Source organism: Mchenga conophoros, linkage group LG19 (genome assembly GCF_057382185.1).
Source record: "Mchenga conophoros isolate Kocher_MC1m ecotype Shallow Benthic linkage group LG19, M_conophoros_male_GT1.1, whole genome shotgun sequence".
Classification (NCBI taxonomy): domain Eukaryota; kingdom Metazoa; phylum Chordata; class Actinopteri; order Cichliformes; family Cichlidae; genus Mchenga; species Mchenga conophoros.
Window position 1 is genome coordinate 9,710,700 of NC_140544.1, and position 113,707 is coordinate 9,824,406.

The 113,707-nt window shown below is 46.3% G+C and overlaps 1 protein-coding gene and 1 long non-coding RNA gene across 11 annotated transcripts; one reads left to right on the top strand and one right to left on the bottom strand.

Annotated features, from left to right (window-relative positions):
* The first annotated feature begins 2,283 nt into the window (after positions 1–2,283).
* On the top strand, positions 2,284–108,088 carry myt1lb (myelin transcription factor 1-like, b). Of its 10 annotated transcripts, none has more exons than XM_085256402.1 (23): positions 2,284–2,562; positions 35,573–35,686; positions 41,128–41,173; positions 43,378–43,411; positions 67,058–67,527; positions 75,072–76,241; positions 81,783–81,917; positions 84,540–84,630; positions 86,856–86,963; positions 87,748–87,974; positions 89,976–90,262; positions 94,183–94,413; positions 96,563–96,684; positions 97,111–97,173; positions 97,883–97,951; positions 98,893–98,955; positions 99,033–99,116; positions 100,361–100,582; positions 101,909–102,003; positions 102,324–102,427; positions 103,170–103,313; positions 103,866–103,928; positions 105,610–108,088. In XM_085256402.1, exons 3-23 carry the CDS (start codon positions 41,128–41,130, stop codon positions 105,748–105,750), a joined length of 3,969 nt encoding a protein of 1,322 aa, XP_085112528.1. In that variant the 5' UTR covers positions 2,284–2,562; positions 35,573–35,686; the 3' UTR covers positions 105,751–108,088. The 10 variants fall into 10 exon arrangements, with proteins under 10 accessions (XP_085112528.1, XP_085112526.1, XP_085112531.1 ...); XM_085256400.1 differs by lacking the exon at positions 2,284–2,562 and adding an exon at positions 2,695–3,054; XM_085256405.1 differs by lacking the exon at positions 2,284–2,562 and adding an exon at positions 2,695–3,054 and having other exon boundaries at positions 103,170–103,217.
* Positions 53,850–55,136, bottom strand: LOC146551740 (uncharacterized). The gene is made up of 2 exons (XR_014890054.1): positions 55,035–55,136; positions 53,850–54,144 (listed from the first exon to the last, which is right to left on the bottom strand). It is a non-coding gene; the product is annotated as an uncharacterized LOC146551740 (long non-coding RNA).
* Positions 108,089–113,707: the final 5,619 nt, after the last annotated feature.

The following is a 113,707-nucleotide window of genomic DNA, read 5'->3' on the forward strand; positions in this document are numbered from 1 at the left end:
TGAGCCTTGGCGTGGCCAAACTCCATGTTTTATTCAGCATGAGCTGAAACAAGAGGCCGAGCTCATACAGTCATCGGGACTGTGTCCTCCTCACACGCGTCCACAGACATCGCCCCCTGGTGTTTGTGGGAAGGATTGCTGGTTTAGTGCGTCTGTCTTCAATCCATATTTATGACATCATACAGTCTGTTTCATCAGTGCATATGAAACAGTTAGCAACATGTAGGCCAAAAAAAGCAGGTTTAGGTTAACATCAGGATACACAAGGAGTTTTTAATGCGGGGCCTTCGGGGCAGCCGTTTGTATGATCGTCTCTAATGTGATGAAGTCGTTTGTGTTCAGTGTGTGCGTTGTTTGGTGTCTCAGTCGGTCTGGCGTGGATGGCCTTCAAGTGTCTTCGACACATTCTGAAGTGTTCACGTCGTTAATTATGAGTTTCAGTCATTTTCATGCAAAAAGAGTCAAAAAATAAAATAAAGTTGAACTTTTTGTAAGAACAGTTTCAGCTGTTTGTGCTGATGTTTCCTGAGAGCAGGACCTGAATTATAAGACTAACAAACTGGCACTGAAATGAGTTTAACATGGATTACAAATATTTTATATGAAACAGTCACTAAAAATGTATGTAGAATATATTTACATGTAATTTAAACTGATTTGAAGATTTTGAAAATGTTCTTTATTCAATTTTATTTATACAGCGCCAAATCACAACAACAGTCGCCTCAAGGTGCTTTATACTGTAAGGTCGACCCTACAATAATACACACAGAGAAACACCCAACAGTCATGTGACCCCCTATGAGCAAGCACTTTGGCGACAGTGGGAAGGAAAAACTCCCTTTTAACAGGAAGAAACCTCCTACAGAACCAGACTCAGGGAGGGGCGGGGCCATCTGCTGTGATTGGTTGGGGTGAGAGAAGGAAAACAGGATACCCGTCTTCCTTCCTGTACCTGTCTGATTCATGATGTCATCACAGTCAGGCTGGCTCTCCATCTTTATTACCTGACACTGAATCTGAACCAACATCTGGTTTGCAGATGTTTAAGATTCAAAGATCCCGTGAAGATTCACTGCTAACCTGTCACTGACCCCGTGGCTGAGTTATCCCTCGTTATGGAATAATTACCAACAAATTACAATCCAGTCAAAGCCTAAAAGGGAAACGTATCCCGTCACTGCTTCCTGTTTCCGTCTCCTGCTTTCCTTCTCTTATGGCGTCCCTGTTGGGATTTGTTTCGCATGTTTGTTGGTTTATGGAGGGACGTTCTGGGTGAGACTCGCCGTCTTCTCTCCGGTTCAGCGGATTTCTTGTTTGAGTGAAGCGATCCTCGGTGCCGAGGCTCCGTGAGCAGCAGATTCACGGCAGGATTCAAACATCACAGCGCAGCGATGCAGGGCTGCTGGGTCAGCGCGTCGGTCTGCCTGATTGCTGGAGTAATTGTGCCTGATTGGCATTAGCATAGGTAATATGGAGCACCCCGGGGGCAGCGGCGGTCCCAGCCCCCCTGAGTACTTATGGTGCCCTGCTGCGCTGCTGCAGGCAGAGAGCTTGTTGGTTGAGTAAAATGCTGCTGGATGCTTCTGATGTGTTTACTGTTGGAGCTTCATATATGCTCTGAATATTTATGTGCAAACACGAATGTATTTGGAAATGTTATTGCTCGTGTGCAGCGAGAGGCCCGATTCAGCCGCCCCAGCGGGCCGAGCGAATGAATTAGCACCTCTTGTCCAGTAAGAAACGAAGCTAATTTATACTCTAATTATGACGATGTCTCAGGGATCAAATTAACATTGTGTGTGTTTGCATATCTGTGTAAATATGGAAATCAGTGTGTTGTTATTCCCACACATGAATGTCACCCCGGTTATTGTGCACTCCACACGGCTGCAGCTCGCCCGCTTCCACGCTCATTCATCTTCTTCTCCTCTCTTAATTCTGCTGCTCAGCCAGCCTCGGAGCCTGTGATGGGTGGAGGAGGAGGCGGAAGAGGAAGATTAATTAACGGCAAGCCAGCGATGAGGCAGAGACTTCCTTTAAGTTTGCTTCCTGTTTGTGTCTCCAGTCAGACGAGCACTGAACCACGAGTGGAGCTCATTCCAGCGATTTTAGGGCACAAACGTGTATCTGTGCTCCCCCTCCCCTCCTCCTCCTCCTCCCCCTCCCCCTCCCTTCATGTGTGCCCGTGCAGGGCCCGTGGGAAGCACTCGCTCTGGGAGCAGACCGTCTGCAGCCCTGAATAAATGTATGTGGGGGGGGGCAGAGAGAGTGTTGGAGGACATACATGCAGAGAGACGAGCTTTCAGCTTCCTTCAGTGGTCCCTGCATCTCTCCGAGCTTCCTCACACGCACACACACGCATGCACACGCACACACACACACACACTCCTTCAGGGTACACCAGCCGCTCTGGAAGTCCTCTCTCTCCTTTGTTGTTTTTCTGTTGGTTGGTCTCGGCGACGGCGGAGCAGCGTGCGCCTCTATCGCCGCTTTTGTGTGTGTGTGTGTGTGTGTGAGTCTGCAAGGCGGCGTGTGAAGGATACCACTAGCAGCGCCCGGGTAAGTCAGCCTCTTCCTTCCATGGTTTTTTTGAGCGTTTCTCTCCATCTCGCCTGGGATCCTCGCCTCTCTCCACCTCATCTCCCTCTCCCGCCCTCCCTCTCTCTCTCTTATTGCTCTGCTCGCTCTCTCTCTCCCTCAGTGTCTCTCTCGGTCTGGGTTACGCCGTTTCCTCCCGACCGCGCTCTTGCCATACCTGCTTCTCTCTCTCTCTCCTCATTGGTGTGTCCTGATTCCTTTTTTCCATCAGGCTCTGGGCCCCATTGGTCGTCTGCCTTCCAACCATTATCTCCACTCCTCCACCCCTCTGTCATCCTTTCTCGCTCTCCGCGCTCTCTCCACCTCCTTCCCTCATTGCCGGTCACATCTCTCAAGTCGTAAAAATGATTTGCATGCAGGAGGAGAGCGCAACTTTGCAGTGAGAAAAATAAAGGAGAGGCTGAAACCGGGAGAGCAGGAGGAAAAGTTTACTGAGAAGACTGCAGCTGGAAGGTAACTCCTGCCCGTTAACGGCTTCTCGTGTTTCTGCCGTGCCCGTAGACGTGACGGTGTGATGTTGATCGGCTGCCCGGCTCAGTGAGCGTTTCGGCTGAATCGGAGCCTCGCGGTCGCTCCGGTGTCGTATCGTCGGGCTTTGTTTCTGTCATGTTGCTGCAGTCGGGCGGGCTGTTGTTGCGTCAGGTATCGTGAAGAAACTTGCATGGTTCACAAGTTTGTTGTGGAAGTTTGGTGCTGAGTGCTGCTCTGCACATTCGCGCTGTGTTTGCTGGAAACGTGTCTCATCGTTATGCTGCTGAATGCTGGATTATTGCAAGATTTCCTCCATGTTTGTGTTCTCGAGCGCTTTGATTTGCACGCACATGTGCTGTCACTCTGATGTCTTCATGGACGAGGCTGAGCGAGGCAATCTGAAGTTCAGCTCAAACTTCAAGCACATGCTGTCCCTTCGGTCTGCTCTTCCTCCTGATGCAGATGTTGTGCGTGTGTGTCTGCATGCACTCACACAGATGCACTGTAACACGTTTCATTCTGTCATGACAAGCAAAGCTTTGCTGCTTCCACAGTGAGTGTTTGTGAGCGCAGGATGGAGGCGTCGCTCGGACACATCTGGAGAGGAGTCCAGACTGACCCTGCGTCGTCTGACACATCGGTGTTTTCAAAGTGAAAGTGTGTGCAGGCTGGGATGAATTCATTTATCGGACGGTGTCAGTAGTTCAGCAGGTTTAACCTTTGTGTTCCTCAAATCTGAGATTTAGTTGAGTAAATCTGTGATTCAGAGATAAAGTGATGCAAACCTGAGAGACTCTAAATGAGTTCAGTGAAGATTTCTTTCTTTGTTTTCTGCACAAAATGGAATAAAAACATAACAAATCAATAAAAGCCCAGAGCAGTCTCTCAGTCCTGACTTTAGTGTGAAGTCATCTCAAACCTGTGAAACTGCTCTCACTGACGCTCCTACAGTTACAGTAAGAAGTGCATCTCTGAGCCGAGCCGCTCGGCGAGCTGAGGTGAAGCCGTGTTCTCCGGGATGTTCCTGAAACGGCGGCAGGAAGGAGACGGCGTGCTTGTTAGAGAGAGAGCGCGTGGCTGATGTGCTTTGCAGAGCGAGCCGAGGACAGCGAGACAGCTGAATGTGATTAAATTATAGAGGGAAAGCATGCTACCTGGTCTGACTGAGACCAACGCTGTGGGAACCCCCTCCTCCTCCCCCTCTCCCATCTCCTCCTCTGTGTGGTGTGAAAGTGAAAGAACCCGGGGAGGCTCGTCAGAGAGAAAGTCAGGTGTTGATGCTGAACGTGGACTCAGTGTAACGAGTCATGGCATCGACGAAGACACGGGTGGGGGTCTTTACTGCTCGGCAGCCTAATGAACGAGCAGGAAAAAGCCTCCCGGGGATCCCCTTCATGCAGCCGCCAGGGTGGGGGTGTGGGGGCAGCTGCGTGCTAATATTAGCTTCCATGTTGAATGGCTGGATCCCACACGAATCAGGCTTAGCAGAACTGCGGCGTGCGGTAACACAGAGCATGACTGTGCGCTGAGGCTGGACTGCCCGTGTGGTCGCACGCTGACGTGCATTTAATGACACGAGTGAGGACGTGCTCGACTCGCCCTCCTTAGGCGTTTGGAAAATATTAACAATTTTTAAAAACCCGTTGCTTTCAGCATGTTATACCACCACTCACCACTAGGAGGCGGCGCCTCTTTCGAGGGGAGTGAGGCGGGAATTAAAGCCACAAAACCTCTAGTACAATCAGAGCTCTGCTCACTTTCTGTTCCACAGGGGGCGCTCTCGAGCTCACTGTTTGGACATTGTTGACAGGAGAGCTCGAGACAGTAGAAAAGATTCTATTTGCAGATGTCTTGCAGGTTTCTATTGTAGTGAAAAACCATTCGTATTCACTCCTGCTCACTGATGTCAGAGCGCCCCCTGTGGACAGTAAACCCTCAATCAGAGCCGCTCGTTAAAGGGAGGGTTAAAACCCGATTATTGGCGGGCGCGATCGATGGATTCAAATGAAACACACTCTGTGGTTGAAGTTTCACGTCAGCTGTTTTTTAAAATTTGTCGGTTCATCTGTGACGCGCATGTTTCTGCAGGCATGTCCTACTGAGATAAATAAAGTTTTTCTCATACAGGAAGCAAGAAAAAATGAAACAGTGACACGTTAACGACGCAGATAATCTCTCTGTTATCATCTCGCACTGTTTCTATGCTCAAACGAAATCGCAGAATAAACAAAGTGAAAGTTTGATGAACGACTCACAATGAGGCAGCGTTTCTGTGTTTGATGCTTTTATTGTTTCAAATTATAAAACGACGTAAAGTGTATTTAAAGGCAGAGATGGATCAGCGGCGAGGGTCAGCTGACGGCTGTGGGAATGTGAAGCGCTCCGTACGAGGCGACTGCAGCACGGGCTGCTGTGAGCGAGAGCGGGAAACGGCGTCCGAAGTTAAAAATGAAAAAATATTTGCTCCCCGAGGCGAAGTTTGGAAAACTAAAGTATCATTTCTGGGAGACGCAGTTTCACGTCGCACGTCTGCAGCACATCTGTTCCTTTAACATGAACCTGATTATGCAACACATGCTAAAGATGACAGAATGATGCCAGGTCTCTCTTGGAAATGAGATTTTTAATCTCAATGAGATTTTTTACCTGGATAAATAAAGGATTAATAAATAAATGATTCCTGTAGAAGAAAATAATCACTGTGACGGCACAGCGGTCAGTGTTCCACTCACTGTGGACCTGTGGACTCCCACACACACTCCTGTTTGTAAAGTTAACAGTTAAAAAATCAGTTTTTTAAATTCAGCTTACCGTGAAAAACGAAACAGCTGATTTATTTCTTATTCAAATGTCGAATTTATGATTTACTTCATCCTGAAGCTGATCGGGAGTGCTCTCATCTTCATCATCATCATCATCATCATCATCATCATCATCAGTATTGTTGTTACAGGTGTTTGCGGTGCTGTAGTAGCTGCGTATCGGCGTCCTCAGCGTCCTTTGTTCTTACCTCACATTCTCCAGAGTTCATGTGATGTGTTTGTTTCTTCATAATTGAAATTTTTATGTGCAAACGATGAAATTATGGAACGTCTGCGTCCACACTCTGGGAAAAATCTGGGAGTGGAAACGATGATGTCGACCGTGCATGTGTATGAGTTTACTGATGAAAGAGCGTGTGGACAAATCAGGTGACCCTGGTCTGCACCGCCGGGGCTCTCGTTCCTCGGGATGAGTCGCAGGTTCGGCAGCGGCCGATCTCGGCTCAAACATTTAATCACGATGTGGATTTTTGGTCTCATTCGGGTCATTCCGAGCTCGCTGTGCGTGTCTTTGTGGGAATCAATGCGGTCTTCCAATCAGTCTCCGTGACGGGCTCGGGCAGAGGGGAGATCGATCGATTCGAGCCGACACGTCGTCGATGCCGACATCTACTCGGTGTAGGATGTGGCCGCTCGCGCGTCCTTCGCACACGCACTCCTGCGGCGGCTGATTAATTATGCCGCTCATCAGTCAGAGCACGAGTTGTAGCAGATACTGTAAAATATCAGCAGCATTTCCAGGCTGCTGTATTCAATGTGATGGTGACGGGACGAGGTGACACGGGCCAACAACAATTCATATCGAAGGTTATTATGATCACAAAGTCGCTGCTCCAACACCTGGGATCCTTTCATTCCCTCCTCTGCCCCATTGTTTACATGCAAATCGAACTGTGTGCATATCCAAAGAATCTACAGTTATACAGGAAAGAATGAATGAAACAAGGAGACATACAGAGAACTAAACAGGAAGAACACCGAGGGAAAGAGGAAGTACACAGGAAGGTTACAGAAGACTGAAAAAGAAGGAAGTAACACAGAAAGTGAGGAAAAAAGGATATATCAGGGAAGCGAAGAAAGGAAGCATGCAGGGAACAATGATATAAAGGGAGGAGAAAGAGGAAGGAAAGAAGGAAGAATGCTGTAGAGCAGGAAGGAGGTACGGCATACAGGAAGAACATGGGAAGGAAAAGCATACAAGATGGAAGAAAGCTTATAAGAAGTAAGGTAGGAAAGTATACAGGAAGTTAGGAAGAAAGGACACATAAACAAAGAAAATGGGAGGTAGGGAAGGATACTGGACAGGAAGTAAGGAGGCGTGCAGAAAACGGGAAGAAGGCATGTTTTGGTAAAGGAGGAAATGAGGAAATGGGAGGTTTTGGATGTGTAATTAGAATATCAGGTAGAAGCACTCGTGTAACTGTTAGCTGTCGTGTCAGGACTGAAGTCCGACAGCAAAAGGTTAAACCGCTTGTTAGTGGATAGAAAATTGTATTACACGTGGCGGTTACCACCTGGATGTGGTCGTCCGTCCCCCCGTGTGAAAAAGGTCCACAGAAAACAGAGTACAGGGAGTTTCAGTGTGGGTATCCCTCCAGAGAGACACACACACCTTCGTGCCTTTCCTCGGGGAAAACGCGATCTATCTCCTGGCGGGCAGGCCAATTAAAAACCAATCAGGCTGCTTGGAGTGCGCTGGTAATGGGAAAGCCGAGGCAGTGAAGGAAGTGCGGCTGATTAATGGACATTTTCACCTTGTGGCATAACAGCCTGCCACAGGCATCCATCACCTCGGGGGACGACGCTGGCCCCACACCTATCCCGACCGGCTGACGCGCTGTAAGAGATGTGCGAGCGTGCGACGGCGTGCCTGATGAGGCTGCGGGAGCTCCGCGTTAACCTGCCTGATCAGCAGGCCGCGGCGGCGGCGTCACGGCTACAGCTGCTTGTTTCCGTGTTCACACATCAGAGGACGCGCTGCTTGTGTTAAACGTGCATTTCTCACGTATTAGTTATAATAACGTGAGCCTTCCAGTGCTCGATGCGAGCACGATGAGCAGCTGGAATCACTTCCAGTGTTTTCGTTGCTCCGGTGGGTCAGAACCGGACTTTCCCACAGGCTGCAGACACGCTAACGGGGGGTCGGGACGCTCTTACCCAGCGCAAACACCGTGTTTGTGCCGTTGCACAGCAGCGAGCATTCAAAAGGAAAGTATTAAACGGCGTGAGCCGAGCTGGTTCCATTTCAGGAGCCGCTGTGACCTACTTCACACAGCCCGGCAGCGAGCTGTAAATAAGGATTTTCATAACCTGCTTTGGCCTTTTCCCATTAGAGCCACGACGGTGCCTTGAAGAATATTACAAAGAGGTGAGGAGCAGCTGTTTAGAGCGCTGCTATGATATCATCAAAGCGCTGACCTCCAGACTGCTGGAGTCTTTGTCATGCAATTACAATTAGCTTTAGCACCACGTTTAGCGTCAGCGATAGGACGGGACGGAGGGCGGGGGGAGTAATTGAATTTCTGTGTGCGCGGCTGCAGTTCAAAGTTGATGCCACTCGGTTTGTGTGTCTATCTGCCCGTTTTACCCGCCTCGCCGTGGAAACGCATTTATTTCAGCTCCGGCTTAGTTTGCAGATCTTTTCCAGTCGAATCAGCGGCCACGCTGGCACCTGTTGACATTTAGTTTCTCTCTAAACAATGAAACGATGAATCATTAAAGGAAATGTTTCAATCACAGCAACACCTGCCTCCTCGCTAATGACGCTGCTGCGTCATTACCGAAAAGTCAAGCAAGACGCCAGAGTCTTCGGGTCAGAGCGGTTACATCACTGCTGCGAGGGAGGCCGCATGTCAGGGGAGGGTGGAAGGAACCAAGGAAGGAAGGAGACCAAAAGCACACAAACCAGAATGGAAGGAAGGAAGTGCACATGAAGGCAGGAAACGAGACATATAGGAAGGAAACAAGGAAATAGGAATTATGAAGGAAGAACATATACAAAGAAGGAGAGATAAGCTTAAGGAAAGGAAAGAAGAAAGCATACATAAATAAAGAACGAAGGGAAGGAAGGATGTATGATACAATAACAAAGGAAGGAAATACATAACTAGGGAAGAAAGAAAATATGGATATTGAAGGACATTAAAGGTTTAAAGTATACAAACAAAAAATGAATGGATACAGGAAGGAATGAATTAAGGATACATAGAGAAAAATCTGGAAAAAAGAAGGAAATGAGGAAGGCAGAAAATAAGGAAGGAAGGATGTACAGAGAAAGGACATACAGAAGTAAAAGGAGGCAGGAATTGAAAAAAGGAAGAAAGGAAGGAGGAGAAGCTAAAAAAGGAAGTGTCAGGGCAGTACATGGGAACGTGGCGAGATATTGGAAAATGATTACCAAACAGGCATCCATTATTCAGCAGGGCAATCAGGGCGGGCACGCGCTCCTTATTTATGCCAGCGCTGTAAATCAGATTTGTCGGTTTTGATCACTCTAAAATCTCCCAGTCACACGTGGGCAATATTGGGTGAATATTACACTGTCTAATGGGTAATTGATGACGGCATGTGACACCGGTCGAGACGAATGGACGGCCTGCAGGAGCGAGGAGGAGGAGGTGTCGGGAGAGGAGCTGATTGCTCTGAGTAGCTTTGCAGGAATAATTCGGGTTCACACGCCGCTGTGCTCCTGCTTCCTCCTTTTTTAAGTGTTAATGTAAATCAGCACATGTGCAACTACAGACCAATAACCAATCAGCATCCAGCGCAGGTCACAGACAGCCCGTCTTCATCATCCTCACTTTGTTTTCTACATTTGAGGCACGATGTTGTCTTAACTGAGGATAAGTGATCTGTGGAGGCAGGCGGAGGAAAGGAAATACATCTGTGACTGATTAAGGAAGGAAGGAAGTGAAGAGGGAAGCATCAGGGGAAAGAAGGAAGAAAGGATACATTCAGGAATGATGGATGTTTACAGAAAGGAAGGAAGTATAGAGAAACTGGGAAGGAAGCATGCAAAAGAAGATGTAAAGAAGTAAACAGACAGGGAAATGGAAGGATACAGCATAGGAAGGATAGATACAGAGAGGAAAGAAGGAAATATAAAAGGCTTTCAGGTAGGAAGGAATTGTGGAAGGAGGGAAGCAAGACAGGAAGTGTGGAAGAAGAAAGGAAATATACAGGAAGTAAAGGAGATCCTGGAAGAAAGGAAATAATCACTGAGCAAAGAAATAAACAATCAAAGAAAGAAGAGAAGCTTGTAGGAAGGAAGAACAAAAGTCTGCAAGGAAGGAAGGTATTATTAAGGATTCAGGAGAAAGGAAGCATGTATGCATAATGTTAGGAAGAATAGAAGGATGGACAGCAGAAGACATACAAGATGAAGGAAGAACAGAAAGAAGGAGGGAAGGAACTAATGATGTGAAGTATACAGAGAGGAAGAAGGAAAGGAAGGAAGAAGTATGCATTAAGGGAAGGAAGGAATTAAATATGCAGGAAGGAGGAAGGGAGGATGGATGCATGAAAGAGGAAGGAGAGAAGGAAGCATGAAGGAAGCATGATGCTATTTTGTTGCACAGATAAATGTTTAGTGTGTGTGTGTGTGTGTGTGTGTGTGTGTGTGTGTATATGCAAATGTCTTTGTGATTGATTCGTGCGTGCTGATGCCCTGGTGCTGCAGCGCGGCGGGCGGACATGATGTGCTCTGAGTGGCGCGTCTCTGCGAGGGTGGCCTGACCTCTGCCTTCAGCTCCGCTTCACAGGAGCAGCAGCAAATGAGAGGTGTCATGGCGTGACAGCGCCGTGGCCCTCTTTAGGACTGACGGCCCGTCTGACGCGCACAAGCGCTCGCATGAGGACTGAATGTGCAGACCGGCGGCGGGGGAGGGGCACGCGTGCACACACACACATGCAAATATGCAACAGTTGGAACATAAACAGACACGGGTGCATAAATATTGACGGTGTGGTTGAGTCCGGGCAACACGGCGCAGATCAATAGCTGTGTTTCATGAACATGCAGCTTTTGTTTGGGGAAACAATGATTTGGCTTCAGTTGTGACCACTTAGCACTCACGCCTCGCTCCGAAAATCAAACTCCGACGCAGACGGGATTGTGTCAGGCAAACAAACAGAGCTCCGAACTCGTCGGGCTAATCTGGGTTTGTGTCGCGCGCCTTTGAGCTGAATCAATCGCCTCGTTTGGAGTCCTGAAATTGTGTTTTTGTTGCTGGTTTTTGTGACAGGTTGTCACAGGGGCTCGGTTATCAATATATGAATCACACAGAAACGCAGAGCAATCTCAGGACCGAGACATCGGGGTAAGAACAGTTAGTCTGCCTCTACTGCTGTAACTAAACTCACATATGTTATATTTAATTTCACTGTTTCAGGAGAATAAGAGAAAAGATCAGAATAAGCCTCAACTGAAACCTGCAGTTCCTCTAATGTCCAGCAGAGCGTCAGTCCCCGTGTTGCAATAAACACGTTAACAGCCTGATACAGAAAATGATCGCTATATATCATTTCCCCTTTCATAACAGCTGTTTACACTGAATTAAGGCTTAAAGTCTACGTTATTAGGGGTGTGGCCTCTTTGACAGGTGCAGACACAGGCGGTTGTAGCTGCTAGCTGTTTGCTAGCTTCACCTGAGCTGGACCTCTGGGACGTGTTTGTGCCGTTGGAGCATTTTTAATGACATCATCTGACCGATACCACGGCTGCTGTGAGGTTACTGTACTAACAAACCACCCAAGAAGGCGGAGCTCCAGTTTGCTGAGTGAGATTTGAGGATTTTAATTGGATGTTATTGAGCACTAATTAGCAGGTACCTGTGTCTGTCTTTCAAACTACAAGCCGGGAGTCGAACTCTGAATGTCCCCATAAAACAAAGTGTTCGTGAGACACACGCTCACTACGATATAATATTTCGTAAAAGTAATTTTATGAATTTTACGAAATACTATACGAGACTTGTAGTGGTGAACGATGTCGTCAGTTGGAGTCTGTGGCATCTGTGGGCACGGCGTTATGACCCCGCTCGCTTCTGGCTCCACAGACACCACACGCCAAAATCAGGTGGTCAAAGGGGTTTGCGGTAGTGTCTGCCATCTTTTATATACAGGCTGTGAGTGAATCAGTGTGTTAGCAGACGAGGTGCTGCTCAAACTAAACTAGGGCATATCCACCTGCCACCTGCAGGCCTCCCCAGACACAACCCCCTGAAACCGCTGACGAGGCACCGCTGGGCCTTCCTCCTGACACACACAGACACACACACACACAGACACACACAGAGTTCCTCCTCATGTCCTTCCTCTGCTCCTTCTGTCATTCCCTTTATCTCTCCCTCTCCCGTCTCTCCGCTCCTTTGGCTGCACTGCATCTCTGCTCATTGTTATCGGTCTCTGTAACAGGATTTTCTCCGTCCTGCCGGATGATTAGTTCAAATATAACTGTGAAGGGGTGTGAGGGGGGAGTTTTGCCTTCATTTCTTCATCTCAGTTCAGTGGTTAACGAGGGGGATGGATCACATATTTACTGCTAACAAGGGGAATGCCATCGTTTCTCATTCTCCCTCACCGAGTGCGCCCCACAGTCCCATGCATAATAAATCAGAGCGTGTGTGCAGGCGCCGGCCTCTGCATGCAGACAGGAGTCACGGTGTGTAGTGTGATCTGCTACAAACGCAGGAGGAATGTGAAGCCGCGGCGCGTTCGGGTCGTTGCCGGGTCTCGGCTAAAACGCTCCCGTTCGCTTTGCCTCTGTCAAGCTCCTGCGTCCCCCCGCCCTGGATAAATACCGCTAGGTGCATCACTCCTTTAGTCTTAACCCCTTGCCACCGCCGCACGAGAAGCCGCTGCCCCGCTCGTGTAAGTGACCTAATTTTCCTGCTCGGCCCAGCGTTTTCCGATGTGAGCCATTCCAAAATAGCTTGGCTACAGCAAAGCGTGGCAAACTCATTTCCATCTTGCATAACAGAGACCAAACATCCCCTCACCCTCCCTCCCTCCTTTCCGGGCTCAGTGGCGAGATGGCACACTCTCTCACAGGCTGCATCTCAGCTTCCCACTTCAGTGCATGAGGATGATGGTGATATTATCATTTTCACTTATTCATCCCAGTGTTTGTGCTTTATGTCCTGACTGTAGGCCCGATTCGGCCCATCACATTATTTAGAGACGCGGTGCAGGTTTAGTCCAGGATATGGAGCGCCGTGCTACAAGCGTCGGGAGGACATATTTCAGGCACAGCTGATTCTGTGACCCGCGCTATGTCTCATCAAAATAACCATTCAGACGCTATTAAAAGCTCTCTGCGCCGCAAACCCGGCGTAATATCACAGCACGGTGGCATTACGGAGCAGTATAACATGCAGCAGGGCCGTATCTCCTCGCTGTCATTGAATCGGCTTTGGATGGAGATAATGAGGAGTGGGGGGGCTGAGAGAGGAATCATTATTTTACCCATGGCTGCGGCGCTTCTTAACAGGGTCTGTAGGGCGCCTTCACAAAGCTAATGTAGAGAAATGGAAACAGATGGAAAGCATGATTATTTGATCTGCCTAGACCGCTCAGAGGCAACAGAGTGGGCTGTATACGTCTGCGTGTGTGTGTGTGTGTGTGTGTGTGTGTGTGTGTGTGTGTGTGTGCAGTGACTGACGTGCATTAATGTGCCCGGGTGTGGGTGGCTATTGTTTGCGTGTGTTTTGCGGTCCATCTGTTGCCGTGTGTTTGAATGCGGCGCGCGTGCTTCTGAGTGCGTTCGCGTACTCATCGAGTAAGAATAAGATTGTTTCACGCTGCAAACATATGGCCTCTAATTAGGAGTGAGCAATGAGCAGTGATACAGGTAGTACTGCACGCAGGTGTCTGTGTTATGTGCTGAAGGCTGTGCGAGGCTGCTTCGTACCTGCGGCAGACTTTCTGCATAATGCACCATCTCACCTCCACATCTTTAACACTCATGTTACCTGTAAAAGTGTAACTGAAGCGAGGCTGTGGAGCATTTTTTTTTTTACTTTGCAAACAGAAGAAAAAGTTAGCATCAACCTTCAGAGCGCAAAAATGAAGCTGCAATTCCTCTGACGTCCAGCAGGGGCTCCAGTTAAAATAAACGTGTTTGAAGCCTGATGCAAAAACTATTTTTTGACCTTCATAACAGCTGTTTGAGTTTGCATTGTTAGGGGCGTGGCCTCTGTGACCGACAGGCGGATGACGACACAGGCGGCTGTGGCTGCTAGCTGGACCTCTGGACGTGTTTGTGCTGTTTCAGAGCATTTTAAGTACATTTGAATGTAATTACTGACCAATAATATCGCTGCTGATTTGATGTGGATGTTACTGAGCACTAGTTAGCAGGTATGTGCATCTGCGTGACGCTCTCATACAGTCACTTGTGGCTGCACGCGCTGAGGATAGCAGCAGCAGTGAGGCTAAAATGACACCTTTAATGCACAGCCTTTGACAAAAGCCACAGAGTCTGTTTTGGGAGGTGGAGGTGGTGCCAGTAGCATGACTGGGACGTACCTGGGAGAGGGAGGTTGTAGTCTCCTGAGGGATCATTGTTATTGTTATTATTGTTATTATTTTTGGATGTTTCTACTTAATTCTATTTTCAATCAGTTTTTAGTTCCTCGGTGTTCGAGGCTCCAAACTGCTCAGGAAACAGGTCGTGGTTCTGGCTCGAGCTCCAAACCTGCAGCCTTTACCCTAATAATGTTACATTTGTGTAGCCTTGACACATTAAGCTGCAAACGCACTCGGGCTGATCTGTTCCCTCCTGCACGGACGTGCTTCACACCGTTGGTACACACATGTAGCGAGATCATTGTCAGAAAGCCCATCCCCACTGTGAAAAGCACACGGCTCTATATGCGCTGTGCAGCCCACACACGATACAGAGAATTAGCTAGGCTGTGTGTTACTCGATCGATCCGAGCCGTCTCCATGCCTCTCCGCTCTCAATTCAGCTGCAGTAGCATGGCGGCGCGTTAGCGTTGCACCGATTGGCCTTGGCGTGCTTCAGCCTACTGTATGCACGCAGATAAAGCCACGAACACACACGCGACAGGGCGCACACGCTCCCTTTGTCACAGAATGGGGTACATTATCGCATGAGGTTCCCTGTCAGGCGAGGGGTTGGAGGACGAGGCTGGCTCGTGTGTGCGTGCGTGACTGGCGGGCCACACCTGTCAGCAGCGCTCCATAGGCTGGCTGCTGATGCTATCTGACAGCCCGGCCGCCACGAGGATGTGTGTGTGTGTGTGTGTGTGTGCCGTGACCGTTTGGATGAGTCACTGTTGTGCCTCTGCTGCTATGTTCCCCAGAGGACCCTCTAGTGTCTGACTGGTGGTTTCTGTGTGTGTGTGTGTGTGTGTGTGTGTTTCTCTGGCTGTGTGTTTAGGGCTTATTAACAGCTGGCCTCTTACTCACACAGTAAACAATCACCATCGAAAATTTTTCGCCATCTAGTCTCTCGTAGTGCCGCGACTCTGCAACGTGCCGAAGCTCTCACACTCTCCATCTGCTCCTCGGCTCTGTGGCGTCGCAATCTGCTTTAATTCATCATTTACGTTAAAGAACAACACGCGTGACGCGCCGCCTCGTTGTGATGCAAACTGTGTTGCGGTAAACTTTCAGCCGAGCTGAGGACCGCTCTCTGGATGTGACGCTCAGACGGCGTTCTTCAATGGCGGCCGCTCGCTGCAGACCCAGCTTTGTGAAGCAGCTGTACCCTCCAGTGCCTCTCAGCAGCACATGCATTTGGCTGAAATATTCAGCCCGCTCCCAGCGATACCTTGCATGTATAATTACCGGATATGCTGCCTGCCGCTGATAACTCTCCCAAACAATGTTTGAAGGGGGAAGGCGGCGATGAATTCCCAATGAAGTGTGAAAAAGACTGATTAAAATTGCCGTGGTCAAAAGCCAGTGCACCAGTGTGTTCTGCTCTCACGGACCAGGGGAGATGAGGAGACAGACTGCAGTGGAGATTGCTAGCTCGCGTTTTTCCCATACCGTGCCTCGGACTGATTTGGCTTCTATTTTTGTCCTCGGCCGAATTGGAATATATTTGGTGCACTTCTTAAAGATACAACAGCAAAGCACATTTAGAGGCTCACCTGAGCCTGATTACTGATTCACATACAGCTGAACTGCATGTTTTACCTTTGCGATGTGTGTGAGTCAGTATATCACTGTACTACATGTCGCTGCAGTTGACTTTCAAATGTGGCACTCTTCACATGGTCCCACCGTTAGACAGAATCACATAAACGGTAAAAGCGTTCACGGGAAAATCGTCTTCTGTTTGCAGAATACGTACGAACTCTGAGTCTGAATCGTTGTGTTAAAACGGTAGAAGCTCAAACCAATAAGAGCCTCCAGAGCTGAAACATTACGATAACACTGAAACCTGCAGTTCTTCAGCCATCCACTGCATACTGCTTTTGCCACATCGGTCAGGTTTAGGTGGAAACGAGTCTGAGGTGAGGTCTTCACTGCAGTAAACCTCAACATGTCCTCGGCCGCTCGGAGCCAGAGGACGCCTCGTGTGTAAACGAACCACATCAGTGGCTTTGGCTCTAATTGATGCCCCGGGGACGAGGACAGGCTGCTTTAGGTGTAAGCAGGTGTAGTTTTGAGGGACTTGTTGAGCTCTAACTCTTCATGATCTCTATAAAAAGTGTACAAAAGAGTATTTGTATTTATATGTTCCCTCGTTGTCTGCTTTCATGTCTTTATGTGTTTTTGCATAAATCTGTGTGGGCGAGCTCGTCTCCTGTTGGTAGCTTGATGATACATGTATATGCTGCACATGGAAAATATATATAGGTGTGTGTGTGTGTGTGTGTGTGTGCAGCAGCTTCCAGGCGCCCGGGAGCCTGTTTGCAGAGGCTGAGGGAGGGAGGGGATGGAGAGATGGCGTCTCATTTGAGGCGTGTGGGCGTTGAGCTCTGGGCACCTAATTACAGCCCCAGCCGGCTAACGCAGCCCACCCGCCCGCTTCTCCATCGGCCCCTGTGTTTGGGTGTCAGAGCTGGATGACGCGCTCCCCTCGTCTCCGAAGCTTTGCTCTCAGGAGGACGCCACCTTAGCGCGAAGCACGGCTGTGTCTGATTAGCCGGCTTAAATGAGATCCCTAGCTAGCTGACGACGTTGTCAGTCTCTTTGTTGACAGCTATGAGAAGCGCTGCCAGACTGCCACCCGGCACGTTTAGCTTGTTAGCTTGATCAGGAGGCTCCTATGCATCATGTCTAACAAACATTGGAATTAGAAATCTGCAGGGAGCTCATTTAGGCTACTCCAGGAGAGAGACTAGTTAGCTAGCTAGCTAGCCACATGCCCAGAGGCTAACAAGCCCTGACTAACATAGAGGGCCCTTTTTGTTTTTTCTTTTCTCGTGTACAGCTCAGTAATTGGTGGTTATTAGTAAGCTTGCTGGAAGAGGAGCTCTGCAGCAGGTTAACCCTTTCATCCCCAAAAGCACGGCCGCTGTGTTTCATCTCGTTTCAGAGGATTAAAAGGCAGCGAGAGCAGAGAGAGAGAGACGGATGCCTATAGTGGGGGTTGGTTATTATTATTTTCTGCCAACAGCAGATGCCAGGCGCAGCGGTTTCAACCGGGCACACTTTAAAACACAACACAGCTGCCGTCTCTGCATCTGGGCACCGGATCGAAGGAGGAGGGAGGAGAGGAGCGCGGCAAAAATAATAATAATAAGAGGAGCAGGAGACAGGCTGTGGAGGGAGAAACAGGAGGAGGAGAGGGAGGAAGAAACAAAGGCTGACACAGATAACATCTATCAGTGCTGCAGAAACATGGGCCGGGTTTACCCACTGCACCCTCCCGCCTCATCCCCACGTTCCCCTCCAAAAGCCGGGAACCGCTAACTGGGCCAATCCACAACAGGGATTAGCCATCTCGCTGCAGAGGCATTTAAATGTGCTTCATGTGGGAGTGAGCGTAAACACAAACGGCGAGAGAACAGCAAGACAGGAAACGCTTGTACTCTATTGTTTTTACTTTATTTGTAGCGCACGGGTGGAGACAAAGAGAACGCGGTAAGGCAGAATCAGCCTGAACGCAGTGTAGAAGCGATCTCTCGTGAAATGACACAGAGAGAAGATTACATGCAGGAAAAATTGGAGGTGGATGGGATGTGTGAAGCATCTTGTTGACCCTGCAGTGAATGAACATAATGCACGTGGCTGTGGTTGTGCAGGAGGAGATGCAGTGCTCATTTGAAGCCTCCCGTGGAGCCGTGCGAGATGTAAAGCACGGGCAAACTTGTGTTTCCTTCCCCTGCCCTCCCCACCTGTGGACAGAGGTGCGGGCCAAACGTCGGCGCCACAGACGGGGAATTGCACACCTTTATTATTTTCCACTGATTTCAAAGAGCTCTGCGCCACAGCAGGCTTGTTTCTCTGCTCGCCTCCCTCGCCCCTCTTCTTTTGTTCTACCTCTATTAGACTCGTCCTTGACTGCCGAGCGAGCGCGCGGCGCAGCCTTTGGTCGAGAGGAGCCAGTCAAATGCTCTCTCGCTCTCCCGTTGAGACAAGAATAGAAGAGAGCGAGACGCAGAAAGGATAGCGAGAAAAGACAGGACAGCCTTTTCTGTTTTTTTTAAAACACGGAGCTGTGAATGAGAGCGTGGAGGACTATTAGCAGGAAGTTGGCCTGATGAGCAAGCGTCTGAAGACAGAGGAGCGCTCCGGGCGTCTCGTTTGGAAAGACAGTGAATGAAAAGTCGTCGTCTGCCAAGAAAGAAACCCTCACAAACTGTGGTGCATCAGTCACTGAGATTTACAGTCGACAACAGGAGCAGGAAGGTGCTCGTCTGTGAATATGAGATTAAAGCAGGAAAAGACTGAGCCGAGCACAAAGAGCCCGCTCTCTTAATATTTAATCCCACTGCGCCCCAACCGGCTGAGCTTCATCTAGAGGGCACTCTGATGAACAGCCCAAATGGTTATTTACACTCGTCTCTGAGATAAAGACACCACTTAAAAATAATTGTCTTATATACTATAATGCAGATTATAAATGTGAGCTGGAATGAAACAGCTAATGATGGATAATCAATCCTGCAAGCCGCTTTGCAACCCAGTCCGAGTTCATCAGTGTCAGCTGGAGCTCTCCAATCATTTAATAGTTTCATCAAACATTTTTATTTAGGTTCTATAATAAAAGTAAAATAAAAACAAACTTTTTGCATTTTTTTATTAAACAGTGGTATTGTTTATTTCTGTGGTAAACTTCCTGCTAAACATAGAGCACAATAAAAGTTGACTTTATCAGCCAGATGAAAAAGAAATCTGAAACACAGACACACTGATCCCAGGAAACAACAGTTCAGTCATTTCAATCCAACAGCAGCAGAAAAACATTCACTGTAACCTGTAGCGGTGACAGGAAGTTAGAGGATCAAACTATCCTTTCATAATAAAATGTCGTCATCCACCACCATCTTCTTCTACTGCTTATCGGGGTCGTGACCTCTGGTTTGCCACAGAGGTGGAGAGGGTGATTTTCACTCTGGTTAAACTGGTTTCCATCATCGTTCGTAGCCGGCAGCACTGGGAGCAGCATAACGCTGAAACAGCACACAGTTCAACCTGCCTGGGTGGGGTGCAGAGCCAAAGTCACGGCGGCCTGTGTGGATGAAAACATGTTTATAACAATGAGAATATTTCATGTGTTCATGTTTTAACCAGCAATAAACAGAATTCACAGCATCCAGCCAGAAAGATGGAGAGCTGAGACTTCCAAAGGGAATTTGATTAAATCTGGTCCTTCAGATTTCCTCCAGAGTGACATCTCTGATGAAGCTCTCACCTGGTGGTGGGTGGATGGTTTCTGGGCCTGGTGGAGTGCTCGAGGATTATCAGAACCACACTGAGCCCGGTCATCAGCCCGACAGATGCTCTGCTTCACCTTCAGACTGCAGATGCTTTGGAGTCTGATGTTTTCCTGTCATTTGTTGTATCCTCTGTTTCTCTTTTTTATGCTTTAGATCAGATTTTTGCAGAATTATTTCACAGGCCGCTACAGAGCGGAGGCAGGGTTTCGTTTCCCTCTTTACCTGGACGCAGACAGCCGTGCAGCGAGACAGACAGCAGACAGATGGAGAGGCAGACAGGTAAACAGGCAGATAGACGAGCGGGCAAACAAACAGAGACACAAACAGATGACGAGTAGACGGGCAGATAGTCGGGCAGATTGGCAGAGCGGCTGACAGCCTGGACGCTTTCCGCTGTGGAGGTATTGGCTGGAGAAGGAAGCTGGCAGGCAGACAGGCAGATGGACAGGCAGGCAGACAGGAGGACTGGAGGAATAATAGAAAGACCGGCTGGAAGAGAGACAGACAGGAAGGCGGGCGGAGAGGTTGCCAGACAGACATGCACCGTTGGTAGCAGGACAGGCAGTTGGCGTAGGAAGGAGACACGGGGACAGCGAGTGCCTCTGGCAGAGAGGCAGAGCGAGATAGAAGGAGACAGAAATAGAGGAGAGAGAGGGAGAGGGATGAGGTCAGTGCACGGCTGGCTGGCTGACTGCTGATCTGTGGCACTGGGCTGGCAGAAGAGGCTCCTCGGGGAGCGAGCAGCTCCACACAGCCTCCGTCTACACCAACCCCCCGCCTCCGCCAGCCCTTCATCCCTTCAACCTCCAGCCGGGATGGAAGACGAGCCTGTGAGGGGAGAGACTTTTAGCACACAGTGGCACAAAGAGGTGAAAGAAGGCACGAAACGAGGAGCCGGAGCGACAAACGGCGCCGTGTAAAGGTCGAAAACAGAAAGCCGTGAATGAGGCGCAGGGACACAGGAACGCGGCCTCTCCTTCGGTCGGGTCTTTAATGTTTTAGTCATGTCGCACCGAGCTGCTATTTTCACCCCCTCGACACATTTAGATCACGCCATGTGACTGCGTCGTTAGGACGCTATTTCTGAACACAGATTCAACCCCCAGATCAGAAGGCAGCACAACGATGCTGCAGAGAGGAGCTGCTTTCAGGCCAGCCCAGGTGTGACGCTCACTGGCCTGATTGACAGACCGACAGTGACAGCGAGGAGGTTTCCAGGATTGTCGAAGCATAAATAATGTAAACGCTTCTATGCGACACGTAGAGGTCAAACACCTGGCAGGACGCTGCTCTCAGACGCTGATAGTTTGGCTGCTCCGGGTTAAACCTCCTCGTCACACGAGGTCTTTCATGTTGACTTTTGCATGTTCTCCTGCACAGGCTCCTCCCACTATCCAAAGACATGCGTGTCGGGTTAATTAGGGAGTCGCTGGGTAAAAAGAAGCTCCCTCAGCCGCCTCAGGATGTTACAGTACAACTCTGCAGATATCCTGATATGAGTGAAGAGGAACTCACACTGCAGAAACAACAAAAGGACCTACTGGTCCCTGATCATTGGCTGTAACCCGCACAGCTGCAGGCCCAGCTCTCATCACCACTCATGACCTACCACGTGAAATCAGGATAAGCTGGTGTTTGAGGTGGTGAAGTCGCCAGGTGGTGGTGCAGCCCACCTCCTGCCCTGCCCTCCGTCCCATCCTCTGATAGTTTCAGGATCACCTCTGTGCTGCTGCTTTCCCTGCTTCCGAGATCTCAGAGCATCACTGCAAAAGGAAAACTACCATATTATAAAGTCTAAACTTAGCTCCCTCCGTGTGTCATAGTTACGTTTATATATCATATTCTTCTGTTTCACGAGCTTCGTGATCAGCAACAATAAACAAGTCAAATAGAGCCGAATGAAGCACGTTTCTATTTCTGTGGTGATGGCAGTGCAGCAGGTTTAATTTCGACTGTATAATATTTCCCGATCATCACGTTTGCAGAGTTAAAATTGCTGAAGGAAACCTCTCTGCGGAGGCATCTTCAGGACGCAGACGAAACGTTAGAATCTGGAGGCCGATTCGACTTTCCTGGTGTTTGGACAGCTGAATTATTGGATCAGCGTGTCGATACGTGATTCGAGGTGCTGAGGAGGGTTTTTATGGCTTTCTCTCGGCTACAGTTACACGAGGTTAATGTTACAGCCGTGCGTGGGAGTGTGAATGTGTGTGTGTGTGTTTGCTGCAGGGCGCAAAGCTGCTCCAAATGTCCATCTGTGGAGTTCACAATCCACCTGAGCCCACTCACACATGTGCAGCCCTCCTCCTCCCCCCACTCACACACATATGCAGAAATCCACCTCAGAACCTCCAACGCTCGCTGCATACCTGCGCAGCTCGCCGAGTCTTTTTCTGGTTGCAGCTCCGTTCAGGCGCCATTTGCATAAAAACATCCCACCTTTTCTCGAGCTGTCACCTTGATGTCGCTGCGGCACGCAGTGTGATATCAACATAACAAGTTTTCTGACAAGGATCCAGAAACGCACATATACATATTTCACAACAGGTGTTAGGAGACATACGAGGGAAAGAAAAGACGAGCCCCAACACAGCGACGTATACGTGCAGCCATTCATGCGCCGCTCGTGTTTGCAGCTCGCTGTAGTCTCAGTTTGTGTTTCAGTGTGTGCTGGCACGCCGAGCGCCAAGCTGATAATTACTGAAACGAGCTCCACGTCGCCGGCGCGACTCTGGGACGATCTCCAATCAGATTCATTCGCAAGCGGCGCGTTAATCGCACGTTTCTTTTCTGAGATTCGGTGTGTTTGCCGGCGACACTCGTCGGGGATCGGTCGCAGCTTTACGGCTGCTGCGTTCACACCGAGCCCGCCGGCATCAGCTCCACGCACAGCTGAGCTTTTATAGGTCGGAGACTCGGAGGCCGCTTTCCTCTGGAGTTGGGGATTTTGTCTCGTTGCTGCTCTTTGATGAAGTCGTTTTATTCTTTGATGGGATTGTGTAACGTCCAAAATCACAGATTATTAATGACGTCATTATGTTGGTCTCTCATTATTAATGAGATTAAAAGTAAACAGTACAGCTTGACAGCGTGCTTCAGGGTTTCTCCTCGCCGTTTGCACGTGCAGGTGAGCAGTGCACGTCTATCATGTCTGAGTAAATATCCCCACATTAATACGGAGGATCAGAGCTGTTGCAGTCAAAATAAAGGAAGAATAAAAACATCTAAATATTTAAAACAGACATCAGTCCAAACTGACATAAATCAGTATTTGTGATGTAATTGCTTCCTGTGTGATTTGTATTTAAATTATATTAATTTATTGTATTTGTTGTTACATTTATTTTTTTTCTTTTCCGATTAATTTTGGTTTGAATTATTTTCAGCGTTTCTCATAGTGACACAGGGTAAAAACAGGCTGCAGTTACTGTGTTTTTAATAAGAATATCTGTGCACTGCGTGCTGCGGTGGCTTCTGACAGTCGTTGTGTTGAAAGTGTAACGTGACCACAATGAGGCACATCGTGAGACGTTCTGCTGTTAAATGACTGTAAAGTTGCAGCAGCTACATTTGCTTTGTTACTCCTGTTCATACTACTGTGATCTACAAACACATATAGTCTTTATAGCGCCATGCAAACCAACAGCTGACCGTCTGTGCTGTTTATTAACCAGTCACACCTTCCATTCTTCTTCTTGATGTTCTGGAACGACGGCACGAGATCAGCTTTGTCGCGATCCTTCTGTTTAATGCGTGCAGCTGTTGCAGGAATGCTACTCGATCAAACGTGTATTTAATGCATGTTTTTCTGTAAACTCTGAAGACGATTAATCGCTGCAGAATTCCTGGTCGAGGAGGCTGAACCTGCAGATTTGTCTCAGTCCCGCAAACATTTTAAAGTAACCGTCACAGCTCTGCTGAATGAGCGATTTCTACTTAATTATTCACAATCCTGTGAGGTTTTTCCGTTTCTGTATGTTAGCGTGCAGTTCTTATATGTGTATAAACTACAGTATATGTTACAGCAGCTTTTCTCCACGTCTGCCAGTAATTAGTATCATCGGGCCCCAATGTGACCAAATATCAAAGAGAAATTAAAAATGCTGCTGTGGAAGAGTTCAGGTCTTAGGAGGTTAAATCAACAAATAAATGAATGCACTCAGTTTTATATGGAAAAATCCGTGACAGCATTTCTTGTGTCTTACAGTAAACACGCAGGAAAAAGAGCAGGTGCAGTAATTTTATGTAATCTAACAGTGAAATTTGACATAATTGGAGGCAGAGGTTCTGCTAACAGGAAATGCATCCAGCTCGTGTATAAAAACAGGAAACATGTGAGTCACTCGCAGGTGTTAGTGACTAATAACGGCGATGAAGCGGCCTTGCTGTCTTATACGTGCAGTGAATCCGGCAGACTTGGGGTGGAGGGCGCAGCCCGCCGCCGTCCCCCTCAGAGGATGCTCTCTGGCTTTGGGGGAGCCGTTTTTAAATTACCGTGTGATTCATTCAAATCGAAACAAATTCTGCTTCGTGTAGCCCGATGCCTTCGAATCCCACACTGGAAATGCGGAGCTGATTTGAGCAGAGAGCGAGGGGACCGTTTCTATCCCGTCCTATTAGGGGCTGCTATTTTTGGTGCCACAGGATACCCAGTGACTGTGTAGAGCCTTGTCAGTGACGAATGTGTTTGTGTGAGAAACAGGGGTGGGGTGCCTTCCCACAGGAGGATGTGTGTGTGTGTGTGTGTGTGTGTGTGTTGGTGGAGATGGATGGAATTGGGGGGATATTCAGTGTTTTTCTGTCTCGCCTGCAGCGCTGTGTGTGTGATGGCGAGAGAGGCAGATAGAGAGACGGCATGTGTGAACGGTGACGGGGTGTCCGCTCGCTCTCTCTCTGCCTCTCTCCCCTGCGGTGATTCGGTGTGTGTGTGCCCATTAGCTTGCCCGAGCGAGTGTATAGCTCTGAATATTTTGTGTGTGCTGCCATGCTTCGGTGCCTGTGCTGAGATACAGCACGCCTTACTAGGAGTACCTTTGTGTGGGAGTGTGTGCGTGCACGCGCTACGCCTGCTGTCATCCTGGGGTAAAGCCTCAGGACATATAGGGTCATGTGACAGACAGCCCTATCTATCTGCAGACTGCATCATTGGTATTCTGGGTAGACGCTGGCAGTCAGGCAGGGGGTGGGAGGGCAGAGGAAGGATGGAGAGAGGGTAGAAGATGGGAAAAACAGAAGAGAACAATAGAGCTCATCAGTGCATTGAGACCAGGGTGCAATCAAACGCGCACAAACACGTTGATTTAGTCCACGTGTTTGTATACCTGCAACGCTTAGGCGAGCGCGCTCATCCTGCTCTCGCACCGCGTCCTTATCAATCAGTTCCGGAGATCCGATACGACTGAGGAGAAGCAGCGAAGGTTGGAAATGCCACACAAAAGGAGCTGCTTCATTAGCCGTGCCGGAGAGCGTCGGCCCGGCATCGGGTTCGCATAGCTTCAGGTTAAATTCCCCTCTGACCAGATAAATGATCGCTAACCTTCAGAGAAATCATTTCACTGCACAATCGTGCAAACGGGGTCTTCACAGTGGTCTTTGTGACCGTGTGCTGAGGGAAGATCATATAAACTGTCCCAGTAAACAAGCATTCAGCCTCCAATGACAGGTGGACACCGCGGCTCAGATTTCTGAGCACAAAGTGCAGCTAGGAAGATGTTCCTATCGATCAATCTGGACCATTGTTGTAGACAATGTGACATTACTAAATAAAAATGGATCACATTTAATGTTCAAGTGTACAGAAGACACAAACCTCAAAGCTGCCGCGCTCCAAATGTGCAGCACCGCTTCATGAACTGATCGGGACGCTTCGTTACACTTTATACTGCAGGTGTTGCTGAGCGTTCATGGAAAACTTATCGCTACAAGTAAAAGCAGATGTTATGTTTGCAGGAAATCAATGATAATTGGTCATAAAATGTAACCAAATAATGCATTTGTGTCCGATGCCACCAACACACCAGCGTGACGCCGAGGTCTCCTCTGGCCATGTGACTCTTTGTCATCCAGTATTTGACCTCCTGCAGGCAGATACTGTAATAATGTAGCCGATAAAGGCAGGTATGTTTGAGAGTCATCAGTGTAGAAGTGTACGGCAGCATCACAGAAAACTGAGCTTTAAATAGATGCTAAACTACAGCTTTGATGTATAAGTAACACATTTTAATCCCACAGAGTCAAAGAATAATAATGTGCTACTTTTAGCACCAGTGGCTTGATGCATGGCGATATAACTGCCTGTTTAGGACACTGACTGACGGTTATGACTGTAAATCATCTGATGTAGATCTTTGTGTTCATCTTGTTTTCATTAACTGGAGGTTTAGCACTGAAAGCTGCTCCGTTATTGTCAAGCCCTTTCTTTACCCTGCACATGTAATAAATGAAGATTGCAGTCACTGCCCAAGGACACCTGCTGCATAAATTAATGGGCTGAAACATTAGTGATAACGTGTAGTTCTTAAGTCTGAGACAAACCACTGTAAGTCACTGAGCCTTAAGAAGAGACATCACACCTGGACGTTTGGACCTGCTGGTGTCCCGGGCCGATGGCTGCAAACTGCTTAGAAAGACTGAGAAACTGTAGACGGGACCTAACAGTGAACACATCAGATGGGAGCCTGCAGACAGCCAGAGCCTGTTCCTTCTTCTTAAGTGGGAGTGGGCTTTGATTGCATTTCATCCAATTTGATATGGAGCCCAATAACAGCATGCATGTTGGCTGATTAAGAAGAAGGAAGGCAGCATGGAAAAGCCAAAGAAACGCTGAAGGTACTCAGAGTCACGTCTGAGTAAAGCTCGTCCTGACTGTGAAACGTGTCACCGAGGAACCAGATAATGGAGCCATCCTGAAAAACGTTTATGGATCTGGAGTTTATCATGAAGTGTTTTGAGGAATGATGTCAGCTGGGTTTCTGGCTGGATGAGACAGCAGCCTGGGCTTTTAGTCAGGCAGACATCTAAATGTAATCTGCTGATTAAGCTCCAATCACACGGGCCTTGGGACCTATCAGGGACCACCAGCCGCTCTGTGGGGTCAAATGCAGATTTGGATTTGCTGTTTGAAGACCAGTGAATGTTTGTGAGGGGTTAGCAAGCAGTTGCTGCTGATGCACAGCGGCTCACGGACGTGTCAACGTCTCGTCGTTGGGTGGGAGCGCTCCATTGTTCTTCGTGCCGCCTGTGATGTGCGGGCGGTTTCATTTTTCCTTTAAGGCCTTTTTGATTTAGTTTGACCCAGGAAAAGACAACCAGCTGCAGTCATCAACTTGTCCCCAATCTCTCAGCAGTTAGTTGGCGAATGAGGTTTTCATGCAATACGTGATTGCACCAGTTTCACCTAGCGACCTGCACCGAGCGCTCCCCACACGGCCGACTGATCTGTGGTTTGGATCAGAGGGCAGCCGTGTGTCTGCAGACGTTATGGGTCGTTAATGCTTTGTGATTATTTTGCTTTCGCAGGTGTAACAGACGTCGTCGAGCCCTGGGGACGCGGGGAGAGTCTCCGCCTCTCCGCCGGTGTGAACGCTGCTGTTTTCTATAGGCGGAGGCGCCGCTCAGCCTCCTGTTTTCCTGCGGCTGTTTCAAGTCTCCCTCCTCGACCTTGGTGTTCTATAGCTGCCGGGGATGAGAGATGGTGTTAACACTTCTAAAGGCGTAAATCACCTCTCCCTCTCTCCCCTCCATCACTGCTATGTTGTTCTCGCCGCTCGCTGTCTGTGCTGAGAGGTGATTGGAGTCTTCCCAGTCCCATAATAGGCCGCTATACGCGCTCCCTCTCTGCTTTTTTCTAACAGCCACAGAGAAGAAGAGAAAGAGAGGAGACTCATCAAGTAATTAAGGCCCTGGCTCTCCCTTGGAAATTAAAGGAATGGCCCTTTGCTCTCCTCTCTCTCTCCCTCTCTCACTCTGATTGCTGTCTGGCTTCTTTCCTCACCTGAGTATTTCGCTCTCTCTCCCAGGCAGCCAGCCCATATTGCATTGTGCTGGTGATTACCCCACTGTGGGTAATTGCGGCGGCTGTTCGCCCGATGTTATTTCCCCCACTCTGCGAGCTTACAGGGGAGGCGCCTCCCCAAAGAAGGAGGATGGAGGAGTGCACTTTTAGCTGCGTGTGTGCATTTGTGTCTTTTTAGGAGGGGTGCAGCTAATAACGAGCACGGCGTGCGTGTTGCCGCGTTGCCGCGTTGCTTTATTTTCCTCCCAGACTGCCGGCGTGGACACAGCGCGGCTCGCCGCCTGTGTTTGCGAAGCCTCGGCAGGTCAGGCGCGCGGTCAGTTCCATCTCTGGCGTCCTTGAAGAGAAAAGTGGGTCAGAAAACTGCTTTTACCTTGGTGTGCTCTTCCTCTTTGATAGGTGCAGGGAAGTCATAAAGAGCCGGTCCACTTCACTGCCTGTCAGCCCCTCTCACCCTTGAACCTCGGAGTCTCCGACGGCACCGCTGAGTCCAAAGATATTTTGTGGGAGAGATTCAGACCAACAGGCAGATTCATTTTCCAGCTGTTGTAGCAGGAGATCAGCCAACAGCTCCAATCAGAGATGTGCTGATTTGATGCAGGTGTGTCTGTTTTCTCTGCCTGTGCGCCCGGTGTGAGAGGCCCGCAGCCTCAATAAGATTAGAGAGGAGAGGGGCGGCGGGGGGAGGAGCTCGCTCCTGCACTCTGCTTTAACAAGGACATTTCTGTAATAGTCCAACAGCCTCTGGAAGGATCCTGGAGGTGTCGGCTATTTCCACAATCATTGTTTTTGCTGCGAGTCAGCTTTAAAAAGGCATTCATATGTAAACGAATATGCTGCGTGATGCTGTTTTAATTTTTTCGGTGTATCCGATGAAGCAGAATTTTACTTTCACGTGAATATAAAATGAACAGTTTCAGCTTCGGGCCCTCACAGTTCGCGAGGCCGTTATTGTCCCGTGCAACGAAAAACTCTCAGGGATGAAAAACATGTTTAAAGATGATCCCGGTACCACTGCTCCGAGCCCACGTGGTGATCCGAACCCCGAGAGTTTACCCAGAATGCACTTCTGCTCCGAGCCCACGTGGTGATCCGAACCCCGAGAGTTTACCCAGAAGGCACTTCTTTAAGTTTTCTCCATTGAATAATCAGAAATGTGAGTTTGGCTTTAGAGCTTTTAAGCTTAAATGTGTTTCCACAGACTTGAGTGGATTTCTGTGGTTCTCAGTGACAACGGCTCAAAATTCCCCCAAAAACCAAAAATGTGATGCAACACATGAAAATGTCATCTTTTTTATTTTCTATGAGTTTGTAACTTGAACTGAATCTTTGTGCTTTAGTGACGATAAAGACTCATAAAGTCATACAATCAATAAGAGGGCAGATTTCATTGGCTGTCAGGCCAGGCCACACCCCCATTGCTGGATGAAATAGTGAAGTGGTGCTGCTCAGTTTTCAGAGCTCGTTTGGAGAAACATGGGTCTGCTCTGTTTGATTGCTCGCCTGTTTTCATGGACTTTGACCAGCTTTTCCCACCTCTGTGTACTCGGAGGGTCTCTGAAAATATTCACATTTTGAAGGTTAAATATCGCATTGCAACAATCAGCTGATTGGTTGATTTTCCGTGGGGTGACTGGATATGAGAAGGTGTGATGAAAAAGTTTGAGACGTGTAACGTGTCGTCCTTGCTCTTCACCTGCAGCAGGATTTGTTGGGGAAACGCTGTAATATTAAAGCAGGCTGGATGCAGGGTCGCAGGATTTGTTGGTTTGTGCTGTATCAATGTTTTGACAGTGTGGTCAGTGTAATGCCTCGCTGGATTTAGAGGGTTTGGGTGGTTTAGTTTGGGGATATAGTGGATCAGGTCTTTTTTTACACCGAGAACCTTTTGAATTACTAACCTCTGTGCTGTCGGGGCATGAGGGGAGGGAGGGGGAGCTCCTGCAGACGCTCCGGAGGTGGATCTGCTCTCTGCACAGCCGCATGAGCAAACGGCGCCGACGTGGCGTTAGAAGGTTCGGGTGCCTTTCAGAGAGGAGATGCGTGCTGCTGGTTTTATCCCCGTGTGTTTGCGGTCCATTGATTTCCAGCGAGCGGCGTGAAGAAGAGAAAAGGCGCCAGCTGGCTTCATTATCAGACCGATCCCATCTCCAATAAACACATATTTGTACGCAGGCATACGTTAATTCCACTTCTCATCACCGAGTTATCTCGCCCTCTGCCTGCACGCCGTCGTCCCCTGTCTCACCTTTCTCTGAAGAAGCTCGTGTCTGCGCTGCTTTTGGGGGGATGTAAATATTTTATTCCTGTGGATCCTCATAAAGTATTGAATTAGATTTTTTTTAAAAGGCAGGTCATAAAATGTTTTAAAGGCTCTTATTTTCACTTGTGAGACATAAAATTCTACATTGTTTTCATTTGTGTGTTACATGTGCGTTTAACCTGCAGGTTAGAGACACGCTGCGGTTTGCCTTCTGCAGTAATGACTAAGGGGTGATCTGTTTTCTAGCTTCACATTTGTATGGTGACACTCTTTTAGAAAGGCTTTGCATGAGTCACAGTTCATAATAAGCCTTCTTTATTTCATAGCCGCTCCCTTCATTCTGTATGAAACAAGCCCGTGTAGCTCCTCCACCTTTAAGCCAGCTTCTTTTGGATTGGCTGTCCTACAGTGGCTCTGAACAGCAGGTGGGTGGGGTTTGTAAGTCTCAGTGACATCACAGAGCTCCAAGAATAGAAAACACGGTGATAAACTGAGTGTTTAGAGCAGGCTGCTGCCTGAGCTTTGGGCTCACAGCGATTACTGAGTTCATTATTAGAAACTATACAAAGAGATAAATCGTCTCTCTGTGACCGAGCTGGACGCCCGGTCACAGCAGCTACGACAGCTCGGTAAAAGAATAAATGCAGAGACAGAAACAGTTAGACTGATGGAGTCGATTAGCTAAACATACAGCGGTGAGCTTACATCTAAAATGAAGGCAGGTAACTGTCCTCATCCTTCATGGCATAAAGCCTACTGAAATGGACACATATGAGGGAATAAGTTAGAGTAGAGTAGAGTAGAAATATCCTTTATTTTCCCTCATTGACAAGACAAGAAGAATATAAAATAAAAAACAAGAACAAGAAGGCAAAAGACAAAAATATTGTAAAGTTATTGAAAATATAAACTCAGACTCAAAGACGCGTGCAGCTCAGTAGCATCATTTCTTCAAAGAAACTGCAGAGATGTAAATAACTTATTGTGTTTAATAAAGATTATCTCTGTTTTTGACTCATAATTTTGGAACATTTCTTCATATCATGGTGATAAAAAGCAGCGTCAGATCCTCCATCACCCACCGCGGGACGTGTGACCAACAGGAGACGGTCTTACCTGTGACTCTGAGGAGCAGAGCTTCTGTTATCTAAAGCAGCAAAGATGAAGAATCAGGACACACATGGCTGAGGATGCATCTGCAGCCTGAGTCCTTCTTCATCTCCTCTGTGCGTGTGTGTGTGTGTGTGTGTCCGAGGCAGTGAGGAGAATAGAGGATACAGAACATAGAGGAAGAAACAGAGAGAGATTTCATCTCCTCTCAGCCTGTATACATATCGAGAATGTAGGTCAGGCAGCCCCAGTCGCTCTCAGAGGCTGTGTGTGTGTGTGTGTGTGTGTGTGTGTGTGTGTGTGTGTGTGTGTGTGTGCGTGCGTGCGCGTGCTTGCTTACACATCACATGAATAAAGCATGTGTCTCTGCTGTAATATGTGCTTATATGTGTGTGTGTTTCTGTGTGACTGGTGTGATTTCTTTGGGTGTGATGTGTGTAGTTTGTGTCACAGCCCATTTCCCATACTGCAGTGTACATCACCATACAACAGGGTATCATTACAGTGAGTGAGTGAGTGTGTGTGTGTGTGTGTGCGTGTGCAGCCAGTCTTCCAGCCTATTTACAGTGTGTACTGTGGCTTTGATAGATAGAGAAGCCCAGAAAAGGGCAGGCATGGTCTCTTCTTTTTCTCTTAGGAATACACACACACACACACACACACACACACACACACACACACACACACACAGTCTAACAGTCCTCGGTCATATATTCTTCCTTTGTAACAAAGGAGGGGAACAAGAATAGCTGTGTGCACATCCCAGTGTGCGACTGTGTAAGAGTGTGTGTGTGTGTGTGTGTGTGTGTGTGTTCCCATTCGAGCTGAAGGCCGATTCCTCCTCCGCTTTGCTGCCTGTCGCTGTCCTTGTGCTGAAACGTGCAGATTAGCAAACTGACTGCATGACCGGAACAACATCGACACCACCAACAGCCACGCTGCATCGCTTTCTGCTGCAGATACACACCTTTTTCGGTCTTCTTTTCTCACACGCACACGCTTCGTGCTGATGAGGAGTCACAGAGCTGTGATTTGTCATCAGCCTCCACATGAAGACCTTGATCAGAGGACAGACCCATCACTTGCACTCTGATTATAAAGACCCAGGAGTGTGTGTGTGTGTGTGTTTTTGGGTATTTAATGGGGTAAAAGGAGGAGAAATTTACTTGAAATCATTCGCAAAACTTGATGAATTTGTCCTTAGTTAGGAGACGCTACATAAAACTTGTGCTGATTACTCACGTTAAGCTCGATGAAACTACCTGCAGTTCCTCTGACGTCCACCGGAGGCTCCACCAGCCAGTCCGTGCTCACAGACTCCCATGTTAAACTAAACATGTTTACAGCCTGATACAGAAACTGCTTTTGGTGCCTGTTTACATTTTATTAAAATGTAAAGCTTGCATTGGGGGCGTGGCCTCTTTGACTGACAGGTGGATGGTGACACAGGCGGCTGTAGCAGCTAGCTGCCTGCTAACTGTTTGTGCTGTTGGAGCATTTGGGACCATTTTTAATGACATCATCTGAAAATAACTTGGCTGCTGTGAGATTAAGATAAGTTCTGGGATTTTATGTGGATGTTACTGAGCAGTGATTAGCAGGTGTCTGTGTCTGAGCTGGATCCTGCAGGATCTGGATCTGGGTTAGTTTGTGATGTTTGCTTGAGGACTCTGAGAATCTTTCCCAGTATCTATTTATGGACGTATGTCACCAAAGCTCATTGGTAAACATTCCAGGAAGTTGAGCCAAGGTCAAACTTCTTCACCAAACTTGCTAGCCAACAGAGCGACTGAACCAGTCTCATGACTTCCTGTGGAGTGAATTACAAGAAAACTAGTAAGTTTTTTCTTCATGGTTTAGACCTTGATAAATGTTTTGCACGGTGCTGGCTGTGTGGATGTTGGTTATTTGCTGCCCTCTCCAGATGTTTGACTCCAGAGGTTTACTCTAGGGGTGGGGGAAAAAATCGATACTGTGTAGTATCGTGATATTTTGTTTGCTAATAATGTATCGATACAGGGACAGCAGAAATTGATATTTTGTTACAAAAAGGTTTTTGTGCTCTGACTTCAGAGCATGTTGATCCTTTTTCTGAGCAAGAATCCTGACATTCCTTCACTGTCCAAATGTGTTTAACTGTTTTTTGGCAGCGATAAACACGACAGTTTACTTATTTTAATTTAAGACATGTTTTATTTTAATTAAGTTAATTAACTTTTTTATTTAATGTAAAATTATATTTTGTTTTAATTTACTTTCAAATTCTTCAGTTGCTGAATGGGCTGCATAGTTTTCATAAATTGCATAGTTTAGAAAGCTATAATTGTACCAGATGGTTGCATTCAGTTAAGTTGGACTAGACTGTATTACAAACCGTTCAGTTTGTCACCAATAAAACTGACTGAAATGAGAGAAAGACTGAGTGCGAGACTTTGATATTAGATAAAATGAATATTGATGAAGTTTACCTTTATGTACAGAATCTGAATATCGCAAAATATTTTAAAAAATTGCAATAATATCGTATCGCGCGTTAAGTATTGTGATAATATCGTATCGTGGGATGTATGGTGATTCCCACCTCTAGTTTACTCTGTCCTGAGACTGCTGCTGAACTCAAATACAGGAGCTAACCTGCTGTAGTTATTGATATTATTGCAAGTAAAGATGAACACAGATGAATTTTTCCAAACCCGTTTAACAGAAAGATGCTAAACAGGTAAAAAATAATAAAACATGAAACTTTTGAATGATGATGTGAAGATAATATCAGAATGTTTAAACAGAAATGGAAACTTTGGGTGAGACCTGATTATTACTGATGTTTCTGTGCAGCTTTTTCAAACCTGACGCTGTAGATTTACTCCAAACTGTGCAGCAGCAGATTAATGACCTCGTGCTGTGGTTGGATCATCTCAGACCTTCTCTGGGCTCAAGTCACCTCCATTTTTGGCGTCTTCAGTCCATCACTGAGAACACCCTTTAATTTACAGTTAAACATTTGAACTTTTTCTCCATTTTCACTGGATGCTACTTTTCTTAGATGAAAACATTTTTGCACAGTCGTCCGACAGACAGACGAGCGTTCGCCTAAAAAGGTGCTCAGAAACAGGAAGCAAACGGCACGATTGATTCTTTTACCTCTCGAGCTGCTGTTTTATCTGCAGGTTTTACATTTCTCGCAGTCACCCACGTCCGAATTCGCTCCGACTTTGTTTTATTCCCACGTTTTCTGAATGAAATGCCCCGGAGGCTGTAATCAAATACGAACCGGCAGCCTCTGACGCGTTTTTTTTTTCATGAAACAAAGGCAGCGGGGCCGCGCTCGTGAAGTGAAAATATAGTTTGAGTGTCCCATTGTTTCACATTAGGGTTTCCTGTTAATAGCCACTTTCAAAGTTGTTTGTGCGATCCCCTTACAGCCCCCACCCACGCTGCCTCCGCACGCACCATTCAAACTACAAAGAAGAAACGCTGCAAAGAAAATGGAAAGCAGAGGTGTGTGTGTGTGTGTGTGTGTGTGTGCGTGCGTGCGTGCGTGTGTGTGTGTGTGTGTGTGGATGGGGGGTAGAAAGAGACCCCCTGCTGGTTCAAAGTAAAGTCCGCTTAAGCACCAGCACTCCTTTTACATAACGCAGACACACTCAGTGTACGGGTGTTAGTCCTCAGGGAGCAGCTATTGTTTGGATTCACTCTGCTTTCAGCGTGTGTGTGTGTGTGTGTGTGTGTGTGTGTGTGTGTGTGCGTCTGTGTGTGTGTGTGTGCGTCTGTGTGTGTGTGTGTGTGTGTGTGTGTGCGTCTGTGTGTGTGTGTGTGTGTGTGTGTGTGTGTGTTACGGCCGTCTGCTGCGCTCCCTATGGGGGCCTTCACTCTATACACCATCGACACCTCATCTGTTCTCGTTCCATACGTTTTCTCAATTAGCTGCAGCGGATGGAGGAGCATTGACAGGCAGAGGGAGGGTTGACATGTTCTCTCACACCTCCGTCTCTTCCGTCTTCTTCCCTTTCTCCATCTCGGGTCATTTTTTTTCCATCGACAGAGCGGGGACAGAGCGGGGACAGAGCGGGGACCCCCCTCTCTGCCTCCTCTTCCTCGCGCTCAGCAGAGGATGGAGAGCCGAGGAGAGAAATCATGGAGGCAGGCACGGATCATTAGCTATATTTGTCCCCACTTCCTGCAGCAGATGATAGATCTAGCTAATTACCCCATGTTGCCAAGCCTATCGCACACGACAAGCGGCCGTCGTTATGGCGGAAATCAGCGTTGGCTTTGGCGTGCGCCGCATAGCTGACGCTATATGACTATTCATGAGCCCGGAGTCAAAGGAGGAGAGGAAATTTCAGATCCTGTCACGGCTCTGTGTGTGAATGTGATTGTTCTGGGAATGATTTTAATGATGCGTGTTCTCCTTCCTCCCTCTGTGCAGAAAATGAGTTTGGAGGAGACGTGGTGAGCCGCTCCTCCCTCGCCGAACGTCAGAAGGTCACGCTGGAAGCAGAGGTCGGGGCCAACGAGCTGTGTCACGCCCACAACGCTTCAGGTACAGCGCGTCTGCAGGATCATTGCCATTCATGTTGGTTTTCCTCCTGAAATCATGGCAACAATGAGCTTTTATGACTCTTTGTACTGATTTCTGATTTATTTATTTGCTCACACAAAAATGTGTTGGCAAAACCAAACTGCAGGTTCTGGAGCTTCAGCTTCGATCGCTGCCTGGATATAAAAAGCAGATTCAGCGATCCGTCCAATAAAAGCTTCAGCCAAACATTTAGGAACCAGATTTTTTTATTTTAATTTATCAGCTTATCGATCCCCTGCTCTGAATCCTGTCCTGCTTCCTGGGAAAGCACCTGAGACCATGAAGTCATCAGGAAAGTGAGCAGGAAGCTTATTTTCCATACAGTCAGCCAGAGGAGTCGCCCCCTGCAGGACAGTAGAAAGAACTGCACAGGTACATTTTAGTGCTAGTGTTAGCTTATAGCTGCACCCTGTTGCATAGATGTGGTCACCTCTGGCTCCACCAAAGCAGCGGAAAGATCGCACAAACATGTCCTGGTGGCGTGTCCATCCTTTATGGCTAAGTCTGAACTGTGGTGTAGGGTCAGGTGACTATAGAAGCCCAGATGTTTACAGCTGCTTTTATGTTTAGTAACGATCAAACGCGAGGCTCAAAGATGGAATGTTTTCCAAGCGTCCCGGATGGCGAGGCTGAATAAAATCAGAGTTTTATGAAGGATAAAACACGAGACCCGCTTAGGCGTTAAAGAAATCAGGTTAGTTTCACATCCATACCGTTACAGCGCGCTGTCATCGGCGGACCAGCTCATAAATTGTTTTATTCTATTGCGATCGCAGCATTTCAGCGCCCTGCACAGCTGCTGTCACCCACCAAAACCATTTTCATTCCTAGTTAGGAATCACTCCCCAGATTTCAGCCTCACACACGCACACACACACACACGCCGAACGCCCACTCAGATGCTATCTCGGCGGCCCTTCACACTAATTCAGATGCACTTAGCGTCGGTTTGGCACACGTGTTTACTGCCACTGGATGATGCACGGCGTAAATACCTATTTGCAGTGAAATTCGATAATGCCAGCACGGTTTTGGTGGCTCCCCCCTGCTGCTACGCTGCACAGAATATCAATGTGTGTATGTGTGTGAGGGTGGGGTTGGGCGCCATATGCCTGAAACGCATTCTCCCAAAACTTCAAGGGTAAAACAAAGGGAAGCAATGACGATGTGAACTGTTGTGACAGATGTCTGAGCCCCACCCCCTCCCCCCCCTCCCCCATCACCACCTAAATCGTAAACACACACATACAAAATGCTTGTTCTGTGTCTCTGTGCATATTCCAATGCTAACCCCGTTTCTCCTCCCTGAAACCTTTTTTACATTTTTTGATGCATTTTATTTTGGCATTGATCTCGACCCTGATCAGTGCTGCTGCTGTTTCCTATATGTGAGCTGAATTAAGAGTCTCGCTCCCGTTCATGACCTGGCTTCGTGTGTTTGTGCAGCCCAGGCTAACATTCATGGATGCAAATCAGAAAACACGTGAAGAACTTCCGAATAAGGACGCGCTAAAAGGATTGTGCTCGGTTTGGATTCTACCAAACAAACCCACGAGGACGTCATGCGTGAAATGAAGAGTGAATTACTCCGTTAGCTTCATTAACATTAAGGTTGTGCATCAAAACTCTCAGCCTCTCTGAACTGGACTCATTCTGCTGCTTCCAGCTCTGTGGTTTCATCAGTGAGCAGCTTTGCATGATTCTCTCCTCGTAATAATCCTTCTTTAACCGCCTCACCTCATCCTCTGTCTGAAACTGCTTTAGCTCCTCCCCCTTTAAAGCATTTTATTCTGATTGGCACTCTGTGACAAATAAACAGAAGGTAGGTGTGGCTTCTGTGCCTGGGATGACCATGTAAGGGCCAGCTCTGTGACGTCATAAAGATCCCGGAGAATAAAAAACAGTGATAGTCTGAGCTGTGCCTCGCAGCACTGCTGAACACGTGTTTGTCATGTTTGCACGAACACGCGGCGCTCATCAGAGGGTTCATCTAGGCGCCACTGAGTCCTACACCAGTCTGAAACGTGATTGGCTGACTGCAACATTAATGTTCAAGCTGAGATTTTGTGTTTCTGTTTTTTTAACTGGCCAACAAACATTTGTGGCTGTTGTCCAACTTCAGACTAAATTCTGCTGAAACTTTTATAATAATTCCTGTAATTTTAGCAGGAAGGATTACTGTTGAGCCTGTGAAAGCTGATGAAGCTGTTTGTTGTTGTCAGTGTAGAAAAATAAAAAACTCTGATCTTTGCTGTTAAACTTTAATGGCCTGTAATAACTTTGTTTTTGAAAAATATCATTTTAGTTTTGATGTTTTGATGCAAACGTCACCAAACACAGTGCATACCATGACTGGGTAACTCTGCAGGTTACTCATATTTTAGATTTAACATATTGTTTTATTATTTTGTAATGGATGAAGCGTACAAACTGTGGGGGGCCGGGGGGAGCACTAACCTTCTTCCAAACAGGACATGCGGTTCCCCGGCGATGCCAGGGACTGATTGCAAGTATCTGAGCAACCTTGGCCAAGGTCACCTGCTGGGATGCAACCTGTCTGCAAACAGTCTCAGTCTGACTGATGGAGGTTTTTCACGGCCTCATTAATAATCACAGACAGGTCGTCAGCAACTATATTCTGGTTTTGTTCTTATATAGAAGCAAAGTTGCTGCGCGTTTCAGGCCTGTGAGCTTCTGGAGTCTGATTGGAAACAGTTGATGTGAGTTTCTGTGGATGTAGACTGCAACAGATTTGTTTCCTCTTCATCCAGTCACACACTGATGACTGAGAGTCTTATTCCTGTTTCATGGATGTGTTAAAGCACCAAACTGCTTCAACGACAACAGGATCAAACGTTTGTTGGTTACTGTCTCCAGCTGCCATCCCCTCGTGTCCTGCTTTGAATCACAGTTCTTACTTTGAAAACGATGAACGATGAGTTTATGAAAAAAAAAAAGGAAAATTCATTAACTTAAACATTTACCGAAAGTTCAGTGGACAGCTTTCATTTTGACACACAATCAGTTAGTTGGGTTAAATCTGCTTGCTGTGCAGAAATAATCACACATGCAGAGTTTTCTCATTGTTCGAGGTGTTTTCTTAACTAAGCAGTGTGAACTTTTGGAGCAGGGATCAGCGTGACTCAGTGGTCATTCATCTGGGCCTTTAATGCCATTGATCCCAGCTCTAATTGAGACACAGACAGAGAAGGAGTGGGCCTCCAACTAATCCTCAATAAGCAGGCTAACCTTCATTACAGCCGTGACATTTTCCCATGGGGTGCTAAGAGAGAGAAAATGCCAGACGGAATACGCATGACTCGCCAACATATGGCGAGCTGCAGAGGCGTGCGCGCTTCCCAGGTCCAAGTCTCCCGAGGAAGCTCGAGGGAAGTAAACGACGAGGCTTCCCAGATCCGCTCGTGTTCGGCAGCGACTCGGGCCTCGCTTCAAACCCTCAGAGAAAGTCTGACAGCGTCAGATAGGCTCTGTTAGTATGCATGTGTGTGCATTTAAACAAGCCGGGCTCACACTGTAGTCCACAGCTCATATCTCCTCTGCACGCATGGAAAGGCCAGCCGTCGCTTACAAATCAGTTCACAGGATGTTGGAGGCAGCTGAGAGATTTGGAGACATTTTTAAAGGTGCTTTATGTTGCAGGGCCTCCCGACTGAACCGCACGTGCTGACGTATGTCGGACTAACATCCTGCTTCATCTCCGCTGATGAAGTGAAGCGAAAACCGTGAAGAATAATCCAAAGTCCAAAGTTTCAAACTAAATCAAATTCTTGTGGCCACGCAGCAATGTTTGTCCCACCCATGATACCGCTGGGGCTCATGTATGTCAGACCTGCACATCCCTCTGAGGCAGGTTTATCCTCTCAACGAGCCGTCATAAATCCCAACACCTCGGAGCGTCCCTGCTTTATTTCCAGATGTCCCTAAATATTCATGCCTGCCTGGCAGGTTTGGGCTGTGACGGAGGCCCTGTTTGGATGTCTCTTTTTATTAAACGTGATTTATTAACACCACACTTACTTTACTGTAGAGCCCCTCAGCTCTAATGGTGTGTTTCTTTACGAACGCCCATAAATGTTTCGACGGGAGAAAAATAAAATGATGAAAAGCGAGGATACCTCGTAAATCTTATTAGTGCAGTAAGGAGGGACCGGCTGAGCGTGTGTTGTTGGTGTGTGTGAGAGCGGGAGATTAAAATGAGACTAAAATGCCCAGTGCTCTCCTGTTTTATCAAAGCTTCTCTGGAACAACGAGCAGCGGCGATGCTATCGCTCCAACATGTGTAATCCACCTCAGACTGGATGAAAAGTCACCTTGTGGGTTTTTATACCTCATGTCAGCTCTTCCAGGACGGATGCTGCAGTATCTGCGCCTTTCATGGAGACGTAAAAGTCTTTGTTCCTTCGTGTGCTAGCTGTGTGCTCGCATGGCTCATGTTAATAGTTAGATGATTCCCAACAATCACTTCAAATCAGCAGGAGGAGCTTCTAATGGTGCGGACAGGAAGTGCTTTTATTGTGCAGCTCAGTGTTTTGATATTGGTTTCAGTGATCCAAGTAAAATATTCTGTCCTGACAGAAGCGCTAATTCGTCAGCTTTCTGAGCCCCTCCTGGATGGATGTACTCCTCACCCATCTTTGAGGGAGAGGCCGGCCAAAATAAAGAAATAAAACCTACAGTTCCTCTAACGCCCACCAGGGGCTCCAGCAATGATGGGAGTCCTCATGTTAAACTGCCCTGATACACAAAGTGCTTCCTCCTTCAGGACAGCTGTGTGACCAGGAAATACTGTTCTTCAGCCCCACAGCAGGGCTCCATGTGAAAGTAAGGTGGAATATTTATCCCAGTAAATGAAGAGCCATCTGTGTTTGATGAGGTCAATAAATCTGTAACATGACTGATTGAACAGTCACATGTTTATTAGGGGTGCAACGATACACAAAATTCACGGTTCGGTTCGGTTCGACACTTTGGTGTCACGGTTCGATATTTTTTCGATACAAAAAAAAAAAAAGTCTGTGTGACCACATCTGTTGTGGTCAGACTTTGGAAATTAATACGGTTCCCAAAGAGTTTCTGAGGAAAAGCGAAGCACAGAATTGGCGTTACACCCGTGGGTTTGGCTGTTTGCTTTCATGAGGTTTTTAGGTCTCTGTTACCAGTGCAGGGCGACAACTCAAATCTTACTGAAGGATTTTAATCATTTACACAAACGCTGCCGTCAGTCGTCTCGTGAAATGTTCTTTCCAATGTCGGGTGTGAATTGAAATGTTTGACAAGCTGCAGAAAAGTCCCGAGCACCTGAGCGAACATGGATCCAAATGAAAGCTAATTTTGCGACGTGTCTGTTGTGTGTTTAACAGCTTGTTTGTGCCTCTCTGCAGATGGAGGTGGATGCAGATGATAAGCGCCATCGCACACGCTCCAAAGGTATCTGCACACACACACACATGCACACATACACCATTCAGGGTGACCTTCACTCCCCCAACACAAACACACACAGCGCACACACGCTACTGCACAAATCCCAGACTGTCACACTCGAGTTGGCTTTTCTCGCGGCTCTCTGCTCCTCTATCGCTCGTTTTATATCTGACAGAAACAGAAATCCACATTTTAAGAGCTTTGTTCACAATGAAATATCTACCGCAGCGATATCCACTCCTATGAAACCCTGCGAAGTGAAAACAGGTTATTGAACTTTATTTAAACCAAAGAAACGGCAGCTGTCAGCGACTCTCCTTTGGAACATCTCAGTAAAACTGAACCGAGGCTCAGTCCACTCTGTCTGAAACATCTAAGATGCTACATTCATATTTTATCCCCTCCAACTCTGAGTGCCCGACATCTTTGACCAGGCGAGGATGAAAGTGGTGACCGCTGCTCCTCCATCACGAGGATCAAGCAGCTCGTCAGCCGTGTGATTGAAGTTCAGGCGAAACCAAAGATGTGTCACTGAGATCATCGTTCCCTTCATTTAGACAGAATCATTTAAACAGAGAGCATCTGCAGTATAACATGGGACTGACCTTTGACCTTTGTTTGCTAATCCCAGTGATGTTTAAGCCCGTATCCTTCTACAGCTCTCATCTGTGAAACTAGTCCCAGCTGTGTAACGCCCACTCAGGCTGTACGTAGCAGTTAAAGCTGTTAGACAAGCAGCATTTAAAAAAGTTTAGTTTTGGCAATCAGTGACATACAAATCATCTCAAACGGACATCTAACAGTCCTGCAGGTCATACACACACAGCAACGAGTCTGCTGTTTGGGTCAAGGGTCACGTCTGTGCACCAAAGGACAGGTTCAAGGTTTAAGGTTCAAGGTTTTTTATTTGTCACATGCATAGTTATACAAGTATAACACACAGTGAAATGTGACAGGATCCCAAACGTCAGAATAGAATAGAATAGAATAGAATAGAATAGAATAGCACTTTATTGCCACTGTTCATGTACAAGGAAATTATGGGATCTTGGTGACTTCGAGTTCAGGTTTTTAGACTTGCATTTTTAGGAATAATCCATTTTATTATTATTATTATTATTATTATTATTGTTATTGTTGTTGTTGTTACTTTCAGAGCTTCCATCATCTACATGCTTTTTGTCCCATGAAATTAAAGTGAAATATTCCAACAAACCAAAGACACATTATATCTAAATTATTCTCATTGTGATGGCTCAGATCTCACAACGTTACTTTTTTCCTTTCAACATATTTATTTGTTAATTTATGATCACTCGTGACACTTGTACACTTTGCACTTTTTTAAATCACAGATGTTAAATATAAATAATCGAACCAATTTTGTTTTCATGAAAGTTTAAAGATTATTTCTTATCGTCACACCAAACGTTTCTGCTCCAGCTGCCTTTGAATACAGCAAAATAAACGTGTATCGTGTGCAAACATGACAGCGTTTTACTTTTTACTAGCACAAAACCCAAATGTGTATATATATCATATCATATAAAAATATTATATCAAAATAAAATACTGCCACAGAGAAATTACAAATGAAATTTCGACTCTTATATTATAAAGTATATTGAATTTTTATAATCATATTTGTCACCATGTTGAGATTTTTCCTGCAATAATTCTTTTAATTTTAAATCATATATTTGAATGAATTTCTTTTCAGTTTCCAAATGTTGTAATATTTAGATTTAGAGACAGTTTATTAACGTTAAACTGTCGTCTGACAGTAGTTTTTAATGTTTATCTTAAAAGCTTTGTTATTATTAGTTTCAGTTTTTTTAATTTATCAAATATGATATAATATTTATCAGTTTTAGAACAGGTGTTAAATTTCAGTGTGAAGTCCACTGACTCACATTCATGTAGTCGTCCTGGTCTTCATACATATATGAAAGTGACAACTTTGTGACACTGCATCGTTTCCATATTGTTGATCCAAACATTCAGACGAGAGTAATAAGCTGCAGACAGATCACACACATGTCCTCAGACACAAGTACAGATGATGAATATACGCCTGCATTCAGTGACGTTCTCTCCAGCTTCGAGTGTTTCCCTGATGATGTCGCAGGAAACTGATGCAGAGTCACAGTCGTGGCTGTTCAGGCGGATTTCACATGTTTCATAATCTCTCTGTGTTTCTCTTCCAGTGCCTGTGGATCCAGCATTAACAGAGCTTTTCAGGTCAGTGGGAATGAACACACACACACACACACACACAAACCTGCCTGTTTTCCATGATGATCCCATACTCGAGATTCTTCCTGTGTGAGTTCCACACTCGCGTCCCTCCCTTTGGACATCCTCTGATAACAGCAGAACAAAAACATGCACCACTTTCTTTTTCCAACTCCACACATGAAATATTAAATAAGAGGATTTCTTGTCTGTTTTTGTCTAATGTTCTCAATGTTATTTCGATGATGGTCGATTATCAATGTATTAAGCATTCAGCACATTTCCTTCTCTCTTTCTACGCCTACAGCCCTAAAAGTTCTCGCTGGGTGAGTGGAGTGGGTGGAAGGTAGAACTTTATTCTCTTTGTCACTGGAAAAGTTTCCTCTCAGAACAGTTTTAGGAAGTGCCGTCATTTCTAAAACCATCCACTGTGTCAGGAACTACTTCAAGATACTAATTAGCTTAATTTACCTGCTTTAAGTAAGGTAACGTGACTGGAGCCACATTTAAGCTGTTAAAGCTTCGTGCTGGAAAGTGCTGCTAGAAAAAGAAAATGTTGGATAGAATTGTAAAAAACATCTTGTTTGCTTTATATTTACACGATGTATATTACTCACCTGACAGTCTCCAGACTAACATCAGGCATCTTATGAAAGGCTGTGACCTTCCAGGTTTAAACAATTATCACCCTGTTAATCTGAAATAAACTCTTAGCTTATATGTTTGGCTGATATTAATATCTTAGGTGAAACTGACGAAAGTCTGACGTTCGACTGGGTCATGGTACCAACAGCTATGTTGGGAACAAATCACAATATTAATGGACCAGAAGAATAATTGTGTTGTTGTATTTGTCGATCCGAGTCTGGTTTGGTTGTGTCGAGCTGCTGTTAGGCAGACTTGGTGATGCTGCTGGAAGCTTCAGATGTCAGGTTTCCTGAAGAGTTTCAGAGGAGTCCACCATGGTTCAGGTTAATTTGCACTATCATTAATAACATATGTAGCACAGAATATGTTTACAGCTAAAGTGCACCTTTATGCAGATGACACCATACTTTACTCAGCTGGCTGTACAGAGTCAAGCTTCTCATTCAGCCTGACGAGACAGCAGCACAAACCTGTTCCTGTGATTTATGCTAATCACAGTCGGCTCCTTGTTGGGGACCCGGAACTTTCTCTGAACTTTTTCTTATTTTGAACCTTTGCATAACCTTTGAACCTTTCTGGTCACCAATAAGCTCTCTAAAGCTGGAGGCTTTTGTCTGTCAGGGAGAGTTGAGAGCTTTTTATAAAGTATTATGTTATTCATGTTTTATATGATTTAAGGTTGTGCCTTCATGGCCAGATCTTCCTTGAAAAACAGGACTTCCTGGTTTAAATGAGGTTTATGTGCTCATTACAGCAAATTATTTGACTTCCATAAGGTTGTAAGTGACGTTAACTTTAACCTCCTAAGACCTGAACTCTTCCACAGCAGCATTTTTAATTTCTCTTTGATATTTGGGCTGATTGGGGTCCGATGAATGTAAAAACAAAGAATTACCAGATTTTTTTTTTTACCTTATTTTTGTTTTTAAGAAAAATCAGAGCCACATATGAGGATATTCGTTTAAAATTCTGATAGAACAGGAGCAGCATAATGTCCTCATAAGTGAATATCAGGTGCTTGTAGAGCAAAATTGAGTATTTTGGTCTAAATAACCCAAAATGTGATGTCCACATATGTGGACACCAGGTCCTAGGAGGTTAAAGGGCAATTTAAAGGTGTGGGCAACCACGTGTATTGCCCCCTTGTGGCCATTAAAAGTAAGGCACATTTAAGGCACTTCTGCATTGCCAAATAAAATCCTTGAATTTCCCTCAAAACGAGCTCAGACTTCCTGGGCGGTCTGTTAGTAACGTTACGATCAAATCGAATAGGGACCTTGTGAGTTGGAATCGAATCAATACCCAGCGCTAAGTAACACCACAGCAGCCACACTGTTGGTGGATAATGTCATTAAAATGCTCCATACATGGTTCAGAGGTCCAGTTCAGGTGAAGCCTAGCTGTTAGTCAGAGAGGCCACAACCCAGTAATGGCCTGACTCAGTTTTCGAGTGGACATTAGAGGAAGTGCAGGTTTTGGTTGTTTATTTTCCTTCCCCTGAGGAGGGCGACTGGTCAGGACAAGCAGTTACCATTAATGAACTCCAGTTAAAGGCTGCGGCTTCACTCCTCGTCCCCCTGAGACTGTCGACCCGCTGTAACATAAGTCAATAAGCTTATGCGCCTCCATTCGGGCCGTGTCACTCTGTGAAATACCTGAACAGCTCCTAACAAAGCTGTGGATAGCCTGGATTGCACAGTGTATCTCTTAACCAATACGGACTCTTCTGGTTAGACGGTGGAGGCTAAGACAAGGAGGTGCTGACAGTGCGCACAGAGGCTCGAATATACATGTGGCATGCTTGTTTTTCTCTATTAGCCATGTTGTGTCACCTGGTTGAAAGTGTGGATGCTTCAGTGTCCTCTACTCGTCTTTGCGAGTTGTTTCCACCACAGTAATGTGTGAGTTTCACTTTGTCCTTGGCTGTGTGTTCGGGGGGTAAGATAAGGGTTCCTGCCTACCTATATATCAATAAATAATATTCCACCTGGAAGATTACTGCGTAGCCTTTAGCTGATATTCATAGATAGTCCAAGGTGTACTCTCCCTGCTCTCTCCCCCTCTCTTTCAGTCTTTCTCCCCCTTTTCTATCATTCTCACCTCCTCCTCCTCCATCCCTCACTGTGCTGCTGCCTGCAGATAGTAATTAATCAGGGGATCGATGGGAAGCCTATCTCCAGGCTGAGGCGTCTATAATGTCGATAATGCTGCTCGATGGCCTCTCTCCCCGGAGAGCTGATAGTCTTCAGGGCGAACACGCTTGACACGGGCCGTTCGGCTCTGCGTATGTGTGTTTAAAATCCTATTCAGCATGGACACTATATGATCACAGTTACAAATGCAGTGAGAGACAAATATAGTGCTGCGTAAAGAAATTAATATGAAAAACTAATAATTTCTAAGATGAAAACTGTTGATTTATGTGAAAAAATCCCCAAAACCAACACAAACCTTTTTGACCTGATTTTACTGATAATACTTTAAAGGCTGATTTTACATAATTTTCCATTCTTTCTTTTTAAAATATTCATACTTTTTAATATTTATCTACACATTAGTTTATATCCCGATCTGCTGTCCTTTGTTATTATATCATTGTTAGAGAATTGTTATAAAAAACAGAAACAAACTTGATTTAAAACCATAAAAATCTATGAATTCAATATATTTTAAGAACCGCTCCAGGTTTAATACGGCTGATCCATAAATAAATGTGTTTGGGTAAATGCTTTTATTGGACCAAGATCGAGTGCATTAAGTGTCTAGGTAATGTTATCAATATCAGGCTTGCATATGGTAAATGGACCTGAGTGACATTCACATGGCCCATGTTTCTAATAATCAGCGGATGTGCAGTAATCCCTGAACAGATTGTCACGGTTTTTTCTACTTTTAGATCGAGGTGATGTCATAGACAGGGGATATTCTTAATATGGTCAGCTTGTGCAAAGAAGCCCCACCCACCTTTGTTTAGGAGGGGCAGCCAATCAGAAGAAAGTTGCTAAAACAGCTTGTTTCATACAGAGGACGATCTGAGGAGCTGCACCGGTGTGACGTACAAAAGGATTATTTTGGACTGTGAATCATGCAAAGCTGCTGTAATGGAGTGACAATAAAGATGTTAAGGTTAAAAGAGAAGAAAAGATCCACTTTGGTGAATAACTGGCATGATAAATACAGCAGCAGCTGTGCTGTAGGGCACATTTCATCCACTCAGATTAACTTTATTTAAGTCGCTTTCATAGATTATACAGAATGTAAATCATTTGAGGCAGTGGGATCTCAGGTCTCAGCCGCAGTACACCAGTGGGGTCTCTGACTTTTCAGTGGCTTTTCAGTCACCATCAACTGGCACAGTAATCATAGATGTGCAGGATGGCTAATTGAAGTCAGAGTGCAGCAGAAAGGCACGCATATAGAGCATAATTCAGATTCATGTGGGAAGAAGCTGTTTAGAGAGGGTGCTTTCAGCATGCGGCCATTGCAGCTGCCTTCATCTGTGCGCAGCTAAAGCAGCAAAGACACTGAAGGAAAAGGCATCCTTTCACGTTTAAAGCTCCAATTACATGGATGAATTTCTTTTATGAAAGAAAAAAGCAAAGGTGGCTTTAAGAGAGGACCCCGTCTCCATAAAGCTCACCGTGAGATAGACGGGGAGGCGAGTTTGTGCAGACGGGAAAGCTCACAGCATAAACATTCGCTCCACATCTCCTCTGTCATTTGCATATTTACAGTCTGCCATGCTAATCATGTTTATTGGGGTGTATAAGAACTGCGCATGGGCTCGACGGCGGAGGACAGCTTTCTGCCGGAGACTGTGAGATATAAAAATTACCCCCAGCCCCCCCATTTTTGAAATAAATGGTTCCTCCTGCGGTAATCCAATTTCAAAAAGACAAAAAGAGCCATCTTACATAACTAGGACAGCACAGGCTTCTGCTAATTATGGTGTTAAGAATTCCCCTGATTTCAAACAAAGGCCAAGATTCGTGCAGATATTTTTATGTTGTGTTCAGTTCTTCATCCAAAAATGGAACTGAAGCTGCAAAATCCTGAGAAACTCAGTGCAAAAAATATAAATACATCAAGGAAATCAAATCCAGATTTGCTCGATTTCACTTTGAACACAGAGATTTCTGCTGTCAGTCCCTCTGTGCTTTATCTCTGAAGTGTTGAGAACAGTTAAGTAAGGAGGATAACGGCTAAAGCTCCTCATTTTTCCCCTGTCAGACTCCTGCTCCCTCACAAAAGAGATGAGGTGGTCACCGCCTGGCCGAGGACGAGGGCTTTAGATCGTCAGCGTTAGAGCTGAAACGAGGCCAAACAGGAAGCGATTGACACGGCACAGATCCACTCTCCTCTCTTTGTCTCACCCACACGTCTCCCTCGTCCTTATAGCTCCACCATAGGCTGCGTTACACTGACCCACCCTTTTTTGCTCGGGGTCGTCGCTCCGAGCCGCCCACGGGCTCGAGCCCCTGCAGCCATTCTGCACATCGCCGCGGGGCTGACGGGCGCCGCTGCATCGATCCAAGAGCAGCAAGAATGGAAGTCTTTTCTTTCACCGCTCGTGGTTTTATAACACACCAAGGCACGCTGTGCACAGAAGATAATTAAAGACAGCTAAAATAAACATGGAGATATCACTTCATCAGCATGCCCGACTCTCCTTCCTCCTCTTCCCCTTCCTAACACTCTATCCTTTCCTGCCTCCTTCCCTGCCTTCCTTCCTCCCTCCCTTGCCCCCTCCCTTTTCTCTCTGGCAGAGCTAATTCCCTCTTCAGATGGTGCGGCTCTCATTTGCATACTTATCAAAGTGTTTGGACTATCCGACAGAAGCTGTAGGAAGGTGGGGTCATTAATATGTTAATTAGCCCCTTCGCTCCATCCTTTTTCTCCCCCCGCCTTTTAGATGCTGGCGCACCATCCGTATCCTCCACCTCTCTCAGCCTTTGAATGTTTGAATACCCTCAGAGGCCCTGCAAATACCATAAGACTCTGCAGACATGCACACACAGGGCTTAGGTTCACAACGACGTATAGAGAGTGCGTTTGCATGCATGCAGACAAATACACATCGGTGCTGTTGGATTAGCAACGTTTGAGTTTTGCATAGGAAATTTTAGCACCGTGTAATGATGTGGTTACAAAATTTAGCAAATATTATCAATCTTTGCCGTCAAGACAAGTTTGTCTATCTCAGTCACGGTGATGTCTGAATTTTAAGTAAGTGGAAGATGATATGTTTTCTTTTCATTATTATCAAACACAAAATTAAAGACAAATGTAAAATATATGTCTAAAGTAAGACTCTATTATTATTATTAGCACTCTGAGCTAACTATTTCCTAAAGAAAACACTGAGTGTTAATGCTAAGCCAAGCTTAGAAGTAACAATCAAGCCACTGAGTTGACTTGGAGGCGGTTCTGGTTGATATTCCCACCTGACCTGCTCAGAATCAGCTCATTTTAATTTTTAGCATTTTTAACACAATATATGCAAAATTTACCTTGATACAATGAATAATTTCTGAGGTCCTTGAGTGTTTTTAATTTTTTTAAATCTTTGAAGGTCCCTGTACGGCACTTAATCTGGGATGATTGGGGGCTTGTCCGGGATCTTTGAACCCTGTCTGGTTTGTTGAAATGAAATTGTATTTGTTTTTCTGCGTGCACACTTGAAGTGGCTTTGGTTTTTAGTTTTGTGAATAATATTCTTTGGAGTGTCTTGTAGGTTTTGATCTGTGTTTTAGATTGATTTGCTGTTTGAGAGCTCCTTTGAGTGATTCATAATCAGTATTTCTACTTAGGCATGTTTGAGAACCTGGGCGCACATTGCCTTGGAAGCATTTCACTTGTTGGTTACCTTTTGGTTCTTGTGGAATCGAGTTCCCAGTCCCACCATCTGCTCGGGTTAAGTCTGTAGGTGTATGTTGTGGTGTGTTAATGTTGGTCCTGGTTTATTTCTTATTTCAGACCAGCATAAGCAAACCTGTTCTGGTTGTCATTGCATTTGTGGAAGCCTGTACTCCCAGTTATACTGACTGACATGAATAGACACGGTGTATTAAAAATCCCGAAAGTTCTGAAGTACAGTTTAATAATTGTATTCCCATGGCACTGTCACATTTATTTAAAAAATCACTTCATCAGGGAGCTAAACAGATTTCAAACAAACAACGAATCACCTAACTTGTAGACTGTGAAGGAGGCCAAACTGGTTTCCTATGAGCTCAAAATATTTGTCGTATTGAAATAAAAAACCAAGTCCCATCAGTCCATCTATTTGTATTTATCACGTGTTTGTATAGAAATACAGGCTTATTGGGCTTGTTGCTATCAGGCACCATGACTTTCAACCCGGAGACTGTGCTTTGAGTATCATCTCTGATCAATTTCAACTCAACCGCTCCATAAAGCATCATTTATTCTGGGTCGAGAGTGCCCTCTATGGAGCAGAAAGTCCAGACAGTGGGAGTTCCCCTTTGCAGGTATAGCAGTCATACACTGCGTATGAAATATAGATGAAGCCGCCACAATGTTGCTTCGTAAAATCCTGTTTTGAGTGTTCTGGCTGTTGCCATCTTAGCTTTTTGAAGACCTTCCGGTCCTTTTTGACTGTAATGGGATCATAATTTCCTAAATGAACATCATGTCATATTCAATAAGACTAGAAATAAACCATAAATGCATCAGGAGTCTTTAATGTTTACTGAGCTCACAGATCCATGAGCAGCAGGTTCGTTTTATACAATCTGACGAGTCATCCCTGCTGGACATTGGCTTCAGTTTTCAGACTCTGAAGTGTCACATACCCAAACCCTAACCCGGCTTTTAATTACACTCTGTGGCAGAAATAGGTTGTAATGGTAGCCCACCTCTGAGGCTGAAGCTCGTGTAAAGCTTCACTCTGAGTGCAGTGCCAGCCTTCAGCAGGACGCCGTTAATGAAGAATATGTCCTGTACATAAAGGTTGGAGGTCAGAAGTGGAGTCATTCAGCAGCAGCAGCAGGACACCTTGTTAACTCAGACTTATCTGCTCACGAGCAGAGGTTAACGGGTCTGTTCTAACAAGGTTTCTATGGTTAGTCAACACTGATACAGGTGACTGAAGAAGATGCTGGCAGTAATTAAAAATGACAAGGGGAAGTTATCAGCAAATGTTGGCGCAAGGCATCTTGGGAATTGCTGTCCTTGATGCTATTTAAACTCTGTGGTTTGAGCACTAGAATCCACATAATCGTAGCGTTTATTCAGCCGTACGCTGGCAAACAAAGGCATGTGGTTCCTGAACGCGAGGCTTGGAAATAAATCAACATTTTTGTGTGGAAACAGAAAGGTAAGCAGCAGCAGAGACAGACTGTTACAACATCCTGCTCAACGGATTTGATTTCAGCTTTTCAAGGACTTGAACAAACAGGATTCACTGAACGCACTCACTTTAGGGAGACTTTCTTTCATGCTTTCACCTCTGGCTTCTGCCATTGTTTTCACAGAGATACCTGCAGTAAATTGGGCATAAACATCAAGAAGTGTTGTTTTCCAGCCCTCGTTCTTTTAAACGTTCTCGTAGAACAGGCCGTTTTGATATTGATGAGCGAAGAATGAGGACGGTAGGAAGGGAAAGGCAAAGAGATTAGGCGAAACAAAAGGTGAGATGAGAGAGCGCTCACCTTGTTCTAAGCAGCAATAAAAGCCTCGCTAATCCACCTGGCCTTGCCTCTGAGGACATATTTCTCTGTGTGCCAAACGGAGAGGGTGTTCAATTCAACCCACACAGGGCAGACTTAATAATTACTCTCGCTTTGAACGCAATTTCCTGGCTGTGGGGAATGATTGACAGATTGTATCCATGGTGTCAGGGGGGCCAGCCACGCCCACCCTGACTAAGGTAGAAATTAGAGAGCAGCAGGAGCTAAATTACACCTTAGCAGAGACCTCTGGCAGGAGGACAGGAGGGGAAGCATGATGAATGAGAAAAAGATCAGAACGGAAAGGTAGCGGGTGAGTCGCGTGGGAGCACGGAGATGATTGGAGGAATGGCTCGGAAATACATTTGAGGCACACGCACGCACACACACGGATGCTGGTAGACACACAAAGGCTCGCGCTGAGGTAATGGGTCTGCAGTACTATTGGAGTGCAAAGGGAGAGACACTTAAATGCCATCTCTGCAGTTGGGATGCTATTTACTCCCTCTCCCTTGCACACAGCCGTCTCTGCTCTCTCCACTATGTCATGCTCTCAAAGCACTCAGACTGATATGAGAGCAGCGAGCGGCCGGCAGAGTGGCACAATGAGTCTTCGGGTATCTACAGTGGAGGAGCTCAACAACAGCAGGAAGTGCACAGAAAGAGTGACGGATCGCTGCAAAGCAGAGAATAAATCTGCAGCGTCCCTCTGAAGAACCTCATTTACTCGTAACGTAGAGAAAAGACCCAAAGAATGATCTGCTTCCACAAATATCCTCTTCCTTTGTGATTAAAAACACATCGGTTATCACGAGCACTTCAAAAGTGAGACGTTCCTTCGTTGCCTCCAGCAGTTTGTGGGCTGATTTCTAAGTGAAGGACGAATTGAATGAAGCCTGTTTTCCCACCAGGAATTTGATTTCCAGGTGAAAACCACAGCCAAACATTGAACGTCCAATATTTGAAGGGCGGGGTTAATGACTTTCACTGTCCATTTGCAGGCGCTCTAATACAGGCTCGAGGTCAGCTGTTTCATCCAACCTCCCAAACTGTCCGACCTGATTATTTCATTATGAACTACGACCGTGATGAAAATAAGCAAAGCAAAATGAAATGCTAACCTGATGTGTTACACTAAAGCAGAACAGTACTGACTTTGTCCTGCACTAAATCAATGACTTCTCTGTAGTAATAGTCAGTAGCAGTACAGGCCAATCAGACAGCAAGCTGCAGCTGTTCAACCCCGTCACACCAAAACTGTCCCTGAGTAACATCTGGAAACTACTCAGCCTCATCTTGTCTCACTGTTTGACACATTTTGTTATGTAGGCCGTCTGAAAATAGCCTACAAGCTGCTGAATCTACAATGTGAAATTCTCTAACAGGAAATTCTAAGTTACAAATACCCACCTTAACCATAATATTTAGATTCAGCTAATTGGACTTTCTCATGGTTTGTCACGTATCGTGTCACGCTGTCATCTACGTTGGACGCAGTTCAACCAGGAAACTTGAGTTGTGAGTGGTTGATTTCTGCGCTCGCTAGCAGAGTACTGTGGTCGTAGTTTGCTTGGAAGATGCAGACTTGTCTGCAAACACTTGCTGAGTGGCAGCGAAACACCAAAAAGTCACGCAAACTGAAAATGAGACAGTTCGCCTTCAAAATAAAAGCTTTTCAGAGTTTCACTTGAGATCGTTAATTTTTGTGTACAAATTCCATGCAAACTGGTGGTGACCACGGCAACCGTAGCTGCCAAAGGAAAGAGGTTTTTGCCAAATGGGTGGAGAATAGAAACTGGTGACCACTGTTTGGCAGGCAGTTGCAGAGCAGTCTTTGGACAGGTTACATGGTTAGTGACAAGTTCTGGGTTTTGAGCCATAAGTGACCATATTTGGATCAGAGGGTGGAGTCCTACTTTCAGCTCCATTCACAGATACTAATCTAATCAGTCCGCAGTAACATCCAGACAAAAATTCACTCAGCGAAACTGGAGCTCGGACTTGTTGGACCATCTCTCAGTATAATTAGCTGCACAGCAGCCATGTTAGTCAGATATTATATTGGTCAGATGCTTTAAAAATACTCCAAAAGGAACAAACCAGTGTTTGTATGTAGACCTGTTTATTTCTGCTGTAAGGTTGGACATTTTAACATGGGAGTCTACAGGGACTGATTATATTTGAAAGACAGCTTCAAGTGGCCATTAGAGGAACTGCAGCTTCACTTTTCACCCCCAGAGGTTGCTGCTTTGTGCCAAACCACTTATTCCTCCTGATGGGCTGATGGTCCACTAGGAGTCAGATGGTGTACTGTAGGTTTACCTCTATCTGGGTAAAGTGCTTCCATCCTGGCTTTAAGGACCCTCGACTGGAGCAGAGCCTTCAGAACAGGCTCTTCACCTGAAGAAAGAGAGGGGACAGAGGCGAGGGGCAGCTCACTGACACACATTCGCATCCACATCTACATCGGCACTCTTAATGCGATCACACACGCACACGCACAACCTACTTCACATGTAGAGCAGCATTCCCAGCTGAGTGCCGCTCTCCAACCTGGCAATTTGAGCGGAAAGAGAATCCAGCTAAAGTACACAGGGCGTCATGCTGATTTCACAACAGGGGGGTTGAATGGCAGAATGGCCTCACTACAGCCCTCGTTACTGATCCGGCAAGATCCGACTCATCTGTTTCAATAGCACTCTATCATTTGCACTTATGTGTGCATGCACAAGTGGAGGCAGATTGCACGAGTCCAAATTGTTCACTGGAAATGCTGCTTCTATGTGACGCAGGACCAATTTCACGCAGTCAAACCTGCACGCCACGAGCGAGCGACGAGCACACGGAAACGCGTACCCACAGCAACATCTGACGGGGATGTTTTTGGGTGACATTTAGTTTCTAGGTTGCACAAGATGCTTGTATAAATGAATCATGAGTGAATCTGTGAGGTGTGAATAATAGATGGGAGGAGAGGTAAAAACAAAGGAGTGCTGTTATTATTTGTTAATAAGACACTCTGGAGCATCACTAACTAGATCTCATTACCTCCGTAGTCACAGGCATGTATACACACACATTTTCCCACACACCACATGCCAAACTCATGCACAAGTCTCTCATCCTGCATGACTATTTTTACCTGTGAAGCCTGCCGTTGCCTAGCGCTCTGTAATTACAGCCCACACTCCACCAATGAGTGATTAGAAGCAATGATGGATGGGTTAACGCTGTCACCTTAGGATGCCATGGTGCTGAGCTAATTATACGAGCGTACACGTGTCACATACCTGATAGCCCTCTCAGCCTTCTGCCATAACTCTGGAACAGGTGCGATAAAGGTGGACGATGTGTCTCCTGTTAATCTGCAGATAAGGCATGATGAAGTAACGCCGCAGCTGATTAATAGATCTCCGTGGCTCCTAAATGAGTTCCTTTGGTGTCACTTGGCACTTTAAATTTGCCTCATCAAACATCTGCTCCTGCGGCGTTACCATTTGTAGGCGGCCACGAGTTTTCCACTTAAAGCCAGCGCCCTGATTTCATCATCATCATCATCATCATCATCCTGTGTGAAAACACTGCCAAAATATATTTGGAGATTTTCACAATTTCAGTTTTTCTTTTCACCGCCTGAAAAGCTATGGATTTCCTGTCATATATGGACTTTCTGTCTCTGCATAGACAATGTCTGTGCAGGATGGAGATGGAGCGCGCGCCTACTTATACATGCAAAGTGTGTGCGTGCAGACGGGGGATGTGAGGGGTTGCGTTTATGATTGCCACGACTGCAGCTGGGGCTGTGGGCTGAGTAATTGCCTGTCTTGGTAGGGGGAGCGTGGTAGCGAGCTAAAAGTCAAGTGCTCTCTTCCTGCTGTAGACCTCATTTGGATTCCACATAGCTAGCTAGCAAGCTAACGCCAGCCTTGGGCCTGTATTATTCATAGCTTGACAGATAGCGCTCACTAAAAGCATTGGAAGTGGGCCAGGTGGTGATGGAGCGACAGGGGAAGCAGCAACACTGCACCTCGCTCTCTGCCTGGCAGGAAGAGAAACAGATATGGAAATTGAAGATACAATGGAGCAGCAGAGAGATGAGCAGCTTTAACAGAAACAGGGAAATGCTAAGTGGGATCGGTACAGAGATGAAGAGAGTGAAGAGGTGAAGAGGGGACGAAAGGAATCAGACAGAATTATCTGAAGGCCGCGTGAAGCTAAAGGACAGTGCAACTACAAGACATTAAAGCAAAGATAGAAGACGAGCGAGCTCACCGCAAAATGGAGAGAAGACAGAAGCAGAGTGACTGTGAAGAGAGAACGAGGCAGCCATCCACCCCCGCCAAGCTCAGGAACCCCTCTGCCTCCATGTGCAGAACCAGATAAGGTCGCATTAATCAGAATCTGCCACTTCCCCTTCCAAAAAAACACCGTCTCTGCCATCAGCCCCCCTCTGTGATGTATCTGTCACCGAAACAGAAATTTCCATATTTAATGGGAAAGCTTTATATCACCAAAAAGACAGTGTGGGCTGAGGGTGAAAGAACAGAGTCGGTCGGATCTGTCAGCTCTGTCATTAGCTTCTACACTTTAGACTTCATGTGGAGCCTCGGGGTTCATTCGGTTTGGCTCCGACGCAATTGTTATCATTCCCGCAGTATGATGACGGAGCCGGTCAGACATCGGTCGCTGTCACGTGCAACCAGAGGAACTATGGTGTAAACAGCGCATTATAAGGTTACTATTTCCTGTTCCTGTGCCTATTGCACGTCAGAGCAGTGAGTCCTTTTTCACTCAGTGAACTCCTTCATGTGAAAATGTGCCCGTTTTAATTCATTTTAAACTAGATTTGATTCAGCTTTACGCTTACTTCACCAGTTAGTATATATTTAGTTTACCACATGTGAACAGTCACAACCCTTTACTGCTCCATTTAACAGCTATTCACTTTGTTAAATCACCATTTTCAAAGGTTCAGTCAATATGTTTTAGCTAACTATTCCACTATTATTAGCTGTTAGCTATTCTTCTAGCAGGCAGTGTTCCAGTCTCTGGAAGCAGGATGAACTCCGCTTGACATCAAGTCACTGAAACAGGTGAACATAGTTGACTGTACAAAGTGTGACCATTATTGTCTTAATCCCCCGTAGATATGAACAGTTAGCCATGTCACAGAGCTCAAAGCCTTTTAACTCTGCTGTGGCTTTATTGCTATTAATATATTTGAAGGAAAACCTCATTAACAGCTGTTTTTATCTTAGCCACAACAAGCATATGACTTTGTGGAATTTGGTGCATCATTGGAAATTAAATACTTTATACACTTTTTAAAATTCGATCAGCCTTAAACATCTGCAGCAGTAATATTGATCCATGTAACACTGGTGTGGGACATTTGTAGAATAATTACTATTATTATAATCATATTATTACTACTACTATTAATAATTGCTTTTACTTTGAATGCGTTATGTGCAGTTTGCCAATAATGCAGTTTTTTATGCAGGGAGGTGTTTTCATCGTGTTTTATTTGCTCCATATCAGTCTGATATGATTCTTTAATTGTGCAGAAATGTGAGGATGCAGCTGAAAATGATGAGACAGGATTATTAAGTTGTTTTAATTCTGGTCATTTTTATGTTGTTGAAAATTGGAGGAAGATGGGAGGGGCTTAAATCATAATGTTAGCTGGTTGTTTCAGTCATCTAGTGTTGGTCAACAGTTATGACTGATATTAGCAGCACTACTTTTAGCGAGTTCACCATTTCTGTCACTTTTTACATGAGTGCATTTTGGCTGTTTCCACTGTGTATCCTTTACTTTTAGGCAGCTTTCAGCTCTTCATGTTTACTCAGTTGTTAAACTGTAATTTCTCGTTTTGTGAGATAAGTTGAATTTATCAGCCTAGGATACTGCAGACGTACCCCCTGGGGTATTGGTAGGCCTAAATTCCTGTGTGAGAGAATAACTGTGCATTTTTCTGCTGTCTGTTGTTTCCTTGTATGAACCTTTAATGCATTTTAAAAAAGCCTTTGAAAGCATTTCAAAGCCAGGGCTGCTAAATGTACAGTGGCACACACATGCGACTTCCTTTTTGATGACATTTGTTTATTCCCCCTTATTTGCCTCCTGTGCATATTATGACAAGCCTGCAGACTACCTTTCTGACATCACCCGGCGTCAGATAAACAGGTGGTGTTTATGCTTTTTTCATCCTCTTTTTTCTTCTTTTTTAATAACCGCATCCCTGAGGAAAGACATCAAAGGGAATAACAGATCATGTGCGATGAGCGCGGAGCGTGCCAGGGGGACATGATGGGCATGAAGAGGGGAGGCGGGGGGCAGGCAGCTGCTCAGGGCCAGCTTCAGGCCCGGGCACATCCTGACCCCTAACCCCTGAACCCACCACCAGCCCTCCCTTCCCCCCCGCCTGCCTCCTCTGGCCAGCCTTTCCCTTAGAGCAGCTGCCAACTAAATTACATCAATGTCAAAAAGCCCTCCTCCTCCTCCACTGCTGGAGAGACAGGGCTTAGTAAACATGGCACAGAGTGGGAATCACAATGAAACACACAAAGGGCAGACGCTTTATTCTGAACGCCAGTATTCGGTAAAAGATAAGGCTGGTGTTTCTTGTTATTGTCGACAAATCTCACGAAAAGAGCGAAAGCAGCCGTGCGTCGGTGCATCCATACGTTCTCTGTTCTCCAGCTGCTCCGTGGCTCTCAGCAGAAAGTCTGCTGGTTCCTGCTGGAGATGGAAATCTGGAGAAATGGGACATGAAGATGTGCACTTTGATTTAAAAAGACAGCTTCGTGCTGCAGGTTTTAGCAGTATATCCAGTATAAGGAACAAATCTGCTCATCCGAATAAATGGGCTAACCACGAGAAGGAGCTCCTTTCCAAAATGGCAGATAGGCCAGCAGCTAACTCACCGGCTTCCCTGTGCGCTCCTCTGAGTTGAGGGTGATTGATTGAAGTCATTACGCTTGTGGAGAGACTCCTTACCTGGCTAATCCAGGAGTGATTTTAGCTGCAGCATGACAGATAGCCACATTACACCCCCTGATTCTGCTGCCCGATGAGCTCCCTGCCTCCAGCTCTGCTGGAACATTATGCAGAGTAGCTTGTACGATAAACACAGATCAATAATCGACCAAATCTCCGACCTCGGAGTTAATTCAGGGGCCTCGAAACACAAATACTTCATGATATATGATAAATACTGCATTTGTGCTCAGAGTATTTAGTTATTTACTCACAATGAGGTACACAGTAAGTGAAAATCACATGTCATTGTAGTTATTTCAGCTTCAGTCCAAAAGACTTTTTAAGCAATTTAAATGTTCACAGCGAGGAAAACCCGACAGTTGTGCTAAAGTCACGGCGCGCTGCAGTCACCTCCATGCTTTGTTGTAGGCTGGTCACAGAGCTGATGTTAGATATTAATTTTCATCTGTTCAGATTTATACAAATGGTCAAAATCACCCACACGAACATCATCGACGACCAACAGGAGCTCTTCTGTTTCCCCACAGAGCTTCTGCAGCATCTTCTTTTTCTTTTCGTTTTTCCAGAACGAACCACAGCAGACACAAAAGCTGCTTCTGCTTCTGAATTTCCACCAGAAGCATGAAGGGAAATCATCTTAAAGGGACTTTAGCTGCAAAAAGTGACCCCGTAAGATCCTATATCTCTGCAAAATCCTCTACTCTCTGATTAAAAACTGACTCTTGGCTGTCTTTAGATGTCTTCCAGTGTGTGGTAGGCATTAGTTTAACGTAACCCAACAGGACAAAGAACAACCATTGCAGCTCTGAAGCTATAAATTTCCTCCTTCGACTCTTTCGGCATTTCATGTGGTACAACGAGAAAAACCCTGGCCCGTCTTGTCCCATCACAGCCCCATAAAAGCTCCATAATAAAGACACGGAGATGCTCCTCGCTCAAGCGTGGTGCTCAGGCTGATAAGACGAAAGGACTCAGTGCACCATCTCCCAGTAGAGAATCATGGCCTTAAACTTGGAGGTGCAAATGTTTGGACCAGCTGCTTCACACTCGACCGCATGCAGATGGACACACCATGATGCAGAAAGCATCTGTCCATGAAGACCACAAACAGGACTGTGGACAAGTAGCAAACACCCACCCAGAGCCAAACAGCCACTGAAAGCATGCTTGACTTTGGGTCAAGGACACAGATTTATGTCACAAACCTGACCAAAGTTGAATCTACATGTAATGCAGTCAGATCAACGCTGCATAGCTATCGACCCAAACTGTATTAGCAGTGTCCAGGAAAAAGAAAAGAAGTCCAGCTGCCTCCGTGACCTGGATGACTGAGCACCGTGCACACACATGTACCAGGAGATGTTAGCGTATGAGACCACGGCAATGACACTGAGCATTTTAGGAATGAGGGCGACTGCAGGGAGATGTTGCTCAGCACACGTGAGGCTGATTTCTCGCCACTGTTGTGCGTCTCAGCCGAGCTGAGCTCCCGGGCTCTCGCCAGGCTCGGGATAAAGGAGGAGACTCGACAGGCAGCGGGGAGTAAGGACACCAGCCAAGGCTCGGATAAAATCAAGAGCAAGAGTTAACGGCAAGAGTCGAGGCAGAGCAAGTGGAGTATTTGACTAAAAGTTGGGTTTAGTAGCTGCAGGCTGCACGTTAGAGCTGCAGCAGCGAGCAGACATGAGCAGAGAGTCTTTGGGGGCCCGCTGCCTCTCAGCCTCTCCACCGCCGCGCCCGCTGTCTGAAATCATTTAAATTACCGGCTGAAGAAACGGGGACTGTGGCATGTTAATGCTTCCTGGAGAAACGAAACACGAAAAGATTACAGTTAAATGATGCTTTCATTATTAACGCGTGTGCGTAAATCCAAGTGGACATGGAACCGCAACACCTACAAACATCATGTAAGTTTCCCTGACAGTGAGGATTATTCCAAGACCGCTGCTCCGAAGTAATTTTTCACGAGCTTTAGGACAGTCTGACAGTTATTCTGCTGAATCTGTGTGTGTGTGTTGGGGTGTGAATGGGTGATAGCAGCTGATATCCAAGCTGGAGCCAGAAAACGCCCCAAATTGCAGCGTCTGCCATGCGCTGAGCCTCCTGCACCGAGACGCTGCCTTTTGTTCTCGGCTGCTCGCGGGAGAAGCCTGACAGCTCTGAAATGATCCTCTCTCCTCTTTCACACTCTCACACACACACACAACTCTTCTTCTCATTTCAACTCTGCTGCCATAGATTCCCCATATTTCTGCACACACACAGAAGACTGGAGGACATGCATGCAAACATGCACAGAAACATACATTCTCCCTCTGCCTCCCTCCTATAGCCTCCCATTTTGCTCCCCCATTTGCTCTGCCTCCCTCTCATTTTTCCTTTCTCCTCGCTGGCTGGCGGTGAGGATGGTGAATCCCTCATGGATTTCTGGAGGGTATCACCATGGAGACAGGGCTCTGCCACACATGTCTATAGATCCTCCTGCTGGATAGGGAGCACAGTTAGAGGTGGTGCATTCCCTCCATCTCTGCTGTGCTCTGTGGAGGCAGACAGAGAGGCTGCGAAGAATGAGAAAATGGGAAAGGAGGTGGAAATATGGGAGGAAATCCACGGAGCTGAGTGTTTCTTTAACGGTTCTCAAACGATACTGAACATCAAGAACATTCTATGCTGCTCTTTAAAGGGCTCTGCGTGACGTTAAGAGAACATCTACATGTTAGTTCCTTTACATTACATTTAGTGTGTTTCAGGTTCCCACGTGGTTCCTCATTGGCCCTTTGGGAACATTTTGTTCAGGACTTCATAAGAATCTTCTTCTAGCTATTGGAAATGCTCAGTGCAGCACTACACACAAGACATGTGGGACCTACAAAGAACGTTCCCTCATGGTTCCCCACTGGTCCAGGTCGGTCCTATGCAGACGTTCCCTGTAGAGTTTAAAAGGGAATTCTGTTTTTCCTGTTTTAAACTACATGGATGACATTTGGGATGTTTAGAGAATATTCCAAGTGGTTCCATGAGAACAATAACGTACTGAGCATGTGCACATATGAGGCTCAGCTGTTCTTATTTAAACTTTCCAGTTGTTTTGTTTGTTAGTCTCAACGTAACATGGATGGTGAATTTGGGATGTTCAGGCGGTGTTCCCACATGGATCCATCATTCCCATGAGAGCGGTCAGGAAAGGGTGTTCAAAAACTTCCATATTAAATTTCTTTATTGGTGACATTACACAGAGGACATCAGCATATGTTTCCACGTTGGACACGTGAGAACATCTCAAACATTCGCATATGGCTCCAAGTCGGTCTCATGAAATCGTTCTTATGTGACATTTGTTTCGATAATGTTCCTGTATGGTTCCTGATGGGTGACGCTGAGAGGTTTCGAGGACTTAATCAGGATGTTCACATATGGATCTAAGCTGCTCGTTTAATGTGCGTTTAAGAGGATGTCCAGTTCTGTTTATTCATGGGTCACATGACAGCGTAACACAGAGGACACCTTCAGGATGGACGCCTGTTGGTAAAATAAGAAAATCCCTTTGAGAAGTCAAGAACATTTAATATTGTCTCAGTACAACGCTGCAGTGTCAAAGGTCAGCTATGTGCACATGAAAACAAAAAAGTCCCCACTTTTAGATGATGCTGCATGTGTTTGTTTTTTTTGTGCAGGATTACACAGGAGAAATTTGGGAGCATTTAAAAGACCTGATGGGGTCTGAGTTTGTGCTTATTTCATGAACAACGAGGGGACAGTCAAGTTTTTCTCGGGATTTTCAGGGAACCAGTCTTAAAGTTCCCTTTCAGGTTCCCCAGGATGTTTGGAGAACCTTTAGTTCTGCTCACGATGCGGAGGCAGACACTCAGTGGACTTTTGGACGTTCTAGAAATATTTAGGAGACGTTCCCTTTCCACAGAGTGTCTGCATCGAGCAACTTCACAATTTAGACTCCCGGGATGTTTTGGGAATGTTTGCTGGCAGAATGGATGTTGCCTAATGTTCCAGAAAATTCCCAATCACAGTGCTGTGTTCTTTAAAGAACAGTGGGATGACAGACATCAAAAGTGTTCGTCCCTGTAGGTCACGACACTGAAGTTCGGTAACCTTTTTAGAACCTTCTGTGACTCTAAATGAGGATGAAGGATGCTGACCTGTAATGTTATTCTAAAATATGAGCCGAGAAAGGAGCCGGGGTGAAAACAGACAGAGAGATTTGAGGTGGGAATGTTTGGTGACAAGAGGAGATGACGAGGGAGAGAGGGAAAAAGCAGCAGCAGCTGCCTCATCCGTGCGTCACGGAGACAAATAGTGTGTGATGCTAATGACTGGCTAAAGCTTTTGCCCCTGCTGCGAACAGCCGCTAATATGACTGCTAATAAAGGCACCGTGGAACGCTGTCGCATTCCAGCAGTCGCTCAACTGTCACCCAAAATTAGCCAAACAGGAGCTCTCCCTCTCCTGCCGCCACCCTCCCCCCCGCCTCACATTAAATCGCAGGGAATGGGGCCCTCTCCGTATCCAAAAGGTTTCTTTTCTGCATTAAAAGGCCACTTGTTCACACTGTAATAGAATTTGTTCCATCTTCTAATGCCAAGGATGCCCACTCCATGAAATATGAAGTGGTCTTTTTGTGATCTGAGGCTCTTTTCTTCTTTGATTACTACCTCTCGTACGGCTCACTCTTCTTGGAGGACTTTGTGATGCTGCCGGGGGGACAAAAGCAAAAGCAAACTCAGGATGGTGCAGTATTTTCTCATCGCCTTCCTTTGTCTGCACAGTGACTGCAGAATTTCTTTTTAATTATTTCTGGAATTTTAATTGCCAAGTGAAGCGAGTGGGATGCAGTGCCTGTGATGACGAACGTCGCAGCCAAGGTCACACAGCGATGGAGCCAGGGAACGTGGGATGGCCGAGCTGCGGAGGCTTCCTGTGGCTTAGTCATCGTAGGGCAAACAAACCTTTCACCGTGTCACAACGAGCTGACGGCTCAGGGACGAGAGGACACCTGAGAGCCGGGCGCTCTGTATGCAGCGCTCCTCAACGGCAGCGTGATTAAAAGTCATTTACATAAGAATCTGTGTGGCTGCTCTCAGCGAGCCGGAGCTCTTTAATGGCATCCAAATGTCTGTTGGACCGTAGGCGGAACTTTCAGCAGCGTCAGGTTTTAAAGCTTGTTCACGCTCTGCTAAAAGGCATCCCTGTTTGTACAAGCCTGACCCGAAATAATGAAGCGCACTCGACTCCTTTTAAAACTACAATGAAAAATACACAAGCCAGCAGTTATTATTTGCTATCCATTAGCTGATGTTGCAGAGCAATTATAGCAATTCAACAGCATTGTTTTGATTCAGGTGTAGTCACATTAATACCTGTCAGCCACTGAGCCGGCGCTGAATGCTTGACAGCAAACACCAAGTCAAATGTGCTCCGTGCAGCATTTTCAGGTATTAAACGCTTTTTTATTGCCAATTTGTGAACACAGGATAACGCAGTCTAAAATACGAGACATTGCCCAACTTTTGTTTGTCTGAAAATCCAGGAGATAAAAGGCTCACGCTCGTTCCCCGAGAGCCTCGCTGCAGTGCTTCCCAACACTGAGCGACGCTGGCTAACGTAAGCTTAGCAATAGAGCCGACTAATCAGGACGTCACCAAACGACCGCAGCAGACTCCACAAAAACCAACACTGGTAGCTTCAGAGGCTTCAGATGAATACAGAGAGCTAGCTAAAGCCTCGGTCACTCAGGCCTGAGCACTGACTGATAGCCGCCACTTGCTAGGGGAAAATGAACCAACTGGCTGCAACTGGTTCCTGGTGGTACCTGTGAAATAGATGGTGAGACTCCGATAATGCAAGCCTAGAGACCAGTCAGTAATCCCATGGTAACCACCAGTCGCTAGGGAAAAATATATATTCCCTGCCTGGTTGCTGGAGGTGAAATAGGCTGCAAATCCTCTGCTGTCGTCGCCTGTAGTTTTCTAAAAAAACGCTGTGAAAACATTGATGCAAACTGGAAACAGTGACCATTTACCTTCAAAGTAAAAGATGCACCTATTGAAAATGTTTAGTGTCAGCGGTGACGCTAGACTTTTACTTTGAAGGAGAACATCTCAGTTTCTGGTTTGCGTTGCACTTTTTCGAGCTTCACTTCAACTCAGAGAGCACGAGTCAAGTGTTTGCAGATCAGTCTGCATCTTCCATGCAAAATGTGCATGTCAGCAGCGGCAGTGTGTGAGCAACCAAAGCAATAACATCGAGGGTTTTGGTGCTGCACACTCTTTGCAACCCAGTTCACTTGGCAACAGCCAGCGACCTCAAGCAACCACTCACCAACCACTCATCAACCACTCACCAACCACTCACCAACCATTCACCAACCACTCACCAACCATTCACCAACCACTCACCAACCATTCACCAACCATTCACCAACCACTCACCAACCACTCACCAACCATTCACCAACCACTCACCAACCATTCACCAATCAGAGGCGTATGTGACTGAGGCCTCAGCCCATCTGCTGTGTTTTGGGGAGGGGTGGCGCTGCTGTCAGGGGCGCTGCTTTGAGTGGATAAGGTGGGCACTTGTAGTTTCAGCATGTCAAAGGCTGCTTTGTTGTGTCTACACTGACACTTGGGCAAACAGTTTTTATGCTCTCTCAGCTGCAGGACAACATACATGACATAGAGAACACGCAGGCCGACGGTATCCTGCACACGGTGCTGCACTGGTCGCCTGCAGGACTACTTCACTGCTAAAATAAAGGTGGAACTGCAGGACTAGAAGACAGAGGGAGGGAGGAGGGGTGAGGTGTTTATCTGCTTTTCACACCGTTCCCCCACTCCCCCCACTCCTCCCACTCACCTATCCCCCCCTCCTGCCAGCCCGCCTGCCTTGGCAGCCGCTAACCTGCTGGGACCGGCCCTTGATTTATTTGGAGAGGGCGCTGGAACAGAGGGGCTGGGATGAGTGGCATTTTAATGTGCTTTTGAGATGTTTGGTCACAAGCACTATTGATCACTGTGCTGCAGCACGCCACCGCCCCCTCCCTCACTGTCCTGCAGACCTTCTCGCTGCCCTGGGGGAGAGGTTGTCAAGCAGGGAATGAGTTTCCATGTGGGCTTAGATTAATGAAATGAGCCCCCTGGTTGCGGGGGGTGCAGGGGGTCAGACCATTAAGGAATTTCAGGGCTGGGCGAGATTGAGCCTGCCAGCTGACTGACTGATGGGCGAAAGAAAGAAAGAGAGAGCACAAGGGAGAGGATATTGGATGAAGCAGAGGAAGAGAGGAAACAAAAAGGGGTACCTGAGACCGTCTGACCACTGCGATGAGTTTTTCCCAGCACAAAAGTAGCTCACAGTGACTAACAGTTGCCATTTTCTCCCCTCGCGTGCCGCCTGTGCCATTTGTTCACATCAGGTCCCACTCTAAGTAGCGCAGAACCTGGGGAAACATCCAGAGGTTGTAAAAATGGGAGCCAGGGATATTTCACAGCCGAGTGAACATGCCCAAAGCGTGTTTAGCTCTCGCACTCGGGCCTGGACAGGGGGTTTATTTGATGGCCAAAACACTCAGCAGAACTCATCATAATTCTGATTGTGTGGTGCTTTTGTTCTAACGTGCCAAATGTGCGTGCGCAGCCACGACACACACAAACGGTCGCACACACGGGCGGCTCGGGGGGCCCGGTAGGAGTCGGGACTCTCTGAGGTTTGATGAATCAAATGGATTAAGCCCCTGTGATCAATAGCCGGGGCAAATACACAGATTATCAGATTATCAGATTAGGATCTGTCCCCCTGCTGCCGGGGGGAGCCGGAGAATACATTAAAACCCGAGGTGCCTCGGCAAGATTCAATTAATCAGGCTACAGGTTGTCTGTTTCCCCTTACAGTCAATTCCAGACAGGCAGATGTGTTTTGCTTCACTTGGGAACAAGGACATATCAGTTTGGAACAAAGTGTTTGCAGGGCATGCACAGTGATTTTCTCCTGCCGGAAGAGCAAACTGATGGTACCTGAATATCAATGAATGTGGAAACTAAACCAGATCTTCTGCTTTTTGTTTCCCTGCACAGATAGAGAGTCGACATCTTTGCGTTTTGTTGTTTATCAGTTAATGAGTGCGTGTCTAATTAAGGCCGTTTGGGCAAAGTTTGATCTTCTGAATATTTCTTTGCTCCTGAGCGATGTACTATATAACCACAGCGTCGCAGCACAGGCCCCGGCACAAACCAGAGTGAACGTTTATGGGCAGGTGGTGCTAACGGCTAACGGCTGCCCTCTTATCTCTCCTCTGCAGTGTGTACGGCTGCCCTCTGGCCAAGAAGAGGAAGAGCATAGACAGACAAACCTTGGAAACATCCCCAAAGAGGAGCACCTACCTTGATGACATGGACAACTCCACAATGGAGGAGTGCTACGAGACGGACGGAACCGAGGAGATGGATGACCGGGAGGAAGAGGAGGAGGAAGGAGCTGTAGAGGATGAGGAGGAGGAGGGGGAAGTGGAGGAGGAGGAAGAGGAGGAGGTAGAAGCCTACATGGACTACAATGTAGAGCAAATGGAGCACGAGGACGGGGAGGTGGAGACAGGGGATGGAGAGGGGGAAGAGGAAGCAGAGGAGGAGGAGGTAGAGGTGGAGCAGGAAGAAGAAGAGGAGGGTGATGAAGGAAGGGTGGTGGAGGCAGAAGAGGAGGAGGAGGAAGGAGTAGAAGAGGTGGATTATGAAGACGGAGAGGAGGAGGAAGGAGAGCAGAATCAAGGGCAAGGTGAGAGCACCGTCATTTCCACCTGTTATTGTTATTGATGATTAATTATTGATATAACGTGTTAGGCATAATGGGTAAGAGTACCTTCAGTGAAGAGTTTAAAGGCACGTTTTAATGCCACTTTCCACTGAAGCAGCGGCTGTGCAGGTCCAGCCGGCCCCACAGGCAGCAGCTTACTGCTGCACAACAACTCCCATCGTTGTGTTTGAGGTGGGAGGTTGTGCCAGTTCTCATTTTCACACACACTGCCTCAGAGGAGGTGAGTCCTCTGACTCCATGGAGAATGACATTTTGGTCTGGTTCTGTGCATTTCCACCCCTAAAACACTGGTGCCAGTACTGCTGTTAGTGGATATGGGAGGGGTGACTGGAAGAAACTCATCAGTGATTCACAGATGCAGCCCACAGACTCTGTCCTCCATGACATAAAGTATCCAAACAGTTATCAAGCCTGTCAAAATGTAGGCTAGTTCGTCTGGTTATAGAAACGTTGTCACAGTGGAAACACACCCTGCAGCAGCGGCCCCCCAGCCTTTTTTGCCCCACAGATGGTTTAATGTCACGCAATATTTTCACGACCGGCCTTTAAGGTGTTGCGGATAAACACAACAAAATAAAACAATATGACCGAGACAAAAACTGTGGTATTTGGTAAATATAATAGTAAACATGAATTCACTGTGTAATTGTGTAGCTTTATTAGCAGCGTCCTTCTGAAATGCACCAACAACACTGACAGTAACATCCTCCTCTCTGCCCCTCCTCTCTTCCCCTGTCAGGTCGCTATGGTAACGCGTAAATATTTATTTCAAAATAAGACGAACAACTACAACACAGGAAACTGAATTAACGATAAAAACCCTGAAAACCATAAATTTCACACCCGTGAGTTGGTACCAAACGACTCAGGGGCCGGTCTGTGGCCCAGGGGGTTGGGGACCACAGAAGCGCACCCAGGTCCAGTGGACACGGTGCCTGATCTAGAACTGGTTCCATGTATTTCTGCCTCAAAAAGACCAGCGCCAGGCCCAAACAGCTGGAACACGTTTGCTCGGCTCAAAGCTGGAACCGAGGTTACGCATGTAACCAAAAGTCAGTGGCGAATGAAAGGGCAGCTAGTAACTTCACCAGTGACTGCCAGATGCAGCTCACGGATGTTAGTCACCATTTCTTCCCATGGAATTTGCAGGAAATTCTGGTGCTAATGCTACAAACCTGTAGCAAAAATAGCCATCAACAGGTGAGACAGGTAACAAAGCATGTGTTTGAATAAATAACGTTTTAGTGTCTCTGCATTAATTGGAAGGTTAAAATTTCACTCAGCACAAAGGCTGATCATGGCAGGAAGATTATAAACGAATGCAGGCACTGTGTTCCCATCATTGCCATGTTGGTTATTTTGAACTATGCCTAATGAGCTATAGGGAGCATAGGCATTAAAGTGACCTGCAGCATACCCACCTTTATTGTTCCTTTTTTCCACTCAGTTAAGACATAAACTACAAAATAAGCATCGTGTTTTACTCAGTAAGACTTTAAACCAGCGACTGAGACCAGAAACGTATCAGAGCAGTGTTTATTGAGCTGAGATGTGAGGCCGGCAGCAGGCTCGCTTTCATGTAGACTTCTATACAGGGAGTGCAGAATTATTAGGCAAATGAGTATTTTGTCCACATCATCCTCTTCATGCATGTTGTCTTACTCCAAGCTGTATAGGCTTGAAAGCCTACTACCAATTAAGCATATTAGGTGATGTGCATCTCTGTAATGAGAAGGGGTGTGGTCTAATGACATCAACACCCTATATCAGGTGTGCATAATTATTAGGCAACGTCCTTTCCTTTGGCAAAATGGGTCAAAAGAAGGACTTGACAGGCTCAGAAAAGTCAAAAATAGTGAGATATCTTGCAGAGGGATGCAGCAGTCTCAAAATTGCAAAGCTTCTGAAGCGTGATCATCGAACAATCAAGCGTTTCATTCAAAATAGTCAACAGGGTCGCAAGAAGCGTGTGGAAAAACCAAGGCGCCAAATAACTGCCCATGAACTGATAAAAGTCAAGCGTACAGCTGCCAAGATGCCACTTGCCACCAGTTTGGCCATATTTCAGAGCTGCAACATCACTGGAGTGCCCAAAAGCACAAGGTGTGCAATACTCAGAGGCATGGCCAAGGTAAGAAAGGCTGAAAGACGACCACCACTGAACAAGACACACAAGCTGAAACGTCAAGACTGGGCCAAGAAATATCTCAAGACTGGTTTTTCTAAGGTTTTATGGACTGATGAAATGAGAGTGAGTCTTGATGGGCCAGATGGATGGGCCCGTGGCTGGATTGGTAAAGGGCAGAGAGCTCCAGTCCGACTCAGACGCCAGCAAGGTGGAGGTGGAGTACTGGTTTGGGCTGGTATCATCAAAGATGAGCTTGTGGGGCCTTTTCAGGTCGAGGATGGAGTCAAGCTCAACTCCCAGTCCTACTGCCAGTTTCTGGAAGACACCTTCTTCAAGCAGTGGTACAGGAAGAAGTCTGCATCCTTCAAGAAAAACATGATTTTCATGCAGGACAATGCTCCATCACACGCGTCCAAGTACTCCACAGCGTGGCTGGCAAGAAAGGGTATAAAAGAAGAAAAACTAATGACATGGCCACCTTGCTCACCTGATCTGAACCCCATTGAGAACCTGTGGTCCATCATCAAATGTGAGATTTACAAGGAGAGAAAACAGTACACCTCTCTGAACAGTGTCTGGGAGGCTGTGGTTGCTGCTGCACACAATGTTGATGGTGAACAGATCAAAACACTGACAGAATCCATGGATGGCAGGCTTTTGAGTGTCCTTGCAAAGAAAGGTGGCTATATTGGTCGCTGATTTATTTTTGTTTTGTTTTTGAATGTCAGAAATGTATATTTGTGAATGTGGAGATGTTATATTGGTTTCACTGGTAAAAATAAATAATTGAAATGGGTATATATTTGTTTTTTGTTAAGTTGCCTAATAATTCTGCACTCCCTGTACAGTCGGACAAGCCGCCCTCTGCTGGCCGTCAGAAAGAATGCAGGTGAAGATGCTGTCTTTGCATTTCATCTCAAAAGCTGAAAAAGCTGTTTAAAATCCAACCAGTGCACAACTGTGTTGAGTTTGTGGAGGATAAATTGTTCCTGAATCATGGTGAACATCTCAAGAAGTGCTGTGAAAGCCAGACTAGCAGCGGTTGCTGTGCTCAGCTAACCAAATTCACTGCCAAACACAGAAATAAGAGTATATTAGTTGGGTAACAGTTTATATTTTCTACTCATAAAAATGGCTCCATTTGCTGTTTCTATTGCTTTTAGTGCAGCACTTGTTCTGTTTGCGGTTTTTAGGGGTGGGCGATATAAACGATATACGATAGAAACTATATAAATTTGGCCAACGATAGAGATTTTGACTATACCGCTCTACCGCGATAGGGCATGTTAATGATGCCATCAAGCTGCGCCTGTTTTGGTCAAAAGCATCGCCAAAAACTGCGCTTCCTCCACTTCCGTAACATTGATTCATTAATGTTGAATTCTCTCGCAGCTGCTCTATTCCCATGTTGTTGCAGTATATTAATAACTAACCTCGTATTGTGGATGAATAATCTCAGTTGTTCTCCTGACTGAAGTTTGGCCCGTGTACAGCATCCTGCTATGCGACTGCATTTGTCCCTGACCACCAGAATCCCTCACGTTAACTTTTATCGAGTGGAAAAAAAGTTGGCGTTCATCCTTCAGCTTCACTGTGCTAATGTTATGCTAACATAGCTGTGTCGCTAGCAATCACGTAGCACAACATTATATACCAGGTAGTCCAACTTCAGTAACCCTGCAAACGCCACTGCTGTTTAGTTTTCTGTCTTCATTTATGTTGGTAGTGGTAGCAGAGCTGTACGTTTTATTAGTTTCAAAAATCTCAGTCAGAACATGCTATGAAATGTTTAGGTGTAAACGAGCGAGCTAACTTCCTGCAAACTTCCTGTTAACTTCTAACTCTGTTAAATTTAATAAATCCTGTTTTCATCGATGCCTGGATGTTAAACTTAATTGTTACACCCGGTAAAGCAGCAAAGCTGATGATTTTATTAAAGACTAAAGAATTTAGACCGTTTTTAACTCTCAGTGTTCGTTTGACTTTGGGACCTGAAGCAGACGGAGTTTTGCACCCAGATTACTCCGTGAAGCTCCTCACTACGGCAGCCGTAATGCTCTGACAATCCATCAAGCAGTGCGGCTTACCAAAGTTGTACTAAAACATTTTTTAACAGATTTCTGCAGCCAAAATCGGTTCGAGGTCAGTAAGCACAACCAGAATTCATACATAAGGCACACTCTCGATTTTTGAGAAAATTAAAGGATTTTAAGTGTCCCTTATAGTGTGGAAAATACGTTATACAGAAGAAAAGAATATATCGCGATATATATCGTTACCGCACGTGCTTCAAATTATACCGCGATATGGATTTTAGGCCATATCGCCCAGCCCTAGCTGTGATGTCGTAGTGTTGGCCCGGTACAGGTGAAGGTCCAATGCAGACCTCTGCATTGGAATAAGAGATGTGCACCGACAGGCTGATCCACACAGCCTGTTGTTCCTACAGTGATTAGTTATTTCTCTAATATGCTTTGTTAATGTCATTCATTCATTTGCACATTTTCCTTGCATATTATTTTCAGAGCCTTTACTGCAGCTGCTCTGAGACCAAATTATCTGTTGGTTTATTGATTTTTTTTTTCAGAGAGCTCCTTTTTTAAAAAAAATAATAATATTAATTGCTTCTTCTAATTATGGATAAATGATCTAAATTGATGGAGTCGCCTTTTTTCAGTTATTCCCCATTGAAATTGTTTGACCTTCATCGTTAGGACAGAGGCTAAAAGGAACTAAATCATGTTAAATTACTCAAACGGCAGCCAGATTATTTTGGAAAACGATTATTTTCTCGTTTGAAAAGCTTCTGAGCTCCAGGTTCAGCTGAATGTTGCCTTTCATTTGGATAAAATACAAAAACAGCGCCCCTGGTTTGGGACTGGGATTTGAGAAACTCCTGCCCCATATGTTATCTCGTCTCCCCCCCGCCTGGCGTGCCCAACACCAGATCTGGCAGGTTTCTCTCCAGCAGATTCAGCTTTGCACCCCCGCATCACGATTGGACCTGACAGTGCCTTCAAGTCCAATTAAGAGTGAAGCTCAGAGAGAGGAGTGTGTTAACCCTGCTTGGCGCGCAGCTCTACCCACCCAACGTGTTGATGTGGCATCTCGGCAGCCATGTGAAAACATCTCTGCAGACTGGTGTTCATTAGAGCCCACAGCCAAGGTCTTATCCTTAACAATGAGACTGCGGACTGTTGCCACCGCCTCGTCAGCCTGTCAGCAGCCTCTCCCTCGCGCTCTGTGGCTACTGCCTGATTACCATGTATTTTTGATAAGTGCTTTGCATGCTGCCGTGTGCTGTTGTTGCCAAACCCTTCTTTATAATCATCATGATTTTTATTGGCGTGGAAGGACTTCCTGCATTTACGTCTGCAGAAGGAAAGCAGAAACCTCTTTCCGTCGCTGGGCAAATACGGGCGCTGTTCTGGAGCGTCACCCAACACCACTACTCTGTTTCCCGTTTAATCTCTTTAACCCTTTTGTGCACCTTGATTGCTCTTCAGACTGTTTCCATGCAATCAAAAATGAAACCTCTGGTGCAGAATAAGAAGCCTTGCACTGTCAAAGGCCGGTCATTCGTGACTGCTCCCTCTTCTTGCTCCGAAGCGGTGATACTGTGCTGCTCTCGTTAGCTCGTAAGTGTGTTTGCGCAGGGAAAGCAGTGTATGTGTAGAAAGTCATGGTTACCTCTCACCTTTACTTGACGTCTAAAATCCAGAATGAACCAGTCACCATTTTGTGGCTGTGATTGCAGTCACCGGGTTTTAGGCTGTTGGTCTGAAACGAGGTGAGCAAAGACGTTTGGACATAAATCCATCAGCTAAAAACATCCAGCATCATCACGCCAAACGCAGGATCTCAGTGATGGAGATATCAACGTCATGCAACCATTGTAGAAGTTGTTTACAGCTGATTTCACGTAGTCTTCATAAAAACTGTTAGTAGGTTCTTCAAGTTGCACAGTTGATGCATAATGTTTTCCTTTTGACCCCCCAATGTATGAAAATGTAGATCTCATCCTTTGTAGCTCCTTGGAAAAAAAAACTAAATTCATATCATTGTTTTGATTACAATTAAGTCTTTGAACCCAGCAGTAGTATTTCATCACTAATGAAACAGTCTGCATCACTAATTACATGCTTTTTCCATTATGTTATATTGTTTTCTATAATTATTGTTATTATTATTAATATTATTTTTTTGCCTTGCTCCTTTGCACCAAAAGTGATGAAATCTCTCATTAGATATGTGTCTGTGTGAGCCTGTGGGTTCATTTTCTCTGCAGGAATGTAAGTGGCAAATGTGACGCCAATGTGAGCGATGTGCTCTTGGCGGCTCGGGGCGGAAATGTGAAAGGAGAGATTGGAAGTGCTCCAGGAGTGAGTGCTTGAAATTACTGACAGAAGAGGTTCAGTAACCTTTCGCAGTCTGTCAGAATCAATTAGGCACTGAAAGGAATTCTAAAGATGTTGTTGATTGAATGAAAAAAGGAACTTTACAGGCGCGTGATGAATAGCTGCTGTTTGGGGTTTATGGTGGTGCACAGGGAACATTTTATCTCTTAGATTTTAGACTGTCCTGTGAGAAATGTTCACAGTAATGCAATGATTTTAGTTTCGCTTTCGGTTTTCACACTACAGACTGACAATTTATAGAATTATCAAGCGATATCATCACCCTGTTAATACTCTGAGGTCTAAGTCGTCACTGATGGAAACCCCCAGGCCGCCAACCGTAACCCTGTATGGGAAAAGGTTGGTAGGTTGGTATATGTCATTTTTGAGCCAAATAACAAAGAAAATAATCATTATAACAGATACATATTTAAAAAAAAGTCTTCCCACCTGTGAAGGGCTAACTTTCACCAGGGAATCATTTGGAGTGAGAGTTGGACAGCTGAGTTAATGCTTAGTAAGCACAGTTTGAAAAAGTAGTCAACGCCACCTTTGAAACAAGGTGTCTTCTTCTAATAACGTTTCCATTTGGGCTAACAGATGAAAAAAACAGATAAAGGCATAGATGAAAACCCAACCTTAACCCTAAGCAGCTCACTGGTGATGTGGTGGGTGTTAAAGGATAACCAGAGGACCTGTAAATTAAGAGGTAGGGAAAGGGGTAACCTAGAACTTGTTTGATAGAGTCTCATTTAGCAGAGCATCTTTCTCTGGAATTTTCCCAAACCACTGCATTTAACTTCCTGTGCTGATTCACAATTCAGAACACAAGCTGCTGTTAAGGCTCTCAAAGTAAATTATTAGGGGAAGCAAAGAGTTCCTTATCCAATTTAGATGGACCAAGCCCAGAAATCTGATTTAGCAGTAAAATAGAATGACGGAAATGAAATTACAAGACGCTTGTTCTTTCTTTCCAACAGAGGACGATCAGATGAGCAGCGGTGAGGGGGCCGAGGGCAATGGCGGTGGAGGCGGAGGCAGCAGCACTTCCAAATCGGGCCCGACGGCGGAGAAAGACGACAACAACAACGATGAGTACGAAAACTACGACGAACTTGTGGCCAAGTCGCTCCTGAACCTGGGCAAGATCGCAGAAGACGCTGCTAACCGTGCCATGACGGAGTCTGAGATGAACAGCAACTCCTCTAACAGTGCTGAGGATGAAGAGGAGGAGGAAGAGGAGGAAGAGGAGGAGGAGGATGAAGAGGAAGAGGAGGAGGAAGAAGAAGAGGAGGAGGAAGAGGAGGAAGAAGAAGAAGGGGATGAACCTCAGAGGGGCGATCTGAGTTTGGACGTCGACAGCGACGTGGTTCGGGAAACGGTGGACTCCCTCAAACTGCTGGCACAGGGTCACGGCGCCGTGCTGTCCGACAACTTGGACGGACAGGAGTTCGAGGACGGCACGGCCAACAACGGGGATGCGATTGACTGCACGAACAATGGGGTAAATGCGCACAACGGTGGTAATGGACAAATTAAGACCACCAGTAATGGACAAATAGAAAACAGCGATGAGGAGGTGTGTTTGAGCAGTCTGGAGTGTCTACGGAACCAGTGCTTCGACCTCGCTCGGAAACTCAGCGAAACAAAGTCCATTGACCGAAACGCACCATCCCAGCAAAATCACTTCTCATGTGAGGATCCCAATCAACAGCCCCAGCATCACGGCTATGGGGACTTCCACAACAGCCAGGACGACAGGCGAATGCTCGATAGGAACTATTCCGACATGGACAATCTCATGAAGCTCGAGGAGCAGCTGAGCCCACGCTCCAAGGCCTTCTCCAGTTGTGCACACGATGACCGGTACCACACTCACCACCGGGACTTCGATGAGGACACGGCCTCTGTGACCTCAGACCGATCAGAAGAAGTGTTTGACATGACAAAGGGGAATCTGTCCCTGCTGGAGAAGGCTATTGCACTAGAGTCCGAACGCGCCAAGGCAATGAGGGATAAAATGGCTGCCGAGGCTGCAAGAAGAGACGGGGTGAGGTATGGCCATGAAGATCACGGCCCGCGGCACGGCTACGGCGTTGAGCGTAAAGCCCGTCTTCCCGATGGTATGAAGAAGCCTTTCTACCATAAAGGTGAGCCATTCTCTCAAACACGGATGCACACCATACGACAACAGCAGCATTTAAGCTGGTTCAGTGTGGTTTCTGATTTTGTAAAAGAAATCCGAGCGTTTGAACAGTTTTCAGTATGAACTGTTCGATCGGTAAGTTCCTCCACATTTTCACAGTGTAGCTCATTTTAGAGAATTAGGACAGTTAATCAGCTCGACCAGCTTGGTAAACAAAAAGTATCATGGAAATGGGAGAATCGCACCATGTTCCACCAGGTCATCGGGAACCCAACCAAAGTTTGGATTGGCATTGGGCTTTGTGCAACACCTTAATGGAACATCTTTAGCTTCAGAAATTTTAGCATGTGGCTATAATAAAACCCAACCTGAACCCTAACCCTGGACCGGTCCCCGGCGACGTGGCGGATGTTAACCTTAACAAGCTCAGGTAAAATGTTTTCCTGACAACTCTGTATTTTATCTATCCTGTGCTGGAGGCCAGGCAGCCCACATGCATTCTGGGAACCTCGCTGTAACCCCAGGACAAGCTTTTTCAGCCAATTTGGAAATTCGCATCTCGGTAGCAGCGGGAACGGCAGCAGCAGCTTATGTTGTTAAAATAGGCCAGCATGGAAACATCAGAGGGTAGGCTTGTCAGGCATAAGTAATGGCAATCTGCACGGCCTGTTAGGACTGAAAATCTCATCCCTGTGATGCAGCTTGGGGTAAAGCTGCCTATTTTTAAACCTGTGCAAACACTTGGGAGGAGAAACCACAAAATAGAGGCCTTCTGTCTGCAGAAAGGATTCATTCTGCAGGGAACTCTTTAAATTTGTTGAGAGTAGCTATGAGCTACCATTCAGATTGATACCGACAAATATCAAGCTAATCCTGCAGTACAAACACTACAGAACACCCTCGGTTCTAATTGTTATGCTGTGTACTGCGCACAAAGTAAAGTCACAGAAAAATTACATTGGCATTCACGCAGCGGTCTGATTGCAAATTCCTTTGTTTAACTCTTAATTATTCTTCTTATCATATCCTTTACAACAACAATATACAGGCCTAACAAGGTTAAATTGCTCCCTCCCATAAGGAAGATATCAGATGAGAGCAACAAATAAGAGCATGCTAATTCACAGCAGGATGGTATCACACCTTAAATGCCACACATCTCACAGCAGGTTTATATTGCGACTTAAATGCCACACAAATGCTAATTTCAAGGGCCTTCTGTGGCCTCTGTGTCTGGCTAATGTTGGAATAATGAGAGGACGCAAGACGGCTGCGTCACGATAGCATCTTCCCTCAGGCGAGATGGTAGCAGACACTCGTTGACCAGGGTTCTTGTGCGTGATTTATAAAGTAGAGCATGGCGAGGAAGAGGGCGGGACGGGGAAGAGAGAAGCATGAGGTTGAGATGAAAATTGAACAGTATCAGAATGACCGATAACGAACGACGGGCCTACTGACTGCACATTAATTATCCAGAGATGGTATGGTAATGGGGGCCATTTGCTATGCAAAGCGCAGACCGTCCCCAGCCACAATCAATATCCACTGCTTTCTAATATGCCTTCCACTTGGCTGCCTCCACTCCCTGCAAGAGGAGTGGAGGCAGGCACGAGCATCATGTCTGTGTGCACGTGCGGTCAGGCATATGGAAGTAGGGAATTTTTTCCAACATACAAACATTAACAGCCAATGTAATAAGAGGCCATTAAAAAGAAGCCTCGGTGTTATCAACGTGATATTACCCTGGTGCCAGACACGAGAGCCAGACATGACGGAGCAGTATGTGCCGTATTCATGGGCCTCTGTAATGTGACATAGATGGACGACGGCCACCGAGGATAACGAGGAGCTTTGTTCTGATGAATGAGAGACGAGATTTGGTTTGGTGACTCATTAGTAAATGAATGAGTAGGTGTGCCTTCATGTCCCCTCTTCATTTTGCCTTTTATGAACTCTTTCCACTTTACCACATCCACACATCCATCCATCCATCCAACCATCCCTTCCTTTCATCCATCCAACCAGGCACCCATCCTTTTCAGCCATCCCTCCATCCATCCATCCAACCATCCCTTCCTTTCATCCATCCAACCAGGCACCCATCCTTTTCAGCCATCCCTCCATCCATCCATCCATCCATCCATCCATCCATCCATCCATCGAACCATCCCTCCTTTCATCCATTCAACCAGGTACCCATCCTTTTCAGCCATCCCTCCCTCCCTCCCTCCCTCCCTCCATCCATCCATCCATCCATCCATCCATCCAGCCATCCCTTCCTCTCATCCATCCAACCAGGCACCCATCCTTTTCAGCCATCCCTCCCTCCCTCCCTCCCTCCATCCATCCATCCATCCATCCATCCATCCATCCATCCATCCATCCATCCATCCATCCATCCATCCATCCATCCATCCATCCATCCAGATCTAGTTCCTGGGGTCTAGCTCCTATCTCAGGATCTCCTACTGGTTGGAAACCTCACCTCATGAGGCACAATGGGCCTCCAGTTATTACAGGCATAAAATCAATCTTGAGAAGAGCAAAAGTTCAGGGAATTCAGGTTTCTAAAGATGTTTTTAGACTTAAACTTCAACCACTGAGCTTGCTAATGTGTGTTATTACCTACTGTTGCAGCCTGGAAGAGTTAGTCAGCCAGGTAAATGTTCAGACTCAGGAGTATTTACCTTCAGTGGTTCAGCTGATCTCCATCCACTTACAGGAGCCCGTTCACTGCACTCTCTGCACCAGCAGCATTATTTCTGAATCTCGCAGCTGCACCAGACAGTCGTTCCGACTTTGCCACACAGTTTGCTCCGTTAACCCCCAGCAGCTCCGGGTCTAACTTCTTTTCTGGTGTCAACCCAACATGCATTCGAGGCCTCTCGGGAGACAGACAGCTGCTGGTAGCACTGCTATTTTCCCACAATTTTCACAATCAGATGTCTATTCTTTATGGTGAATGGTAATTGGACTGGTATTTATATAGAGTTTTTCTGCTCTCAGTGAGCACTCAAAGTGCTTTTACGCTGCAAGCCACATGGATGCATCGGAAGCAATTTGGGGTTCTGTATCTGGACACTTTGGTGTCAGGATCGAGATGAATCAGTCAACCTTCCGATTACTGGAAGGCCTTTTCTACCTCTTGAGCCACAGCCGCCCCCCAAATTATATAACCGTGTATAAAATATTCTTTTACAGCCATAACTCCGAGTCCTGGTCTCCATTTGAGGCTGAGGCCTGACACTTTTCAGTCAAAGCTCATTTCTATAGATTGTATCCTTTATTTTATTCTTCCGGTCATTACCCACATCTGCTGGTGATGGGTGAGGATAGGAATGTAGACTGGCCAATGAATCGGAAGCTCACCTTCACGCTCTGCTCTCTCCTCACCACAACAGTGTAGCAGTCCTCCCCCACTCATATACAGAACCCCAACCTTCTCTTACTCTGCAACTCAGGGCTTTATTTTGGTTCATCGCTCCGTGTTTTAGTCGGAGCTTCTGAGTTACATGGGCCTTTGAAACTTTAATCAGTGGTCTCTCTTTCTGTGCTGTGAGATAATTACCCCTCCACTGCCTACTCTTCTAAAACATGCTCCTGATAAAAGGTTTCTGTCAATCCAACGACTCCAAATTCATTCTGCAATCTGACACGGCTCCAAAACTCTGCCATGAAAATGCACAAACCTGTTTTCACTTTCGAATATCGCATATTTACTGCACTTCAGCTTGACTTTGCACACGGGGGTCAGAGGATTTTAAAGCTGGATGGTTGAATTTCCAGAAACAATGCCAGTTGGCACAACTTGGCATTGCTGCTTTTTGGTGGTAACCTGAGTTTGAAGGAAAGAAGAGATCCAGGTTTTGGAAAGGGAAACACAATCTTCTCCGCTGTGTGTGTTTGAGGACACGTGCGTGCACCCAGCAAACTGTCACGTGCAGCTGTGAGCTGGTTTTAATGAAGAAAAGCATGATGCAGCTTTAAAGGAGCCTAAGTTCTTTCTGTTGAAGGTCAAACATGTAAAAGTTCTAATATTTCACAATTCCTTCAGTTTTAAACAAACAGTAAACAAACTCAATCAGAATCTCTGCTTCTTCATACAAACACAGCCTGGAAATTCAGAAAGTGTCTGTCAGTTTCACTTTATCATTATAAATGAATATTCATACATATAAAATTGAGCTTCAAATGTACATTCATTCATGTTTACATAATTGTGGTGAATATTCACAGAGAGCTTGTGATAAATAAATGTTAGTGGTCCTGGTCCATGGCCGTCCCTGCATCCCTGCACCAAAGGCCAAATGGTCTCTCCCAAAAGGGGAGAGGGAGAACAACATCACAAATGTTTGATGAACAGAAACTTTTCCTTTCAGAAAAAGTTAGTTTGGATTTGGTGCATGCTGTCATACTTCATCTGACCACAACGTATAATATGTGTGAAGGTATTCAGCTGATATGAGCCTCGTATATGAGAACATGCAAACAAAATCTCTGTTGCTGACCTGTAAAACAGTTTCTATGGTCGGTCAGAGATCACACATCCAAAATTTCAGCCTCCATCCGTCTGCGTTAACCTGAGAGTCCATACTCACAGATACTTACCCTGAAATATTTGAAGGACTGAACTGTCTGTGGTTAGCTTACAAAGAACGTCTGAAACGCGGTGAACGTGATGTCGTGCGACTCCATATAAATAGTCCTTTACTTTGGATTTTAAGATTTAAACTTTAAGCTGTATTGTTTAACTTCATAATCACCTCATTCAACCATCAGGGTCAGACAGCTGGCCGATGGGTAAAGGTGAATAAAGGTGATAAGGTGCCATTTATCCCAAAGTTAGTGAAGAATACACGATGTGAAACCAAAAAACAGATGTGTTAGCATGAAGTTGTTCTGACCTCATTTCATGACATCAGAAAAAACACGTGCAATCGTAAAAGTACCGTTAACGTTACTAAATCGCAACACGAGGCAGAAGCTGCTCTTTATCTCAGAATAGTGTCATTCGTTTCTTTGCTGTTAATTTAATGTCACTGTTTCCATGGAAGCAGTCAACAGGGATGTCCTCAGTAGAGGTTTCATCAATGGCAGGAGACGGGGAAGGCCGACACATGTAGAATCTAAATACCATCGCTGTTATACTCTGTCATATATGACGTGTTCCAGCGGCAGGTGTTCATATTAAATATAACCAAAGTTTCTAATAATAAGCTCAGAACCTGTGCAGTAAACTCAAGCTGCCGACTGATGTAAACAGTCAGTCAATCACAGTTTTTTTCTATTCTTGGCTCAATATGAGGTCACAAAGATGTAATAGAAGCCCCACCCATCTGCCCTTTATAGGGGCAGCCAATCAGAAGAAAGCCGTGTTAAAGAGGGAGGAGCTAAATAGCTTGTTTCAAACAGAGGATGAACCACAGGGGGATTATTTTGAAGCGTGAATCATGCAAAGCAGCCCTGCAGGAGTCCAGAGAGGAGTTGTAACGTACAGTCAGCTGCCGCTTGGGTGCTAATAACCTCTACATCTTTCCCCTCACAGACGCTTCACGTGTGGACAAGAAGGAGAGCCGGTGTCCGACGCCGGGCTGCGACGGCACGGGTCACGTGACGGGCCTGTACCCGCACCACCGGAGCCTTTCGGGCTGCCCGCACAAAGACCGGGTGCCACCTGAAAGTAAGCGCTCAGCAGCAATGTTGTTGCTCAGGCATGCTCGTGCGTGCGGTGCTGTGAGTGTCTGATGCCTCGGGGATTACACGGGTCACGGCAGCACTTCTTTTGCACGGGGCCGTGGGTTTGCTTGCCGATTGCCTGCCTAATGTGCCGTGGTGATGAGGTGGAAATGAGGCTGTGATAATGCACTAATCGCTGCAATGCAGCGACTAGAGTCAGCTGCATTGACTGACAGCGATCGAGATGTGGGTTGCATGCTTCATCAGTGTATATGTGGCTGAAAGAAAAGGTCTTTCCTTTATTTGTGTACCTTTTTAATTATTTTTTGAGTTCTTCAGTTTTCTCTAAAGTCTGAAAAGCTCACAGACCTTGGTGCGCGCTGCAGCCGTCCACGCCACAAACCCTCTTCATTTATTTGTATTCCTTGCTCAATTAAGTTTCACTGGATAGAAAGGCAGTGTCATATCTCCGAGCCACAGATCAAGTGAAGTGGCAATAGACATTAGCCTTGAATGAATAGTGACGTTTCCCTTTAGAGAACTCACCCCGGCTATTTAGTCTCATTCACCTTGTGCAAACTTCTCAATAAAAGCCCCTTTACACGTTTCATTAAACGCAGCATGAAAATCAAGTTATGATCCGCTGTGACCTGGACTGCAATCAAAATAAAAGAGGAGAAATTAGTTACCATTAAGGGCAGGCTTGTAAAGACCAGCACAGTGTCTCTTGGAACGTGTCTCTTGTTCCGTGGAGTGCCGCCCGCACAAGGTCTCCAACCTGAGATGTAATCATCTCCCAGAAATGTGAAGTCGCTCAGGGCAGCTGACCTTGAGTGGGATCAAGAGCCCCAAAATGGAATTTGGAAAGGTCTTGAATTGATTGTCACTGGAGATGTGGGGATATGATATCCGTGTTCCTCCTCCTCCTTCTTTCTCACGTCCGGCTAACTTTTGGAGAAGACGATACCACGGATGATTCAGATGTTCGGGGAGCCGTCCCACTTCCTGTTTTTGTACCGAAACTGGCCGCGCATCAGCCAGGAGTGCAGCAGGTGGCGCTCATGAGTGCTTTCACCTGCTTCGAGACAAAACCATGAGATTGTATTTAATTTGCCATCAATCCTGAAATGAAACAGGATGCAACAAACAGCTCGGGCTCGAGCTAAGTGTCTTTTTGCGCAGCACCTGCTGTCCAGCATGTTGGAGAAGCCTGATTTTGGTGTGCTGGTTACAAATATACCCAGTACGGGTGTGAAACAAGCTTTAGGGCATTAGGGCGTGCTACCTGTGTGCCCGTGCACCTGAGCAAACAGATGTCATTCCATCAGGACCGTTGCTGTGCAGAGACGTTATCAGGAGCTTTCAGTGTTATCGGTCGTGTCATGGCTGACGTGTAAGCAGCCGTGTACAGAGACTCCTGTAAAGACAAATACATGCCACACATGTGACTGCCTGCAGGGCGGATTCAGCGGCGGGCGAGCCTCTCCCCCCTGTTAACACATTTGCTGTACTGAATGGACGATGTATTATTAATGCAGTGGCTTCATTTAATTGGGAAATCACACAGTGTAGCCACACTCTTCCTTTCCTTGTGAAAAATGACGATTAAATTAGATCTCAAATTCATTAATTCCCGTTGCTGCTTGCCCATTGTAGCTCCGTTCTTGTGGAATATTAAAATATTTCATCAGGGAGTCGTGTTTTGGTCTTTAAAGTGATTTACCTTTGGTGCACGCGACGCTAGCGCAGCCACATCCTGCTGCGGTTAATATCTGCGCTCACCGATTCTGCCTTTAATTCCTCGGCATTGTGCGTGCGTCCTCGCAGAGGGCAGGAAAAACCTGGGAAATGCATAATGTATTGGCTTTTGGCGAGCTGAGGCGGCAGGCTTTGTCCAATTACCTGCACCCAACACCAATTAGTATGTAAGGGAAGGAGGATGATGAGGGGTTAAAGTTTAAGGGGGTGATAATGATGAAGCTGGTGCCGATGGGGTTTGGCCCCGCACGTCAGCGGTGTCATGCCGACCCCTTCCTCGCGCCCCCGCCCGCGGTGCTCTGGCGCTCCTCTTGGACATCCATAGATCATTAATCTAAATGGCCGGTTGCCGAGGGGATGCGAGGCAGTTATGGACTGTTTTAATGGTAAACGGTATTGAAGACTGCACTCTTACTCTAACGACGAGCACGTGATAACAGAGCGCACTCCATCACGGCGCTGCGCCCCTCTGTCTGCTTCTTCATTGATTTTAAGGCGGCATGTGTTGTTGTGCATGATTGCTGGCTGTTGGTCGCTCTGCTCTTTGCATGTCCAGAAATTTCCCTCCATTTCTTGCTGGCTTTGTCCTGCTAAACTCAAATGACATCTTTTTATTCATGACTGCCCCGTTCCATGAATACTAATTTGAAAGAGCTGGATAAGTGGAAGCAATATGGTGGGAAACCTCGCCTGCCCTTTCAAACTAGTGTTCATTAAAATGAAGAAGAGGTCATTTGGGTTCACTCAGGCTCATTTCTTAATGATGTTTATAATGCCAAGCTCCTCACACTCTAATAGAGCTCATGGCTGATTGTAAGGGGCTCCTAACCTTCCCTGTCTTTCACTCCTATCTCCTGTCTGTGCGAAGTTGTGGCAATGTATGAGAATGTTCTTAAGTGTCCTACGCCTGGCTGCACGGGACGCGGCCATGTCAATAGCAACAGAAACTCCCACCGAAGGTAAGAGCTCAGCCCGGACCCAGCGCCTGCACCCCTCCTTATTTCGGTTATGTTACTGTTGGACTTGCTTCATGTTTTTTACTATGGGACGTATTTTGTTTTTGTTTTTGTTTTTTTTACTGTGGGACTTATTTCAGTTATTTTACTTTGGAACTTATTTCAGTTATTTTGCTGTGGGACTTATTTCGGTTATTTTACTGTTGGACTTATTTCGGCTATTTTACTGTGGGACTTATTTTGGTTATTTTACTTTGGGACTTATTTCGGTTATTTTACTGTGGGACTTATTTCGGTTATTTTACTGTGGGACTTATTTTGGTTATTTTACTGTGGGACTTATTTCGGTTATTTTGCTGTGGGACTTATTTCGGTTCATGCATGTTCGATGGATTCTGTTTTCACCCTTCGTGTCCTTTTCACTTGATTGAATTATCCTTAAACTCGTTATTTTTGCTGTCCTCTCACATTATGTTTATGTGAAAAACATATGGAGGACCAACACTGCCATATTTAAAAATAAATGAGTTAATCAAAAGAGCTGATATGTCTTTAAATACGTAAAACTTAGTCTGATGTGGTTTTTTTGCTGGCTACTTGTAGTCGCACTACAGTGAAAATTGCACAGCAACTTAATTGCAATCAGTTAAAATTGGTCGTTGCCTGGTGTTTGTGTTCAATCTTTTTGACCAATGAGACACACAGGCCTTACCATGCAACACCCTCAGCCTCTGCTGGGAGGCAGCCTGCCTCCAAACAACAGCAGCCCGACTCAAAGAGACTGGCGAAGGTTTTACTTACAAACACAGACGGGTTGCAGACATGCTGCACTCACCTGAGTCAGTCTGCAAGCATCAATTCCTGTTTCACATCTGTGAAGTTCTGACTGGACGGTGAATTTAAGCAGTTACATGACAACATGACAACAGTTTCACCACTTTATCACAGTTAATAGGTGCATTATAAGAGCTATGAACCTTTAAAATTTACCCAGAATGCACTTTTTGAAATTTCCTGCAGTGAAACGTTGGTTTCTGCTCGTCTGCGTCACAGACATCCCATCATACCAATGCTGTTAGAGAAAAAACCCTTCAGACTTTAGACTATAAAATGTTGCTGTGGTATCATTAATTATAATAATGCTGATTGTGATGGGGCCACGACAGGGCGCTGACTGAAGGGCCTCAAAAATATTCAAGTTGCACAATGAAAACCTCAGAGGCTCTTTGAGTCGTTACTTAGTTATTTTTGATTATAGCAGTTTGGTCTTCCACAGATAGCCCTGCCTGGATCGCAGGACGTAATTAAAGTAGTCCAGCTGCCATATTTTAGTCGAGCCTGCTCCGAATGCAGCGGCTCGGCAGCATAAATCATTTATCAGCTCGTGGCGGGAAAAAATGGCATTTGTCAGGTGCAGGTTTGGAGGGAGAAACCAAAATAGCAGGGCGCTCGTGCCTGTCAGACGGGGCGAGGTGACAGTGAAAGAGGAGTGTCACCCACACCAGATGCTCAGGGAGTCGGGCGTAGCAACAGCCATTAGCACCTCTCTGCCACTCAGCCGGGGTGACGGGAGAGGTGCAGACCTGGGAGGACCAGAACGCCTCCCCGCCGCGCTCGGTGACACGGCGGCAGCGCAAAACAGGCGCACGCTGCAGACGTGGAGCAGAAAGAGCTGATAGAAGCCTCCATCGTGTGCTCCTTCACACTTCCCCATCTGATGCACCCTGATGGCAGGTGCTCCACGCTGGCTCCGGGCCATTGTCACAGATCATTTTTCCAGCGCTGCAGCTGACAGCCTGGATGGAGAATAATCGGGGTTAAGGATAACAACATGAACTTTTGTCACATTTGGTCAGTTATTTGTCAGGAGGAAGTTGCGCTGCGTTTCCTGTCAGCAGGTGTTTGAAGGAAACGACCACGTTTGTCCATATGGGAATATCTATTCTGAGAATGATTTTAAGCTGTTCAACCAGAAACACACAAGCTGTTACTGACTGTGTTGTTACTTAAAATGCAAATTCATTAATTTTCCTCACTTTTTAACACTTTGTGAACTACGGTAGACGCCGCAATCGACTGTCTGACAGGCAGATGTGCTCGAGCTGTTTTCAGCCCGGCTGACGCTCTGACAGGCGCTCTAACGAGCCCGACGCTTCGCGGCGTGTGCGTTCGTTGTAACACTTTCACCTATCAAAACGCGTCCTCCACCACCCGCTCTCTCTTTGCAGTCTGTCAGGGTGTCCCATCGCTGCCGCCGAGAAGCTGGCCAAAGCCAAGGAGAAGCACCAGAGCTGCGACGGACCCAAGTCCAACCAGGCGTCCGACCGAGTCCTAAGGTAGTATTCACTCCACACCCCCAGAATTCAGCACAGTGTGTTGTGAATGCAGTGCAGCGGCAGGCGGGACGTGGCTTTGTTCTGGTTTAAGCAGAATAAAATGCTCTTGTCATGTTGGAACGTTATGTTCTTTCTTCACGTGCATCCTGTAATTGAGACTTGACGTCTTCCCCTTTTTTGTTTCATGCTCGTGTTCTCCCGTCCCCTGAGAACACATCCAAGAGACCGCATGTTCATCGCTCTGCTCGTCATGGACGCTTTATAACATTTAACAAAATTGGCCTCATTTATCAGAGCAAAGGCAGAGCTTTTTGAACGAGCGCCTCTGTGATAGTCATGAAAATGCTGTGATGAAAAAGTCACAAGTAATTGTGCGTTTTATATTTATATCTAACTGAACATCAGCAGTTTAAGATCTTGCATTTCATTTCTTCTCGGTCTCCGATTGAGGCCATAAACACATATCAGATGATGAAAGCGTATCAGAAGTATGCAAGTGAAATAAAAGCTTAAATTTAATTTAGCTGTTTTTATTGTCTACGCTTGAAAAATACTTGTAGCGGGATTATGTTTTTGAGAGAAGAGCAGAAACATCCATGCTGTGGCACATAAAGGGACACGTCTCCATCATCCAGCCCCACCCTCCACCCTCTAAACCTCCGGTATTCCCATCTTCCCCTCAGTCTGCCCATTTTTAGCCGAACCCCAAGTTTCCTCTCCTCCCCCCGTGGGCAATGTTGAATGCCTCGGTCCAACTTCCACCCCCTCGTCATTTATTTTCCAGGCCAATGTGCTTTGTCAAACAACTGGACTATCCACAGTATGGTTACAAGAACAATGTTTCCACCAGCACGCCCCGCTCCAACCTGGCCAAGGAGCTGGAGAAGTACTCCAAGACCAGCTTTGACTACAGCGCCTTCGACGGCGGCAACAACCACCACGTGTACGGGAAACGGGCCATCGCTCCCAAAGTGCATGGACAGAGGGACACGTCGCCCAAAGGCTACGACGGTACGACAAACTCGAGACGTTTGTGTGACGCGTTTTCTAACACGCCGATGTTCCTTAGGGAGAGACATCGGGACCATGTTAAACATAATAAGTAAAGACGAATTTTAAAAGTCACTGAAATGAGTTTTCAAAGAGAAAAAGATTCAAAATAGACAGAAATTCATTTTCTGTTTGTTTGGTTCAGTTTGTTAGTAAAAACACTGAAAACCAGTAAAAACTGCACGTTTTTCAATAATACACTCTTCACTGTTACAGTGTAGCAACTAGGGGTGTTTAACTTCACTGTTAAAATTTAAACCTTTGTAGGGCTGGGTTTTTATAATCGATTTACCGATTAAAATCGATGCTGGCCTGGATAATGTGATATCGATTCATTAAAATCCTGAATCGATTTTTAATATAAATTTATTTTGTCCGAAACGCCAGAATCTCAGGTGAAAACCTCACAAAATTTCAGCTAAGACAGTAAATGAGAGCAGGAACACGGATTCTGCACAAAGACGTAAACACAAAGGACCCGCGGATCAGAATCAGTGAGATGTGCTGAAAGCTGAAAGCCGACAGCTCGCTGATTCTGATGTTTCGGCGGGGTGAGCTTTGTGTTTACGCCCTTTTTGCGCTGATTCTAAAGCTGTTAGTTTATCTCTCTCCAAACAATATTGACCGAACCAATAGCAAAAGAAGATCCAAACTACGCTTCACATAAACATCGTCATGAATTCACTCTGACTTTTGCTGTTTTGCTTCCACCACGATAAAATCACACTTCATGCACAGCTCTCTCTCTCTCTCTCTCTCTCTCGCTCTCTCTGTACTTCAACAACAGTTTCCCGTCTAAAAATCTGTTTTCTTCATTATTCGCTTGTTTGTTACGCACAAGTCTACCGTTGTTTACAAAAAAATGCTGTTTTTTTCCTTTTACTTACTTCCAAAAAGAAAACCTGATTTCTGCTGTTCAACAGGCGTCTGAACAAATTTAAACTTTTTAAAATTATGCAAAATGCAAAACGCTGTGTCTGTAATAAAACCGCTGTAACGTCAGAGGTAACATTCATATGTTGATTAATGGTTTTCTTTCGTTTTTGATCTACTGCAGAATATTTTTATAAAGTCCAGGCCAGGAAAATCACCTTCATGTGTTTCTGTGTTTTATCTTCAGCTACTTTGACACAAAGGCATCTGCTGTGATGCTCACACCTTTGATAAAGTCACGCGAGTGTCAGCTTCCTTTTTATAGATACAAAAATATGTAAATGTACTGATCTGAATTATAATATTTCTGACTGTCTGAGGTAAAATTTCCCAGATTCAAATCGAATTGAATCGAATCGAATTGAATCGTGGATCGAATCGATTCTAGAAATCAGTGACAATGCCCAGCCCTAGTAACAACCTTGAGACTCAGTGTAGCCCCGCCTTCTCCTGCTTCCTGCTCAGACTCTAGCAGCAGAATGACCTTCATGTTTTATTCAAACCTCAGAGCAGCGACCGAGACACAAACTCATCAGGCAACAGTTCACCGAGCTCAGAGGTCAGCTGACCTGGAGGCTCCAATCACATCCTGCCCCCTGCTGCTAATTAGCAAGAATGCAGCACATGGGAAAATTTGCCAAAGTGAAGATTAGTGAAATAAAAATCAGTAATTTTAAGCATTCAGCAAAGTTTCACTTTATATTTTTGAGAATTTGTGAAATGTGAACGCTACTGAAACCTTCAGAGCGACTAACTCTGACATGCACAAACTTCTCAGTAACGTCTTTGCTCTGCTGAGAAAGAAACTGTAAGATAAGAAACAGTGAACCCTGTGAGTTTGTGACACATCTGCAGCATCTGCATGGAGCACGTCTAACCCGGCGTTAGTCAGTGATGTGCTGAACTAAAAGGTTTTGGGCTTCGACTCGCTGTTTCAGGCCTGACGTGTCAATCTGACGCTTTTGCTCGTATTTCTGGAAAAACTTCTGTTTCTTCTTCTCGTGTTGAATTTCTCGTATGCATCCGCAGCCAAACGTTACTGCAAGAACTCCAGCTCGGCCAGCAGCACCACCAGCACCTACGCCCCCAGCAGCAGTGGCAGCAGCCTGAGCTGTGGCGGCGGTGGCGGAAGAGGGGGCGCGGGAGGCGGCGGCGGGGGCAGCAGCGCCAGCAGCACCTGCAGCAAGAGCAGCTTCGACTACAGCCACGACATGGAGGCCGCCCACATGGCCGCCACCGCCATCCTCAACCTGTCCACGCGCTGCCGGGAGATGCCCCACGACATGGCGGGGAAGCCGCAGGACCTGTGCTCGCAGGTAGGGCGCCGCCACGATGTCCTTTAAATGCACCTGTTGTAAAGTGAGTTCAGCAGTCTTACTCAGTCTCACACTGCCGCGCATGGAAGTAGAAGATGAAGGCAGGAAGTCAGACACAGGAACAGCTTAGAGAATCAGTTCAATTTTCAAAATAAAAGACCCCTAAGCGCTGCTCCTAACATGCTCCCGGAGTGATGCGAACTTCTGCGACGGCTCGAGACCGACGTGCACCCGCGGGGTTACACAGGCGCAGCACTGATCCACCGCAAAATTATCTCTGTGCGTCAGTCATACCAACGCTGACAAGGAGCGCGCACACACACACACAGATCCAGCCTGTGTCTCACACTCACAGCTCAGCGGGCAGTTTTTTATTTTCCGTCTGGGGATCAGATAGGAGCAGGACGAGGCCCCGTTTGACACGGCGTGAGTCCAGTGTGTCATTTCTGAGGAGATAAGGTGACGGTGTTCCTGTATTATCTGCGCCCGGACGCTGAGCCGGAAAATGGAGGCCGGAGACGGAGCGCACAGCGGCGGGCTAATGCTGGCTTAATGCTAATGTTGACAGCAGAGAGCACAGCGGCGAAGGACAGAAGTGAGAATAAAGGAAAGGTGGCAGATTTGTAAATGTCACAGAGGAGAGGAGGTGTATCGCACAGGACTCGGGGTGTGGACGGTTTCTTTATGAAGCTTTGCACAAACACACCTCCTGTTTCTCAGTCAGTCCCTCCTCCTCCTCCTCCTCCTCCTCCTCTGCCTGCTGGTTGAAGGATCGGTCTGTGCCACGTCGTACAGCACTGAGGTCCAGTCTGACCGAGGCACCTCCACACTGTGTTCAGCCGAGTCAGAGGCGGAGCTTTCGGCCCCTTTTACAGCTCATTATTACACAAGCTGAGGTTTTACAAAAGGTCACTGCTAACCATTTATGCAGGTCACAGGGCAGTGCTGTAAACAGAGATACCTGGACCTCCCTGCGAGCGGCCACCTCCTCCAGCTCCTCGGAGGCATGCCCGTGTCCTGGGTCTGCTTTGCCAGTACAACATCCGACACATCTCAGAACGAAGCCACCCGGAGGTTTCCTGGTCAAATGAACCCCCTCGGCCGACTGTTTTCTACTCCGAGTTCCTCCTGAGTGACCCTGCTGCTTCTGTCCTCCATCTATCACATGGCTGTAGGAACATAAGTGTACCAAGAAATCTTCACCACAACAGACCAGTACAGCGCTCCTCTCTCCCAACTTATTAATAAGAACCAGAGAAGTTGAATTCCTTTATTTGGGGCAGCAACTCCTCCCCAACCCAGAGTGGGCGGTCCTCTGTTTCCTGGTTGAACAGCAATCTTGAACTTGGAGATCTGCATCTGCCAATCACTCTCTCCTGGTAGCACCTCGCACCTTCGTCTCTGTGCCAGCCCTTTGGCTCAGGCAGAAGTCTTCCTCAGGTGGAAAAGCACGATTGTGCACGTATGCATGTAGAAGGATGTGGACCACACTCGTGTTACTGACTGAGATTGCATCTATAACACTTCTGCTTCTATCCTGTCATGTTCGTGCTCGTCCTGTGGTCGACATGACAGCTCTGTGGGCCAGAGGCTTGGGCTGCAGACTTCCTTTGGCTCTCTGTGATGTCATAGAGATCTGCTATTCAGATCTGTTGATGAGGGGCAGCCAATCACAGGAACGTTGAAATCAGCTGGAAACGTGTCACGTTATTATTGTACGTAATAATCGTCGTTTGACATTCGCAGAGGTCTGAGAGCGGCACCGAGAGCAGGAGTCACGGCGACGGGAAAGAGCAGTCGCAGGAACCAGAGAGCAGAGCGAGCAGCGAAGCTGGTTTTATTTTAAGAACTGGAATTAGAGGGCGGAAATAATGTGGCCAGAACTAGTCAGCGACCTGGCCCCTTTACACCCAGCATTGCCATGGCAACAGAGGCCAGGGGTCACCACAGGGGGTTGGGCAGATCAGGAAGGCGGCTCTCTCTACATCTCATCCTCGTTAACTCGATATGAAGGGGTGGGTCACGTTAATTGGGCAGTGACACACAGTACAACAGCTGACAAGGAGAGGGCGATGTGCTGAGCACGCTCACGAGGGCAACAAGTCAGCGGCACACACGGCGAGCCACGTGGCGCCACGGCCGTGCCTCGCACACTTTGTTTATCACTGTGCTCTGTTTGTAACCACAGCAGCACAAAGGCGCAACCAGTAAAACCAGTAAACTATCACTCGTACTTACAATCCACAAGACTTTCATCCAGGACACTGGAGCTCTGCTCAGCGAGGTTTGCACAAGATCCGGTTCTAGTTTAAAAAGCCTTTGTCCCGGGCTGCTCCGTATCCTGGGATCACAGCAAAGACGGGAGAAGCAGCCCGATGGGTGACGACGTTCAGTTACGAAGCCTCGGACACGAGCGAGTTTGTGTGGAGCCCCCTGTGGAGGGCGGAGGAGACTGCAGCTGTAGGGCTGGGTGAAACCTGCACAGAGCCTACATGTTTTATCTGACAGGTTTTACTCCCAACAAAACACAAAATATAATTCATGAAACAGACTGAGTCAGTCGGGGAAGCTGGGATGTGGTGTGTGTATAATCCAGAGGACTTTAATCCCAGAGAACGAGCTTCAGGTTCCCTGTGGGGACTGTGTTTGTTCCCTTGTTGGATTATTCTTGTTACACTTGTTTTTCCTGTTTGTGGAACAGACACAGTGCTGTGGAAAAGTCCTCTTTCACGATTTCTTAGTGTTTTGCATATTTGTTTCAGAATTAGCTTTGATATCAGACAAAGACAACCCGAGTAAATACGGGGATGATTTAAAGCACCAAACTTTATAAATGATGAATAAACTGTAAACACGTCTTTACTGAGTTGAGCTCCACACCAGCCTGATCGCAGGATCAGTTCATGTCCTGAATTCAACGAGGATCCAGAACACACGGCGTGACCTCAAACACAGCGTCTGGATTCAGACTGTGGTGCACAGAGTGGGTCCTCCACAGTGACGTCATCACAAACACTGACTGCAGTCATTACAATGGTGAAGTTCAGGGGGCAGTTACTTTTGCACACAGGTGTGGATCACTTTGTCTCTGCATCATTTCCTCAGGTTATCTTTGTAAGCTGATAAATCTGCAGAAACTAAGAAATCATATTTTCCACACGACCCACAGAGACAAACATGAGCTGCTCAGACGCGTCCTGCAGGGAGAAGCCAGGCTTGTATTTCAGCTGTTTGGGGATTTTTAGGAGACGGGACTCGTGCATGATTTACTTTATGTTGTTCCTCATGTGATGTTTTCCTCCTTGGATAAACGAGCCTGCAGCCGGGACGTTTGTTGGCTCCTTGTTGCTGAAGCCTCGGTTGTTGAAGTCTTCAGGTCCCGAGTCTCGGCCCACTTCGTTACAGTCCAGTTCTGTCTCTATTTTTGGGCGTTGTTTCAACCGCCGCTGCTCATCAGCCCTCCCTAACCCTCAGCCTCTGCCCCCCCCGCGATGTCCGCTCACATTAGACTCACACACCGACACACAAACACACACTGCAGAGCGGTGGGATGGAAGGAAAGAGAGACGGAGACAGAAAGGAAGAGGAGGGTTCGCAGAGGGATGTGCTGACGACCTCTTCGGGTTTTTGACCCTCTCCTGGATCTGTTACTGTGCTCTGCTAATGTTTCTTCCTACGCAGACTTGGGCAAAAACACCAAACAGAATTGGAGCGCTGTTTCAGATGTTTGAACTGCAGCTGCAAACTTTTTTTCCTCCTCAGTGTTTTGCCATCTCTGACCGTAGAGCCTGAAAATGTTTGACTGCTGTTAATCAGACGCTCTCTCTCTCTCTTTTATCCCTTTCTCTCCATCCCCGCCTCTTCATCCTCCCGACTTTAAACACACGCGCACGCCGACCCCGACCCCGCGCACCCTCCAGAGTCCCGGTCTAGATGTCGATGAGAACGGTACGTTGGACCTGAGCGTGAGCAAGCGTCTTTGCAGCGGCGGCGTAGGCGACTCGGTGCTAACGCCCCTTGAGCCCATGTCCCCCCAGAGGCAGGCCGCCCTGCTGGGCTCCCGCTGCTACGGCATGGGGGACGCGGCAGACTGCTGGGACCTGCCCGTAGACTACACCAAGATCAAACACATAGATGAGGACGAGAAAGAGGTAAAGGGGTCACGGCCTAAAGGTCGCCGAGATCACGTCTGTCTCCATCTTTGAATGTTCGTGACGGATGAGTGACGCGCAGGAGGGTGAGGGAGGGGAGCGGCGGACCACAGGCGGCCGTGATGCTGCCGGTGATAATTACAAAGCAGGAGTGTGTCTCTGGAAGCTGATAGACCATACAGTTGGCATGCGTCACTTACGCTGTCTGCTCAGCGAAGCTCAGCCCAAATTATCTCCCTCCAAGCCATTGATTCAACACTCTGTCTCCAAGTCAAACATTTGCACTGCCGTCTGATCGTCTTCGAGGTTTCTTACCTCGCCGTCTGACTCGCTGTTATATTTGGAATCATTAGAAAGTCATATGAGGGGGATTTTTGAGGGAAACCTAATGAATCTGCATGTTAATTGATGTCAGTGCCGCCGTGCGCGGAGTTACCGTCTCTGTTTGCGTCGTGCTCGCTGCATGCTGGCTTTCTGTTTTTACATTTTGCTCCTCTCCAAAAATGAATTATGCAAAGTAGCACCTTGGGAGGGAATCGGAATCGCTCATCTCATCAAAGAACTGCAGGAAATCAATGCACCACTGCTGCGACGGGCGCATGCATGTACAGTACATGTGCCTCTTTTGCTGTGTGTGAATATTCATAAGAGTGTGTGTGTCTCTTTGGGAGTGTGTAGATGCTAGCCTACTTTCTGCATCTCCGAGTATGCCTGCGTCGTTCCCCCGCGTGGCCGCCTCGCAGCCTGCGCTCCCTTTAATTGGCGAAACTGGCTGGCCCGACCCAGCGTCGCGCACCCTGAGACAGCTTGAGTGCTGGATAATTTGGGCTGTATCTGGACCTGTCTCTTTATGGGCATTACTGTACATACTCTGCAAGCACTGAGGGAAGGAAAAGAGGATTTGCATCCACGGCACTGCAGACAAAGGCCCACAGAACGCAGGCTGCAGCGTGCTGGCGCTTCACCGCAGTGCCATCTAGTGGCCGAAAGCTGCATCATGAGGGGGCCGACTCCCTGAGTGTTCTCACCATGAATGTGTGCAAATGCATGAGGGAGGCAGTGCTTCCTCTCAGGGCTTACTTCCTGTCAGACTGACAGCGATGATCGTTCGACCCACACGTGACCACATCGAGCTCGTCCTACACTCACTTTGGTTTATTGTGTTTTATCAGACATCTCCTACATTTTAAGATTTCACGCCCGCTGAGAGACGATCACGAGTTTATGAGAAGAGAGACGCTCGCGAGAACGAGTGCTTCAAAATGAATTCATATATTTGAAACTGCTCACGAAGGCTGTGATCACAAGTTTGTGCGAGAGTCTGTGAAGCTCAGAGCAAGTACGGAGGATCGAAACTGCCAAAACAAAGGAATAAAAAGACTTTTACATAAAAAATTATCCAAAATAAATACAGGAATTAAATAATTTATAAATATATAATTTATTGATATCTGTGTTTTTATTTGCTTCTTTAATTGTTTCCAGTTTATTTTCCAAGCACACAAAAAATTATAAAAACAATTTTGGCAGTTTGTGCCTCGAGGCTACGGAGGACAGGAACGGCCAAAATGAAAGAAATGCAATAAATATATTCATAATGTCAGTGAATATTTTATCAAATGTGAAAATCATTACCTTTGTTTTAATGTTCCTGTTTATTTAAAAGCACATGCATAAAGAAATGTAACAGCAAATAAATCCATAACTAAATATATAAAAACAGCACAGACACAAATAACAATGAAACATCATTAACTCTATTTAAATTATTCCATAATTATTGTACTTGTTTATTTACTTTATTTCTTATATTTAATTTCTTTTATGTGGCTTTAAATTATTTGTTTTGTCATGTTTCATTTATTTCTACGCAGACGTATTTAATGTTTTGGCTGCTGGATAAATGAAGTTTATCTAAAAATGTCTCGCATATTTATTATCGGAGCCGTTTATTTATTTCTGTATCTGTTTAAATTTCCGTACAGAAGTTTGTTCCATCATATTTGAAAATATGCAGCTGGAAAAGATGTCGATGTGATTTGAGGTGAACTGTTCCTTTAATGGAAAGATTGGATTTATTGAAAAGTGTAAAACCACTAAAAATCTTTTTTCCCCCCGTGTCTTCCTGCTCCACGCCCCCGTCCCACAGCCGGACGACCTCGACCCCTTCCACGACCTCCTGGACGACCGCTCCTACACCACAGACGTCAACATGCCGAGCCCCAAGCCCAAATTCCTCCAGTGCAAGGAGACGAAGAAGGACCTGATAACGTAAGCGCCCTCCCCCTCTTCCTCCTCCCACCTGACCCCACCTGCCTCTCCCCACTCGTGCTCTGCTTCCCCTCCACCTTGTTTCTTCCTCCATCCTCCTCTCGGCCTACCACCTCCCTTCCTCCTCCCCCCGTGCGGCGCTGCTGGCAGTGGCTTTGCTCTATGACTTTTATTTCCCAGCGTTGTCCGTGTGTCCACGCTGATCTCAGACCTGGTAAATCCTGCGCTGTGGTAGACGCTTTATGGACGCGGCAGCCGTCAGTGTGGAGATGTCAGGAGTGTGAAGCAGAGACAGTGAAGCTAAACTGGAAACAATGAAAACCGAACACACCAGAAACGACCCCCCTCCCCCGCTTTTTCTCTAATTTTCACTTTTCCTTCTCCTTCCCTTTGGGCTTATAAATCTGTCTATTTTTCCGGTGGCAGATGTCCCACACCGGGGTGTGATGGAAGTGGTCACTTGACGAGCAATTTCGCCTCACATCGAAGGTGTGACTTCCTTTTCTCCTGGTGGATTCTAAGTCTATTTCTCTTTATTGTTTTCAGCTTACCTCGACTATGCTGTCAGACACCTGTAGGCTCTCTCTCTCCCTCTCTCTCTCTGATCTGTTAGCCCTTTGACTATTTGACCGGTCACGCTGAAGCGGGGCTGAAATACGGAATAAGAAGAGACTAGAAATTAATTAAAGATCGGCTACATTTTCCTAAGCTAAACCCCGGGATGAAGCCATCCCTCGATGGGCCGTGCGTAAAGCCGTCTAAGCTGGTGTTATTCGGTTCTCCAGGCCTTTCCCACAGCGTGATGCAGACTAAGCATTCAGAGACGGCAGGTGGAAGCAGAAATGCTGAGTGTGGGACGTGTGTGCACGGAGCGAGCGAAGGCTCACGCTTTTGGATTCCCCACATCGAAACTCACGGCAAAGTTTCCGGAAACGCCCTTCAGCCCCGTTTGAGCCGAGCGCCGCACCCAACCTTTGGCCACGGGCGCAAATACTCAGAGGGTTAACGTTAAAGCTCAGCTCCCTGCACGTGCATCATGGCTTTATTACATTTCCTGGTTGATATCGTGTGTTTTCTGTGCATGCTTTGGAGCGGAGTGTGAGTGCAGGCTGCTTGTGTTGTGTTTCAGTAGTGGGAGTGTTGGAGTTTTCCCTCCCTGATCCTTGTGTGACTAATGCTCCACTGCTGTATTTTCCAGTCTCTCAGGTTGTCCTTTAGCTGACAAAAGCATTCGAAGCATGCTGGCCAACAACGCGCAAGAGCTCAAGTAAGGCGTGACATGATTCACTCACACGTTTGATTTGTATGTCGAGCTCACACAAATGTACGCGCTGCTGACGGAGAGGTTTGCAGGCAGGGCCTGAGTGAAAGAGATGAGGGGACTGAAGAGGTCCGAGTGGGAAAGACGTGCATGTGATTTAAATGTGAGGCCGTAACGACAGCAGCAGGAGCTCGGCGCATATTTTAGAGATTTTATGGCAAAAAAAGACGTAAATATTGTTAAAGAAGCCTCCGGATTAAGATCAGTAACGTCCTCACATCTGCACGCGGATCTGCTCTAACCCTCAAGGGATGATATTTGTACCGGACGGTGAGCTGATCAGTGCTGAGTAACATCCCAGAATTTCACCTAAACTGCAGCTTGGACTTGTTGGCGGCTCAGTTACTACGGTAACCTCTCGGCAGCTGTGTTATCGGTCAGATGATGTGATTTAAAAAGCTGAGCACGGCCGTTATGAAAGGATGGGGATTGGCTGGCTCTTAGAGCCTCCGGTGGACGTTAGAGGAACTGCGGTTTCTGACACTGAAGCGCACGATCTGATAACCTCGTGTCGCTGTTGTTCCCACATCATCATAATAAATGTTGTTCCAGGTTCAACATCGCAAGTGATCAATCACATTGTTGTGACGTCATACTTTTGCAACTTTGGAAAAAATGCCTTAAAAAACAAAATCGGCTTGACTTGCGAGAAACCGCCTCTGTCCACCAATCCAGCAGTTAGAGTTCGTTGCATTTCAGGATACTGTTCTTTAATAAACGGTAAACATTGTACATATTGTCCTTGCAACACTGGAATTTCATAAATGAATGAATGAATCAGATCATCCGTCTTAAGCAGACCTCGCAGCTCTTTCCTTTAGATGAATGTGGCGCGTTGCAGCTGAGATGCCGTAGGCCCTGAGCCCTTTTTGTGTTTTGTGCCCCAGGTGCCCGACACCAGGGTGCGACGGTTCGGGACATATCACTGGCAACTACGCCTCACACAGAAGGTAAAGCACCGCCGCGCCGTGCACGTATTAATCCTGCAGATCGCTCTCCTCTCTGTAACGCTGTCATTTATCTACAGTCTTTCAGGGTGTCCGCGTGCCAGGAAAAGTGGGATAAAGATCATCCACAGCAAAGAGAACAAGGAGGACCAGGAGCCTATCAGGTGCAGTACAGACACTCATCATCTGTCTTCTGTCTCCCTGAAACGCCGTGATAACTCCTCCTCCTGGACCAGCTCTGCTCGCCACATATTTCCCGCGTGACACGTGATGTGATGAATGACTTTTAAATGATGCAAAGGAGCCGTGCACAGCTGTGCCGCTGCTCGCCTCCTGTAAGCAGGAGTCAGTATGAGCTCTGACAGGACGAATGTCCTCGGAGGGCAAAGTTTGTGCCGGAGTGTGAAGGAGAAAGTCGGAGAGCGCGGGTTGTGTGAGTTCACAGGAGGCTGGGGGAGGTTCTGCAGTCTCCTGCAGACACACACAGGTAGGAAAGACAAACAGACGGAGGCAGAGAGATTGATTGACTTTAGCCGAATCCCGCGATGTGCTTCTCTGGCCTCAGCTCTGCAGCTGCATTGATTTCTCTGGTGGTGCAGAGCACAAACAATACTCCGACGCTCCTCATTCTGCCGGATTGCGAGGACAGTCGGCTCACGCTGACCGTGTTAGGATGCTCCGTGGTTACAGGGCGTGCCGAAAGAGGAAGACAAGCTGCTGCAAACAAGAGCGTCTTCCTGATTTATGCACACTTATCGGTGAGGCTCACTGAGACGGCATGATGGAGAGTTTATGTGAGGAATGAATGAAGGGGCGGGGAAACGAGATATGCCCCAGATTGGGGGGGTGCTGTAGATCTAATCAGATATTTCTCCTCAGAAAGAAACTAGTAAAGCAGCTCAGTCTGACAAGTTCAGACTGTCCTGCATGTGTGAGAGGACTGTCCCATCACTTCAGGGGAAGCTTTGGGCAGAACAGACAAAGATGAATGAAATAAATTCCTGTCAGTGCAGAAAGCCGGTGAACCTCCCTCTATCTGTTTTCCATGAGGCTGAACTAAAAGCAGACAGAACTGATACGTCCACGGCTTTAGCCGTAATCCGTTGTGCGTGCTTTGACATTTGGAATAATTTACTGCCTCGATGCATCTGATTAGCGCGGGTGTTGATGCACTGACACTGTTCCCCCCCCCCCCCCCCCCCCCGCGATAAGAGCCGCCACTGGGACAGCTTTAAAATAAGATGATCGTATCTTTGTTTAAATCAGAGCGAAAGCAAAGACGCAAAACAGAAAAATAACATCAGCTGTTCAGCAATTCACCGCTGAGGAAGCACGAGCTCCGGCTCACAGGTCACAGAGAGGACGTTATCTCCTGTATGATGAAAATGTGCTTTTTTCCCCCCCTCAGGTGTCCGGTCCCGGGATGTGACGGTCAGGGTCATGTGACAGGGAAGTACGCGTCCCACAGAAGCGCGTCCGGATGCCCCATCGCAGCCAAGAGGCAAAAGGACGGATACCTGAATGGCATTCAGTTCACGTGGAAGTCCGGGAAGACGGAGGGCATGTCCTGCCCGACGCCGGGCTGCGACGGCTCGGGTCACGTCAGCGGAAGCTTCCTTACGCATCGGAGGTGAGTCAGGGGTGTGTGGGCGGAGCTTTAAGGAGAAGAACGTGCATGAAAGTCCCTACATAAATGGATAAACACAGGCAGCACTGTGATGTGTTATTAGGCCGGTGCTGTCTGCAGGTCTGCAGTGTGGATGGAAACACAGTAAGCAGGCAGACAGGCGGGTCAGGCAGGGCTGCGTCCTACAGACAAAACATTAGGAGAACAGGACCAGATGGAGGCTTCAGACGATGGAAGAGCTGCACAGTCTGCAAACACAAAGCCCATTGAGCTGATTCAGGATGAACCGGACAGAAGGGGGACGGCCGAGCAACCTGTGGGAACTTCTGCCACAGACGAACACAGTTTCATCTCCACCGTAGGAAAAACAGCTCGACTGCTGAATGAGTCAAAAACTCAGCGGTCGAGCTTCCATGTGTGCAGAAAGAGCTCGCAGTGAATAAGCAAACATGTGTCAGGAGACAAGCGTAGATGGAGAGCTTATAGCCTGAGCGTCACTCACGGGGTTACATGTCTGACTGCAGGACGTTTTTAGCACTTCCTTTAGCTTTTGCATGGAAACCAATTACACTTATATGACATATACAGACAGCGCTGGAAGCTCTATGTCCAAACTCAGCTTTTGTTTGGTTCCAGTTCCAGTAGCTTTGTTTAAAGCGTATTGCACACCGCTACATGCTGCTCCCTTGTGGACATCTTACAGACAGTGCAGAAACTGCACGTTGCATATAATGATGCAATGAGCATCCTTGGTAGGACACCTACAGGGGGTCGTGTCAGTCAGATGTTTGTAGCTGTGGGTGTTTGGACGTTTGCACGGCTCTGCTAACAGGTTAGCAGCTCACAGATCGACAGTCTGAGGAAGCACCAGTTTGTGTATTTATTGATTTCTTTTATGTAATTGTGTATTTTATGTATATTATGGTTTTATGTCTTTAAAAATATTTTATCATTTTTTAAGGTTTATATGTTGTGTTGTTTTTTTTAACTATGGACGTAAATTCTGCCAATAAAGATTGATTGATTGATCGATTGATTGATTGACAGTATATTAAATATGTGCCGGGCTTCAGATGACAGCACTGTGGGCTGTAAACATGTTTATTTCTGGAGCCTCTGCTGGACGCTGCAGGAACTGCAGGCTGCTGCTTGGTTGAAGTTTGCCACACCAGCACGAGCGTCTCTTCTTTAGGAAGAACACACTGGGTCGGGGGAGGGGGGGGGGGGGTTGTGTTTTCCATCTGTGGAGAGCGTTGGCTCGCTCTGTGTGTGTCTGTGGCGCCCATCATATACTGAAACAATGCTTCCTGTTCTTGTCGCTGCCTCCAGTCTGTCAGGTTGTCCGCGTGCCACCTCCGCCATGAGGAAAGCCAGGCTCTCCGGAGTGGAAATGCTAACAATAAAGCAGCAGCGTGCCAGCAACGGTAACGGCAGCTACCACTCACACACACAATACAGCCAATCAGGAACACGGCCATGGAGCGATTTACTGAAGAGACTTCCAATTCCACATAATGGACCAATCAGGAGTGTGTGTGTGTGAGAGTGGGTGTGAATAATGAGGGGAGCCGAGGAACAGGGCTGGGTTTGCTGTAATGTGTCTGTGAGGTTGTTGAGTCTTAATTAGCTTAAACGAGCTGACGCGGTGTAGGTGGAGGCGGTCGCACGCCGAGCGTCCGGCACACTTTTTAATTATTCCACACAGAAGGTGCTCATGTGATTGAGAGTCCCTCCTTGTGTGCAGGGCTGGAGCACGACGAGGAGATCAAACAGCTGGATGAAGAAATCAAAGACTTAAGTGAATCGAATTCACAAGTGGAAGCAGACATGATCAAACTCAGAACACAGGTGAGTCGCTTCCTGTCTGTACCGGGTGTGATTGTAAAGTTCTGCAGCTCCGCCCCTCAGAGCTCAAAAGCCAAACGTTGTTATGGAGATTATGAGGTCACGAGGCGGAGCTAAAAAGGTTCTGGGGAAGTGGATCAGCTCCTTGAGCACCTCCTCCTGTAATGCTGCCTCCAACTAAAGGTGTAATTTGAAGTGACAATCTAATAAGATTTACCTGCAAATACTTAGAGGTGGGTATGCTAGAATAAGGGGTGGCGATCATCTTGAAGTGAGGGGAACACATGTCAAAGTGGACATACGTCTCACGTAGCTCCTCCCCCTGTGTGTGCAGATATCAGTCAGCAAACCACTGAACTGGAGGCCAAATTAAAGAGAAGCAAAAGGCTCCCTCAGGCTGGACTGTTTAGGTGTCCTCACCAAATCCCGGCTTAACACCAACATTACACGCCTGATTAACGTTTAGCCTTCCCTTCAAGGTCGTCTCCTTGTGCACCCCTGGGCCTCCTACCTGTAGATCCTTCGCTGCAGCTTGAGCCTCAAACGTGCAGAAAGTAGCATGAATGCGTAAATGGTACTACGCCTCCTGTGGACATTGGGGGAATTGCGGCTTGTTTTTCAGCCCTGGAGGCTGTCGAGGTGGATTTGCAGAACTTTCTGGTCACACCTCGTATGAGCCGATCCTGCAGTGGTGCGTAGCTGCCCGTGACGCTGTGCACTAACTCTGCACCGTCCCTCTCTGCAGATCACAACAATGGAGTCCAACTTGAAGTCCATAGAAGAGGAAAACAAGGTGATTGAACAGCAAAATGAATCTCTCCTGCATGAGCTGGCCAACCTCAGCCAGTCACTGATTAACAGTTTAGCTAATGTCCAGCTCCCTCATATGGTAAGGGCCACCAGGAACGGCAAGCCAGCAAGTTGCAGATTAAAGCTGACCGTAGCATTATCTGTGTATTTAAGCTCAGCCCAATGTGCATGCTGCTTAGCCTGAAGTGTGGGACGCTGCTTGTCTCTCCAAACAGCGAAGGGGAGTGGTAGTTTCTCTCAGCGTCTCCATGAACTGAAATATTGAGGTTTTTGTCTTTTATTGTTAGTTTAATTGTTTAGGAGGAATTAAAGTGTACGTTTATATACATGTTCATCTGTTTGCTCTCAGTGATTAAAAAAGTGTTTCATGGTAATCACACTGCTCTCATATCCTTTTATTTAACGAACACGTTTCGCTGACAGAGGAACGAGTGAAACTGGAGCATTTTATAAAATCAACTTTTACATTTAAACATTTCCTCTGGTGAAAAATGTCCACAGCACTGCAGCAGAATCACCAATGAAGACCAGCTCGTGTTGTTTCTCAGTTAAATACTGCCATCTAGTGTTTGATTGTGAGACTGGTTTCTCAAAGGGATTTTAAAGGAGATTGTCCCTCTTTTCCTTCCAGAAACCACTGACGCACAAAGAGCCGCCTCTGAGGACTAACAGCTGCTTACAGATGCACCAGCAAGTAAGTGAGCAGCGATTCATGCACTCTGCTGCACTCTGCTGCACTCTGCTTCGTGTCTGACGCACTTCTGTTGTTATGGAAGCAAAGAAAAGTGATTAAACACCTTAATGTGACTCTTTATCAGCACTAAATCCTTAATGTTGGTTTCAGAAACATTTGGCTGCCGAGTTTGAACTGGTTGATTTGTCAGATATATGAACTCTAGCTTCCGGTGTCCGACTGAGATGCGCCGATGCGGCCGAACTGTTCTGGGGAAGAAACTCAATGATGAGTCACAGGTTGTGTCTGCCGGCACAGATTTTACTCCAAACCTGTCAGAGCACCGCGTCTCAGAGTTTAGGAAGTCTGAAACAGTCTGTCTCTCAGCCATGTGAGCTACAACAATGGACGAGTCTCCCGAACAGCTTTTTCCATCATGAAAGAAACATCTGAAAGGACTCACAAAGTCTCCCGCTAATCTTTGAGCTGTTCATTTATTAAACCACAGAGCTTTCATTCTCATGTGACGGACTTACAGGAAAAGTTCCTGCAGAGACCGGTCCCGAGTTTCTCTGAATTCTCACTGGACACAGACTTTGGAGGAACCAGTGTTGGACTCCACCATCATCAACAGCCCGCAGGAGGATTTGGGACCTCTGCCACCTCTCGACCTCAGCGTCACCTGATCCTCGTGATGCTGACGCGAGGAGATGATGTCATTAAAGCATGAGTGCAGACGCTAAACTGACTGAGAGCTTCATCCAGTGATGTGTCCTGCAACGCAACGATGACAAGGTTGACGTCTTCATGCTGTCATGCTTTACAAAGAACAGGAAGTTACAGCACTGTGCAAAAGTCTTGGGCCACCACTTATTGTTTATGAGAGCAGGACTCTTGTCATTTTTGAAGTGCTCATGAGCAACAGTTCTGCTTTCTGAAGCGTTTTCTTTGAGTTCAGTCCTTCTGCCCAATCATCATCATTAACTAACACTGACCTAACTTTGTTACCAGCAGCCTGTCACACAAACACTTGTTCCTGTTTCTTTAGCCGACTCTAAAACAGTATTTTTGTACCAACAAGGTGATTCCTAAAGAGCAGTTAGCTGATGATCCGTCTTTAAGAACGAGAGGAACAAGCAGAAACCTGACAGAGGGCCTGAGAGATGATCTGGATTGATCAGACATGATCTCAGTGAGAAACGACTGTCAGGAAGCCAGTCTGAATGAAGGGAAAGGCTAAGGTATGAACATGACATAAGAACTGGACCGAAGAGCAGAGGAACAGGTCTGACGGAGAGCTGGATCCACATCCTGGTCCGTATGTACGAGGAGGTCCAGCAGTGAGCGTGTGCAGCTGTCTGTGATGCGTTGAGTGGTTTTGGCATTTCTTTGCTTCCGTACTTCACGTGTCCGTGTTCCTTCTGTTTGTGCTCATGTACCAGTGATGCTTTAGCACAGGGGTGGGGAGCTCCAGGTTCTGTAGGTTTTAGATGTGTCCTGGTTTAAATGGATAAAGGACCTCCTCAGCATGTCCTGAAGTTCTCCAGAGGCCTGGTGATGGTGTGCTGACCCAGGGTGAGATTAAAACCTGCAGGACTCCGGCCCTTGAGTTAACAGCGTTTTACTCTAACATGGAGTTTGTAGTGATTGATGATTTTTTGCCTCTGACGGTGTCCATGTGGTGCTTTTTGTTTTCCTGCAGGAGCCAATCAGCGAGCAGAACTTTGACGCCTACGTCACCACTCTGACGGACATGTACACAAACCAGGAGCAGTACCAGAGCCCCGAGAACAAAGCACTGTTGGAAAACATCAAGCAAGCCGTCCAAGGGATCCAGGTGTAATCAACCAATCAGCAAAGGGAGACTTTTTGTTCCCGCCGCAGGTGTGGGCGGCGAATCAGAATCCACGTACAAACAGGCAGCGATGGTTTGATCTCCTCGGTCCGGCGCACTAAAGTGTTATATATTCTAAATTCTGTTCTCTGAAAAAATTGCGAGGCTCTAAGTGTAGGAAGAGCTTTTCGTTCTCTCTTTTCTTTCTGGGTCTCGCTGTGAGGGAGAGAATCGGTTTTTGAGGACATTCACATTTTGTACGTTTTCATATGAGCTCACATAGTGTCATGTATGTTTCTAGCTGCTCATGTATGCACATTTTTAGTGTATATTTCTGAACAGTAAGCTAACGCTAACGGAACGTGAGCTCTTTTTAACGCGTGGCCACGAAGCATTCGAGATGGAAAAAAAGGTGGACGGTGGAAGCGAAACGCAGCGATGGAGGAGGATTTTTCTCCTGTGGACGATTCTGGACTTTTCAATGTTTTTTTCCTCCTCCTTCTTCTTCTTCGTCTTCTTCTTCTTCTTGCGTGTAGATTGTTCCAGAACAAGAACTGGCTTTGCGGATCGCTTTATTTTCTGCCAATGCTCGAGAAAAGTTTGTGCTTTGTTTTAAAGAAAAGACGTGCAGCTGCAGGTGGGGGCATTTTTAAAATCGGTGCTGTAAACGAACCCGGAGAGGAAACTGACCTGATGTTTGTATGAATGTATGTATGAACAGTTCTATTGGAAACATCATTACACGGAAACCCGATGGTGGAAATCCCGTTACCTAGGAGAGCCAATTGAGTCCTAGGGGAACGCGTCATGTTCACATGCTCATCGTTAATTAGTAGAAAAGACCTACAGAGAGCTCTCTGCTATCAAATCTGCTCAATTTGGAGACTCGTGTGGGAAACGTCTCTGCAATATCAGAACTATGGTTTCTAGCAGGGAGGCGATGCAATCTGCAAAGGAAAAACGTTGGTTGGGTATATGCAATCTCTTGTTTATAAGCATAGCGGGGTAACAGGAATCTTTTTAATATAGCCTGTAATGTAAAATATTGATTTTTATACAAATCTTTTAATACAAAAAGTCTTTTTAAAAAAGGAGGAGGGAACCTGGACGTGGAGTTTTAGGAGCAGAAGTATATGAGTTCCACTTTTTTTCTGTACGACTTTGCACAGGGACACCTTCGTTTCCATGTTTTGATGTTCTTACAGAAGCTAAAAGCAGTACCCGAGAGCCTGAAGCGAGGGTTTCCGAGGGTTTTGTAAAGAGTATTTATAGAGTATGACAGCGGGACTTACAGGGTCACTGTCCCCACTTATGTGCCAGTAGACTATTTGCACTTGTCCTTGAAGATATTATCCTTACGTACGGCGGCGTGCAATTTCCCAGGTGACCTCTCTGGCACACGATCGGATTTCGTACCACTGAGAGAGGAAGAACAGGGACTTGGTTCAAACCATAGCAGTTAGCTGTAGGCTACTATCGAGTGTAAAAACATTCAGCCATTTTTGCTCTGTTTTAGGAAGATGAAGTTATCCCCCGCAGCACTTTATATCTAATCACTGTACAAATGGTTAAATAGTCAATCAGTTCGAGGTTTGAATAAAAAATAATGGGGCCACGCCGCTGTGCGCGCCCCTCCCTTCTCCTAGTCGTCCTAGTCGTTAGCGCTCACGTTCAGGATTTGCCTTCTCGAGAGCGAATGCCAACGGTGCTCGTCGTCGTTCACCTGACCGAATCTCATCTATTGTACTTTACCGTCCTCTGTCGGGACTCTGCTTCCCATCATCCATGACTGCGTACGCCTTTTTCCACAGCATCGTGTCTGCAGCTTTTTGCCAATATAGTAACGCTTCAGTAGAGTAATAGCTAGTACCAGTTTTTGAATTAATTCTCATTACCAGTGAACATGGAGGAGGGACTTTAAAGCACAAACCGGCTGCTCATCTGACGTTGGGACATAAATAACAAGCCTGAAAAAGAGTATCTGTGACTATCTATAGGGAACGCAAAGAGGTCGTCGCATATTTAGAACCTTTCATAGAAACTATTGTGAATTCATCAGAGTTTATTATTTAGTCGGAGCCAGCTGATTTAGTTGGAGGTTGAGTTCAGTGACCATCAACAAAGACAGGATTTTGTATAAACTATTGTGCTCTCTGTGGAACTGAAGTTTGATTTATTTTTGTACTACACAGCATGGATTTGTTGACATTTTAATTTTGCTATAAATGTGTGAGATCACAAGTTGCTGTGATATTTCATTTATAAATTGTGAACTTTGTACAATTTTTGTCATGCTGGATGTTGACACATCTTAAACTCAGAATAAAGACAAATGTGTTGCCAGAGACCTGGAAACTATTTCTTTGTGTTCTTCGTGTGACGCTGCAGCACTTCGACGGGTTACAGCTCGCGACGGGCGTCAGGAAATGATGTCGTAAACTTTATGAATAAAGTTGAATCATCTCCTGTGTGTTTTCACCACAGGTTGTTGTTTTTGTTTCTAGACCATATCTGGACACGCTAGCTTCACACAGACACACATACCTGCTAATCAGTGCTCAGTAACATCCATCCATCCATCTTCATCCGCTTTATCTGGGGCCGGGTCGCGGAGGCAGCAACCCAAGCAGAGAAGCCCAGACCGTCCTACTCCCCAGCCACCTCCTCCAGTTTATCCAGGGGAACACCAAGGCGTTCCCAGACCAGCCGAGAGATATAATCTCTCCAGCGTGTCCTGGGTCTGCCCCGGGGCCTGGAACACCTCACCTAGGAGGCATCCTTGTCAGATGCCCGAACCACCTCAGCTGGCTCCTTTCGATGTGGAGCAGCAGCAGCTCTACTCTGAGCCCCTCCCGGATGGCTGAACTTCTCACCCTATCCGTAAGGGAGAGGCCAGCCACCCTTCGGAGGAAGCTCATTTCTGCCGCTCGTTCTTTCGCTACCCACAGCTCGTGGCCATAGGTGAGGGTAGGGATGTAGATCAACCGGTAAATTGAGAGCTTCGCTTTTACGCTCAGCTCCCTCTTCTCCACGACGGACCGGTGCAGCGTCCGTTTGGAGGTGCTGATCTTCATTCCCGCTGCTTCACACTCGGCTGCAAACCGTTCCAGTGTGAGCTGGAGGCCCTCACCCAATGAAGCCAACAGAACCACATCATCCGCGAAAAGCAGAGAAGAGATTCTGAGGCCACCTAAGTGAAAGCCCTCCGCAACTTGGCTGGGTACTCTGAACTGCCACTCGGCGCATAAGCGCAGATGACAGTCAGGACCCGTTCCCCGACCCTAAGGCGCAGGGAACAAACCCTCTCATTCACCGGGAAGAACCCCAACGTACCGGCAGCAAGCCGAGGGGATATTAGAATACCCACCCCAGCCCGCCGCCTCTCACCAGGGGCAACTCCAGACTGAGACAGAGTCCAGCCCCTCTCCAGGAGACTGGTTCCAGAGCCCAAGCCATGCGTAGAGGTGAGCCCGACTGTATCTAGCCGGAACCTCTCAACCTCACGCACTAACTCAGGCTCCTTCCCCACCAGAGAGGTGACATTCCATGGTCAGTAACATCCAATTAAAATCCAAGAATGTCACCAAAGCTGAAACTGAGACCTCATGAATGGTCTGTTAGTACAGTGACCTCACAGCAGCCGTGTTATTGGTCAGATGATGTCATTAAAAATGCGCTGAAAGGCTCCAACAACACAAACACGTTCAAGAGGTCCAGTTCAGGGACTCCAGTTAGCTCAGGTGAAGCCTAACAGAGAGCTGCTTGTTTCTCTGTCCACCTGTCAGTCAGAAGCCACACCCCTAATAATGCAAACAGGTAGGTTATAACAGTCTCCCCCCCATACAGGTGTTATGAAGTGGAAATTATCTGTAGGTACCAAAGCAATGTGTTTAAGTTTTAACATGGGAGTCTGTGTGGACCGACTCACTGTCGGCTTCGTTGTTCAGGTTTATTTCAGCTGTGTTTTATTGATATAACACCGGCTCATATCAGCTATCGTCTGAGAATGCTTTATCTTGTGAGATGACCCCAACAATCTGAGCAGCACTTGGCAACAGTGGGAAAGAAGAACTCCCTTTTAACAGGAAGTGACTTCCGACAGAAGCAGACGTCTGCTTTGGTGTGTAACCACAGTGAAAAGATGTGAGACAGGTGCATCATGGGAAGTCCCCAGCAGCCTGAGCCTGTAGCATCGCAGCTAGTTCAAACGTATTTCCAGTACAAACTGGAAGCTGGTTCCACAGAAGAGGGGCCTGAAAACTGAAGGCTCTGCCTCCCATTCTACTTTTAAATACTCTAGGAACAACAAGTAGGCCTGCAGTGTGAGAGCGAAGTGCTCCAATAGGGTGATATGGTACTACAAGGTCATTAAGATAAGGCGACCCCTCCTCTGAGGGGGCAGTCCAACCAGCTAAATATAGTGTTTACTCTATTATTTTATACTTTATGCTCTACCTCATGAATCTCCATTTTTTACCTACCCTAACTTTCATGCTTGTTTTTTTTTCTTATTTATCTTATGTCTAAATTTTATTTATGTATTTTTATATTGTACTGTTTCTACTGTTCTGTGCTATTGTAAGGTGACCTTGAGGGTCTTAAAGGTGCTATAAATAAAATGGATTAATATTATTATTTAGCGTAAATAATCATAACGTTTATCTTTGAATTTTAACATTTGTTTAGTAATATGTATGTTTGTTTTTGAACAGTCCCCTTTTTACTACACTGTAATGTGTAAATATTGCATTGATTTATTGCTAAATTTCAGCTGCTGGCCACACCCACCTGTCTGGGGTGTACCTCACCTGTTGCCCTATGATAGCTAAGACAGGCCCCCATGACTCTGAGCTGGGGCAGAAGAAGTGATGGATGGATGATATCCATACTACGGGCTACTTTAGGACCTTGATTTGATAGTTTGAGGTAGCATGATCACATGACAGTTATTACTGTTAGACATACTTTTAGGAAACTATCTCTTTTTTTTTGTTGTTGTTTTTTGACCATCACGTATCCAGGTGAATCATTCATGCAGTAATTTTGCCTTTTATTACTACTTACCTGCTGAGGAGCCAGCTGAGTTGGGTCAGGTGTTCTGGTGTGACCCACCAGGAGGAGGACCCGGGGTCGACCCAGGACAGACACCTGACTGTTCCCCCCGATAAGTTTGGTTGGGAGAGGGAGGTCTGGGCTTCTGCGCTTCATCTGCTTCCCAAAGACTTGACCCTGGATAAGTGGAGATGGGTGGATGGATAATTTGGCTCCTGTGCTCCTGTCAGCCTGCAGCTGACAGTGAGGGCTGTTTCAAACTGTCACAGTAAATTGAGTTTCATTGTTTCACATTAGCTGCAGGCTAATAGCTCCACCTGACAGTTCGGACTGGATAAGACTGGCTGCCCCTCAGAAACATAAAGTGTGATTGTCAGGCTGGTGGGGCTTCTTTACTGGAGATAAACATGTTAGCAGAAAGGATCAGAAGTCTGATGTGGAACTCAGCTGTCTTCAGTGTTTCATCTTTGCAGTTGAAACCTGATCAGTGTTTCTGGACTCACAGACACGTTTGTTTTAATGTTTGATGGGAAGTTCACGGAGCCCGGAGAAACCATGCTCCTGCTGCGAGGTTATTCTAGAGACTGAAACTGGACTGGAACTAAACCGAGGCGTTTCACTTCCAGGAAATAAAAAGCAAAGGAAACTTTTGAAACAAAAAAGAGGAAATTCAAACACAAGCTATCGATTTTCTAGAAATAAAGGTCTGATGTTGCTGTGAAGTCGTGCCGCCACATCCTTCATGGCTCGTGTCTCCGAGTCTCTGAACTCTGGGAGCGACGGCCCTGCGGTTTGTTGCTGCTGTAAGTGAAGCTGGTCTGGGAGTTCTTCTCCAGCTCCTTGGCCAGGTTGGAGCTGGTGGCGACACTGTGCTTGTAACCAAACTGTGGAAATAATGATTGGTCATGTTTTAGCCAAACTCTGGGTTTAGTTAAAAAGTGGGCAGACAGAAGGCATGATGGGACGAGTCAAGGAAAAAATGATACTGTAGGTACATTTACGAGGTGCATGAGCAATTCTAAGTTACCCTTAACTTCAGGTGTTTTACAGGAAAAGAGACACAAATTCTTCTGTAACAGGTTTTAGGTACTCTGTAATTTCCTGGTAATTTAACCAAAAAAACAACAACATATCATATGTATGCTGTACTTTTTTCATCACGGGGCTTATTATGAAGCATCTGAACCTTGTCTAACTTCTGGGTATTTTACAGGTAAGGAGACGCAAAGCAGTAAAATTACTTACACTATAATTTGTGTCTCTTTGGCTGGAAACCACAGAAAAGATAGTACTACATAAAATTACTTATACACTTAAATCACAGTATTTCTTTGTTTCCTGTACAAACCTGAACTATACCTCCTTTTTCTAGTGCACACTTGTTAAAGTATTTGTTGGTAAATATAATTATACTGTCATTTCAGATGAAATAAGTTGACGTTTTAATTACAGGGGAAGTACGCCCTCAGTCGCAGGCTTTAAGGTCCTGAAGGACCCTCCACGTCGTCTTCTTACTGTGGAATTTTGTTTGAGTTGCCACTAAATAAGAAACGAAGAATGAAGGACAGTAAAACTGAAACTAATAAAAACGGAACAGAAAAAACACTGATTAGAAAGAAAAGTAATAAAGCTGTTCGGCTGTAGGAGCACAGAGATCACTGCACAGACACTGAGCTCATTATTAGGAACTTTAGTCACGTTTAATATGAACATGCATAATTTGGAAGAGCGGATTTATGAGTGGAAATCAGAAAATAATTAATATTAGCTCAATAAAAACACATTTAAAACACCCGTAATAATAACAAGATAGTGACGTCATTACTTGCTGGTATGTGCTGTAATTCGTGAATTTTCCAGCAGATGTCAACAAAGCCAAACGTTTAACCTGTGGCTGCTTCACTGTGCCGATAACACAAAGATGAATAGAAATAATGGAAATGACATGAATGTGTCGTTTATGGTTGACAGAGCGGGTGTCCACTAACTGTGGACAGATTCAACGCCTTATTTTCAATCATAACTATAATTAATATCATAAAATAAAATGTTCCTTTACCATCATCATCATTTCAGCCTCGGGAGTGGACGTCCCAGTTCAAACCAGGAAGAAAAACCCTGAGAGCCCGTCTGACTCTACAGGCCTCAGTCAGCAGGTTAAAGGTCAAAGTTCATGACAGCACAATGAGAAAAACTGACCCTGCAGGAGAACGCCTTTTCCTTTAATAAGAACATGGCAGCACAGCCTGGGTTTGCAAAGCTGCACCAGAACAACATCCTTTGGACTGATGAGACCCGAGTGGAGACTTTTGTCCAGAAGATCAGCAGCAGAGAAGTGTAGACAACACCTGACCTGCTGCCTTGTTGTTCGTGTTTCCTCTGCAGCTCTGTGTGTGCATGTTGTACAAATACAGTTATGATTATGAATGACTGTCTCCACATGCTGAAGTCTTTTCGTGCACACAGTGTTGGTTTAAAAAGTTACTACAATATAAAAGTTGCTGGAACATAAAAGTTACTACAATATAAAAGTTACTACAATATAAAAGTTGCTGGAACATAAAAGTTGCTACAATATAAAAGTTGCTACAACAAAAGTTGCTACAATATAAAAGTTGCTACAACAAAAGTTACTACAATATAAAAGTTGCTGGAACATAAAAGTTGCTACAATATAAAAGTTGCTACAACAAAAGTTACTACAATATAAAAGTTGCTGGAACATAAAAGTTGCTGGAACATAACAGTTACTACAATATAAAAGTTACTACAATATAAAAGTTGCTGGAACATAAAAGTTGCTACAATATAAAAGTTGCTACAACAAAAGTTACTACAATATAAAAGTTGCTGGAACATAAAAGTTGCTACAATATAAAAGTTGCTACAACAAAAGTTACTACAATATAAAAGT

Bases quoted from the DNA above. Each gene is read 5' to 3' on its own strand.
- myt1lb (XM_085256402.1), top strand. From the start codon at position 41,128: ATGGAGGTGGATGCAGATGATAAGCGCCATCGCACACGCTCCAAAG. The intron at 76,242-81,782 runs GTGAGCCATTCT...TTCCCCTCACAG, and splicing joins GAAGCCTTTCTACCATAAAG to ACGCTTCACGTGTGGACAAG. The intron at 94,414-96,562 runs GTAAAGGGGTCA...CCCGTCCCACAG, and splicing joins TAGATGAGGACGAGAAAGAG to CCGGACGACCTCGACCCCTT.